The sequence below is a fragment of the Rhinoderma darwinii genome, unplaced genomic scaffold (genome assembly GCF_050947455.1).
Source record: "Rhinoderma darwinii isolate aRhiDar2 unplaced genomic scaffold, aRhiDar2.hap1 Scaffold_612, whole genome shotgun sequence".
Taxonomy (NCBI): domain Eukaryota; kingdom Metazoa; phylum Chordata; class Amphibia; order Anura; family Rhinodermatidae; genus Rhinoderma; species Rhinoderma darwinii.
The window spans coordinates 20,001-145,088 of record NW_027464168.1 but is presented as its reverse complement, the minus strand read 5'-3'; the positions used below and the strand labels follow the sequence as shown (position 1 = coordinate 145,088).

The 125,088-nt window shown below is 44.8% G+C and overlaps 1 protein-coding gene across 2 annotated transcripts; it reads right to left on the bottom strand.

The window, feature by feature from the left end:
* Positions 1-29,065: 29,065 nt before the first annotated feature.
* On the bottom strand, positions 29,066-92,678 carry LOC142726232 (uncharacterized). Of its 2 annotated transcripts, XM_075849001.1 has the most exons (11): positions 92,520-92,678; positions 85,569-85,713; positions 78,542-78,639; positions 78,264-78,375; positions 50,829-51,055; positions 50,195-50,362; positions 49,987-50,110; positions 48,148-48,245; positions 40,069-40,180; positions 29,349-29,436; positions 29,066-29,256 (listed from the first exon to the last, which is right to left on the bottom strand). In XM_075849001.1, the coding sequence occupies exons 5-11, from the start codon at positions 50,904-50,906 to the stop codon at positions 29,244-29,246; spliced, it is 681 nt and encodes a 226-aa protein (XP_075705116.1). In that variant the 5' UTR covers positions 50,907-51,055; positions 78,264-78,375; positions 78,542-78,639; positions 85,569-85,713; positions 92,520-92,678; the 3' UTR covers positions 29,066-29,243. The 2 variants fall into 2 exon arrangements, with proteins under 2 accessions (XP_075705116.1, XP_075705115.1); XM_075849000.1 differs by lacking the exon at positions 92,520-92,678 and having other exon boundaries at positions 85,569-85,803.
* Between the last annotated feature and the right edge of the window lie 32,410 nt (positions 92,679-125,088).

Sequence of the window (125,088 nt, the reverse complement as noted above, 5' to 3'; positions counted from 1 at the left end):
GTCCTATCTCCTATATAAGTAAAGAGGCTCTGTCACCACATTATAAGTGTCCTATCTCCTATATAAGTAAAGAGGCTCTGTCACCACATTATAAGTGCCCTATCTCCTATATAAGTAAAGAGGCTCTGTCACCACATTATAAGTGCCCTATCTCCTATATAAGTAAAGAGGCTCTGTCACCACATTATAAGTGCCCTATCTCCTATATAAGTAAAGAGGCTCTGTCACCACATTATAAGTGTCCTATCTCCTATATAAGTAAAGAGACTCTGTCACCACACTATACGTGCCCTATCTCCTATATAGGTAAAGAGGCTCTGTCACCACATTATAAGTGCGCTATCTCCTATATAAGTAAAGAGGCTCTGTCACCACATTATAAGTGTCCTATCTCCTATATAAGTAAAGAGACCCTGTCACCACATTATAAGTGTCCTATCTCCTATATAAGTAAAGAGGCTCTGTCACCACATTATAAGTGTCCTATCTCCTATATAAGTAAAGAGGCTGTCACCACATTATAAGTGCCCTATCTCCTATATAAGTAAAGAGGCTCTGTCACCACATTATAAGTGTCCTATCTCCTATATAAGTAAAGAGGCTCTGTCACCACATTATAAGTGTCCTATCTCCTATATAAGTAATGAGGCTCTGTCACCACATTATAAGTGTCCTATCTCCTATATAAGTAAAGAGGCTGTCACCACATTATAAGTGTCCTATCTCCTATATAAGTAAAGAGACTGTCACCACATTATAAGTGTCCTATCTCCTATATAAGTAAAGAGGCTCTGTCACCTCATTATAAGTGCCCTATCTCCTATATAAGTAATGAGACTCTGTCACCACATTATAAGTGTCCTATCTCCTATATAAGTAAAGAGACTCTGTCACCACATTATAAGTGTCCTATCTCCTATATAAGTAAAGAGACTCTGTCACCACATTATAAGTGTCCTATCTCCTATATAAGTAAAGAAGCTCTGTCACCACATTATAAGTGCCCTATCTCCTATATAAGTAAAGAGGCTCTGTCTCCACATTATAAGTGCCCTATCTCCTATATAAGTAAAGAGGCTGTCACTACATTATAAGTGCCCTATCTCCTATATAAGTAAAGAGGCTCTGTCACCACATTATAAGTGTCCTATCTCCTATATAAGTAATGAGACTCTGTCACCACATTATAAGTGTCCTATCTCCTATATAAGTAAAGAGGCTGTCACCACATTATAAGTGTCCTATCTCCTATATAAGTAAAGAGACTCTGTCACTACATTATAAGTGCCCTATCTCCTATATAAGTAAAGAGGCTCTGTCACCACATTATAACTGCCCTATCTCCTATATAAGTAAAGAGACTCTGTCACCACATTATAAGTGCCCTATCTCCTATATAAGTAAAGAGGCTCTGTCACCACATTATAAGTGTCCTATCTCCTATATAAGTAAAGAGGCTCTGTCACCACATTATAAGTGCCCTATCTCCTATATAAGTAAAGAGGCTCTGTCACCACATTATAAGTGTCCTATCTCCTATATAAGTAAAGAGGCTCTGTCACCACATTATAAGTGTCCTATCTCCTATATAAGTAAAGAGGCTCTGTCACCACATTATAAGTGTCCTATCTCCTATATAAGTAAAGAGGCTGTCACCACATTATAAGTGTCCTATCTCCTATATAAGTAAAGAGACTGTCACCACATTATAAGTGCCCTATCTCCCATATAAGTAAAGAGGCTCTGTCACCACATTATAAGTGCCCTATCTCCTATATAAGTAATGAGACTCTGTCACCACATTATAAGTGTCCTATCTCCTATATAAGTAAAGAGGCTCTGTCACCACATTATAAGTGTCCTATCTCCTATATAAGTAATGAGACTCTGTCACCACATTATAAGTGTCCTATCTCCTATATAAGTAAAGAGGCTGTCACCACATTATAAGTATCCTATCTCGTATATAAGTAAAGAGACCCTGTCACCACATTATAAGTGTCCTATCTCCTATATAAGTAAAGAGGCTCTGTCACCACATTATAAGTGTCCTATCTCCTATATAAGTAAAGAGGCTCTGTCACCACATTATAAGTGTCCTATCTCCTATATAAGTAAAGAGGCTCTGTCTCCACATTATAAGTGCCCTATCTCCTATATAAGTAAAGAGACACTGTCACCACATTATAAGTGTCCTATCTCCTATATAAGTAAAGAGGCTCTGTCACCACATTATAAGTGCCCTATCTCCTATATAGGTAAAGAGACTCTGTCACCACATTATAAGTGCGCTATCTCCTATATAAGTAAAGAGGCTCTGTCACCACATTATAAGTATCCTATCTCGTATATAAGTAAAGAGACCCTGTCACCACATTATAAGTGTCCTATCTCCTATATAAGTAAAGAGGCTCTGTCACCACATTATAAGTGTCCTATCTCCTATATAAGTAAAGAGGCTCTGTCACCTCATTATAAGTGTCCTATCTCCTATATAAGTAAAGAGGCTGTCACCACATTATAAGTGTCCTATCTCCTATATAAGTAAAGAGGCTCTGTCACCACATTATAAGTGTCCTATCTCCTATATAAGTAAAGAGGCTCTGTCACCACATTATAAGTGCCCTATCTCCTATATAAGTAAAGAGGCTCTGTCACCACATTATAAGTGCCCTATCTCCTATATAAGTAAAGAGGCTCTGTCACCACATTATAAGTGCCCTATCTCCTATATAAGTAAAGAGGCTCTGTCACCACATTATAAGTGCCCTATCTCCTATATAAGTAAAGAGGCTCTGTCACCACACTATACGTGCCCTATCTCCTATATAGGTAAAGAGGCTCTATCATCACATTATAAGTGCCCTATCTCCTATATAAGTAAAGAGACTCTGTCACCACATTATAAGTGCCCTATCTCCTATATAAGTAAAGACACTCTGTCACCACATTATAAGTGTCCTATCTCCTATATAAGTAAAGAGACTGTCACCACATTATAAGTGCCCTATCTCCCATATAAGTAAAGAGGCTCTGTCACCACATTATAAGTGTCCTATCTCCTATATAAGTAAAGAGACCCTGTCACCACATTATAAGTGTCCTATCTCCTATATAAGTAAAGAGGCTCTGTCACCACATTATAAGTGTCCTATCTCCTATATAAGTAAAGAGGCTGTCACCACATTATAAGTGCCCTATCTCCTATATAAGTAAAGAGGCTCTGTCACCACATTATAAGTGTCCTATCTCCTATATAAGTAAAGAGGCTCTGTCACCACATTATAAGTGTCCTATCTCCTATATAAGTAATGAGGCTCTGTCACCACATTATAAGTGTCCTATCTCCTATATAAGTAAAGAGGCTGTCATCACATTATAAGTGTCCTATCTCCTATATAAGTAAAGAGACTGTCACCACATTATAAGTGCCCTATCTCCCATATAAGTAAAGAGGCTCTGTCACCACATTATAAGTGTCCTATCTCCTATATAAGTAAAGAGGCTCTGTCACCACATTATAAGTGTCCTATCTCCTATATAAGTAAAGAGGCTCTGTCACCTCATTATAAGTGTCCTATCTCCTATATAAGTAAAGAGGCTCTGTCACCACATTATAAGTGTCCTATCTCCTATATAAGTAAAGAGGCTCTGTCACCACATTATAAGTGTTCTATCTCCTATATAAGTAATGAGACTCTGTCACCACATTATAAGTGCCCTATCTCCTATATAAGTAAAGAGGCTCTGTCACCTCATTATAAGTGCCCTATCTCCTATATAAGTAAAGAGGCTCTGTCACCTCATTATAAGTGCCCTATCTCCTATATAAGTAAAGAGACTCTGTCACCACATTATAAGTGTCCTATCTCCTATATAAGTAATGAGACTCTGTCACCACATTATAAGTGCCCTATCTCCTATATAAGTAAAGAGGCTCTGTCTCCACATTATAAGTGCCCTATCTCCTATATAAGTAAAGAGGCTGTCACTACATTATAAGTGCCCTATCTCCTATATAAGTAAAGAGGCTCTGTCACCACATTATAAGTGCCCTATCTCCTATATAAGTAAAGATGCTGTCACCACATTATAAGTGTCCTATCTCCTATATAAGTAAAGAGGCTGTCACCACATTATAAGTGTCCTATCTCCTATATAAGTAAAGAGACTCTGTCACTACATTATAAGTGCCCTATCTCCTATATAAGTAAAGAGGCTCTGTCACCACATTATAAGTGCCCTATCTCCTATATAAGTAAAGAGGCTCTGTCACCACATTATAAGTGTCCTATCTCCTATATAAGTAAAGAGGCTCTGTCACCACATTATAAGTGCCCTATCTCCTATATAAGTAAAGAGGCTCTGTCACCACATTATAAGTGTCCTATCTCCTATATAAGTAAAGAGGCTCTGTCACCACATTATAAGTGTCCTATCTCCTATATAAGTAAAGAGGCTCTGTCACCACATTATAAGTGTCCTATCTCCTATATAAGTAAAGAGGCTCTGTCACCACATTATAAGTGCCCTATCTCCTATATAAGTAAAGAGGCTCTGTCACCACATTATAAGTGTCCTATCTCCTATATAAGTAAAGAGGCTGTCACCACATTATAAGTGTCCTATCTCCTATATAAGTAAAGAGACTGTCACCACATTATAAGTGCCCTATCTCCCATATAAGTAAAGAGGCTCTGTCACCACATTATAAGTGCCCTATCTCCTATATAAGTAATGAGACTCTGTCACCACATTATAAGTGTCCTATCTCCTATATAAGTAAAGAGGCTCTGTCACCACATTATAAGTGCCCTATCTCCTATATAAGTAATGAGACTCTGTCACCACATTATAAGTGTCCTATCTCCTATATAAGTAAAGAGGCTCTGTCACCACATTATAAGTGTCCTATCTCCTATATAAGTAAAGAGGCTGTCACCACATTATAAGTGTCCTATCTCCTATATAAGTAAAGAGGCTCTGTCACCACATTATAAGTGTCCTATCTCATATATAAGTAAAGAGGCTCTGTCACCACATTATAAGTGTCCTATCTCCTATAGAAGTAAAGAGGCCCTGTCACCACATTATAAGTGTCCTATCTCCTATATAAGTAAAGAGACTCTGTCACCACATTATAAGTGTCCTATCTCCTATATAAGTAAAGAGACTCTGTCACCACATTATAAGTGTCCTATCTCCTATATAAGTAAAGAGGCTCTGTCACCTCATTATAAGTGCCCTATCTCCTATATAAGTAAAGAGACTCTGTCACCACATTATAAGTGTCCTATCTCCTATATAAGTAAAGAGACTCTGTCACCACATTATAAGTGTCCTATCTCCTATAGAAGTAAAGAGGCCCTGTCACCACATTATAAGTGTCCTATCTCCTATATAAGTAAAGAGACTCTGTCACCACATTATAAGTGTCCTATCTCCTATATAAGTAAAGAGGCTCTGTCACCACATTATAAGTGTCCTATCTCCTATAGAAGTAAAGAGGCCCTGTCACCACATTATAAGTGTCCTATCTCCTATATAAGTAAAGAGACTCTGTCACCACATTATAAGTGTCCTATCTCCTATATAAGTAAAGAGACTCTGTCACCACATTATAAGTGTCCTATCTCCTATATAAGTAAAGAGGCTCTGTCACCTCATTATAAGTGCCCTATCTCCTATATAAGTAAAGAGACTCTGTCACCACATTATAAGTGTCCTATCTCCTATATAAGTAAAGAGACTCTGTCACCACATTATAAGTGTCCTATCTCCTATATAAGTAAAGAAGCTCTGTCACCACATTATAAGTGCCCTATCTCCTATATAAGTAAAGAGGCTCTGTCTCCACATTATAAGTGCCCTATCTCCTATATAAGTAAAGAGGCTGTCACTACATTATAAGTGCCCTATCTCCTATATAAGTAAAGAGGCTCTGTCACCACATTATAAGTGTCCTATCTCCTATATAAGTAATGAGACTCTGTCACCACATTATAAGTGTCCTATCTCCTATATAAGTAAAGAGGCTGTCACCACATTATAAGTGTCCTATCTCCTATATAAGTAAAGAGACTCTGTCACCACATTATAAGTGCCCTATCTCCTATATAAGTAAAGAGGCTCTGTCACCACATTATAAGTGCCCTATCTCCTATATAAGTAAAGAGACTCTGTCACTACATTATAAGTGCCCTATCTCCTATATAAGTAAAGAGGCTCTGTCACCACATTATAAGTGCCCTATCTCCTATATAAGTAAAGAGACTCTGTCACCACATTATAAGTGCCCTATCTCCTATATAAGTAAAGAGGCTCTGTCACCACATTATAAGTGTCCTATCTCCTATATAAGTAAAGAGGCTCTGTCACCACATTATAAGTGCCCTATCTCCTATATAAGTAAAGAGGCTCTGTCACCACATTATAAGTGTCCTATCTCCTATATAAGTAAAGAGGCTCTGTCACCACATTATAAGTGCCCTATCTCCTATATAAGTAATGAGACTCTGTCACCACATTATAAGTGTCCTATCTCCTATATAAGTAAAGAGGCTCTGTCACCACATTATAAGTGTCCTATCTCCTATATAAGTAATGAGACTCTGTCACCACATTATAAGTGTCCTATCTCCTATATAAGTAAAGAGGCTGTCACCACATTATAAGTATCCTATCTCGTATATAAGTAAAGAGACTCTGTCACCACATTATAAGTGTCCTATCTCCTATATAAGTAAAGAGACTGTCACCACATTATAAGTGTCCTATCTCCTATATAAGTAAAGAGGCTCTGTCACCACATTATAAGTGCCCTATCTCCTATATAGGTAAAGAGACTCTGTCACCACATTATAAGTGCGCTATCTCCTATATAAGTAAAGAGGCTCTGTCACCACATTATAAGTGTCCTATCTCCTATATAAGTAAAGAGGCTCTGTCACCACATTATAAGTGTCCTATCTCCTATATAAGTAAAGAGACTCTGTCACCACAATATAAGTGTCCTATCTCCTATATAAGTAAAGAGGCTGTCACCACATTATAAGTGTCCTATCTCCTATATAAGTAAAGAGGCTCTGTCACCACATTATAAGTGTCCTATCTCCTATATAGGTAAAGAGACTCTGTCACCACATTATAAGTGCGCTATCTCCTATATAAGTAAAGAGGCTCTGTCACCACATTATAAGTATCCTATCTCGTATATAAGTAAAGAGACCCTGTCACCACATTATAAGTGTCCTATCTCCTATATAAGTAAAGAGGCTCTGTCACCACATTATAAGTGTCCTATCTCCTATATAAGTAAAGAGGCTCTGTCACCACATTATAAGTGTCCTATCTCCTATATAAGTAAAGAGGCTCTGTCACCACATTATAAGTGCCCTATCTCCTATATAAGTAAAGAGGCTCTGTCACCACATTATAAGTGCCCTATCTCCTATATAAGTAAAGAGGCTCTGTCACCACATTATAAGTGCCCTATCTCCTATATAAGTAAAGAGGCTCTGTCACCACATTATAAGTGTCCTATCTCCTATATAAGTAAAGAGACTCTGTCACCACACTATACGTGCCCTATCTCCTATATAGGTAAAGAGGCTCTATCATCACATTATAAGTGCCCTATCTCCTATATAAGTAAAGAGACTCTGTCACCACATTATAAGTGTCCTATCTCCTATATAAGTAAAGAGGCTCTGTCACCACATTATAAGTGTCCTATCTCCTATATAAGTAAAGAGGCTCTGTCACCACATTATAAGTGTCCTATCTCCTATATAAGTAAAGAGGCTCTGTCACCACATTATAAGTGTCCTATCTCCTATATAAGTAAAGAGGCTGTCACCACATTATAAGTGCCCTATCTCCTATATAAGTAAAGAGGCTCTGTCACCACATTATAAGTGTCCTATCTCCTATATAAGTAAAGAGGCTCTGTCACCACATTATAAGTGCCCTATCTCCTATATAAGTAAAGAGGCTCTGTCACCACATTATAAGTGTCCTATCTCCTATATAAGTAATGAGGCTCTGTCACCACATTATAAGTGTCCTATCTCCTATATAAGTAAAGAGGCTGTCACCACATTATAAGTGTCCTATCTCCTATATAAGTAAAGAGACTGTCACCACATTATAAGTGCCCTATCTCCCATATAAGTAAAGAGGCTCTGTCACCACATTATAAGTGTCCTATCTCCTATATAAGTAAAGAGGCTCTGTCACCACATTATAAGTGTCCTATCTCCTATATAAGTAAAGAGGCTCTGTCACCTCATTATAAGTGTCCTATCTCCTATATAAGTAAAGAGGCTCTGTCACCTCATTATAAGTGCCCTATCTCCTATATAAGTAAAGAGACTCTGTCACCACATTATAAGTGTCCTATCTCCTATATAAGTAATGAGACTCTGTCACCACATTATAAGTGCCCTATCTCCTATATAAGTAAAGAGGCTCTGTCTCCACATTATAAGTGCCCTATCTCCTATATAAGTAAAGAGGCTGTCACTACATTATAAGTGCCCTATCTCCTATATAAGTAAAGAGGCTCTGTCACCACATTATAAGTGTCCTATCTCCTATATATGTAATGAGACTCTGTCACCACATTATAAGTGTCCTATCTCCTATATAAGTAAAGAGGCTGTCACCACATTATAAGTGTCCTATCTCCTATATAAGTAAAGAGACTCTGTCACTACATTATAAGTGCCCTATCTCCTATATAAGTAAAGAGGCTCTGTCACCACATTATAAGTGCCCTATCTCCTATATAAGTAAAGAGGCTCTGTCACCACATTATAAGTGTCCTATCTCCTATATAAGTAAAGAGGCTCTGTCACCACATTATAAGTGCCCTATCTCCTATATAAGTAAAGAGGCTCTGTCACCACATTATAAGTGTCCTATCTCCTATATAAGTAAAGAGGCTCTGTCACCACATTATAAGTGTCCTATCTCCTATATAAGTAAAGAGGCTCTGTCACCACATTATAAGTGTCCTATCTCCTATATAAGTAAAGAGGCTGTCACCACATTATAAGTGTCCTATCTCCTATATAAGTAAAGAGACTGTCACCACATTATAAGTGCCCTATCTCCCATATAAGTAAAGAGGCTCTGTCACCACATTATAAGTGCCCTATCTCCTATATAAGTAATGAGACTCTGTCACCACATTATAAGTGTCCTATCTCCTATATAAGTAAAGAGGCTCTGTCACCACATTATAAGTGCCCTATCTCCTATATAAGTAATGAGACTCTGTCACCACATTATAAGTGTCCTATCTCCTATATAAGTAAAGAGGCTCTGTCACCACATTATAAGTGTCCTATCTCCTATATAAGTAATGAGACTCTGTCACCACATTATAAGTGTCCTATCTCCTATATAAGTAAAGAGGCTGTCACCACATTATAAGTGTCCTATCTCCTATATAAGTAAAGAGACTCTGTCACTACATTATAAGTGTCCTATCTCCTATATAAGTAAAGAGACTCTGTCACCACATTATAAGTGTCCTATCTCCTATATAAGTAAAGAGGCTGTCACCACATTATAAGTGTCCTATCTCCCATATAAGTAAAGAGACTCTGTCACCACATTATAAGTGCCCTATCTCCTATATAAGTAATGAGACTCTGTCACCACATTATAAGTGTCCTATCTCCTATATAAGTAAAGAGGCTCTGTCACCACATTATAAGTGCCCTATCTCCTATATAAGTAATGAGACTCTGTCACCACATTATAAGTGTCCTATCTCCTATATAAGTAAAGAGGCTCTGTCACCACATTATAAGTGTCCTATCTCCTATATAAGTAATGAGACTCTGTCACCACATTATAAGTGTCCTATCTCCTATATAAGTAAAGAGGCTGTCACCACATTATAAGTGTCCTATCTCCTATATAAGTAAAGAGACTCTGTCACTACATTATAAGTGCCCTATCTCCTATATAAGTAAAGAGGCTCTGTCACCACATTATAAGTGCCCTATCTCCTATTTAAGTAAAGAGGCTCTGTCACCACATTATAAGTGTCCTATCTCCTATATAAGTAAAGAGGCTCTGTCACCACATTATAAGTGCCCTATCTCCTATATAAGTAAAGAGGCTCTGTCACCACATTATAAGTGTCCTATCTCCTATATAAGTAAAGAGGCTCTGTCACCACATTATAAGTGCCCTATCTCCTATATAAGTAAAGAGACTCTGTCACCACATTATAAGTTCCCTATCTCCTATATAAGTAAAGAGGCTCTGTCACCACATTATAAGTGCCCTATCTCCTATATAAGTAATGAGACTCTGTCACCACATTATAAGTGCCCTATCTCCTATATAAGTAAAGAGACTCTGTCACCACATTATAACTGCCCTATCTCCTATATAAGTAAAGAGGCTCTGTCACCACATTATAAGTGTCCTATCTCCTATATAAGTAAAGAGGCTCTGTCACCACATTATAAGTGTCCTATCTCCTATATAAGTAAAGAGGCTCTGTCACCACATTATAAGTGTCCTATCTCCTATATAAGTAAAGATGCTCTGTCACCACATTATAAGTGTCCTATCTCCTATATAAGTAATGAGACTCTGTCACCACATTATAAGTGTCCTATCTCCTATATAAGTAATGAGACTCTGTCACCACATTATAAGTGTCCTATCTCCTATATAAGTAAAGAGGCTCTGTCACCACATTATAAGTGCCCTATCTCCTATATAAGTAAAGAGACTCTGTCACCACATTATAAGTGTCCTATCTCCTATATAAGTAAAGAGGCTCTGTCACCACATTATAAGTGTCCTATCTCCTATATAAGTAAAGAGGCTCTGTCGCCACATTATAAGTGTCCTATCTCCTATATAAGTAAAGAGACTGTCACCACATTATAAGTGTCCTATCTCCTATATAAGTAAAGAGGCTCTGTCACCACATTATAAGTGCCCTATCTCCTATATAAGTAAAGAGGCTCTGTCACCTCATTATAAGTGTCCTATCTCCTATATAAGTAAAGAGGCTCTGTCACTACATTATAAGTGCCCTATCTCCTATATAAGTAAAGAGGCTCTGTCTCCACATTATAAGTGCCCTATCTCCTATATAAGTAAAGAGGCTGTCACCACATTATAAATGTCCTATCTCCTATATAAGTAAAGAGACTCTGTCACCACATTATAAGTGTCCTATCTCCTATATAAGTAAAGAGGCTCTGTCACCACATTATAAGTGCCCTATCTCCTATATAAGTAATGAGACTCTGTCACCACATTATAAGTGCCCTATCTCCTATATAAGTAAAGAGACTCTGTCACCACATTATAAGTGTCCTGTCTCCTATATAAGTAAAGAGGCTCTGTCTCCACATTATAAGTGCCCTATCTCCTATATAAGTAAAGAGGCTGTCACTACATTATAAGTGCCCTATCTCCTATATAAGTAAAGAGGCTCTGTCACCACATTATAAGTGTCCTATCTCCTATATATGTAATGAGACTCTGTCACCACATTATAAGTGTCCTATCTCCTATATAAGTAAAGAGGCTGTCACCACATTATAAGTGTCCTATCTCCTATATAAGTAAAGAGACTCTGTCACTACATTATAAGTGCCCTATCTCCTATATAAGTAAAGAGGCTCTGTCACCACATTATAAGTGCCCTATCTCCTATATAAGTAAAGAGGCTCTGTCACCACATTATAAGTGTCCTATCTCCTATATAAGTAAAGAGGCTCTGTCACCACATTATAAGTGCCCTATCTCCTATATAAGTAAAGAGACTCTGTCACCACATTATAAGTTCCCTATCTCCTATATAAGTAAAGAGGCTCTGTCACCACATTATAAGTGCCCTATCTCCTATATAAGTAAAGAGGCTCTGTCACCACATTATAAGTGTCCTATCTCCTATATAAGTAAAGAGGCTCTGTCACCACATTATAAGTGTCCTATCTCCTATATAAGTAAAGAGGCTGTCACCACATTATAAGTGTCCTATCTCCTATATAAGTAAAGAGACTGTCACCACATTATAAGTGCCCTATCTCCCATATAAGTAAAGAGGCTCTGTCACCACATTATAAGTGCCCTATCTCCTATATAAGTAATGAGACTCTGTCACCACATTATAAGTGTCCTATCTCCTATATAAGTAAAGAGGCTCTGTCACCACATTATAAGTGCCCTATCTCCTATATAAGTAATGAGACTCTGTCACATTATAAGTGTCCTATCTCCTATATAAGTAAAGAGGCTCTGTCACCACATTATAAGTGTCCTATCTCCTATATAAGTAATGAGACTCTGTCACCACATTATAAGTGTCCTATCTCCTATATAAGTAAAGAGGCTGTCACCACATTATAAGTGTCCTATCTCCTATATAAGTAAAGAGACTCTGTCACTACATTATAAGTGCCCTATCTCCTATATAAGTAAAGAGGCTCTGTCACCACATTATAAGTGCCCTATCTCCTATATAAGTAAAGAGGCTCTGTCACCACATTATAAGTGTCCTATCTCCTATATAAGTAAAGAGGCTCTGTCACCACATTATAAGTGCCCTATCTCCTATATAAGTAAAGAGGCTCTGTCACCACATTATAAGTGTCCTATCTCCTATATAAGTAAAGAGGCTCTGTCACCACATTATAAGTGCCCTATCTCCTATATAAGTAAAGAGACTCTGTCACCACATTATAAGTTCCCTATCTCCTATATAAGTAAAGAGGCTCTGTCACCACATTATAAGTGCCCTATCTCCTATATAAGTAATGAGACTCTGTCACCACATTATAAGTGCCCTATCTCCTATATAAGTAAAGAGACTCTGTCACCACATTATAACTGCCCTATCTCCTATATAAGTAAAGAGGCTCTGTCACCACATTATAAGTGCCCTATCTCCTATATGAGTAAAGAGACTCTGTCACCACATTATAAGTGTCCTGTCTCCTATATAAGTAAAGAGGCTCTGTCACCACATTATAAGTGTCCTATCTCCTATATAAGTAAAGAGGCTGTCACCACATTATAAGTGCCCTATCTCCTATATAAGTAAAGAGGCTCTGTCACCACATTATAAGTGCCCTATCTCCTATATAAGTAAAGAGACTCTGTCACCACATTATAAGTGCCCTATCTCCTATATAAGTAAAGAGACTCTGTCACCACATTATAAGTGTCCTATCTCCTATATAAGTAAAGAGACTCTGTCACCACATTATAAGTGCCCTATCTCCTATATAAGTAAAGAGACTCTGTCACCACATTATAAGCGTCCTATCTCCTATATAAGTAAAGAGGCTCTGTCACCACATTATAAGTGTCCTATCTCCTATATAAGTAAAGAGGCTCTGTCACCACATTATAAGTGTCCTATCTCCTATATAAGTAAAGAGGCTGTCACCACATTATGAGTGTCCTATCTCCTATATAAGTAAAGAGGCTCTGTCACCACATTATAAGTGTCCTATCTCCTATATAAGTAAAGATGCTCTGTCACCACATTATAAGTGTCCTATCTCCTATATAAGTAATGAGACTCTGTCACCACATTATAAGTGTCCTATCTCCTATATAAGTAATGAGACTCTGTCACCACATTATAAGTGCCCTATCTCCTATATAAGTAAAGAGACTCTGTCACCACATTATAAGTGTCCTATCTCCTATATAAGTAAAGAGGCTCTGTCACCACATTATAAGTGTCCTATCTCCTATATAAGTAAAGAGGCTCTGTCGCCACATTATAAGTGCCCTATCTCCTATATAAGTAAAGAGGCTCTGTCACCTCATTATAAGTGTCCTATCTCCTATATAAGTAAAGAGGCTCTGTCACTACATTATAAGTGCCCTATCTCCTATATAAGTAAAGAGGCTCTGTCTCCACATTATAAGTGCCCTATCTCCTATATAAGTAAAGAGGCTGTCACCACATTATAAATGTCCTATCTCCTATATAAGTAAAGAGACTCTGTCACCACATTATAAGTGTCCTATCTCCTATATAAGTAAAGAGGCTCTGTCACCACATTATAAGTGCCCTATCTCCTATATAAGTAAAGAGGCTCTGTCACCACATTATAAGTGTCCTATCTCCTATATAAGTAAAGAGGCTCTGTCTCCACATTATAAGTGTCCTATCTCCTATATAAGTAAAGAGGCTCTGTCTCCACATTATAAGTGTCCTATCTCCTATAGAAGTAAAGAGGCCCTGTCACCACATTATAAGTGTCCTATCTCCTATATAAGTAAAGAGGCTCTGTCACCACATTATAAGTGTCCTATCTCCTATATAAGTAAAGAGGCTGTCACCACATTATAAGTGTCCTATCTCCTATATAAGTAAAGAGCCTCTGTCACCACATTATAAGTGTCCTATCTCCTATATAAGTAAAGAGGCTCTGTCACCACATTATAAGTGTCCTATCTCCTATATAAGTAAAGAGGCTCTGTCACCACATTATAAGTGCCCTATCTCCTATATTAGTAAAGAGACTCTGTCACCACATTATAAGTGTCCTATCTCCTATATAAGTAAAGAGACTCTGTCACCACATTATAAGTGTCCTATCTCCTATATAAGTAAAGAGACTCTGTCACCACATTATAAGTGTCCTATCTCCTATATAAGTAAAGAGACTCTGTCACCACATTATAAGTGCCCTATCTCCTATATAAGTAAAGAGGCTCTGTCACCACATTATAAGTGTCCTATCTCCTATATAAATAAAGAGGCTCTGTCACCACATTATAAGTGTCCTATCTCCTATATAAGTAAAGAGGCTCTGTCACCACATTATAAGTGTCCTATCTCCTATATAAGTAAAGAGACTCTGTCACCACATTATAAGTGCCCTATCTCCTATATAAGTAAAGAGGCTCTGTCACCACATTATAAGTGTCCTATCTCCTATATAAGTAAAGAGACTCTGTCACCACATTATAAGTGTCCTATCTCCTATATAAGTAAAGAGACTCTGTCACCACATTATAAGTGCCCTATCTCCTATATAAGTAAAGAGGCTCTGTCACCACATTATAAGTGTCCTATCTCCTATATAAATAAAGAGGCTCTGTCACCACATTATAAGTGTCCTATCTCCTATATAAGTAAAGAGGCTCTGTCACCACATTATAAGTGTCCTATCTCCTATATAAGTAAAGAGACTCTGTCACCACATTATAAGTGCCCTATCTCCTATATAAGTAAAGAGGCTCTGTCTCCACATTATAAGTGTCCTATCTCCTATATAAGTAAAGAGGCTCTGTCACCACATTATAAGTGCCCTATCTCCTATATAAGTAAAGAGGCTCTGTCACCACATTATAAGTGTCCTATCTCCTATATAAGTAAAGAGGCTCTGTCACCACATTATAAGTGTCCTATCTCCTATATAAGTAAAGAGGCTCTGTCACCACATTATAAGTGCCCTATCTCCTATATAAGTAAAGAGGCTCTGTCACCACGTTATAAGTGCCCTATCTCCTATATAAGTAAAGAGGCTCTGTCACCACATTATAAGTGTCCTATCTCCTATATAAGTAAAGAGGCTCTGTCACCACATTATAAGTGCCCTATCTCCTATATAAGTAAAGAGGCTGTCACCACACTATAAGTGCCCTATCTCCTATATAAGTAATGAGACTCTGTCACCACATTATAAGTGTCCTATCTCCTATATAAGTAAAGAGGCTGTCACCACATTATAAGTGTCCTATCTCCTATATAAGTAAAGAGGCTCTGTCACCACATTATAAGTGTCCTATCTCCTATATAAGTAAAGAGGCTCTGTCACCACATTATAAGTGTCCTGTTTCCTATATAAGTAAAGAGACTCTGTCACCACATTATAAGTGCCCTATCTCCTATATAAGTAAAGAGGCTCTGTCACCACGTTATAAGTGCCCTATCTCCTATATAAGTAAAGAGGCTGTCACCACATTATAAGTGTCCTATCTCCTATATAAGTAAAGAGACTCTGTCACCACATTATAAGTGCCCTATCTCCTATATAAGTAAAGAGGCTCTGTCACCACATTATAAGTGCCCTATGTCCTATATAAGTAAAGAGGCTCTGTCACCACATTATAAGTGTCCTATCTCCTATATAAGTAAAGAGGCTCTGTCTCCACATTATAAGTGTCCTGTTTCCTATATAAGTAAAGAGACTCTGTCACCACATTATAAGTGCCCTATCTCCTATATAAGTAAAGAGGCTCTGTCACCACATTATAAGTGTCCTATCTCCTATATAAGTAATTAGACTCTGTCACCACATTATAAGTGTCCTATCTCCTATATAAGTAAAGAGGCTGTCACCACATTATAAGTGCCCTATCTCCTATATAAGTAAAGAGGCTCTGTCACCACATTATAAGTGTCCTATCTCCTATATAAGTAAAGAGGCTGTCACCACATTATAAGTTCCCTATCTCCTATATAAGTAAAGAGGCTCTGTCACCACATTATAAGTGTCCTATCTCCTATATAAGTAAAGAGGCTCTGTCACCACATTATAAGTGTCCTATCTCCTATATAAGTAAAGAGGCTGTCACCACATTATAAGTGTCCTATCTCCTATATAAGTAAAGAGGCTGTCACCACATTATAAGTGTCCTATCTCCTATATAAGTAAAGAGGCTGTCACCACATTATAAGTGCCCTATCTCCTATATAAGTAAAGAGGCTCTGTCACCACATTATAAGTGCCCTATCTCCTATATAAGTAAAGAGACTCTGTCACCACATTATAAGTGTCCTATCTCCTATATAAGTAAAGAGACTCTGTCACCACATTATAAGTGTCCTATCTCCTATATAAGTAAAGAGGCTCTGTCACCACATTATAAGTGTCCTATCTCCTATATAAGTAAAGAGGCTCTGTCACCACATTATAAGTGCCCTATCTCCTATATAAGTAAAGAGGCTCTGTCACCACACTATAAGTGCCCTATCTCCTATATAAGTAAAGAGGCTCTGTCTCCACATTATAAGTGCCCTATCTCCTATATAAGTAAAGAGGCTCTGTCACCACATTATAAGTGCCCTATCTCCTATATAAGTAAAGAGACTCTGTCACCACATTATAAGTGTCCTATCTTCTATATAAGTAAAGAGGCTCTGTCACCACATTATAAGTGCCCTATCTCCTATATAAGTAAAGAGACTCTGTCACCACATTATAAGTGTCCTATCTCCTATATAAGTAAAGAGGCTCTGTCACCACATTATAAGTGCCCTATCTCCTATATAAGTAAAGAGGCTCTGTCACCACATTATAAGTGCCCTATCTCCTATATAAGTAAAGAGGCTCTGTCACCTCATTATAAGTGTCCTATCTCCTATATAAGTAAAGAGGCTCTGTCACCACATTATAAGTGCCCTATCTCCTATATAAGTAAAGAGACTCTGTCACCACATTATAAGTGCCCTATCTCCCATATAAGTAAAGAGACTCTGTCACCACATTATAAGTGCCCTATCTCCTATATAAGTAAAGAGGCTCTGTCACCACACTATAAGTGCCCTATCTCCTATATAAGTAAAGAGGCTCTGTCTCCACATTATAAGTGCCCTATCTCCTATATAAGTAAAGAGGCTCTGTCACCACATTATAAGTGCCCTATCTCCTATATAAGTAAAGAGACTCTGTCACCACATTATAAGTGTCCTATCTTCTATATAAGTAAAGAGGCTCTGTCACCACATTATAAGTGTCCTATCTCCTATATAAGTAAAGAGACTCTGTCACCTCATTATAAGTGTCCTATCTCCTATATAAGTAATGAGACTCTGTCACCACATTATAAGTTCCCTATCTCCTATATAAGTAAAGAGACTGTCACCACATTATAAGTGCCCTATCTCCTATATAAGTAAAGAGACTCTGTCACCACATTATAAGTGTCCTATCTCCTATATAAGTAAAGAGGCTCTGTCACCACATTATAAGTGCCCTATCTCCTATATAAGTAAAGAGGCTCTGTCACCACATTATAAGTGCCCTATCTCCTATATAAGTAAAGAGGCTCTGTCTCCACATTATAAGTGTCCTATCTCCTATATAAGTAAAGAGGCTCTGTCACCACATTATAAGTGCCCTATCTCCTATATAAGTAAAGAGACTCTGTCACCACATTATAAGTGCCCTATCTCCTACATGATGTGATCGGCGCTGTAATGTTGGTGACAGTAATGCTTTTTATTTAGAAAAACGTTCTATATTTACCACGTTAGGAGCGATTTTAGCTTTATGCTAATGAGTTTCTTAATGCCCAACTGGGCGTGTATTTCCATTAGACCAAGTGGGCGTTGTAAAGAGGAGTGTATGACGCTGACCAATCAGTGACCAATCAGCATCATGCACTTCTCTCCATTCATTTAGTCACCGCATAGTAAGGGTATGTTCACACAGCTTATTTACGGACGTAATTCGGGCGTTTTCCGCCTCGATTTACATCCGAAAATGCGGCTCGATAGCATCGGCAAACATCTGCCCATTGAAAGCAATGGGTTTTACGTTGGTCTATTCCCACGAGGCGTAAATTTACGCGTCGCTGTCAAAAGATGGCGCGTAAATAGACGCCCGCGTCAAAGAAGTGCCTGTCACTTCTTCAGACGTAAATGAAGCCGTTTTCCATTGACTCCATGGAAAAACAGCTTCATTTACGTCCGTAATTGACGCCGCGAAAAAGCGCCTCAACATGCCATGTCGGCTGAAATTACGGAGCTGTTTTCTCCTGAAAACAGCCCCGTAATTTCAGCCGTTACGGACACTGCCGTGTGAACATACCCTAACACTGCGTTGTTCACTATGTGCTGTCTTAGGCTATGTTCACACGGGGTATTTTGCCGAGTTTTTTTACGCAGAAACCGCGTCGCAAAACTCGGCAAAAACGGCCCGAGAACGCCTCCCATTGATTTCAATGGGAGGCGTCGATGTCTTTTTCCCGCGAGCAGTAAAACTGCCTCGCGGGAAAAAGAAGCGACATGCCCTATCTTCGGGCGCTTCCGCCTCTGACCTCCCATTGACTTCAATGGGAGGCAGGAGAAAGCGTATTTCTCGCTGTTTTATGCCCGCGGCGCTCAATGGCCGCGGGCGAAAAACGGCGCGATAATCGCCGCGAAAATCGGCGTGCAGGGAGAGGAATATCTGCCTCAAAGTTCCAAACGGAATTTTGAGGCAGATATTCCTCCCCCAAAATACTCCGTGTGAACATAGCCTGTTTAGACAGCCCAGCCAGGAAGGGATGTCTATTCACAATCCCGACACTTCGTTAACGTATCTGTGGTACTTACAGCAGAGCAAGCGTAATCTCCCTGTAACCTGTGATTTATAGCGAGATCTCGCTATTTAAGTAATAGTACGTCCTGGTAAAAACTGCCATTCCGCCCCCATCCCATCTGTGAGCAATGACAACTGCTGTCACAAACAGCAGTTGTCACATCTCCTTCCCCAGGGTCCCCGCCGATTAACTCCTTAGAAGCCGCGTTCAATAGCGTTTGCGGCTTCTAAGTGGTTAGAACACAATCGACGGCCCCGCAAAGTGATTACATATGCCCTGATGTACTCCGCATAGTTTACATATATCCTGATGTACTCCTCACAGATTACTTATACCCTGATGTACCCCGCTCAGATTACATATACCCTGATGTTCTCCTCACATATTACATATACCCTGATGTACTCCTCACAGATTACATATACCCTGATGCACTCCTCACAGATTACATATACCCTGATGTACTCCTCACCGATTACATATATCCTGATGTACTCCTCACATATTACATATACCCTGATGTACTCCTCACATATTACATATACCCTGATGTACTCCTCACATATTCCATATACCCTGATGTACTCCTCACATATTACATATACCCTGATGTGCTCCTCACAGATTACATATATCCTGATGTACTCCGCATAGTTTACATATATCCTGATGTACTCCTCACAGATTACTTATACCCTGATGTACTCCGCACAGATTACATATACCCTGATGTACTCCTCACAGATTACATATACCCTGATGTACCCCGCTCAGATTACATATACCCTGATGTACTCCTCACAGATTACATATACCCTGATGTGCTCCTCACAGTTTACATATATCCTGATGTACTCCTCACATATTACATATACCCTGATGTACTCCTCACAGATTACATATACCCTGATGTACTCCTCACATATTCCATATACCCTGATGTACTCCTCACATATTACATATACCCTGATGTACTCCTCACAGATTACATATACCCTGATGTACTCCTCACAGATTACATATACCCTGATGTACTCCTCATTGATTACATATACTCTGATGTACTCCTCACATATTACATATACCCTGATGTACTCCTCAGATTACATATACCCTGATGTACTCCTCACATATTACATATACCCTGATGTACTCCTCACATATTACATATACCCTGATGTACTCCTCACATATTACATATACCCTGATGTACTCCTCATAGATTACATATACCCTGATGTACTCCTCACATATTACATATACCCTGATGTACTCCTCACATATTACATATATCCTGATGTACTCCTCACATATTACATATATCCTGATGTACTCCTCACAGATTACATATACCCTGATGTACTCCTCACATATTACATATACCCTGATGTACTCCTCACATATTACATATACCCTGATATACTCCTCACATCTTACATATACCCTGATGTACTCCACACAAATTACATATACCCTGATGTACTCCTCACAGATTACATATACCCTGATGTACTCCTCACACCTTACATATACCCTGATGTACTCCTCACAGCTTACATATACCCTGATGTACTCCTCACAGCTTACATATACCCTGATGTACTCCTCACAGCTTACATATACCCTGATGTACTCAACCCAGCTTACATATACCCTGATGTACTCCTCACAGATTACATATATCCTGATGTACTCCTCATAGATTACATATATCCTGATGTACTCCTCACAGTTTACATATACCCTGATGTACTCCTCACAGATTACATATACCCTGATGTACTCCTCACAGATTACATATACCCTGATGTACTACTCACAGATTACATATACCCTGATGTACTCCTCACATATTACATATACCCTGATGTACTCCTCACATATTACATATATCCTGATGTACTCCTCACAGATTACATATACCTTGATGTACTCCTCACATATTACATATACCCTGATGTACTCCTCACATATTACATATACCTTGATGTACTCCTCACATATTACATATACCCTGATGTACTCCTCACATATTACATATACCCTGATGTACTCCTCACATATTACATATATCCTGATGTACTCCTCACAGATTTTATATATCCTGATGTACTCCTCACAGTTTACATATACCCTGATGTACTCCTCACAGATTACATATACCCTGATGTACTCCTCACAGATTACATATACCCTGATGTACTACTCACAGATTACATATACCCTGATGTACTCCTCACAATTTACATATACCCTGATGTACTCCTCCCAGCTTACATATACCCTGATGTACTCCTCACAGATTACATATATCCTGATGTACTACTCACAGATTGCATATATCCTGATGTACTCCTTACATATACCCTGATGTACTCCTCACATATTACATATACCCTGATGTACTCCTCACAGATTACATATACACTGATGTACTCCTCACAGATTACATATACCCTGATGTACTCCTCACAGATTACATATACCCTGATGTACTCCACACAGATTACATATATCCTGATGTACTCCTCATTGATTACATATACTCTGATGTACTCCTCACATATTACATATACCCTGATGTACTCCTCAGATTACATATACCCTGATGTACTCCTCACATATTACATATACCCTGATGTACTCCTCACAGATTACATATACCCTGATGTACTCCTCACATATTACATATACCCTGATGTACTCCTCACATCTTACATATACCCTGATGTACTCCACACAAATTACATATACCCTGATGTACTCCTCACAGATTACATATACCCTGATGTACTCCTCACAGATTACATATACCCTGATGTTCTCCTCACATCTTACATATATCCTGATGTACTCCTCACAATTTACATATACCCTGATGTACTCCTCACAGATTACATATACCCTGATGTACTCCGCACAGATTACATATATCCTGATGTACTCCTCACAGATTGCATATATCCTGATGTACTCCTTACATATACCGATTTACTCCTCACATATTACATATACCTTGATGTACTCCTCACAGATTACATATACACTGATGTACTCCTCACAGATTACATATACCCTGATGTACTCCTCACAGATTACATATACCCTGATGTACTCCACACAGATTACATATATCCTGATGTACTCCTCACAGATTACATATACCCTGATGTACTACTCACAGATTACATATACCCTGATGTACTCCTCACAATTTACATATACCCTAATGTACTCCTCACAGCTTACATATACCCTGATGTACTCCTCACAGATTACATATATCCTGATGTACTCCTCACAGATTGCATATATCCTGATGTACTCCTTACATATACCCTGATGTACTCCTCACATATTACATAAACCCTGATGTACTCCTCACAGATTACATATACACTGATGTACTCCTCACAGATTACATATACCCTGATGTACTCCTCACAGATTACATATACCCTGATGTACTCCACACAGATTACATATATCTTGATGTACTCCTCATTGATTACATATACTCTGATGTACTCCTCACATATTACATATACCCTGATGTACTCCTCAGATTACATATACCCTGATGTACTCCTCACATATTACATATACCCTGATGTACTCGTCACAGATTACATATACCCTGATGTACTCCTCACATATTACATATACCCTGATGTACTCCTCACATCTTACATATACCCTGATGTACTCCACACAAATTACATATACCCTGATGTTCTCCTCACATTTTACATATATCCTGATGTACTACTCACAGATTACATATACCCTGATGTACTACTCACAGATTACATATATCCTGATGTACTCCTCACATATTACATATATCCTGATGTACTCCTCACATATTACATATACCCTGATGTACTCCTCACATATTACATATACCCTGATGTACCCCTCACAGATTACATATACCCTGATGTACTCCTCACAGATTACATATACCCTGATGTACTCCTCACATATTACATATACCCTGATGTACTCCTCACAGATTACATATACCCTGATGTACACCTCACATATTACATATACCCTGATGTACTCCTCACATTTTACATATAACCTGATGTACTCCTCACAGATTACATATACCCAGATGTACTCCTCACATATTACATATACCCTGATGTACTCCTCACATCTTACATATACCCTGATGTACTACTAACAGATTACATATACCCTGATGTACTCCTCACAGATTACACATACCCTGATGTACTCCTCACAGATTACATATACCCTGATGTACTCCTCAGATTACATATATCCTGATGTACTCCTCACATATTACATATACCCTGATGTACTCCTCACACCTTACATATACCCTGATGTACTCCTCACAGCTTACATATACCCTGATGTACTCCTCACAGCTTATATATACCCTGATGTACTCAACCCAGTTTACATATACCCTGATGTACTCCTCACATATTACATATATCCTGATGTACTCCTCACAGATTACATATATCCTGATGTACTCCTCACAGTTTACATATACCCTGATGTACTCCTCACAGATTACATATACCCTGATGTACTCCTCACAGATTACATATACCCTGATGTACTACTCACAGATTACATATACCCTGATGTACTCCTCACAATTTACAAATACCCTGATGTAATCCTCATAGATAACATATATCCTGATGTACTCCTCACAGTTTACATATACCGATGTACTTGTCACAGATTACATTTACCCTGATGTACTCCTCACATACTACATATACCCTGATATACTCCGCACAGCTTACATATACCCTGATGTACTCCTCACAGTTTACATATACCCTGATGTACTCCTCACAGATTACATATATCCTGATGTACTCCGCCCATCTTACATATACCTTGATGTACTCCGCACAGCTTACATATACCCTGATGTACTCTGTCCAGCTTACATATACCCTGATGTACTCCGCTCAGATTACATATACTCTAATGTACTACGCAGATTACATATCCTGATGTACTCCGCCCAGTTTACATATACCCTGATGTACTCAGCACAGATTACATATATCCTGATGTACTCCTCACAGTTTACATATACTCTGATGTACTCCGTCCTGCTTACATATACCCTGATGTACTCCGCTCAGATTACATATACCCTGATGTACTCCTCACAGCTTACATATACCCTGATGTACTCCTCACGGCTTACATATACCCTGATGTACTCAACCCAGCTTACATATACCCTGATGTACTCCTCACGTATTACATATATCCTGATGTACTCCTCACAGATTACATATATCCTGATGTACTCCTCACAGATTACATATATCCTGATGTACTCCTCACAGATTACATATATCCTGATGTACTCCTCACATCTTACATATATCCTGATGTACTCCTCACAATTTACAAATACCCTGATGTACTTTTCACAGATTACATATACCCGGATGTAATCCTCATAGATAACATATCTCCTGATGTACTCCTCACAGTTTACATATACCCTGATGTACTCGTCACAGATTACATATACCCTGATGTACTCCTCATAGATAACATATATCCTGATGTACTCCTCACATATTACATATACCCTGATATACTCCGCACAGCTTACATATACCCTGATGTACTCCACACAGTTTACATATACCCTGATGTACTCCTCACAGATTACATATATCCTGATGTACTCCGCCCATTTTACATATACCCTGATGTACTCCGCTCAGATTACATATACCCTAATGTACTACGCAGATTACATATCCTGATGTACTCCGCCCAGTTTACATATACCCTGATGTACTCAGCACAGATTACATATAGCCTGATGTACTCCTCACATATTACATATACCCTGATGTACTCCTCACATATTACATATACCCTGATGTACTCCTCACAGATTACATATATCCTGATGTACTCCTCACAGATTACATATACCCTAATGTACTCCTCACATATTACATATACCCTGATATACTCCTCACATCTTACATATAGCCTGATGTACTCCTCACATATTACATATACACTGATGTACTCCTCAGATTACATATACCCTAATGTACGCCTCACAGATAACATATACCCTAATGTACTCCTCCCATTTTACATATATCCTGATGTACTCCTCACATATTACATATACCCTGATGTACTCCTCACAGATTACATATATCCTGATGTACTCCTCACAGATTACATATACCCTGATGTACTCCTCACAGATTACATATATCCTGATGTACTCCTCACAGATTACATATACCCTGATGTACTCCTCACATATTACATATACCCTGATGTACTCCTCACATATTACATATACCCTGATTTACTCCTCACAGATTACATATTCCCTGATGTGCTCCTCACATATTACATATACCCTGATGTGCTCCTCACATATTACATATACCCTGATGTACTCCTCACATATTACATATACCCTGATGTACTCCTCACATATTACATATACCCTGATGTACTCCTCACATATTACATATACCCTGATGTACTCCTCACATATTACATATACCCTGATGTACTCCTCACATATTACATATACCCTGATGTACTCCTCACATATTACATATACCCTGATGTATTCCTCACAGATTACATATACCCTGATGTACTCCGCACAGCTTACATATACCCTGATGTACTCCGCACAGCTTACATATACCCTGATGTACTCCTCACATATTACATATACCCTGATGTACTCCTCACATATTACATATACCCTGATGTACTCCTCCCATATTACATATACCCTGATGTACTCCTCACATATTACATATACCCTGATGTACTCCTCACAGATTACATATACCCTGATGTACTCCTCACAGATTACATATACCCTGATGTACTCCTCACAGATTACATATACCCTGATGTACTCCTCACATATTACATATACCCTGATGTACTCCTCACATATTACATATACCCTGATGTACTCCTCACATATTACATATACCCTGATGTATTCCTCACAGATTACATATACCCTGATGTACTCCTCACATATTACATATATCCTGATGTACTCCTCACATATTACATATACCCTGATGTGCTCCTCACATATTACATATATCCTGATGTACTCCTCACATATTACATATATCCTGATGTACTCCTCACATCTTACATATACCCTGATGTACTCCTCACATATTACATATACCCTGATGTGCTCCTCACATCGTACTCCTCACATATTACATATATCCTGATGTACTCCTCACAGATTACATATACCCTGATGTACTCCTCACATATTACATATACCCTGATGTACTCCTCACAGATTACATATACCCTGATGTACTCCTCACATATTACATATACCCTGATGTACTCCTCACATATTACATATACCCTGATGTACTCCTCATATATTACATATACACTGATGTACTCCTCACAGATTACATATACCCTAAAGTACTCCTCACAGATAACATATACCCTGATGTACTCCTCCCATTTTACATATATCCTGATGTACTCCTCACATATTACATATACCCTGATGTACTCCTCACAGATTACATATATCCTGATGTACTCCTCACATATTACATATACCCTGATGTACTCCTCACAGATTACATATTCCCTGATATGCTCCTCACATATTACATATACCCTGATGTACTCCTCACAGATTACATACACCCTGATGTACTCCTCACATATTACATATACCCTGATGTGCTCCTCACATATTACATATACCCTGATGTACTCCTCACATATTACATATACCCTGATGTACTCCTCACATCTTACATATACCCTGATGTACTCCGCACAGCTTACATATACCCTGATGTACTCCTCACATATTACATATACCCTGATGTACTCCTCACATATTACATATACCCTGATGTACTCCTCCCATATTACATATACCCTGATGTACTCCTCACATATTACATATACCCTGATGTACTCCTCACATATTACATATACCCTGATGTACTCCGCACAGATTACATATACCCTGATGTACTCCTCACAGATTACATATACCCTGATGTACTCCTCACAGATTACATATACCCTGATGTACTCCTCACATATTACATATACCCTGATGTACTCCTCACATATTACATATACCCTGATATACTCCTCACATATTACATATACCCTGATATACTCCTCACATATTACATATACACTGATGTACTCCTTGTTATCGTTTCTTTCTTTTTAAATATAAATAAATTTTGAGCTAAAACGACTTTATTTCCACTGCTCAATTCTAATACAATCGATGAAACACTTGTGGTGTCAAAATGCTCACTGCAGCCCTAAATGCTCGCCCTGAGGGGTGTAGAATCCAAAATGTGGTCATTTGGGGAGGGTCTCCATACCTCCGAACACTCCCAGATTCCAGGTGGTATCCCGATCGGCCGCTGGCATGTCCCGGTGTCAACTGCATCTACGTTCTCAGGACACAGACCAGGGCCAGCGTCCACACATGGTCGAATCGGGCAAATGCCGGGGCCCCCTGCTCTTATAGGGGGGTCCACTCAGCTGACGGCTGCTTTATGCTGCCCAGCTCAATTTCACTTTGCACAAACTGGGGGTCTTTCATATTTGTTCTCCCGTTTCTGCCGCCGCGTGAGTTGCTCCGCAAAGAGTCCAATAAGTCACATGGCACACTAGGGCCACATATGTCATATCACTAAACACTGCAGAATCGGGGTAATAAATATTGAGCTGTGATTCTCTGTTATCATCTGCTGTGTTAGTGAAATAAAGGAATAAAATTATATCTGCAGAATAAGAGAAACATTCGGACATTTCACCCCCACTTTTTATGGGGGGGGGGGGTAATATATTGTCCCTTGTTGGCATTACTTTATCTGTCCTTCTGTTTTATGTCGTTAGAAAATGTATAAATTTACCAGCAATTGTTTATATTTTCAAGAAAAATTCCAAAAAGCCTCCAGACAGATACAGAGTGATATATTCTGCAGATTATTACACCACTGACCTGTCTACAGATCTGCAGAACATTGCTCTGTCCTCTACTGATAGATACAGAGTGATATATTCTGCAGATTATTACACCACTGACCTCTCTACAGATCTGCAGAACATTGCTCTGTCCTCTACTGACAGATACAGAGTGATATATTCTGCAGATTATTACACCACTGACCTCTCTACAGATCTGCAGAACATTGCTCTGTCCTCTCCACCTCCTGACAGATACAGAGTGATATATTCTGCAGATTATTACACCACTGACCTCTCTAGAGATCTGCAGAACATTGCTCTGTCCTCTCCACCTCCTGACAGATACAGAGTGATATATTCTGCAGATTATTACACCACTGACCTGTCTAGAGATCTGCAGAACATTGCTCTGTCCTCTACTGACAGATACAGTGTGATATATTCTGCAGAGTATTACACCACTGACCTCTCTAGATATCTGCAGAACATTGCTCTGTCCTCTCCACCTCCTGACAGATACAGAGTGATATATTCTGCAGATTATTACACCACTGACCTCTCTACAGATCTGCAGAACATTGCTCTGTCCTCTCCACCTCCTGACAGATACATAGTGATATATTCTGCAGAGTATTACACCTATAACCTTCGGACCCCCATAGAACACAGGTTCCCTGGATAAATTCCCCAATCTAGAAATGAAAACACTAAAAATGGTAAAAATAAATCTGTTTATTATAGAATCGGGTAGAATTTCTGTGCGGTTTTCTGTGGCTCCGGCCCTTTAACATGCGATGATCGGTGAGATGAAGAGGGGGAGGGTCCTTCTTCACCCGTGGATATGGCCGCCAGTCCACCCTTACACAGCTCGATCCTGGATCAGAAGAAACCGGAAACGTTTTTCATATTTTTCAAAGTCGGATCCTAGAAAAGGAAAAAATACAAATAAGCAAAAAAATTCACAAAACCTTCACCACAAGGAGAAGATGAAGACGAGCGGAAGACGTCAGACTTACCGGATCTCGCGTCTGCTCATCACTGGAGGAGTCTTCATGGGAATTTCTGATGGTTTAGGTGGTAAAGGCCACGATGTTGGGGTGACAACTGCAAAACAAATCAGAAATTCAGTGTCCAGGCGGCTGTAGAAGAGTCGTGAGGTGAGAAGATCATCAGTGGACGGCACTTACTTCACCTAAAGATGGTAAATGGGCCCCGAGCGGCAGATGGAAATAAGATGGCCGCTATCTCTCCCAGGGGTTGGGGGCCCTGATGGTAAATGGGCCCCAAGTGGCAGATGTTACTAAAATGGCCACTTTCTCTTTCGGGGGTTGGAGGCCCTGATGTTAACCGTAGCCCCCGAAAGGTCGTCCATCTCCACATCAGGAGCTGGAAATTGGCGTCCGCCAACCTCCATCTTCCCATCCTCCATCTCCACGTCCTCTGGAAACTGGCGTCCGCCAGCCTCCATCTTCTCATCCTCCTCCTCCATCTCCGCGTCCTCTGGAAACTGGCGTCCGCCAACCTCCATCTTCTCATCCTCCTCCTCCATCTCCACGTCCTCCGGAAATTGGCGTCCGCCAACCTCCATCTTCTCTACAACACTCATCATTGGAAACATCACCATCCTCCTCTTCTTCATATGAGACACGTCCATGATGAGAGCCAGCAAGAGAAACTGACACCGCGGTCAATGTGTGACCCCAATTTATAAACTTGATGATGTCACAACCTGAGGGCCATTATGTGCAAACGGAACACATGCAGATCACAGGCCCCGCCCTTCACATGACATCACGCTCAGATTCTCTAGAGGACGTCACGCTCAGAGAAATAGAATCTGCCCACATTCTAGATGACATCACAAGAAGCGTATCCCAGTGAACCGTTACAACAGAGCGGCCATTTATAACGTAATATGGTAGAAGAATACAGACAGTCGGGGGTTTTAAATAAAACATTTTTACACCGTTCACTGTGTGAGTCAAATAATGCCATGTTGTAATAGTTCCGGACTTTTACAGATGCAGCGATACCAATTTTATTATTATTTTTTTATTTTTACATCGTGCTTGGTGAAAATGGGAAATGTTTTTTTTTAACTTTAGATTATTTTTTTTTACACACATTTTATTAGTTCCCCTAGGGGACTTGAACCAGTGATCATTAGATCGCTGGTACAATACACTGCAATACATGGATGAGTTACGGAAACAGCGTAACTCGCTGAGCTACGCTGTTTCCGGAACTCCCATAGTAGTGAATGTCAGTTATAGAAGCAGCGTAGCGTGCTACTCTGTAGCCGTAACTACTATTCAGTTCTATGGGAGTTGCGGAAACTGCGTAACTCGAACATGTAACCAGGAAGTGAAGTAGCCGGAAGACCGCGGAGCCGGGTAAGATGGAATGGGGCTTAGGGGGCCCCGTTCTAGAGATATTACACCTGTGGATATGTCATAAATGTCCTTCGTAGGAAAACCAATATAAATGCTGCGGTCGCTATTGACCACAGTATTTAACTAGTTAAACAGCGCCATCTCTGTTCCTAGCCGGTAGTGCAGCGTGTCAGAAGCTGACACCTGCAGTGTATGGAGCAGGCTCAGCGCGTGAGCCCGCTCCATACATCATCCCCTCCCCGCCTGATGATGTGCTGGCACATCATGGGTCGGGAAGGGGTTAAGTAAGGAGCGGTCAGGGGGCCCGACACTGCCGACTATAACACGCAGGGACTTTTTAGCAAGATTTATTCTTGCTAAAAACTGCGCCTTATAGTCCGAAAAATACGGTATATATATATATTGATTGTAGATTTTGTCAATTGTATTTTCGGTACATAATTAACCCTTTCATGACCAGGGGTCATTGATGCCCCTGCGTCCAGGGCAAATTTTCCATTTCTGATTTGCACTTCTTTAGACGATAATAACTTTGCAACCGCTTTGAATATCACAACTATTTTAACTTTGATTTTTACAAGACTTATGAGGCTTTCATTTTCTAGATTAGTTTAATTAATTCCATGTTTTACAATTTTATTATGAGCAGAAAAATCACAAAAAAAATTGAAAAATAAACAATTTTGTAATTTTTTAAAATAGATTTACCCGTTATTTATGTGTGTGTGTGCGTATGTTATATATATATATATATATATACATACACACATATATATATACACATACATACATACACATATATACACATACATACACACATACATATATACACACACACACACATACATATATACACATATATATACACATACATACACACATACATATACACATACATATATACACATACATATATACACATACATACACACATACATATACACATACATATATACACATACATACATACACATATATACACACACACACACACATACATACATACACATACATACACACACATACATCCACATACATACACACACATACACATACATACATATATACACATACATATATACACACTGTTGCAGTTCTTTAACGCCTTAACGCTCCATGACCTACTATTAGGTCATGCTAACTGTAGCGTTCGTGCTCAGTGACCTAATAGTAGGTCATGGAGTAAACACGGCGCCGTTCGCGCGGGGCGCGTTCATGAGCTGTGATAGCTGCTGTTTCCGACAGCAGACTATCACAGCTCAATGTGCCGGGACCGATCGCGGAGCTTCCCCGCCGATTAACCCCTCAGAAGCCACGTTCAATAGCGATCGCGGCTTCTTAGGGGTTAATCCGCCATCGCCGGCCTGCTACACGATAGCGGCCGGCGATGGTGACTATGGCAACCGGACACCAAACAATGGCGTCCGGCTATGCCATAGACGGAAGCCTAGTGGTTCCTGACAACGTCAGGACCCACTATGCTTGCTGTCAGTGAGTAGCTGACAGTTCTAATACACTGCACTACGCATGTAGTGCAGTGTATTAGAATTGCGATCAGGGCCTCCTGCCCTCAAGTCCCCTAGTGGGACAAAGTAATAAAGTTAAAAAATAGTTAAAAAAAGATGTGTAAAAATAAGAAAATAAAAGTTTTAAAAAGTATTAAAAGTAAAAATCCCCCTTTTCCCTTATCAGTCATTTATTATTAATAAAAATATATAAACAAATAAACTATACATAATTGGTATCGCCGCGTCCGTAACGGCCTGAACTACAAAATTATTTCGTTATTTATCCCGCGCGGTGAAAGCCGTAAAATAAAATAATAATAGACCGAACCACAATCACAATTGTTTGGTCACTTCACATCCCAAAAAATGGAATAAAAAGAGATCAAAAAGTCGCATGTACCTAAAAATGGTCCTGATCGAAACTACAGTTCGTTACGCAAAAAATAAGTCCTCGCACGGCTTTATTGATGGAAAAATAAAACCGTTCTGGCTCTTAGAATAAAGTAACACAAAAAAGTGAGTGATTGTTTACAAAACGTATTTTATTGTGCAAACGCCATAAGACATCAAAAAACTATAAACATCTGGTATCGCCGTAATCGTATCGCCCCGCAGAATAAAGTGAATATGTCATTTATAGCGCACGGTGAACGCTGTAAAAAAAATAGAATAAAAACTGATCAAACAGCCGCATGCACCCCATGAAAACTGCAATGAATTCCTCAAGGGGTCTAGTTTCCAAAATGGGGTCACTTTTGGGGGGTTTCCACTGTTTTGGCACCACAAGACCTCTTCAAACCGGACATGGTGCCTAATAAAAAGGAGGTCTCATAATCCACTGGGTGCTCCTTAGCTTCGGAGGCCGGTGCTTCAGTCCATTACCACACTAGGGCCACATGTGGGATATTTCTCAAAACTGCAGAATCTGGGCAATACATTTTGAGTTGCGTTTCTCTGGTAAAACCTTTTGTGTTATAGAAAAAAAATTGCATAAAAAGGATTTTCTGACAAAAATAAATATGTAAATTTCACCTCTACTTTGCTCTAAATTCCTGTGAAACACCTAAAGGGTTAATAAACTTTCTAAATGCTGTTGTGAATACTTTGAGGGGTCTAGTTTCTAAAATGGGGTGTTTGATGGGGGTTTCTAATATATGGGCCCCTCAAAGCAACTTCAGAACTGAAGTGGAACCTAAAAAATAAATAAATGAGGCAATACTTCGCTTCTTACATTATACTGATAATGAGCCGTGCCCACCCCGAGATGACCCCAGTTTTGACCGTTTGTATAAACGGAGACCCCTATTAGACCGTGCCAGTGCCCGGTTTTCCCAGCATACACCACCGAGACGTTTATTTCTATTGATGAGTCCCTGGTACATTTTAAAGGGAGGGTTCAATTCCGCCAGTACCTGCCGGGTAAGAGGGCAAGGTATGGCGTGAAGATGTATAAGCTGTGAGAGTGAATCAGGGTATACCTACAGGTTTAGGATACATGAAGGAAAGGCCACCCCCAAACCAGACTGCATCCTGGACTACAGTAGGTACATGGGAGGGGTGGACTTGTAAGATCAAGTCCTGAAGCCCTACAGCGCCATGCGGTGTGGTATAAGAAGCTGTTTGTGCACATCATACAGATGGCATTGTACAATGCGTTACGTGCTACGTCGATGTACAGGCCAGACGGGAACTTTCCTGGAATTTCAAGAGGTGGTTATCAAAAATCTAATCTTTAGGGACCAGGAAGGGGGGGCACCCAGTACTTCTGGAAGCATGGCCACACGCATCGTACCAGGGCAACACTTTCCAGGAGAAGTTCCCCAAACTGGCAAGAAGGGAAAAAGTCAAAAGAGGTGCAAAGTCTGCTATAAGAGGGCGATAAGGAGGGACACAATATATCAATGTGACACGTGTCCTGAAAAACCAGAGCTCTGTATAAAAGATTGTTTTAAAATTGATCATACATCCCTTGATTTTTAATTTAGCCCAGTTTTACTTACCCTGATGCACTCCGCACAGCTTATCCCCCCTCGTCTTTCCCTTCTGAGCCCTGCTGTGTGCCCAGGCAGCTGATAACAGCCACATGTAGGGTACTACCGTACCCAGGAGAACCCACATTACATCTTATGGGGTGTATATCTCCGGTGGCGCATGCTGGGCACACTATATCGGACACTGACATGCCATATATATATATATAAAATTGCAAATCTCACTCTGCACCATCTGCTGCGCATTATCTTTTACACAGTACCTGTGGGGTCAAAATGCTCACTACACCTCTAGTCTTAAGGGGTGTCGTTTTTAAAATGGGGTCACTTCTCTGGGGTTTCAACTGTACTGGTGCCTCAGGGGCTTCTGCATACATGACTTAGCACCAGAAAAGCTTCAGTAGGCCAAATGGTGGTCCTTTCCTTCTGAGCCCACCCCCCCCCCATGGGCCCAAACGTCAGTTTATCGCCACAAATTGGGCATTGCCGCACTCAGGACAAATTGGACAACAAAATGGGGTATTTTATTTCTTGTGAAAATAAGACATTTTCACCCAAAACTACATATTATTGGAAAAAATTAATTTTGTTTGAATTCCCAGTCCAATTCAAATAAGTTATGTGAAAAAACTATGGGGTCAAAATGGTCACAACACCCATAAATGAATTCCTTGAGGGGTGTAGTTTCCAAAATGGGGTCACTTCTGGTGGGTTTCCATTGCTTTGATACCTCTGGGGCTCTGCAAATGCGACATGGCACCCGAAAACCAATCCAGCAAAATCTGCACTCCAAAGAACACACAGCGCTCCTTCCCCTCTGAGGCCACCCATGGGCCCAAACGGCAGTTTATCACCACAAATGGGGTATTGCTGCACTCAGGAGAAATTGGGCAACAAAATGGGGTATTTTGTTCCCTGTGAAAATAAGAAATTTTTATCAAAAATGACATCTTATTGGAAAAAATTTCATTTTTTTAATTTCATAGCCCAATTCAAATATGTGCTGTGTAAAAACTGTGCGGTCAAAATGGTAACAACAACCATAAATGAATTGCTTGAGGGGTGTAGTTTCCGAAATGGGGTCACTTTTTGGGGATTCCTACTGTTTTGGCACCTCAACACCTCTTCAAACCTGGCATGCTGCCTAAAATATATTCTAATAAAAAAGAGGCCTCAAAATGCACTAGGCGCTTCTTTGCTTCTGGGGCTTGTGTTTTAGTCCACGAGCGCACTAGAGCCACATGTGGGACATTTCTAAAAACTGCAGAATCTGGACAATACATATTTAGTAGTGTTTCTCTGGTAAAACCTTCTTTGTTACAGAAAAAAATTGAATAAAATTGAAATTCAGCAGAAAAAATTAAATTTGCAAATTTCATTTCCACTTTGCTTTAATTCCTGTGAAATGCCTGAAGGGTTAAAAAACTTCTAAATGCTGATTTGAATACTTTGAAGGGTCTAGTTTTTAAAATGGGGTGTTTTATGGGGGTTTCTAATACATAGGCCCCTCAAATCCACTTCAGAACTGAACTGGTACCTTCAAAAAAAGGCTTTTGAAATTTTCTTAAGAATATGAGAAATTGCTGTTTATGTTCTAAGCCTTGTAACGTCCAAGAAAAATAACAGAATGTTCAAAAAACAATGCCAATCTAAAGTAGACATATGGGAAATGTGAACTAGTGACTATTGTGGGTGGTATAACCGTCTGTTTTACAAGCAGATGCATTTAAATTCTGAAAAATGCTATTTCTTGTAAATTTTCTCAAAATTTTGCAATTTTTCACAAATGAAGACTGAATATATCGTCCAAATTTTACCACGAACATAAAGCCCAATGTGTCACAAGAAAACAATCTCAGAATCGCTTGGGTAGGTTTAAGCATTCCGACGTTATTACCACATAAAGTGAAATATGTCAGATTTGAAAAATCTAGGCTGCGTCCTTAAGGTGTCACGGAAAATTTTATTTTTTATATAATATTGCTTTTAGTAGGTCATTAAAATAAATTGTATTTATTTGTGTTGTACTTTTTATTTTTTTCTTTCTTTTTCTTCTCTATGGGGGCTACCATTTTTTTTTTCATCTCTGTATGTGTTGATTAACGACACATACAGAGATGGAATACGGCAGCTACAATGCATAGGAGTCAATGAACGGCTCCCGTCCATTGTATCTGCTCTCTGGCTCTGTACTGAGCAGACGCAGGTCAGAGTCACACAGCAGAGCAGCTGTTTGCAGGGAGAGAGCAGGCGCCATCATGAAGACCAGCTGCACTGCATGTAAGATGTGTGTGTCTGTCCCACTCTCTATCTCACAGACCCCCGCTCTCGTGACCCCCCCCCACCCGACGGCCCCCCCTGTAGTCGTGCAGGAGACTCTGTATAAAGGACACATGATGTAACTGTCCTGGGAATGCTGGGTGATAATATGCCTGGTGTTAGTGTGGTCACCCAGCTTTCCCAGACCCCTGTCACATTCCCAAACAGTCTCAGCACAACTAGAGAGATTTACCGTTCAGGGGTCTGGGAAAGCTGGGTGACGACAATTACCCCTCCTACTGGAGTATGTTTGGGGATGTGACTAATGAACCTCTCACACTCCAGTAGGAGGGGTAATGGTGGTCACCCAGCTTTCCCAGAAGCAGATATAACCAGGAAAGGGCTGGATTGATGGGCTGAGGGTTCACAGGGTTTTTGGTGATCCCCCTCTGTCATGTGATCGGACCTAGGTTACCGGTTCATCAGACGGGGTTCATGTGACTATAAATCTGTCCATAACAAGAGACAGTGCACTCAGGACAAGCCCTGCCCTCATGCCGTAGTTGTGGTTCTGTCTGCAGTGATGGTGGTGGGTGGCTCTGACACCCTCCTCCCCCGTCGGGTCATCTCAGGACAGAAGGGGTGTCCGGATTGGAGACACAGCGCCGCACCTGTCCTCAGGTTGTGTCTGGTATTGCAGTTCACCTCCATTGAAGTGAATAGGACAGAGCTGTAATACCACACCCGACCTGAGGACAGGTGCGGCGCCATGTTTTACTGGACGATCCCTTTAACACTTTTCTCGTGTCTGCAGAGCTGTGTGTGGGGCAGAGCGGAGTGTTAACGCGCGCCGCTGATACTTCATAGCCGCTTATCAGCTCTTTTGAAGAATCAGCGGCAAGCACCCCCCCCCCCCCCACACACACAAACACAAACACGCAAAATCAAGTGTAATCAAGAGGTTTTTGATGTGGTTTTTATAGCAAAAAAGGGAAAGGGAGACCCCGCTGGCTGGCAGGCACAACACTGTAACAAAGTGAAACTAATCTGCGGTTAGGCAAAATAGAGAAGGGTTGCCCTTGTTTCCAGCCAGCTACAGGAGTATTCAATAAGATCAAATATAACTTTTATTGGGTAGGATTAAATAAGTAAATGATCAAAGACAAAACGACACTCGTTTAAAAACGAGCCAATGCTCACTGGCAGTAGAAGATCTGCGTGCTGAGATGCAAACAGTCAGTCCAGTGTAATGGGTCAGTGTTTAGACAGCGTCTGCAGTACGCTGAAATTGCAAAACAAGATCATAGCAGCGGCTGACAGTCAGTGAGACATTGCGTATAAAACATAGCGAGAAGCCCCCCCGACATGTTTCGCTACGAACGTAGCGTCCTCAGGGGTTCATATGGGGCTACTGACGGCGTATTGTGCATCCACACCCTTTTAAAGCCTCGGTCCGCCATGACAGTGGGCGTCGGTCCGCAGGGACCCAATGAAAAGAGGCTAAACAGACCGGCCGTCAATAGTGAGACGAGCGGGTCGTAAGGCCAATCAGAATGGCCAATGGACTGCACCAATCAGAAATCCAGGAGGGCGCGCCTGCGCACAAAAAGTCGGCGCACATCCTTAAAGGGTGGGAAGACCTTCTAACCGATAATTCTCTACGCATGCTTCACTACCCCTTGGACTTTGAAAAAAGTGCCTTTGATCAAATTAACCTCCAGTTGCAAAAGGAAATTGAGGATATTAAAATCTTCAGTACCACATCCGAATATAACAACTGTGAAATCAAACTACAAAGAAATATGGAAAGCCTGCAAAGAGAAATGAAGGAACGCAACACCGTAAATATATACGAGACCGCAAAGACTTTGAAACGGGACAAGCGTATTCGTTCCGTAAACACACACCCCCTGTTATCCATCGTGAAATTAGATCTACTGACTACTCTGAATCTGATATCTCCGGTACAGATGACCCTAGGCCATCCCTTGAGGATAAGAGACTGGGGACAAAGCGAAAAACCAATAACAGGAGATATAATCCTCCAAAAAGAACCTTTTTACCTCTTAAAGTAAATAAACAAATATGCCCTATACAGGGTAATCCTACCTGTGATGATGAGACGAGTGCTGAGAAATGATCTCTACAGAACAGGAAGGGTCAGTCCATTATGAATGGTGGATTCTGTATTATCTATATATAGATGTTACCTGTCAGTGTAATCCTGCCTGTGATGATAATGAGATGACTGCTGAGAAATGATCTCTACAGAACAGGAAGGGTCAGTCTATTATGAATGGTGGATTCTGTATTATCTACATATATAGATGTTACCTGTCAGTGTAATCCTGCCTGTGATGAGACGAGTGCTGAGAAATGATCTCTACAGAACAGGAAGGGTCAGTCTATTATGAATGGTGGATTCTTTGTTATCTACATATATAGATGTTACCTGTTAGTGTAATCCTGCCTGTGATGATAATGAGATGAGTGCTGAGAAATGATCTCTACGGAACAGGAAGGGTCAGTCTATTATGAATGGTGGATACTGTGTTATCTATATATAGATGTTACCTGTCAGTGTAATCCTGCCTGTGATGATAATGAGATGACTGCTGAGAAATGATCTCTACAGAACAGGAAGGGTCAGTCTATTATGAATGGTGGATTCTTTGTTATCTACATATATAGGTGTTACCTGTCAGTGTAATCCTGCCTGTGATGATAATGAGATGACTGCTGAGAACTGTAAGGAGCAGTCTACTATGAGACTCATTGGCCAGAGGGAAAACTGCAAGATTAGATAAAGACAAAAAAATAATATAAAAAAAACCACCAAAAAAATCATAAAAAATATGTTTAACAGAAACTTGATTTAAACAATAGATCATTTTCTGATGACACATTCTCTGTAAGTGGTTGAGCTGAGCTTTCCTAGATCTCGGCCTAGAGTGCAGCTGTTAATCGCAGCCGCTGCCCCCCAAAATCTGATGCTAAGCCTAGTGCATGACCGGATTCATAGAACACCTTGTAGAGAACTTCTATGTGCAGTCACAGCTCCCTCAGGTCCTGCACTATGTATAACACATTGTCTGACGTGTTACTGTAATGTAGAACTAAGGAGGAACCCCACCTTAAAGAGAACAGAAAGGAGAAGACCTTTTCTCTCCTCAGTAGATGTTGACTCGCTCATTGCTGTGACGCTATCTAATCATAGTGGACAGCCTCACAGCGATGCAAAGACCTGCAGGAAATGTCTCAAAATCAGCAGGTTTTCTGCATCGCTGTGAAGCGGTCCGCTCTGATTGGACAGCGTCACAACAAAAAGTGAGGCAACGCCTACTGAGGAGAGATGGTGTCTCCTCTTTGTACCTTTAATTACAACACGCATATGTTAGGTGCAAAACGGAGTAAGGGCTGTAGTGGAACAACATGGAGGGGGGCAAAAAAGAAAAAGACAGCGTTGGAATCTGGAGGACGCCAAGTATAAGGGGAGGAATGTGGTTAAAAAAACAACAACAAATAACACAGCAGGTCCTGCTTAATAAACCACGGAGTTCACTTTCTAAATTCATTATTACTGACCTCTGGTAACACCTCCTGGAATTTCCTCCTCCGGTTCACTCTTACACGGTTGATCGACCCTCACTCGCTCTTCTTCTTCATCCTCTGTTTTAATAATAGTCAGATCTTCCCCCTGATTTCACATATGTAACAATTCAGTACAATACAGCAGAGAGTGTGAAGAATCTAACAGATCAACATAAGAAACCACCAAAATCTATGACCCCATCTATGACCGTTAGGGATGCACGATGCCTCGAAACTTCCATACTGTTTCGATACCGTTATGTCATGTATTTCGATACTTAGCTCTGCGGCCGCACAGCTCAGTATAGTAACACATGAATGTATGAGAGCGGGGCTGCGGCTGTGTGATAGTCATTGCCCGGCTCCTGAGTCATGACGAGTGCGCGGGGTCAGGATGATGCGATGCGGCCAGCGCTGCACTAATGATTGCCGGCACTGAAGACAGAACATGGCGGGCACGCTGCAAAACACCCCCATGTTCTGTCTTCAGTGCCTGCACCGCCGCTTATTATAGTGCAGCGCCGGCCGCATCACCTCATGCTGACAGCGCTCTCACTTATGTCAGGAGCGGGGCAATGGTTGTATTACGCATCAGCAGCCCCGCTCTATAACGGCGGAGATCAGAGAAACCTCTCATCTCCGCCGCTATTCCCCTGAATGCTGCGATCACAGCGGACTGCAGCATTCAGGAGAAAGGGAGATGCCCCTTGGATCGCATCGCAGGAATCCCTGTGACGCGATTGAGGGACATACCATATATGGGCAGACAGCCCAGGGTCCATTGAAGGACCCCAGGGCTGTCCTACCATATTTCCTGTTGTTAGGGCATATTGAGGTATGTCCTAACAGGTGCCTCTGTACTATCCGTACACAGGCTAATATACTGGTATATAGATATATGCCTGTGTACTATCAGTGAATAGCTGTATGCCTGTGTACTATCAGTATATAGATATATGCCTGTGTACTATCAGTATATAGATCTATGCCTGTGTACTATCAGTATATAGATATATGCCTGTGTACTATCAGTATATAGATATATGCCTGTGTACTATCAGTGTATAGATATATGCCTGTGTACTATCAGTATATAGATATATGTCTGTGTACTATCAGTATATAGATATATGCCTGTGTACTATCAATATATAGATATATGCCTGTGTACTATCAGTATATAGATATATGCCTGTGTACTATCAGTATATAGATATATGCCTGTGTACTATCAGTATATAGATATATGCCTGTGTACTATCAGTATATAGATATATGCCTGTGTACTATCAGTATATAGATATATGCCTGTGTACTATCAGTATATAGATATATGCCAGTGTACTATCAGTATATAGATATATGCCAGTGTACTATCAGTATATAGATATATGCCTGTGTACTATCAGTATATAGATATATGCCTGTGTACTATCAGTATATAGATATACGCCTGTGTACTATCAGTATATAGATATATGCCTGTGTACTATCAGTATATAGATATATGCCTGTGTGCTATCAGTATATAGATATATGCCTGTGTACTATCAGTATATAGATATATGTCTGTGTACTATCAGTATATAGATATATGCCTGTGTACTATCAGTATATAGATATATGCCTGTGTGCTATCAGTGTATAGATATATGCCTGTGTACTATCAGTATATAGATATATGCCTGTGTACTATCAGTGTATAGATATATGCCTGTGTGCTATCAGTATATAGATATATGGCTGTGTACTATCAGTATATAGATATATGCCTGTGTGCTATCAGTATATAGATATATGCCTGTGTACTATCAGTGTATAGATATATGCCTGTGCACTATCAGTATATAGATATATGCCTGTGTGCTATCAGTATATAGATATATGCCTGTGTACTATCAGTATATAGATATATGTCTGTGTACTATCAGTATATAGATATATGCCTGTGTACTATCAGTATATACCGTATATGTCGGCGTATAAGACGACTGGGCGTATAAGACGACCCCCAACTTTTACCCTTAAAATATAGAATTTAAGATATACTCACCATTTCGTGCAGGAGCGCTTCACTATGGCCATCGGCGGCAGGACCCAGGACTCTCTGTCTCTTTGAACTCGCGCATGCGCAGATAGGCTGCTTCATCGCTCGAGATCTGAGAGGCAGGGAATGAGAGGAAAGGGCGGGCCAGAGGATCTTACAGAGATGTTCCCTGGCGGCTAATACCGGCTTCCCTCAGATCCGTGGCGGATTCCGTGAATCCCGGGAGCCTGTGTACCGGACTGCAGGCTCACAAGGTAACACACAACCTGTGTGTAGACAATATGTAGACTAGGGATGTCACGATACCAGAATTTGGACTTCGATACCGATACTTCGTTTAGTATTGCGATTTCGATACCAATTTCGATACTTTTGCCAACAGTAATAAAAAAAATATTCTTCCGTTTTCTGATGTGAGGCGCGACGTGTGATGAATTTTGAACGCACCTCACATTAATAGTAATTAATCCCATCATGTTTCTCAGTCATATTGGGTTAATGTGCGAGGTACATGATGGGGTTAATTACTATTAATGTGAGGAACATGGAGGGTAAATTCATCGCACCTCGCGCCTCACATTAATAAGTGAATGAAAGCCGTGTTTATTTCATTTTTTTACAGCGTACACATCATAAATGATGCAAAAACATTGTTGTCCGCGCCATTACTGAATGTGTGTATTTTATGTATTGAGACTTATTTTAATGTTTATTGTAAAAAAGGTGAAGGTGTATTTATTTTTTTTACAATTTAACAATACTTTGTTTTTACTTTATTTTTAAACTTTAATGTACTGACATATATCAGATATGTGCCAGTACATTAACCTGTGGACGGATAATACACAGGCAGTTGTTAGGACATACTTGGGTATGTCCTAACAACATGAAATATGGTAAGACAGCCCTGGGGTCCGTCAATAGACCCTGGGCTGTCTGCCCATATATGGTATGGCCCTCGATCGCGTCACAGGAATTCCCTGTGACGCGATCCAGGGGCATCCCCCCTTCTCACTTTCCCCTGAATGCTGCAGTCAGCTGTGATCGCAGCATTCAGGGGAATAACGGCGGAGATGAGCGGTTTCTCTGATCTCCGCCGTTATAGCGCGGGGCTGCGGCTGTGTAATACAGCCATTGCCCCGCTCCTGACAGGAAGTGCGCGCGCGGTCAGCATGAGGTGATGCGGCCGGCGCTGCACTAATGAGCGGCAGTTCAGGCACTGAAGACAGAACATGGAGGTGTTTTGTAGCGCGCCCGCCATGTTCTGTCTCCAGTGCCGCCGCTCATTAGTGCAGCGCTGGCCGCATTGCATCATCCTGACCCCGCGAACTTAACATGACTCAGGAGCGGGGCTGTGGCTGAATTACACAGCCGCAGCCGCGCTCCCATACATTCATGTGTCACTATACTGAGCTGTGCGGCTGCAACGTGCATCCCTAATGTAGACAATATCCGGCATATAAGACGACCCCACACTTTTGACATTTTTTTAAGGGTGTAAAAAGTCGTCTTGTACGCCGATATATACGGTAGATATATTCCTGTGTACTATCAGTATATAGATATATGCCTGTGTACTATCAGTGTATAGATATATGCCTGTGTACTATCAGTATATAGATATATGGCTGTGTACTATCAGTATATAGATATATGCCTGTGTACTATCAGTGTATAGATATATGCCTGTGTACTATCAGTATATAGATATATGCCTGTGTACTATCAGTATATAGATATATGGCTGTGTATTATCAGTGTATAGATATATGCCTGTGTACTATCAGTATATAGATATATGCCTGTGTACTATCAGTATATAGATATATGCCTGTGTACTATCAGTGTATAGATATATGCCTGTGTACTATCAGTATATAGATATGTGCCTGTGTACTATCAGTATATAGATATGTGCCTGTGTACTATCAGTATATAGATATATGCCTGTGTACTATCAGTATATAGATATATGCCTGTGTACTATCAGTATATAGATATATGCCTGTGTGCTATCAGTATATAGATATATGCCTGTGTACTATCAGTATATAGATATATGCCTGTGTACTATCAGTATATAGATATATGCCTGTGTGATATCAGTATATAGATATATGCCTGTGTACTATCAGTATATAGATATGTGCCTGTGTACTATCAGTATATAGATATATGCCTGTGTGCTATCAGTATATAGATATATGCCTGTGTGCTATCAGTATATAGATATATGCCTGTGTACTATCAGTGTATAGCTGTATGCCTGTGTACTATCAGTGTATAGATATATGCCTGTGTACTATCAGTGTATAGATATATGCCTGTGTACTATCAGTATATAGATATATGCCTGTGTACTATCAGTATATAGATATATGCCTGTGTACTATCAGTATATAGATATATGCCAGTGTACTATCAGTATATAGATATATGCCTGTGTGCTATCAGTATATAGATATATGCCTGTGTACTATCAGTATATAGATATATGCCTGTGTACTATCAGTATATAGATATATGCCTGTGTACTATCAGTATATAGATATATGCCTGTGTACTATCAGTATATAGATATATGCCTGTGTACTATCAGTATATAGATATCTGCCTGTGTACTATCAGTATATAGATATATGCCTGTGTGCTATCAGTATATAGATATATGCCTGTGTACTATCAGTATATAGATATATAGATATATGATGGACATGTGTCTTTTTTCAACCGTACAAACTATGTACTATCAGTATATAGATATATGCCTGTGTACTATCAGTATATAGATATATGCCTGTGTACTATCAGTATATAGATATATGCCCGTGTGCTATCAGTATAGATATATGCCCGTGTGCTATCAGTATATAGATATATGCCTGTGTGCTATCAGTATATAGATATATGCCTGTGTACTATCAGTATATAGATATATGCCTGTGTACTATCAGTATATAGATATATGCCTGTGTGCTATCAGTATATAGATATATGCCTGTGTACTATCAGTATATAGATATATGCCTGTGTACTATCAGTATATAGATATATGCCTGTGTACTATCAGTGTATAGATATATGCCTGTGTACTATCAGTATATAGATATATGGCTGTGTACTATCAGTATATAGATATATGCCTGTGTGCTATCAGTATATAGATATATGCCTGTGTACTATCAGTATATGGATATATGCCTGTGTGCTATCAGTATATAGATATATGCCTGTGTACTATCAGTGTATAGATATATGCCTGTGTACTATCAGTATATAGATATATGCCTCTGTACTATCAGTATATAGATATATGCCTGTGTACTTTCAGTATATAGATATATGCCTGTGTACTATCAGTGTATAGATATATGCCTGTGTACTATCAGTATATAGATATATGCCTGTGTGCTATCAGTGTATAGATATATGCCTGTGTACTATCAGTATATATATATATATATATATGCCTGTGTACTATCAGTATATAGATATATGCCTGTGTACTATCAGTATATAGATATATGCCTGTGTACTATCAGTGTATAGATATATGCCTGTGTACTATCAGTATATATATATATGCCTGTGTACTATCAGTATATAGATATATGCCTGTGTACTATCAGTATATAGATATATGCCTGTGTACTATCAGTGTATAGATATATGCCTGTGTACTATCAGTATATAGATATATGCCTGTGTACTTTCAGTATATAGATATATGCCTGTGTACTATCAGTATATGGATATATGCCTGTGTGCTATCAGTATATAGATATATGCCTGTGTACTATCAGTGTATAGATATATGCCTGTGTACTATCAGTATATAGATATATGCCTCTGTACTATCAGTATATAGATATATGCCTGTGTACTTTCAGTATATAGATATATGCCTGTGTACTTTCAGTATATAGATATATGCCTGTGTGCTATCAGTGTATAGATATATGCCTGTGTACTATCAGTATATATATATATATATATGCCTGTGTACTATCAGTATATAGATATATGCCTGTGTACTATCAGTATATAGATATATGCCTGTGTACTATCAGTGTATAGACATATGCCTGTGTACTATCAGTATATATATATATGCCTGTGTACTATCAGTATATAGATATATGCCTGTGTGCTATCAGTATATAGATATATGCCTGTGTACTATCAGTGTATAGATATATGCCTGTGTGCTATCAGTATATAGATATATGCCTGTGTACTATCAGTATATAGATATATGCCTGTGTACTATCAGTGTATAGATATATGCCTGTGTACTATCAGTATATAGATATATGCCTGTGTACTATCAGTATATAGATATAGGCCTGTGTACTATCAGTATATAGATATATGCCTGTGTGCTATCAGTATATAGATATATGCCTGTGTACTATCAGTGTATAGATATATGCCTGTGTACTATCAGTGTATAGATATATGCCTGTGTACTATCAGTGTATAGATATATGCCTGTGTACTATCAGTATATAGATATATGCCTGTGTACTATCAGTGTATAGATATATGCCTGTGTACTATCAGTGTATAGATATATGCCTGTGTACTATCAGTGTATAGATATATGCCTGTGTACTATCAGTATATAGATATATGCCTGTGTGCTATCAGTATATAGATATATGCCTGTGTGCTATCAGTATATAGATATATGCCTCTGTGCTATCAGTGTATAGATATATGCCTGTGTACTATCAGTGTATAGATATATGCCTGTGTACTATCAGTATATAGATATATGCCTGTGTGCTATCAGTATATAGATATATGCCTGTGTACTATCAGTATATAGATATATGCCTGTGTACTATCAGTATATAGATATATGCCTGTGTACTATCAGTATATAGATATATGCCTGTGTACTATCAGTATATAGATATATTGCTGTGTACTATCAGTATATAGATATATGCCTGTGTACTATCAGTATATAGATATATTGCTGTGTACTATCAGTATATAGATATATGCCTGTGTGCGATCAGTATATAGATGTATGCCTGTGTACTATCAGTGTATAGATATATGCCTGTGTACTATCAGTATATAGATATATGCCTGTGTACTATCAGTATATAGATGTATGCCTGTGTACTATCAGTGTATAGATATATGCCTGTGTACTATCAGTATATAGATATATGCCTGTGTACTATCAGTGTATAGATATATGCCTGTGTACTATCAGTATATAGATATATGCCTGTGTACTATCAGTATATAGATATATGCCTGTGTGCTATCAGTGTATAGATATATTGCTGTGTACTATCAGTATATAGATATATGCCTGTGTGCGATCAGTATATAGATGTATGCCTGTGTACTATCAGTATATAGATATATGCCTGTGTGCTATCAGTATATAGATATATGCCTGTGTACTATCAGTATATAGATATATGCCTGTGTACTATCAGTGTATAGATATATGCCTGTGTACTATCAGTATATAGATATATGCCTGTGTACTATCAGTATATAGATATATGCCTGTGTACTATCAGTATATAGATATATGCCTGTGTGTTATCAGTATATAGATATATGCCTGTGTACTATCAGTATATAGATATATGCCTGTGTACTATCAGTATATATTTCTATCACTTATTGTGAGACGCGAGGCGCGATGATGAATTTAACCTCCATGTACCTCAGTAATAGTAATTAACCCCATCATGTACCTCACACATTAACCCATTATGACGGAGAAACATGATGGGGTTAATTACTATTAATGAGGTACATGGAGGTTACATTCATCATCACGCCTCGCGTCTCACATCAGAAAACAGAAGAACTTTTTTTATTATTTTTTATTACTGTTGGTAAAGTATCGTTTTGGTATCAAAATCGCAATACTACACGAAGTATCGGTATCGGAGTCCAAATTCTGGTATCGTGACATCCCTAATGACTGCAGGACCGAAAAGCTCCGCACCCCCCTATATAGACCTGGTATACGGCTCAGCTTCATCTACCTGATGATTCTCTGGCACATTGGGATTTTCCTCTGGACAGTCCTGGGAATACAGAGGACTGGGACATCTCTCTGGTGGATTTCTCCTACTGGATCCATCTGTAGGAAACACACAGGGACTGAATACATGACTACTGTATATCTGTCTATATATCAGACACTTCTCTCTACACTTCTATGTTTACTGATCAGAGCCGGAATTACAATGTTGAGGTCCTCACTACCGGTGTCGATGTTCCTGCACCTTGTAAGCCGCCGGCCTAAAGGAGACTGTGCCCTACCAGAGCGAACGGCGGGGCGTAACTGGCTCCCTGCTCCACCATAGTATTTACCTGTATCTGCCCTCTGTGGACGCGGATACACATGAAAGTGGCGGGACACAGGACGCCTCTATTTAGTTACCTGCAACCAAAAATGGTCTGGGTGTCACTTGCTTATTAGCCTCTTAAAGGCTGTGTACACCTCTGTAGGCAATATTTTCTATACATATTAATTAACCCCTTCACGACATGGCTATATACTTTCCAACTCCTGATGCCCTGGGCAGGTGTCACATAAATAAATATTGGCAGAATGGAACAGGGTTGTACTTTCCTGTCCGCCGGCTCTCTCCACAAGTGCCGGCACATCTCCCCCTTAGTTTAATCAAACTTATGCCAAACCCCTGCAGATAGCACCTCATCCCCTGTAGATAGCGCCACTGAAGCTCCCTCTAGGAGCGGAATCATTTGCCAGAGCGTTGCCGTCAACTTGGCTGGAAATTGTGCTTCTAGAGGGAGCCCCTGACGTCTCTGTCCATATATGGACAGTGATGTCAGGGACTCCTCTGGGAGTGGAATCCATGGCCTATTTTTGACCTGTTTATAAGAACCATTTCTCAAATCTGACGTGTTACTTTAAGGGTATGTGCACACGGGGCTGATAAGATGCAGATTTTCTGCAAAGTATTTAATTGCGAGAAAATCTGCAGCGTATTACAGTAGTAGCAATGAGGGTGAGATTTTAACAAATCTCATCTACACGTCGCGCCAAAAATGAGTTTTGGACGTTCCGCCGTGTTTACGCCATGTGGAGACGTATCAGAAGTGGGAATAAGATTTTACTTATCCAAGACATTGTGAGATTGTTTTTTCGGAACACGTTGTACTTTATATTCGTGGTAAATTTAGCTTCATACATTCTGTGTTACAGTTACTAAGGATGAAGAAAGACACAAGTCCATCAAGACCAACCTATAATCCGACCGTGTTGATCCAGAGGAAGATAAAACCCCATGAGGTGGATGATAATTGTCTCATTAGGGGAAAACTCCTCCCCGACTCCAAATCTGGAAATCAGAATAAATCCCTGGATCAGCGTCCCATCTCCAGAATCTAGTGCCCATAACGTGTAATATTAAAGAGAACCTCCGATTATACTGACATTATATAGGAAACTATTATACTGCCGGAGTGTGCCGATAATCGTCTTTCTACATGACTTGTATTACCAGGTTTACTTCTGACTACAGCACGACTGCCCATAGTCCTCGCTGCCGGCTGCCCATAACTCTGCATTAGGAGACAGCGCGTCCTGCCCGTCTTCATGGCTCCTGTATCCAGAACGGCCGCCAGCGCTGTACAATGTAATGTGACCTGTAATGCAGAGTTATGGGCAGCCGGCAGCACGAAACACAGGGATCTAATGTGATGTAAAAGGAGCCGAAATTGTGGAGCTCCTACATTACATGTCATTGTACACACGTGTATATGTACTGCACATGACGGTATTAAGGCCTCAACATGACCGCCAGTCCAGCCTGTGCCCACAGTAATGCCAGTATAGATCTGTCTCTTCTCACCTTGTGATGTGCGCGGCCGGTAGTCCTCCATCATGACCTCCTCGTACCGATCCTTGTGTCCTTCTAGATACTCCCACTCCTCCATGGAGAGATAGACAGTGACATCCTGACACCTTATAGGAACCTGACACACACAATGATACAGTCATTACCCAGACACCTCCAGTGCTGTTACTGGAGAATTTCCCAGCATTCCCAGCAGTGTCACCTCTCCAGTCAGCAGCTCCGTCATCTTGTAGATCAGTTCTAAGATCTTCTTCTCATGTATCCGGGAGTGAGGGGGAGGCTCTGTGATGGGACTACTGCTCCATCCTCCTGACTCATGGATGATGGGAGTCGTACAGTCACCCGATGTCTTCTTCACTATTGTGTACTCCTGTGTATGGAGAGAGACACTTAGAGAACTGAACACAGTATTCCCCCCTCAGTAGAAAGAGGGAGATTGTGACCCCGCTGTATAGACCTCTAGTGACCCCACATGTGTAATACTGGAGACCTCACCTACAAAAAGACATTGAGAAAATAGAACGAGGCCAAAACTAAAAAGGAAATAATATTGGGGGGACTAGATGGACCATGTGCTCTCCTCCTGCCGTCATCTCCTATGTTTCTATATAGAGGTCATCCTGATCCTCCTGGTTCCTGGTCATTATCATTGCTCTACAACATTACTATTGCTGCATTGGTGACATGACACATAACTGACCATATTGGTGGCTGACCTGCAGCTTCTTGACGTCACTTGGAAGGTCTGGACGTTGTTATACAGGACACTGGATTCTTCCTATTATGTATTGTCCCTTCCCTATGTGTGACTTGTTCTATAATGTAGAAAAGTTTACCTCTCCGCTCAACAGGTAGATGATCTCCAAGGTGAAGTCTAATATTCTTCTGCTCATCTCATTCCTGTCCTTGTCCATTCTTGGTGGGTCATTCAGGGGAAGGAACGTTGTGGAGGAGAAGATGAGAAAACTGGAGGAACTGGAGGATCTAGTACTGCAGACGTCTTTATGAAGAAAGGAGAAGATGAGAAAACTGGAGGAACTGGAGGATCTAGTACTGCAGACGTCTTTATGAAGAAAGGAGAAGATGGAAATCATACAGGGGACAACATCATGTGTGACATACAGAACCTCACTTATTCATCATTGAGAGAAACATCTTCTCAGAGCCGTCATCACATGGAATAAAGGGGTATTCCCAGCACGGACATTTCCCCCCGGGATATGCCAGAAATGTCTGATAGATGCGGCTCCACCTCTGGGTGGCCTTGTTAGGCGGTTCCTGTAACTCCTATAGAAGTGAATGGAGAGACGCAATCTGCTCAGGTCCTCCTGCTATATAATCTGCTGCCAACAGATCAGACGGGTGGTCAGTGTGACAGATGCCCTTTATGAATGAATACACCCCTAATATACGTTTTTACAGATATTAGAAGTTACCTCAGAGATCCTGGATCTTCAGAGACATCTAAAATTCTTAATTATTATAGTATTCCCCTTTTCCTTGTAGATTATTTTACCTGATAGTAACTTTATTCACATCTGAAAGACAGATACTAACCATGGTTAATAGAAACCGGCTGTCAAGTGTGCAGGCGCGGAAGGTCCCGCCAGACCAGTGTGCAGGCGCGGAAGGTCCCGCCAGACCAGTGTGCAGGCGCGGAAGGTCCCGCCAGACCAGTGTGCAGGCGCGGAAGGTCCCGCCAGACCAGTGTGCAGGCGCGGAAGGTCCCGCCAGACCAGTGTGCAGGCGCGGAAGGTCCCGCCAGACCAGTGTGCAGGCGCGGAAGGTCCCGCCAGACCAGTGTGCAGGCGCGGAAGGTCTCGCCAGACCAGTGTGCAGGCGCGGAAGGTCCCGCCAAACCAGTGTGCAGGCGCGGAAGGTCCCGCCAAACCAGTGTGCAGGCGCGGAAGGTCCCGCCAGACCAGTGTGCAGGCGCGGAAGGTCCCGCCAGACCAGTGTGCAGGCGCAGAACATCCCACCAATACAGTGTGTATGTCCTGGTAGTTTAGTGTGAGGAAGCAGCATGTATTGTGCGGTGTGTGCAGGATCTCTGCATCATCTTATCACTTAGCAGTCACATCTTACACACAGACTTCTGTAAAGCGTGACCTGTCCTCCATCGTCTACATTACTCGGTGCTTTTCCTTTTAAACCTGTTCCCCCACTTCTTCCTTATTCTGTGCTCCTTCTAGACCTGTCCTCTGCTTCTACATTACTCTGTGCTCCTCCTTCTAGACCTGTCCTCTGCTTCTACATTACTCTGTGCTCCTCCTTCTAGACCTGTCCTCTGCTTCTACATTACTCTGTGCTCCTCCTTCTAGACCTGTCCTCTGCTTCTACATTACTCTGTGCTCTTCCTTCTAGACCTGTCCTCTGCTTCTACTCTGTGCTCCTCTTTCTAGACCTGTCCTCTGCTTCTACATTACTCTGTGCTCCTCCTCCAAGACCTGTCCTGTGCTTCTACATTGCTCTGTGCTCCTCCTTCTAGACCTGTCCTCTGCTTCTACATTATTCTGTGCTCCTTCTAGACCTGTCCTCTGCTTCTACATTACTCTGTGCTCCTCCTTCTTCTAGACCTGTCCTCTGCTTCTACATTACTCTGTGCTCCTCCTTCTAGACCGGTCCTCTGCTTCTACATTACTCTGTGCTCCTCCTTCTAGACCTGTCCTCTGCTTCTACATTACTCTGTGCTCCTCCTTCTAGACCTGTCCTCTGCTTCTACATTACTCTGTGCTCCTCTTTCTAGACCTGTCCTCTGCTTCTACATTACTCTGTGCTCCTCCTTCTAGACCTGTCCTCTGCTTCTACATTACTCTGTGCTCCTCCTCCAAGACCTGTCCTGTGCTTCTACATTGCTCTGTGCTCCTCCTTCTAGACCTGTCCTCTGCTTCTACATTACTCTGTGCTCCTCCTTCTTCTAGACCTGTCCTCTGCTTCTACATTACTCTGTGCTCCTCCTTTTAGACCTGTCCTCTGCTTCTACATTACTCTGTGCTCCTCCTTCTAGACCTGTCCACCACCTTCGGCACAGTCGATCACACCCTCCTGATACAAATTCTCTAGTCCCTTGACATCACAGACTTGGCCCTCTCCTGGATCTCCTCATACCTTACCAACTAAAGATTTACTATCGCTCCCTCATGGGTCTCAGTGTTCTGTTTTCAATAGTTTTTTATTAAACAGTTTTTTGTAATATAATAATAACACAGACTCGCAGAGTCTCAACTTTTGCATATCAATAATACAATTAAACAAAGTATTAGACCAACATGGTCTCCAATAAATCTCACATTATATATCATTCATGATGTCAACACTTCTGCCAAATATATAGTATATAAATGCCTTCATTACTAACATAGGTAACCAATCTTGACATCACATTGCTTTATAGAGTACCTTAACATGGCCTCTAAGGAAAAAATATAAGAGAGAAAAACAAAACACACACAATAAACAAAAGAAGGATAAGGAGGGGGGGAAGGAAAGGTGTAGGGTAGAAGGGTCTCCTAGCCATCTCTATGTATTCACGAAAATGTGTGGTTCCTCCATGGGTCCCAAATGGCATCAAATTTGTCTAATGTACCCGCCAGCTGATGTGTTAGGCGGTCATTAACCATTATCCATGAGATCTTAGCGATCAACATATCCATAGACAACGTGGGTGTTCGCCAGGCCCTAGCAATAGTTATTTTAGCTGCCTGAAACACATATCGGAGAAATTTACATGCGGGGGCCCGAACCTCGGGAATAGGACCGCATAGCAGAGCCGTAATCACATCCCTGGGGGGTTTGACTTGGATCACTGTGTTAATAAGCTGGTATACCTGGTTCCAAAATGTGGCAACCACTGGACACTCCCATAGAATATGCATTAGTGTACCCTCCGCACCACATTGTCTAAAGCAGTGCTTATCCACCAATGGGTTAAAGCGAGCTATACGAGTAGGGACCATATACCATCTCATTAATACTTTATAACCCGCTTCCACCAAGGATGTATTGATAGATAGTTTTGAGGTCGTACATGCCATCTCCCGCCACTGCTCCAATTCCACTCCCGTACCTAGATCATGTTCCCATCGTGTCATGTAAGGGAGTTTACCTTCCAGAGTAACCAGATCGGAATATATCGTGGAAATTTTATGTCGTAAGCCAGGAAGCCAACACAGCCGTTCAAAAGTGGTCAATGTGCTGATGTCCCCCCTCCTGGATTTCCAGTTCAACAAGAAGTGGTGTATCTGGATATATCTAAAATGCTCCGATGGGGGCATCGAGTGTGAGTCCTTAAAGTAATCCAGAGTTCTGATGTCCCCCCCTACAAAAAAGTCCTTAATCCTGTAAAACCCCTTATTGAGCCACCACCGGAATTCCATTCTACGCAGACCCGGAGGAAAGGCAGAATTACCCGTGATGGTCATGAGCGGATTATGGAGTGATTTAATATGGAATCTCTTTCTAAGCGAGTCCCACAGCTGTAACATCTGAGAAAGCACAGGGGAGAGAACCGGAGGCCTGTCCGAGGACTCCATCCACAGTAGCGTTTCCAGCGGGAAACTGGTACATGCGGCCGTCTCAATTTGCGTCCACTGGGGACAGTATGGTCTCGCATACATATCTGTAAATTGCGCCAGACGTGCTGCGTGATAGTATTGTTGGATATTGGGAACCCCCAGACCCCCCGCCGTTTTAGGGGTGAATAAAGTTTGTCTCTGTATTCTCGGTCTTTTAGAACCCCAAATAAACCCCATGATGAGCCCTTGGATTTGTCTAAGCGCCTTCTGAGGGACCACAATAGGGAGCGTGCGAAAATAATATAGCAATCTGGGCAATATCGTCATTTTGATGGAGGCAATGCGGCCAAACCATGAAAGATTAAGAGGGGACCATCTAGTGAGATCCGTAGCTATTTGTTGAAAAAGTGGAGGGAAATTGTCCTCGTAAAGGGACTCTATGATAGGTGTCAATTTAATACCCAAATACGTCAATCTACGTGCATCCCAATGAAAATCAAAGTTAATTTTTAGGAGCTTCACTACCCCTATTGGCAATGTAAGATTCATTGCCACCGACTTGGAGTGATTGACCTTAAGCCCAGACAGCTTGCCAAACTGATCAAGAATATGAAAGAGATTCGGCAATGATGTGAGAGGTGTCGATATGAAAAGCAGTATGTCATCCGCAAACAAGGCACATTTGTGTTCTACTCCTCCCACCTTCACCCCCCTAATGTCGGGAGAATCTCGTATGAGGTTGGCCAATGGCTCAATAGCCAGCGCAAACAGGGAAGGCGATAGCGGGCACCCCTGTCGCGTTCCTCTGCATATTGGAAAAGCTCCCGACATAAATCCCCTAGAATTTATTTTTGCTGTAGGAAGACAATATAAGATCTTAAGAATAGACAAAAATCCCGTACCGAAGCCCATTCTCTCAAGGACATAAAACAAATAGTCCCAGGATAGCGAGTCAAAGGCTTTCTGGAGGTCAAGGCTTAATAACATACTTTGACGTCCGGAAGTGCCATCCCACCCCGAACGAACAGCTGAGATAATGTCCACAGCCCGTCTCGTCTGGTCTTCCGCCTGGCGGAGGGGTATAAATCCCGCCTGATCCTTATGTATATATGTGGCTAGGAATGAATTCAATCTAACCGCCAGAATTTTTGTCATAATCTTAAGATCCACATCAAGAAGGGATATCGGGCGATAGTTAGCCTGATCTGTATGATCCTTATGAGGCTTGGGGATAAGATGTATATAGGCTAGATTCGAAAAAGGGGGCAAATTGTTACCCTCCCGATAAGCATTGAACAATTCAACCATGTGCGGGGCCAGGACCTCCCTAAAGTGTTTGTAATAACCTGAGGAAAACCCATCTGGCCCCGGGGCTTTGTGAGCCTTCAGATTTTTAATAACATCCAATACCTCCTCCAATCTAAATTCAGCATCCAGTGTTTCTCTATCCCCTTGGGAAAGTTTAGTAGGGAATGTTTTTTCCAACAAGACCCTAGCCTTATTTTTATCAAACTGAGGTGGAGCTGAGTACAACGCTGAATAAAAATCCTGAAAGGCCTTTACAACTTTTGTGGGATTCTGTGATAAAGATCCATCCGCCAATCGCAGTTTCGGTGGTGTTGAGGTGTTAAATCGGGGCGTGAGGCGTCTAGAGAGTAATGTTCCCGGTTTATCCCCTTGTGTAAAAAACTTATGTTGTGACCAACGCAGACTTTTTTCCGCCCAACTTGTCAGACATAAATTTAATTCTGTTCTAGCTTCTGCTAATTTTGCTTTAATAACTGCTGAGGGGTCTGTTTTAAATTTCTTAGACAGGTCCGCAAAATTCCTCTCCTTTAACGCCAGAACCTCCTTCAACCGTTTCTTATTACGCGAGGCTATCTGGATGAATTTCCCCCTAATCACTGCTTTGTGAGCCGCCCAGTTGGACATAATTGAGGTGTCTGGTGCCTTATTAAGTAGAAAATATGTGTCCAATTCCCTTTGGATTTCTTTAACTATCTCCTGATCCGATAGTAGTGACTCATTCAATCTCCAAGAGGAGATAGGCGGTCTCCCACATAGATCTGACAACCGAACCACAATCGGGTCATGATCAGACCAGGGTGTAGCTAAAATCCTAGCATCCGTGAGGTCTCAGTGTTCTGGATCCCTTACTCTTCTCCATCTAAATCTTTGGTCAAATTTACCTCTGGTCTTGATGTTACCTCCCTGTTATCTAGAGTGTCTAACAGTTATCTCCTCCTTCTCCTCCCACTTCCTTAAGATTAGCATGGAGAAAACGGAATCATCTTTTCCCCATTTCACTCAACCCCCTTACCAGAACTATCAAATCACAGTTAATGGCTCCACACATTTCCCCGTCTCACAGGTCCGCTGCATTGGGATAATCCTTAATTTCAAATAGCACAGCCAAGCGCTTACCACTTCTTGCTGCCTCAACCTCAAAAACTCTCTTGAAGTCAGTCTTTCCTCGAACAGACATAAATGCTAGTATATATGCCCTCATCATCTACTGTCTAGACTACTCCAACATCCTTCTCTGTGGCTTCCCATCTAAGACTATTGCACCTCTTCTACCCATTCTCAACTCAGCTGCAAGGGTAAATCTACCTTGTCCCCTCATTCCACCTCTGCGGTCACTGGCCACCCATTGCCTACTAAATTAAGTTATACATATTAAAAATGACATGCAAGGCTGTCAACAACCCGTCCCCTCCATACATCTCTGCCCTAATCTCCCAATACCTACCCACACCTAATCTCCGGTCCTCACAAGACCTTCTTTGTTCTCATTTTATCTGTTCCTCACATCATCATCTAGATTTCTCCCGTGCTTCCCCCACATTCTGACCTCTTTAGCCCAACTCATCAGATCTCTCCCACTATCCAAACCTTCACTAGTAACCTGAACATCCCCTCCTCAGAAAAGCTTACACCCTAAAATAACCGGCTGCCACTACTCCACCGGATGACCAGCTTCTACCCTCACCTACTGTCTCCTCTTGTAGTGTCTATGCGGGCAGGGTCTCTCCTATTGTAGAGTGCAGTCTATGTGGGCAAGGTCTCTCCTTCTCTTGTAGAATGTAGTTTATGTGGGCAGGGTCTCTCCTTCTCTTGTAGAGTGCAGTCTATGTGGGCAGGGTCTCTCCTTCTCTTGTAGAGTGCAGTCTATGTGGGCAGGATCTCTCCTTCTCTTGTAGAGTGCAGTCTACACGGGCAGGGTCTCTCCTTCTCTTGTAGAGTGCAGTCTACACGGGCAGGGTCTCTCCTCTTGTAGAGTGTAGTCTACACGGGCAGGGTCTCTCCTTCTCTTGTAGAGTGTAGTCTACGAGGGCAGGGTCTCTCCTTCTCTTGTAGAGTGTAGTCTATGTGGGCAGGATCTCTCCTCTTGTAGAGTGCAGTCTACACGGGCAGGATCTCTCCTTCTCTTGTAGAGTGTAGTCTATGTGGGCAGGGTCTCTCCTTCTCTTGTAGAGTGTAGTCTACGCGGGCAGGGTCTCTCCTTCTCTTGTAGAGTGCAGTCTACGCGGGCAGGGTCTCTCCTCTTGTAAAGTGCAGTCTATGTGGGCAGGGTCTCTCCTTCTCTTGTAGAGTGCAGTCTACGCGGGCAAGGTCTCTCTCCTATTGTAGAGTACAGTCTACGCGGGTAGGGTCTCTCCTTCTCTTGTAGAGTGCAGTCTATGTGGGCAGGGTCTCTCCTTCTCTTGTAGAGTGCAGTCTACGCGGGCAGGGTCTCTCCTCTTGTAGAGGGCAGTATATGTGGGCAGGGTCTCTCCTTCTCTTGTAGAGTGCAGGCTACGCGGGCAGGGTCTCTCCTTCTCTTGTAGAGTGCAGTATATGTGGGCAGGGTCTCTCCTTCTCTTGTAGAGTGCAGTCTACGCGGGCAGCGTCTCTCCTTCTCTTGTAGAGTGCAGTCTATGTGGGCAGGGTCTCTCCTTCTCTTGTAGAGTGCAGTCTACACGGGCAGGGTCTCTCCTTCTCTTGTAGAGTGCAGTCTACACGGGCAGGGTCTCTCCTTCTCTTGTAGAGTGCAGTCTACGAGGGCAGGGTCTCTCTCCTTCTGGACCAGTCTGTCATTCATTAATATTTGTCTCTTCTTATGTACTTAACCCCTTGGACACGCAGCCAATTCAAATTTTTCCTCCCTCCTTCCAAAAGCCAGAACTTTTTTGTTTTTCCGTTGACATAGCCGTATGAGAACAGGTCTTGTGCTGGACGTGAAGTAATTTTAAAAGGGGTTTTACACGATCAGACAACGGATGACCTCCACTGGATAGGTCATCAGTATATGATGGTGGGGGTCCGACACCCGGACCCCGAACAGATCAGCTGCTCCGGCTGCCGGATGTTTTGAACGGTATGCAGCAGTTGGAGCCGGAAGCAAATGGCTCCGACCACTGCACAGCGGATGTTCTGCAGAACTAAAGGCTCTGCTCCTATTCACTTTAAGGCCTCATTTACACGAGCGTGTGCATTTTGCGCGCGCAAAAAATGCAGCGTTTTGCGTGCGCAAAAGGTACTTGACAGCTCCGTGTGTCATCCGTGTATGATGCGCGGCTGCGTGATTTTCGCGCAGCCGCCATCATAGAGATGAGGCTAGTCGACATCAGTCACTGTCCATGGTGCTGAAAGAGTTAACTGATCGTCAGTAACTCTTTCAGCACCCTCGACAGTGCATTCCGATCACCATATCGAGTAACCTGTTTAAAAAAAAAAAAAGAGGTTCGTACTTACCGAGAACTTCCCGGCCGTTGCCATGGTGACGCGTCCTTGGTGACGCGCCTCTCTTGACATCTGGCCCCACCTCCCTGGATGACGCGGCAGTCCATGTGACTGCTGCAGCCAGTGCTTGGCTTGTGATTGGCTGCAGCTGTCACTTGGACTGAATTGTCATCCCGGGAGGTCAGACTGGAGGAAGAAGCCGGGAGTTATCGGTAAGTCAGAACTTTTTTTTTTTTTTACACGTTCACGTATATTGGAATCGGAAGTCACTGTCCAGGGTGCTGAACCAGTTTAACTCTTTCAGCACCCTGAACAGTGACTGTCTCCTGCCGGGTTCGGTCAAAACGAGTTCGGCCGAACCCAGTAAAGTTCGGTTCGCTCATGTCTAAGACACTCCGTTCGGATGTTTGTAAACAGAAAAGCACGTGGTGCTTTTCTGTTTACATTCAGTTTGACAGCTCTTGCGCGAATCACGCAGTTCACACGGAAGTGCTTCCGTGCGACCTTCGTGGTTTTCACGCACCCATTGACTTCAATGGGTGCGTGATGCGCGAAAAACGCACAATTATAGAACATGTCGTGAGTTTTACGCAACGCACTCGCGCTGCGCAAAATTCACGCATCGTCTGCACTGCCCCATAGAGTAATATAGGTGCGTACGACACGCGTGAAAAGCACGCGCGTATATTACGCTCGTGTAAATGAGGCCTAACACTGCAGCACGACCGCTCTATTCCGTGACCGGAGCATCTGCTTTCAGCATGGACGTCTGGTGCCCGGAGGCAGCCGGAGGAGTTGAGCGGTGTGGGGTCCGGGTGTCAGACCCCCACAGATCATATAACGATGACCTATCTGGTGGAGGTCATCAGTTGTCCGATCGTGGAAAACCCCTTTATTGTCCCCTATAATGTGCTGGGAAAGAGGAAACAATTGTGGGCTGGAATAGAGGAAAACGCAGTGAATCCTATTGATTTTTAGGTTTAGTTTTTGCGGCGTTCACCATGCGGTGAAAATGACTTGTTACCTTTATTCTCCGGCTCAATACGATTACGACGACACAAAATTTATAGATTTATCTTCGACAAGGAAAGAAAAATTTGTTCAAAAAAGAAAACAGTTTTGCGTCGCCATTTTGTGAGACAGAACGTTTTATATTTCCGGTGATTGCGCGGTGTGAGGGGTTTATATTTCCGGTGATTGCGCGGTGTGAGGGGTTTTATATTTCAGGTGATTGCGCGGTGTGAGGGGTTTTATATTTCCGGTGATTGCGCGGTGTGAGGGGTTTATATTTCCGGTGATTGCGCGGTGTGAGGGGGTTTATATTTCCGGTGATTGCGCGGTGTGAGGGGTTTTATATTTCCGGTGATTGCGCGGTGTGAGAGGTTTTATATTTCCGGTGATTGCGCGGTGTGAGAGGTTTTATATTTCCGTTGACTGCGCTGTGTGAGGGGTTTTATATTTCTGGTGATTGCGCGGTGTGAGGGGTTTATATTTCCGGTGATTGCGCGGTGTGAGGGGGTTTATATTTCCGGTGATTACGCGGTGTGGGGGGTTTTATATTTCCGGTGATTGCGCGGTGTGAGGGGTTTTATATTTCCGGTGATTGCGCGGTATCAGGGGTTTATATTTCCGGTGATTGCGCGGTGTGAGGGGTTTTATATTTCCGGTGATTGCGCGGTGTGAGGGGGGTTTATATTTCCGGTGATTGCGCGGTGTGAGGGGGTTTATATTTCCGGTGATTGCGCGGTGTGAGGGGTTTTATATTTCCGGTGATTGCACGGTGTGAGGGGTTTTATATTTCCGTTGATTGCGCGGTGTGAGGGGTTTTATATTTCCGCTGATTAAGCGGTGTGAGGGGTTTTATATTTCCGGTGATTGCACGGTGTGAGGGGTTTTATATTTCCGTTGATTGCACGGTGTGAGGAGTTTTATATTTCTGGTGATTGCGCGGTGTGAGGGGTTTTATATTTCCGGTGATTGCGCGGTGTGAGGGGTTTTATATTTCTGGTGTGAGGGGGTTTATATTTCCGGTGATTGCGCGGTGTGAGGGGTTTATATTTCCGGTGATTGCGCGGTGTGGGGGGTTAATTACATAGTTACATAGTTAGTACGGCTGAAAAAAGACACATGTCCATCAAGTTCAACCAAGGGAAGGGAAAAGGGAAGGAAAAATTTCTACACATAGGAGCTAATATTTTTTTGTTCTAGGAAATTATCTAACCCTTTTTTAAAGCCATCTACTGTCCCTGCTGTGACCAGCTCCTGCGGTAGACTATTCCATAGATTCACAGTTCTCACTGTAAAGAAGCCTTGTCGCCTCTGCAGCTTGAACCTTTTTTTCTCCAGACGGAGGGAGTGCCCCCTTGTTTTTTGAGGGGGTTTTACAAGGAACAGGATTTCACCATATTTTTTGTATGTGCCATTAATATATTTATATAAGTTAATCATGTCCCCCCTTAGTCTTCTTTTTTCAAGGCTAAATAGGTTTAATTCTTTCAATCTTTCCTCATAACTTAAATTCTCCATGCCCCTTATTAGCTTCGTTGCTCTTCTTTGTATTTTTTCCAACTCCAGGGCATCCTTTCTATGAACTGGAGCCCAGAACTGAACTGCATATTCTAGATGAGGCCTCACTAATGCTTTGTAAAGTGGCATTATTACATCCCTGTTCCGTGAGTCCATGCCTCTTTTAATACACGACAATATCCTGCTGGCCTTTGAAGCAGCTGATTGACACTGCATGCTGTTAATGAGTTTATGATTTACAAGTACACCCAGATCCTTCTCAACAAGTGAATCCGCCAGCGTAGCTCCCCCTAGGACATATGATGCATGCAGGTTGTTGGTACCAAGATGCATAACTTTACATTTATCTACATTAAACTTCATTTGCCAAGTGGACGCCCAAACACTTAGTTTGTTTAAATCTGCCTGTAATTCATGAACATCTTCCATAGTCTGAACATTATTACATAGCTTGGTGTCATCTGCAAAAATAGAAACAGTGCTATTAATCCCATCCTCTATATCATTAATAAATAAGTTGAATAATAGTGGTCCCAGCACTGAACCCTGGGGTACACCACTTATAACCGGGGACCATTCAGAGAAGGAATCATTGACCACAACCCTCTGGATACGGTCCTTGAGCCAATTCTCAATCCAATTACAAACTATATTTTCTAAACCTATAGTCCTTAATTTACCCATTAGGCGTCTATGGGGGACAGTGTCAAATGCCTTTGCAAAGTCCAAAAACACTAAATCCACAGCGGCCCCTCTGTCTAGACTTCTGCTCACCTCTTCATAAAAACAGATTAGGTTAGTTTGACAACTTCTGTCCTTAGTAAAACCGTGCTGGCTGTCACTTATAATGCTATTTATTGTCACATAATCCTGTATATAGTCCCTCAATAGCCCCTCAAACATTTTCCCCACGATGGATGTTAAGCTTACTGGTCTATAATTACCCGGGGAAGACCTAGAGCCCTTTTTGAAAATAGGCACCACATTTGCCCTGCGCCAGTCCCTTGGCACTATACCTGTCACTAGAGATTCTCTGAATATTATGAAAAGGGGGACAGAAATAACTGAACTAAGCTCTTTAAGAATTCTAGGGTGTAACCCATCTGGTCCCGGAGCCTTGTGCACATTTATTTTATTTAATTTAGCTTGGACCATCTCTACATTCATCCAATTCAGTATATCAACTGATATATTAACAGCACTGGCACCGGCTACATCAGCTGCTCCTTCTTCTGTTGTATATACAGAGCTAAAGAACCCATTTAGTAACTCTGCCTTCTCTTGATCCCCTGTGATCAACTCCCCATTACCATTATCTAGGGGTCCTACATGTTCACACCTTGGCTTTTTTGCATTTATATGCTTGAAGAATTTTTTAGGATTTGTTTTACTATCCTTGGCCACCTGCCTTTCATTTTGTATTTTTGCTAATTTTATTACATTTTTACAGATTTTATTAAGCTCTTTATATTTTACAAAGGCTACAGCTGTACCCTCAGATTTGTATTTTTTAAATGCCCTTTTTTTGTCATGTATTGCCCCTTTCACAGAAGGTGTAAGCCATGTGGGGTTTAATTTGAGTCGTTTATACTTATTACCTGTAGGAATAAATTTTGCACTATAATAACTCAAAGTAGATTTGAAAATCTCCCATTTATCATTTGTTCCATTATTTGACATTAGTTCTTCCCAGTCTATATCCTGAATTGCAGCCCTCATCCTGGGGAAATTGGCTTTCTTAAAATTAAATGTTTTTGCCCTCCCAGCCTGCGTTTGTTTTTTACAGTATAGGTAAAATGTAACTATATTGTGATCACTGTTACCGAGGTTTTCACGAACATTGACATTCCCAACAAGATCTGCATTATTAGAAATGACCAGATCCAACAGAGCTTCACCTCTAGTCGGGTCTTCCACAAACTGGCCCATAAAATTTTCCTGCAACAGGTTGAGGAAATGTCTCCCCTTTGCAGTTGAAGCCGAACCATGACACCAATTAATATCCCGGAAATTAAAATCTCCCATTATCACTACTAATATTTCGGGTGATTGCGCGGTGTGAGGGGTTTTAGATTTCCGGTGATTGCGCGGTGTGGGGGGTTTATATTTCCGGTGATTGCGCTGTGTGAGGGGTTTATATTTCCGGTGATTGCGCGGTGTGAGGGGTTTTAGATTTCCGGTGATTGCGCGGTGTGAGGGGTTTATATTTCCGGTGATTGCGCGGTGTGAGGGGGTTTATATTTCCGGTGATTGCGCGGTGTGAGGGGGTTTATATTTCCGGTGATTGCGCGGTGTGAGGGGTTTTATATTTCCGGTGATTGCACGGTGTGAGGGGTTTTATATTTCCGTTGATTGCACGGTGTCAGGGGTTTTATATTTCCGGTGATTTCGCGGTGTGAGGGGTTTTATATTTCCGGTGATTGGGCGGTGTGAGTGGTTTTATATTTCCGTTGATTGCGCGGTGTGGGGGGGGGGGTTTTAGATTTCCAGTGATTTCGCGGTGTGAGGGGTTTTATATTTCCGGTGATTGGGCGGTGTGAGGGGTTTTATATTTCCGGTGATTGCGCGGTGTGAGGGGTTTTATATTTCCGGTGATTGCGCGGTGTGAGGGGTTTTATATTTCCGGTGATTGCGCGGTGTGAGGGGTTTTATATTTCCGGTGTGAGGGGGTTTATATTTCCGGTGATTGCGCGGTGTGAGGGGTTTATATTTCCGGTGATTGCGCGGTGTGGGGGGGGAGTTATATTTCCGGTGATTGCGCGGTGTGGGGGGTTATATTTCCGGTGATTGCGCGGTGTGAGGGTTTTATATTTCCCGTGATTGCGCGGTGTGGGGGGTTTTATATTTCCGGTGATTGTGCGGTGTGAGGGGTTTTATATTTCCGGTGATTGCGCGGTGTGAGGGGTTTATATTTCCGGTGATTGCGTGGTGTGTGGGGTTTTATATTTCCGGTGATTGCGCGGTGAGAGAGGTTTTATATTTCCGGTGATTGCGCGGTGTGAGGGGTTTATATTTCCAGTGATTGCGCGGTGTGAGGGGTTTATATTTCCGGTGATTGTGCGGTGTGAGGGGTTTATATTTCCGGTGATTGCGCGGTGTGGGGTGGTTATATTTCCGGTGATTGCGCGGTGTGAGGGGTTTTATATTTCCGGTGATTGCGCGGTGTGAGGGGTTTTATATTTCCGGTGATTGCGCGGTGAGAGGGGTTTTATATTTCCGGTGATTGCGCGGTATGAGGGAATTATATTTCCGGTGATTGCGCGGTGTTAGAGGTTTATATTTCCGGTGATTGCGCGGTGTGAGGGGTTTATATTTCCGGTGATTGCGCGGTGTGAGGGGTTTTATATTTCCGGTGATTGCGCGGTGTGAGGGGTTTTATATTTCCGGTGATTGCGCGGTGTGAGGGGTTTTATATTTCCGGTGATTGCGCGGTGTGAGGGGTTTATATTTCCGGTGATTGCGCGGTGTGGGGGGGTTTTATATTTCCGGTGATTGCGCGGTGTGAGGGGTTTATATTTCCGGTGATTGCGCGGTGTGAGGGGTTATATTTCCGGTGATTGCGCGGTGTGAGGGGTTTTATATTTCCGGTGATTGCGCGGTGTGAGGTGTTTATATTTCCAGTGATTGCGCGGTGTGAGGGGTTTTATATTTCCGGTGATTGCGCGGTGTGGGGGGTTGTATATTTCCGGTGATTGCGCGGTGTGAGGCGTTTTATATTTCCGGTGATTGCGCGGTGTGAGGGGTTTTATATTTCCGGTGATTGCGCGGTGTGAGGGGTTTTATATTTCCGGTGATTGCGTGGTGTGGGGGGTTTTATATTTCCGGTGATTGCGCGGTGTGAGGGGTTTATATTTCCGGTGATTGCGCGGTGTGTAATGTTTTATATTTCCGGTGATTGTGCGGTGTGGGGGGCTTATATTTCCGGTAATTGCGAGGTGTGAGGGGTTTATATTTCCTGTGATTGCGCGGTGTGAGGGGTTTTATATTTCCGGTGATTGCGCGGTGTGAGGTGTTTTTTATTTCCGGTGATTGCGCGGTGTGAGGGGTTTTATATTTCCGGTGATTGCACGGTGTGAGGGGTTTTATATTTCCGTTGATTGGGCGGTGTGAGGGGTTTTATATTTCCGCTGATTAAGCGGTGTTAGGGGTTTTATATTTCTGGTGTGAGGGGGTTTATATTTCCGGTGATTGCGCGGTGTGAGGGGTTTATATTTCCGGTGATTGCGCGGTGTGAGGGGTTTTATATTTCCGGTGATTGCGCAGTGTGAGGGGGTTTATATTTCGGGTGATTGCGCGGTGTGAGGGGTTTTAGATTTCCGGTGATTGCGCGGTGTGAGGGGTTTATATTTCCGGTGATTGCGCGGTGTGAGGGGGTTTATATTTTTGGTGATTGCGCGGTGTGAGGGGTTTTATAATTCCGGTGATTGCGCGGTGTGAGGGGTTTTATATTTCCGGTGATTGCGCGGTGTCAGGGGTTTTATATTTCCGGTGATTGCGCGGTGTGAGGGGTTTTATATTTCCGGTGTGAGGGGGTTTATATTTCCGGTGATTGCGCGGTGTGAGGGGTTTATATTCCCGGTGATTGCGCGGTGTGAGGGGTTTTATATTTCCGGTGATTGCGCAGTGTGAGGGGTTTTATATTTCCGGTGATTGCGCGGTGTGAGGGGTTTTATATTTCCGGTGTGAGGGGGTTCATATTTCCGGTGATTGCGCGGTGTGAGGGGTTTATATTTCCGGTGATTGCGCGGTGTGGGTTATATTTCCGGTGATTGCGCGGTGTGTGGAGGGTTATATTTCCGAAGATTGCGCTGTGTGAGGGGTTTATATTTCCCGTGATTGCGCATTGTGAGAGGTTTTATATTTCCGGTGATTGCGCGGTGTGGGGGGTTTTATATTTCCGGTGATTGCGTGGTGTGAGAGGTTTTATATTTCCGGTGATTGCGCGGTGTGAGGGGTATTATATTTCCGGTGATTGCGCGGTATGAGAGGTTTATATTTCCGGTGATTGTGCGGTGTGAGGGCTTTATATTTCCGGTGATTGCGCGGTGTGAGGGGTTTTATATTTCCGGTGATTGCGCGGTGTGGTGGGGTTTTATATTTCCGGTGATTGCGCGGTGTGAGGGGTTTTATATTTCCGGTGATTGCGCGGTGTGAGGGGTTTATATTTCCGGTGATTGCGTGGTGTGAGGGGTTTATATTTCCGGTGATTGCGCGGTGTGAGGGGGTTTATATTTCCGGTGATTGCGCGGTGTGAGGGGTTTTATATTTCCGGTGATTGCGCGGTGTGAGGGGTTTATATTTCCGGTGATTGCGCAGTGTGGGGGGGTTTTATATTTCCGGTAATTGCGCGGTGTGAGGGGTTTATATTTCCGGTGATTGCGCGGTGTGAGGGTTTTATATTTCCGGTGATTGCGCGGTGTGAGGGGTTTATATTTCCGGTGATTGCGCGGTGTGGGGGATTATATTTCCGGTGATTGCGTGGTGTGAGGGGTTTATATTTCCGGTGATTGCGCGGTGTGTGGGGTTTTATATTTCCGGTGATTGCGCGGTGTGAGGGTTTTATATTTCCGGTGATTGCGCGGTGTAAGGGGTTTATATTTACGGTGTGAGGGGGTTTATATTTCCGGTGATTGCGCGGTGTGAGGGGTTTGTATTTCCGGTGATTGCGCGGTGTGAGGGGTTTTATATTTCCGGTGATTGCGCGGTGTGAGGGGTTTATATTTCCGGTGATTGCGCGGTGTGAGGGGGTTTATATTTTTGGTGATTGCGCGGTGTGAGGGGTTTTATATTTCCGGTGATTGCGCGGTGTCAGGGGTTTTATATTTCCGGTGATTGCGCGGTGTGAGGGGTTTTATATTTCCGGTGTGAGGGGGTTTATATTTCCGGTGATTGCGCGGTGTGAGGGGTTTATATTCCCGGTGATTGCGCGGTGTGAGGGGTTTTATATTTCCGGTGATTGCGCGGTGTGAGGGGTTTTATATTTCCGGTGATTGCGCGGTGTGAGGGGTTTTATATTTCCGGTGTGAGGGGGTTCATATTTCCGGTGATTGCGCGGTGTGAGGGGTTTATATTTCCGGTGATTGCGCGGTGTGTGGAGGGTTATATTTCCGAAGATTGCGCGGTGTGAGGGGTTTATATTTCCCGTGATTGCGCGGTGGGAGAGGTTTTATATTTCCCGTGATTGCGCGGTGTGAGGGGTTTTATATTTCCGGTCATTGCGCGGTGTGGGGGGTTTTATATTTCCGGTGATTGCGTGGTGTGAGAGGTTTTATATTTCCGGTGATTGCGTGGTGTGAGGGGTTTTATATTTCCGGTGATTGTGCGGTGTGAGGGGTTTATATTTCCGGTGATTGCGCGGTGTGAGGGGTTTTATATTTCCGGTGATTGCGCGGTGTGGGGGGGTTTTATATTTCCGGTGATTGCGCGGTGTGAGGGATTTTATATTTCCGGTGATTGCGCGGTGTGAGGGGTTTTATATTTCCGGTGATTGCGCGGTGTGGGGGGTTTATATTTCCGGTGATTGCGCGGTGTGAGGGGTTTATATTTCCGGTGATTGCGCGGTGTGGGGGATTATATTTCCGGTGATTGCGTGGTGTGAGGGGGTTTATATTTCCGGTGATTGCGCGGTGTGTGGGGTTTTATATTTCCGGTGATTGCGCGGTGTGAGGGTTTTATATTTCCGGTGATTGCGCGGTGTGAGGGGCTTATATTTCCGGTGTGAGGGGGTTTATATTTCCGGTGATTGCGTGGTGTGAGGGGTTTATATTTCCGGTGATTGCGCGGTGTGAGGGGGTTTATATTTCCGGTGATTGCGCGGTGTGAGGGGGTTTATATTTCCGGTGATTGCGCGGTGTGAGGGGTTTATATTTCCGGTGATTGCGCGGTGTGGGGGGGTTTTATATTTCCGGTGATTGCGCGGTGTGAGGGGTTTTATATTTCCGGTGATTGCGCGGTGTGGGGGGTTTATATTTCCGGTGATTGCGCGGTGTGAGGGGTTTATATTTCCGGTGATTGCGCGGTGTGGGGGATTATATTTCCGGTGATTGCGTGGTGTGAGGGGGTTTATATTTCCGGTGATTGCGCGGTGTGTGGGGTTTTATATTTCCGGTGATTGCGCGGTGTGAGGGGCTTATATTTCCGGTGTGAGGGGGTTTATATTTCCGGTGATTGCGCGGTGTGAGGGGTTTATATTTCCGGTGATTGCGCGGTGTGAGGGTTTTATATTTCCGGTGATTGCGCGGTGTGAGGGGTTTATATTTCCGGTGATTGCGCTGTGTGGGGGATTATATTTCCGGTGATTGCGTGGTGTGAGGGGTTTATATTTCCGGTGATTGCGCGGTGTGTGGGGTTTTATATTTCCGGTGATTGCGCGGTGTGAGGGTTTTATATTTGCGGTGATTGCGCGGTGTAAGGGGTTTATATTTACGGTGTGAGGGGGTTTATATTTCCGGTGATTGCGCGGTGTGAGGGGTTTGTATTTCCGGTGATTGCGCGGTGTGAGGGGTTTTATATTTCCGGTGATTGCGCGGTGTGAGGGGTTTATATTTCCGGTGATTGCGCGGTGTGAGGGGGTTTATATTTTTGGTGATTGCGCGGTGTGAGGGGTTTTATATTTCCGGTGATTGCGCGGTGTCAGGGGTTTTATATTTCCGGTGATTGCGCGGTGTGAGGGGTTTTATATTTCCGGTGTGAGGGGGTTTATATTTCCGGTGATTGCGCGGTGTGAGGGGTTTATATTCCCGGTGATTGCGCGGTGTGAGGGGTTTTATATTTCCGGTGATTGCGCGGTGTGAGGGGTTTTATATTTCCGGTGATTGCGCGGTGTGAGGGGTTTTATATTTCCGGTGTGAGGGGGTTCATATTTCCGGTGATTGCGCGGTGTGAGGGGTTTATATTTCCGGTGATTGCGCGGTGTGTGGAGGGTTATATTTCCGAAGATTGCGCGGTGTGAGGGGTTTATATTTCCCGTGATTGCGCGGTGGGAGAGGTTTTATATTTCCCGTGATTGCACGGTGTGAGGGGTTTTATATTTCCGGTCATTGCGCGGTGTGGGGGGTTTTATATTTCCGGTGATTGCGTGGTGTGAGAGGTTTTATATTTCCGGTGATTGCGCGGTGTGAGGGGTTTTATATTTCCGGTGATTGTGCGGTGTGAGGGGTTTATATTTCCGGTGATTGCGCGGTGTGAGGGGTTTTATATTTCCGGTGATTGCGCGGTGTGGGGGGGTTTTATATTTCCGGTGATTGCGCGGTGTGAGGGATTTTATATTTCCGGTGATTGCGCGGTGTGAGGGGTTTTATATTTCCGGTGATTGCGCGGTGTGGGGGGTTTATATTTCCGGTGATTGCGCGGTGTGAGGGGTTTATATTTCCGGTGATTGCGCGGTGTGGGGGATTATATTTCCGGTGATTGCGTGGTGTGAGGGGGTTTATATTTCCGGTGATTGCGCGGTGTGTGGGGTTTTATATTTCCGGTGATTGCGCGGTGTGAGGGTTTTATATTTCCGGTGATTGCGCGGTGTGAGGGGCTTATATTTCCGGTGTGAGGGGGTTTATATTTCCGGTGATTGCGTGGTGTGAGGGGTTTATATTTCCGGTGATTGCGCGGTGTGAGGGGGTTTATATTTCCGGTGATTGCGCGGTGTGAGGGGGTTTATATTTCCGGTGATTGCGCGGTGTGAGGGGTTTATATTTCCGGTGATTGCGCGGTGTGGGGGGGTTTTATATTTCCGGTGATTGCGCGGTGTGAGGGGTTTTATATTTCCGGTGATTGCGCGGTGTGGGGGGTTTATATTTCCGGTGATTGCGCGGTGTGAGGGGTTTATATTTCCGGTGATTGCGCGGTGTGGGGGATTATATTTCCGGTGATTGCGTGGTGTGAGGGGGTTTATATTTCCGGTGATTGCGCGGTGTGTGGGGTTTTATATTTCCGGTGATTGCGCGGTGTGAGGGTTTTATATTTCCGGTGATTGCGCGGTGTGAGGGGCTTATATTTCCGGTGTGAGGGGGTTTATATTTCCGGTGATTGCGCGGTGTGAGGGGTTTGTATTTCCGGCGATTGCGCGGTGTGAGGGGTTTTATATTTCCGGTGATTGCGCGGTGTGGGGGGTTCATATTTCCGGTGATGGTGTGGGGTGGGGGGTTTATATTTCCGCTGATTTCGCGGTGTGAGGGGTTTTATATTTCCGGTGATTGCGCGGTGTGGGGGGTTTTATATTTCCGGTGATTGTGCGGTGTGGGGGGGTTTATATTTCCGGTGATTGCGCGGTGTGAGGTGTTTTATATTTCCGGTGATTGCGCGGTGTGAGGGGTTTTATATTTCCGGTGATTGCACGGTGTGAGGGGGTTTATATTTTTGGTGATTGCGCGGTGTCAGGGGTTTTATATTTCCGGTGATTGCGCGGTGTGAGGGGTTTTATATTTCCGGTGTGAGGGGGTTTATATTTCCGGTGATTGCGCGGTGTGAGGGGTTTATATTCCCGGTGATTGCGCGGTGTGAGGGGTTTTATATTTCCGGTGATTGCGCGGTGTGAGGGGTTTTATATTTCCGGTGATTGCGCGGTGTGAGGGGTTTTATATTTCCGGTGTGAGGGGGTTCATATCTCCGGTGATTGCGCGGTGTGAGGGGTTTATATTTCCGGTGATTGCGCGGTGTGGGGGGGGGTTATATTTCCGGTGATTGCGCGGTGTGAGGGGGGGTTATATTTCCGAAGATTGCGCGGTGTGAGGGGTTTATATTTCCCGTGATTGCGCGGTGTGAGAGGTTTTATATTTCCCGTGATTGCGCGGTGTGAGGGGTTTTATATTTCCGGTGATTGCGCGGTGTGAGGGGTTTATATTTCCGGTGATTGCGCGGTGTGGGGGGTTTTATATTACCGGTGATTGCGCGGTGTGAGAGGTTTTATATTTCCGGTGATTGCGCGGTGTGAGGGGTTTATATTTCCGGTGATTGCGCGGTGTGAGGGGTTTATATTTCCGGTGATTGCGCGGTGTGAGGGGTTTATATTTCCGGTGATTGCGCGGTGTGGGGGGGTTATATTTCCGGTGATTGCGCGGTGTGAGGGGTTTTATATTTCCGGTGATTGCGCGGTGTGAGGGGTTTTATATTTCCGGTGATTGCGCGGTATGAGGGGATTATATTTCCGGTGATTGCGCGGTGTGAGAGGTTTATATTTCCGGTGATTGCGCGGTGTGAGGGGTTTATATTTCCAGTGATTGCGCGGTGTGAGGGGTTTTATATTTCCGGTGATTCCGCGGTGTGGGGGGGTTTATATTTCCGGTGATTGCGCGGTGTGAGGGGTTTTATATTTCCGGTGATTGCGCGGTGTGAGGGGTTTATATTTCCGGTGATTGCGAGGTGTGAGGGGTTTATATTTCCGGTGATTGCGCGGTGTGAGGGGGTTTATATTTCCGGTGATTGCGCGGTGTGAGGGGTTTATATTTCCGGTGATTGCGCAGTGTGGGGGGGGGGGTTTATATTTCCGGTGATTGCGCGGTGTGAGGGGTTTATATTTCCGGTGATTGCGCGGTGTGAGGGGTTTATATTTCCGGTGATTGCGCGGTGTGGGGGATTATATTTCCGGTGATTGCGTGGTGTGAGGGGGTTTATATTTCCGGTGATTGCGCGGTGTGTGGGGTTTTATATTTCCGGTGATTGCGCGGTGTGAGGGTTTTATATTTCCGGTGATTGCGCGGTGTAAGAGGTTTATATTTCCGGTGTGAGGGGGTTTATATTTCCGGTGATTGCGCGGTGTGAGGGGTTTGTATTTCCGGTGATTGCGCGGTGTGAGGGGTTTTATATTTCCGGTGATTGCGCGGTGTGAGGGGTTTTATATTTCCGGTGATTGCGCGGTGTGGGGGGTTCATATTTCCGGTGATTGCGCGGTGTGGGGCGGGGGGTTTATATTTCCGCTGATTTCGCGGTGTGAGGGGTTTTATATTTCCGGTGATTGCGCGGTGTGGGGGGTTTTATATTTCCGGTGATTGCGCGGTGTGAGGGGTTTATATTTCCGGTGATTGCGCGGTGTGTAATATTTTATATTTCCGGTGATTGTGCGGTGTGGGGGGCTTATATTTCCGGTAATTGCGAGGTGTGAGGGGTTTATATTTCCTGTGATTGCGCGGTGTGAGGGGTTTTATATTTCCGGTGATTGCGCGGTGTGAGGGGTTTATTTTTCCGGTGATTGCGCGGTGTGAGGGGTTTTATATTTCCGGTGATTGCGCGGTGTGAGGTGTTTTTTATTTCCGGTGATTGCGCGGTGTGAGGGGTTTATATTTCCGGTGATTGCGCGGTGTGAGGGGTTTTATATTTCCGGTGATTGCGCGGTGTGAGGGGTTTTATATTTCCGGTGTGAGGGGGTTTATATTTCCGGTGATTGCGCGGTGTGAGGGGTTTATATTCCCGGTGATTGCGCGGTGTGAGGGGTTTTATATTTCCGGTGATTGCGCGGTGTGAGGGGTTTTATATTTCCGGTGATTGCGCGGTGTGAGGGGTTTTATATTTCCGGTGTGAGGGGGTTTATATTTCCGGTGATTGCGCGGTGTGAGGGGTTTATATTTCCGGTGATTGCGCGGTGTGGGGGGGGGGGTTATATTTCCGGTGATTGCGCGGTGTGGGGGGGGTTATATTTCCGAAGATTGCGCGGTGTGAGGGGTTTATATTTCCCGTGATTGCGCGGTGTGAGAGGTTTTATATTTCCCGTGATTGCGCGGTGTGAGGGGTTTTATATTTCCGGTGATTGCGCGGTGTGAGGGGTTTATATTTCCGGTGATTGCGCGGTGTGAGGGGTTTATATTTCCGGTGATTGCGCGGTGTGAGGGGTTTATATTTCCGGTGATTGCGCGGTGTGAGGGGTTTATATTTCCGGTGATTGCGCGGTGTGAGGGTTTTATATTTCCGGTGATTGCGCGGTGTGGGGGGTTTATATTTCCGGTGATTGCGCGGTGTGAGGGGTTTATATTTCCGGTGATTGCGCGGTGTGGGGGATTATATTTCCGGTGATTGCGTGGTGTGAGGGGGTTTATATTTCCGGTGATTGCGCGGTGTGTGGGGTTTTATATTTCCGGTGATTGCGCGGTGTGAGGGTTTTATATTTCCGGTGATTGCGCGGTGTGAGGGGTTTATATTTCCGGTGTGAGAGGGTTTATATTTCCGGTGATTGCGCGGTGTGAGGGGTTTGTATTTCCGGCGATTGCGCGGTGTGAGGGGTTTTATATTTCCGGTGATTGCGCGGTGTGAGGCGGGGGGTTTATATTTCCGCTGATTTCGCGGTGTGAGGGGTTTTATATTTCCGGTGATTGCGCGGTGTGGGGGGTTTTATATTTCCGGTGATTGCGCGGTGTGAGGGGTTTATATTTCCGGTGATTGCGCGGTGTGTAATGTTTTATATTTCCGGTGATTGTGCGGTGTGGGGGGCTTATATTTCCGGTAATTGCGAGGTGTGAGGGGTTTATATTTCCTGTGATTGCGCGGTGTGAGGGGTTTTATATTTCCGGTGATTGCGCGGTGTGAGGGGTTTATTTTTCCGGTGATTGCGCGGTGTGAGGGGTTTTATATTTCCGGTGATTGCGCGGTGTGAGGTGTTTTTTATTTCCGGTGATTGCGCGGTGTGAGGAGTTTTATATTTCCGGTGATTGCACGGTGTGAGGGGGTTTATATTTTTGGTGATGGCGCGGTGTCAGGGGTTTTATATTTCCGGAGATTGCGCGGTGTGAGGGGTTTTATATTTCCGGTGTGAGGGGGTTTATATTTCCGGTGATTGCGCGGTGTGAGGGGTTTATATTCCCGGTGATTGCGCGGTGTGAGGGGTTTTATATTTCCGGTGATTGCGCGGTGTGAGGGGTTTTATATTTCCGGTGATTGCGCGGTGTGAGGGGTTTTATATTTCCGGTGTGAGGGGGTTCATATTTCCGGTGATTGCGCGGTGTGAGGGGTTTATATTTCCGGTGATTGCGCGGTGTGGGGGGGGGGTTATATTTCCGGTGATTGCGCGGTGTGGGGGGGGTTATATTTCCGAAGATTGCGCGGTGTGAGGGGTTTATATTTTCCGTGATTGCGCGGTGTGAGAGGTTTTATATTTCCCGTGATTGCGCGGTGTGAGGGGTTTTATATTTCCGGTGATTGCGCGGTGTGGGGGGTTTTATATTTCCGGTGATTGCGCGGTGTGAGAGGTTTTATATTTCCGGTGATTGCGCGGTGTGAGGGGTTTATATTTCCGGTGATTGCGCGGTGTGAGGGGTTTATATTTCCGGTGATTGCGCGGTGTGAGGGGTTTATATTTCCGGTGATTGCGCGGTGTGAGGGGTTTATATTTCCGGTGATTGCGCGGTGTGGGGGGGTTATATTTCCGGTGATTGCGCGGTGTGAGGGGTTTTATATTTCCGGTGATTGCGCGGTGTGAGGGGTTTTATATTTCCGGTGATTGCGCGGTATGAGGGGATTATATTTCCGGTGATTGCGCGGTGTGGGGGGTTTATATTTCCGGTGATTGCGCGGTGTGAGAGGTTTATATTTCCGGTGATTGCGCGGTGTGAGGGGTTTTATATTTCCGGTGATTGCGCGGTGTGGGGGGGTTTTATATTTCCGGTGATTGCGCGGTGTGAGGGGTTTTATATTTCCGGTGATTGCGCGGTGTGAGGGGTTTATATTTCCGGTGATTGCGAGGTGTGAGGGGTTTATATTTCCGGTGATTGCGCGGTGTGAGGGGTTTATATTTCCGGTGATTGCGCGGTGTGGGGGGGTTTTATATTTCCGGTGATTGCGCGGTGTGAGGGGTTTATATTTCCGGTGATTGCGCGGTGTGGGGGGTTTATATTTCCGGTGATTGCGCGGTGTGAGGGGTTTATATTTCCGGTGATTGCGCGGTGTGGGGGATTATATTTCCGGTGATTGCGTGGTGTGAGGGGTGTATATTTCTGGAGATTACACACCACTTCTCTCAAAGGCTATCATGGTGCACAGCAAGACGGCAATGGAGGATGGAATGGAGGTCTAGTAGTCTCTTATAAATGGTGGATCCTGTGTTATCTATATATAGGGGTTACCTGTCAGTGTAATCCTGCCTGAGATGATAATGAGGTGACTTCTGAGAAGCGATTTCTACAATAGGGTTGTCACAATACCAGAATTTGGACTTCAATACCGATACTTCATGTAGAATTACAATTTGAGATACCAAAACGATACTTTGCTAACAATAATAATAAATAAAAAAAACGCCCAAAAATAAAAAGTCCTTCCACTTTCTGATTTGAGCCTCATGGTCTTATGAATTTTGAACCTCCATTAATAGTAATTAATCCCATTATGTAGCTCACAGTCATAATGGGCAACATTGAGTTAATGTGTGAGAGAAGGTGTATGGGCAGCACAGTAGAACAAAAACCTCCAGGGCATAAGGGTGCCGGCCTCCAGGGATCCGACTTGTAAATCCCCAATGGTATACAAATGTAAGGAGAAAGAGGCAGCCTAGAGTGCTGCCTCTTTCTCCTTACATGAGTTAATGTGTGAGGTACATGATGGGATTAATTACTACTAATATGAGGCACGTCGAGGTTCAAAATTCATAAGACTCTGTGCCTCACATTAATAATTCCCCCCTTCATTTTCCGCACATAACGGCAACATTGGGGTTAAAAATGTTTTCCTCTTTATGTAATCCTGCCTGTGATGACTGCTGAGAAGTGATCTCTACAGAACTGCAAGTGTCAGTCTATTGTGAATGGTGTATCCTGTGCAGGGCCGATCTTAGGGGTGCGCGAGCACACAGGGTGCTGCCCCCTCCAAGCATGTAGGGGGCGCCACTGGGCTCTGCCTCTACTCTGTGCTCTTCTCTTAGTTACACACATGGAGTAAATAGAGCCGAGGAGCAAGAGAAAAGGAGGAAGCTCCGCCCACAGCCTGTCCTGCAAGAAACCTGTGATCCTGTCAGCAAGGAGAGATGGTGAGAATCTATGTGTCTCTGTGTGTGTGTATATGTTACAGTGTGCATGTGTGTGTGTGTCTCTGTGTGTGTGTATACAGTATGTGTATATGTTACAGTGTGTGTGTGTGTGTGTGTGTGTGTGTGTATATACAGTATGTGTATATGTTACAGTGTGTGTGTGTGTGTGTGTCTCTGTGTGTGTGTATACAGTATGTGTATATGTTACAGTGTGTGTGTGTGTGTGTGTGTGTGTGTGTGTCTCTGTATACAGTATGTGTATATGTTACAGTGTGTGTGTGTGTGTGTGTATATGTTACAGTGTGTGTGTGTGTGTGTGTATGTGTGTGTGTGTATACAGTATGTGTATATGTTACAGTGTGTGTGTGTGTGTGTGTGTGTAGGTGTGTGTGTGTGTATACAGTATGTGTATATGTTACAGTGTGTGTGCATGTGTGTGCGTGCGCCTGTATGTGTTTATGTCTCTTTGTAAAAGTGTGTGTTTAATATTAAAGTAGAACAGATAAAATGAAGATATCTGTGCTGCCACCTATATACCCTGCAGCCCCCTATATACCCTGCTGCCCCTTATATACTCTGCTGCCCCTATATACCCTGCTTCCCCTTATATAACCTGCTTACCCTTATATAACCTGCTTCCCCTTGTATACTCAGCTGCCCCTTATATATATGCCTCTGTGTGTACAGATAATGTAGTGGATGTTATCACTGTATTATCTGTTGTGTTACATAGGACTGCATGCGAAATCTGCTACATTATCTGTACTGGGTATATATGGGTCTGTTTGTGAATGTGTCTTTGTGCCTTTTATGTATTTGTATATGTTCCGGTCTGTGTATGTGTGTGTGTCTGTACGTCTACATATTTACCTGTATGCATATATTCCAGATGTGTGTATGTATAATTGCCTGTATGTCTAAATATCTGTCTCTATGTATGCAGAGTATATATGTTCCAGTATGTGCGTGTCTATATATGTGGTTCATATTTGGTTTGTGTAGGGGGCGGCAACAGGGAGTCCCGCACAGGGCGCCATCCAACCTAAGACCAGTCCTGATCATGTGATATCTATATATAGGTGTTACCTGTCAGTGTAATCCTGCATGTAATGTTAATGAGATGTCTGCTGAGAATTGATCTCTACAGAACAGGAAGGATCAGTCTACTATAAGACTCAGTGGCCAGAGGGAAAAATGCAAGATTTTAGGATTATTTTTAAATAAAGATTACTTTAAAAAAAAAGAAATCGTAAAAATATTTTTAACATAAAAACTTTAAACAATAGGTCATTTTCTGATGACACACGCCCTATAAGTGGTTAAACGGAGTTTCCTCAGATCCCGGCTGTTAATCGCAGCTGGTGCCTCCAAAATCTGACACTAAGCCTAGTGCATGACCGGATTCATAGATCACCTTGTAGAGAACTTCTATGTGCAGTCACAGCTCCCTCAGGTCCTGCACTATGTATAACACATTGTCTGACGTGTTACTGTAATGTAGAACTAAGGAGGAACCCCACCTTAACAAACCTCCCAATTCACTTTCTAAATTCATTATTACTGACCTCTGGTAACACCTCCTGGAATTTCCTCCTCCACTTCACTCTTACACCGTTGATCGCCCCTCACCCGCTCTTCTTCTTCATCCTCCACTTTAATATCAGTCAGATCTTCCCCCTGATTTCACACATGTAACAATTCAGTACAATACAGCAGAGAGTGCGAAGAATCTAACAGATCAACATAAGAAACCACCAAAATCTATGTCCACATCTATGACCGGAGGACCAAAAAGCTCCGCACCCCCCTATATAGATCTGGTATACGGCTCAGCTTCATCTACCTGATGATTCTCTGGGACATTGTGATTTTCCTCTGGACAGTCCTGGGAATACAGAGGACTGGGACATCTCTCTGGTGGATTTCTCCTACTGGATCCATCTGTAGGAAACACACAGTGACTGAATACATGACTACTGTATATCTGTCTATATATCAGACACTTCTCTCTACACTTCTATGTTTACTGATCAGAGCCGGAATTACAAGGTTGAGGTCCTCACTACCGGTGTCGAGGTCCCTGCACCTTGTAAGCCGCAGGCCTAAAGGAGACTGTGGACTACCAGAGCGAACGGCGGGACACCAACAGCTCCCTGCTCCCCCATAGTATTTACCTGTATCTGCCTTCTGTGGACGCGGATACACATGAAAGTGGCGGGACACAGGGGCCTCTATTTTGAGAGTGCCCTGCAACCCAAAAAATTGTCAGTGTGTCAAATGCTTATTAGCCTCTTACAGGCTGTGTACACCTTTATAGACAATATTTTCTACACGCTTTTATTAACCCCTCCATACGGCAATATTCTTTCAAACCGCTGATGCCCCGGGCAGTTGTCATATAAATAAACATTGGCAGAATGGAAAGGGGTTTAATGTGTGCAGCACTGCACTTTCCTGTCCGCCGGCTCTCTCCACAAGTGCCGGCACATCTCCCCCTTAGTTTAATCAAACTTACATGCCAAACCCCTGCAGATAGCACCTCAGCACCTGTAGATAGCGCCACTGAAGCTCCCACTAGGAGCAGAATGCTTTGCCAGAGCGTTGCCGTCAACTTGGCTGGGAATTGTGATCCTAGAGGGAGCCCCTGACGTCTCTGTCCATATATGGACAGTCACGACAGGGACTCCTCTGGGAGTGGAATCCATGGCCTATTTTTGACCTGTTTAAGACAGATCCATTGCTCAAATCTGACGTGTCACTTTAAGGGTATGTGCACACGGGGCTGATAAGATGTAGATTTTCTGTTCTCCACATAGAGGTGGGACCCCCATATATCAGACATTTATAGCATATCTCTCAGATGAGAAGAGTAAAATGAAGACATTCCCCCCCCCCCCCCAGACAATGAAGACCTGACTCCTGACAACCTGACACATGGCGGATACTGGGGAGACATTGCTGACATCGCACAAGACGTGGTGCACACTATGCAGTCAGTGTTTTGATATGAACTGTGAGGTTCTGCAGCAGCTGAGGTGACATTATATATAAAGGAAACATGCAGTGTGATCTCTTATCATCATGTTATAGCGCAGGTGGAGCGGAGCAGAGTGATACATTGTTTTGTGGGATAAGATTCAGTATAAACTTGTATTTTACTCATTTAACCCCTTCCTGAACAGGACATTTACCGACATAGGGAACACCTGACACCCTGGGCTGGAAACCTGCAAAGGCTGGAAACCTGAGAGAACTGTGATTAAGGCCATTTATATACTTAGATTCTGTGGTCAACAGCGACTGCAGAAACTAAGCTGTAAGAAAGACGGGGGTCCTCGCTGACAGCTCATCGTCCCCACGTGACACGATGGATGGTTGTCATGGCAGCATGGGGGGCAATGAAGGTCCGCCATCTTTCTGCTCCTATAAACCCCTTAATATTAATCACGATATATTGCGATACATTAGTATTACAGTGATTTGTACCGGAGATCTAATCATCACTAGTTCAAGTCCCCCAGAACAGGAATACATTTTTTTAGAAAAAACAGTAAAATAAAAAAAGACTAGCAGCTCTAAAAATATAAATAAAAAATATTATAAAATGATCAAAAACTGCAGCTCGTCCCACAAAAAATAAGCCCTCACTCCGCTACATCCACAGAAAAATAAAAAAAAGGTTCTGGTTCTGATTATACATAGTTGTCAACTTTTTACATTTCTTTCCAAGGACAATTAGGGTGTGGCTTCTTTGGGGGGTGTCTTATGGGGCGTGGTTTATCTCATGGGTGTGGCTAATGGGGCATGGTTTTCTTCCCAGAATTTCTGCATCCAAATAAACAAACAAAACCGTCTGCACTAGTTTGGCTGACAACCACTATGGTGGCCGGTATCTCTCTGGTTATCTGGTTTTTAAAGGCAGGTGATGTCTCACTTTATCACTAGGGCGAGGTGATATGTGCTGACCACTACTGGCAGCGTAAATACCAGCGCAGATAGTGTCACACTGTAGATGGTGTGCTCCTTTTAGATGGTGCTCCACACTGCCCCCTGTAGATAGGGCCACATACAGCCCCCCAGTAGATAGGGACACACAGCCCCCCTTGATAGGGACACACACAGCCTACTTGTAGATAGGGCCACACACAGCCCCCCTGTAGATAGCGCCACACACAGCCCCCGTGTAGATAGCGCCACACTCAGTGCCCCTTGTAGATGGCACTCCACACTGCCCCCTGCAGATAGCGCCACACACAGCCCCCTGTAGATCGCGCCACAAACAGCCCCCTTGTAGAGAGAGCCACACACAGCCCCCTTGTAGAAAGCACCATACCCCCTTGTAGATTGCGCCACACACAGCCCTCCTGTAGATTGCGCCGCACACAGCCCCCCTGTAGATTGCGCCGCACACAGCCCTCCTGTAGATTGCGCCGCACACAGCCCTCCAGTAGATTGCGCCACATACAGCCCTCCAGTAGATTGCGCCACACACAGCCCCCTTGTAGAGAGAGCCACACACGTCACCTTGTGGATAATGCCACACACATCCCCTTGTAGATAATGCCACAAACCCCCCTTGTAGAGAACGCCACAAACCCCCCTTGTAGATAGTGCCACAAACATCCCCTTGAAGAGAACGCCACAAACCCCCCTTGTACATAGTGCCACAAAGGGACGGCCAGAATGGTGTGCCATTGCACTGGGTGCATCACTCCAGCAGGTGGAAGGGGGCGCTGCGCTGGCTACCTTTCCCCTGCTCGTTTCAGAAGCGCCCGGGCCCGGCGACTCAGCATCCGCCTTTCCGCCCGTAGCAGCAATAGCGGCTACATCGGGCATGGGGACGCCCATGCTGCCAGTCGGGATGGGCCCCCCATGGCCGGCGGCACTGCTAGCAGCTGCTACAGCTGTAGCAAAGCCACATTCAATAGTGTCTGCGTCATTAGTACACAGGTACTATTGAATACTATAGCAAAGCAGGAAGGTATCTCCCAGCTCTGCTATCTGCTAGCGCCACTGTGTGGCTGGGGATTCCGCTCCTGGATTGAGCGCTTGATGTCTCTGTCCATATATGGACAGTGACAACTCCTGAAGCGGAATCCCCGTCCACAGCGTTGCTGATGCGGTGACCGGGGATTCCACTTCAGTAGAGGCCCTTGACGTCACTGTCCATAAATAGACGGTCATCAAGCGCTCCGTCCAGGAGCGGAATCTCCGGCCACAGGGGGATTCCGCTCTTTCAGGGAGCTACAGTAGCGCTATGTAAAGGAAGGGGGGGGGGGGTTCTATCATCTACAAGGGGGCTCTGTGGCACTACAATGGGGCTGTGTGGCACTATCTACAGGAGAATCTGTGAGTGGTGGGCTGATGGTCATTTAAGTGAGAGTGGCGGGCTGATGGTCATTTTACTGTGAGTGGGGGGCTAATGGTCATTTTACTGTGAGTGGGGGGCTGATGGTCTTCAAGTGGTTTTCACCTCTGACCTCCAATTAAAGTTAATAGGAGGCAGAAAATACCTGTGGCGTTCGTTTGGAGCTTTTTTTGCCTACGTCTTTTCCGTTAGCTTCAACGGCTTAAAGAATCACGCAAAAAAAAAAAAAAATAAAGTCAAACAACGCTGTCAATTCAAAATCTGCCTTAAAATTCCTGAAGGAATTTAGAGGAAGATATTTTCTGCTTTACAAAAAACGCTGTGTGAACATATTCTCAGTGTAGTGCTTGTTTTTAGCTGTTTTCGGTCTTTCTCAAAACAATTTTTGGTAGGGGTGCCCTGAGGAAATTTTATTTTTCCAGTGGTGCCTCGAGTCCGAAAAGGTTGGGAAACTCTGCACTAGGCTACAGGATCACGCCGGCCTACGCAAGGATCCCGTCGCGGAGCAGCTCAGTTCGTCTTGGGAACGGGGCCTAGAGGATTACAATTTTTTGGTGTTTGGGGCACTGTCTACAAGGAGCAGGTGGGGGTGCGGGAGTATGGTACTGTCTACATGGGGAGGTGGGGGGGCTGTATGGCACTGTCTACAAGGGGGAGGTGAAGGGCTGTATGGCACTGCCTACAAGGGGGAGGTGGGGGGCTATATGGCATGATCTACAAGGGGGAGTTGCGGCTCTGTATGGCGCTGTCTACATGGGGGAGGTGGGGGGGGGTTGTATGCCACGATCTACAAGGGGGAGGTGGGGGAATGAACAGCACTGTCTACAAGGGGGAGGTGGTGGGCTGTATGACACTGTCTACAAGGAGGGGTGGGGTATTATGGCACAGTCTACAGGGAGGCTGTATGGCACAGTCTACAGGGGGCACTATCTACAAGGGGGGCTGTGTGTGTGCCAGCCAGGGGAGGGGGGCATTATACTGTGTGAAGGCCACTAAGCGGACATTATTCTGTGTAAGGGCACTACAGGGGGAAATATACTGTGTATGGCACTTAGGGCGCAAAACACTGTGTGGGCAAAATTAGAGGATAAAATACTGTGTCCTTAAAGGGGTAATAATATATGATATTATTAAATATTATTATTATTTTTGGGGCGTGGCCAGCAAGCAGCATGGATAGTCGTATCTGAGCTGAGCTCCCGGGGACCGTAACCTCTCCTGCTGATTATCCTGTCATCCTGGCTGGTAAATCTTTTTACTGGGACCAGACAAACTCTGGGCATACCTCTCCCCCTCGCAGGCTACCCGGGGACATTCTTCGGTGACTTCGTCGGCCCTGCGGACGGAAACAGTGCACGACGGCCTGGTGTTCTGCTGCAGCCTGCACTCGACGCACTTCCACTTGATATTAACCCAGCCTAGGAGACAACGAAGGACTTGCATCCACTTGCATCGGAGGTACACTGTTTATGCCTGACATCTCTTGCTTCTCCCAGGTGTCTTTTGGTCCTCTCTGTCAGACTCCGTGGTCCTGGTTGCATGGGCTTCTGTTCCTCGTGGCGGCTGGTGGTTAATGGCGGCCTGTCTGTGTCTGCAAGGCACGCATGGTGAAACATTCTTTATCTGTCTCCCCTGACAGCCGGTGAAGGTACAGACCTCAGGCTCAGTTGGGGACGACAGTTTTTATTTCTCTCAGGGCAGACCCTGAGATTCCATTGTTACCAGTATCTGGGTGGTGAGTTGCGGCCTAACGGAGCCATTTTGCATATATGCCTGTTATACATCTATGTCACTGATTTGGCTCACCTGCTCACTATACATTCTGGGACTGCCTGCCTACCCGGTTCTTTGTCTATAGAGCTTACTTACCATATATAACTTCCTACCAGTGTGCCATACTCTGTTAAAAGGAGACTGTATCTGTTGCCTTACTTTTCCTGCTACACTATTGGTGGGGTGAGACCTACCTATTTCAGCTATACTGTGCACCATGCGTAAATCTAAACCTCAGTCTGCAGTGGATAAGCTAAAAGATTTTGCTCGTACTGATCAGGACGAAGATAATTCCTCTCCACGTAAAACGAGATCTACTCACCTCAAAAATAAAGAGGACGATGCCCGACCGAGTGGCGGCATGGATTCCGACACGGAGACTAAACCTACGTTACGTCAGGTTTCATTGCAACTTCTATCGGCCATTGATGCTTGCAAAACTTCTTTAACAGGCCAGATTGATGAGATAAACCTTGATGTCAGTTTGCTCCATCACAACATGCAGAACCTGAGAGGCTGTATGGGAGAGATGGAGGGGCGACTTTCTCAAGTAGAGGACAGGATTGGTCCTCTTGCTACTACCCTGGCTGCTACTACACGGAAGGCGGATGCTTGTCAATCCAAAACTGATGACCTTGAAAATAGACTGCGTCGTAATAATTTACGTATAATTGGCTTACCGGAAAAATCTGAGGGCAAAACTCCTGAACCGTTTATTGAACAATGGCTCAAGAGTAACTTAGAGGCGTCAGCCTTTTCCACTTGCTTTGTGGTTGAGAGGGCACATCGTGTTCCGGCTAAGCCGCTGCCTCAAGGTGCAGCCCCTCGGCTATTCCTGGTTGGGATTCTAAATTACAGAGATCGAGACACGTCTTTGCGTCAGTCCAGGTTGAAAGCTCCATTCAAATTCAACAATTCCACTATTTCCATATTTCCTGACTTTTCTGCAGACCTCCAGAAGCAGCGTGCCATCTTTATGGAGCTCAAAAGAAAGTTTAAGGAGTGAAACATTCCATACTCAATGGCATACCCTGCTCGTCTCCGAATTGCCTATGATGACAAAGTGGTCTTCTTGCATAGCCCGGCGAGAGAGTGGCTCCAGATGCATCCTCCGGTGGCTTGAGTGACTCTTCAGCATTCACCTGTGGGCCCTTCGAGAATGCTCCGTTGATCAGCCTGACATTCTTCACATGATGAACGTTACTGGGTGATATGTTGTATATTTTATAATGTTATACCGTACCTTATGTCGCTATATCTACCATTGGCTACTCAGGTCAGTTGATCCAGAGGGGGATCTCTCTCCTTTCTATATATTGTTCTCATCTGATTCACTGGTAAAAAACAAACAAAAAGACCCAGAACATTTTTCTTATATGTTTACTGATGCCAGGATGGATGCCTGACCAAGACGTAGTCAAGTATTCCCCATTCTACCTTTTCTACCCCAAATGTCTGCCCTACCTATGGTTCTTGGTGGGGACATTTCTGGGTTCTTTTCCTCGGTTACTTTGTTATGTTTGATTGTTGTTCATGTGTATGTCTATGCCACTGACTCTGATAACTCTGTCCATACCTTTTTCTGCTCATCCATTGTATGCTGCTGTACTGCCCAGGACTGGCAATTGATCCTTGATGACGGGCCTCGGTGTTCCCTCATATTAGGCGATCCCGTCCCCACCTAATCTGTTTACAGGAGACTCACCTCATTAGTGAAAGATCTAGTTACCTTAAGAAACCTTGGATACAATGGGCGTGCCACTCCTTTCACACTTTTTATTCTAGAGGGGTTTCCCTGCTGATACATCGCACTGTACGATGGAATCCAATACAGACGCGAAGAGACCCAGCTGGAGGTTTCGTTTTTGTTTATGCTGAAATAGACACGAAGCCATATGTTATTCTGTGTATATATAATCCACCACAGGCTAACACCTCCGTCCTTCAGGCAGCTATTGCTTTTGTACATCAAATTAGGTAATGTCTCCGGCTATAGACCGTTTCTCACAAGATCCCGCCCATAATTCAACACCCACTACTCCTTTGTGTCAGCTGATAGAAGGTTTGGGCTGGATTGATCTATGAAGACATTGTCACCCACAGGTTCTGGAATACACTTGTCATTCTCCTGGGAGACAGGCTCTCTCCAGGATTGATCTATGAAGACATTGTCACCCACAGGTTCTGGAATACACTTGTCATTCTCCTGGGAGACAGGCTCTCTCCAGGATTGATCTATGAAGACATTGTCACCCACAGGTTCTGGAATACACTTGTCATTCTCCCGGGAGACAGGTTCTCTCCAGGATTGATCTATGAAGACATTGTCACCCACAGGTTCTGGAATACACTTGTCATTCTCCTGGGAGACAGGCTCTCTCCAGGATTGATCTATGAAGACATTGTCACCCACAGGTTCTGGAATACACTTGTCATTCTCCCGGGAGATAGGCTCTCTCCAGGATTGATCTATGAAGACATTGTCACCCACAGGTTCTGGAATACACTTGTCATTCTCCTGGGAGACAGGCTCTCTCCAGGATTGATCTATGAAGACATTGTCACCCACAGGTTCTGGAATACACTTGTCATTCTCCTGGGAGACAGACTCTCTCCAGGATTGATCTATGAAGACATTGTCACCCACAGGTTTTGGAATACACTTGTCATTCTCCTGGGAGACAGGCTCTCTCCAGGATTGATCTATGAAGACATTGTCACCCACAGGTTCTGGAATACACTTGTCATTCTCCTGGGAGACAGGCTCTCTCCAGGATTGATCTATGAAGACATTGTCACCCACAGGTTCTGGAATACACTTGTTATTCTCCTGGGAGACAGGCTCTCTCCAGGATTGATCTATGAAGACATTGTCACCCACAGGTTCTGGAATACACTTGTCATTCTCCTGGGAGACAGGCTCTCTCCAGGATTGATCTATGAAGACATTGTCACCCACAGGTTCTGGAATACACTTGTCATTCTCCTGGGAGACAGGCTCTCTCCAGGATTGATCTATGAAGACATTGTCACCCACAGGTTCTGGAATACACTTGTCATTCTCCCGGGAGACAGGCTCTCTCCAGGATTGATCTATGAAGACATTGTCACCCACAGGTTCTGGAATACACTTGTCATTCTCCTGGGAGACAGGCTCTCTCCAGGATTGATCTATGAAGACATTGTCACCCACAGGTTCTGGAATACACTTGTCATTCTCCTGGGAGACAGGCTCTCTCCAGGATTGATCTATGAAGACATTGTCACCCACAGGTTCTGGAATACACTTGTCATTCTCCTGGGAGACAGGCTCTCTCCAGGATTGGTCTATGAAGACATTGTCACCCACAGGTTCTGGAATACACTTGTCATTCTCCTGGGAGACAGACTCTCTCCAGGATTGATCTATGAAGACATTGTCACCCACAGGTTCTGGAATACACTTGTCATTCTCCTGGGAGACAGGCCCTCTCCAGGATTGATCTATGAAGACATTGTCACCCACAGGTTCTGGAATACACTTGTCATTCTCCTGGGAGACAGGCTCTCTCCAGGATTGATCTATGAAGACATTGTCACCCACAGGTTCTGGAATACACTTGTCATTCTCCTGGGAGACAGGCTCTCTCCAGGATTGATCTATGAAGACATTGTCACCCACAGGTTCTGGAATACACTTGTCATTCTCCTGGGAGACAGGCTCTCTCCAGGATTGATCTATGAAGACATTGTCACCCACAGGTTCTGGAATACACTTGTCATTCTCCTGGGAGACAGGCTCTCTCCAGGATTGATCTATGAAGACATTGTCACCCACAGGTTCTGGAATACACTTGTCATTCTCCTGGGAGACAGGCTCTCTCCAGGATTGATCTATGAAGACATTGTCACCCACAGGTTCTGGAATACACTTGTCATTCTCCTGGGAGACAGGCTCTCTCCAGGATTGATCTATGAAGACATTGTCACCCACAGGTTCTGGAATACACTTGTCATTCTCCTGGGAGACAGGCTCTCTCCAGGATTGGTCTATGAAGACATTGTCACCCACAGGTTCTGGAATACACTTGTCATTCTCCTGGGAGACAGGCTCTCTCCAGGATTGATCTATGAAGACATTGTCACCCACAGGTTCTGGAATACACTTGTCATTCTCCTGGGAGACAGGCTCTCTCCAGGATTGATCTATGAAGACATTGTCACCCACAGGTTCTGGAATACACTTGTCATTCTCCTGGGAGACAGGCTCTCTCCAGGATTGATCTATGAAGACATTGTCACCCACAGGTTCTGGAATACACTTGTCATTCTCCTGGGAGACAGGCTCTCTCCAGGATTGATCTATGAAGACATTGTCACCCACAGGTTCTGGAATACACTTGTCATTCTCCTGGGAGACAGGCTCTCTCCAGGATTGATCTATGAAGACATTGTCACCCACAGGTTCTGGAATACACTTGTCATTCTCCTGGGAGACAGGTTCTCTCCAGGATTGATCTATGAAGACATTGTCACCCACAGGTTCTGGAATACACTTGTCATTCTCCTGGGAGACAGGCTCTCTCCAGGATTGATCTATGAAGACATTGTCACCCACAGGTTCTGGAATACACTTGTCATTCTCCCGGGAGACAGGCTCTCTCCAGGATTGATCTATGAAGACATTGTCACCCACAGGTTCTGGAATACACTTGTCATTCTCCTGGGAGACAGGCTCTCTCCAGGATTGATCTATGAAGACATTGTCACCCACAGGTTCTGGAATACACTTGTCATTCTCCTGGGAGACAGGCTCTCTCCAGGATTGATCTATGAAGACATTGTCACCCACAGGTTCTGGAATACACTTGTCATTCTCCCGGGAGACAGGCTCTCTCCAGGATTGATCTATGAAGACATTGTCACCCACAGGTTCTGGAATACACTTGTCATTCTCCCGGGAGACAGGCTCTCTCCAGGATTGATCTATGAAGACATTGTCACCCACAGGTTCTGGAATACACTTGTCATTCTCCCGGGAGACAGGCTCTCTCCAGGATTGATCTATGAAGACATTGTCACCCACAGGTTCTGGAATACACTTGTCATTCTCCTGGGAGACAGACTCTCTCCAGGATTGATCTATGAAGACATTGTCACCCACAGGTTCTGGAATACACTTGTCATTCTCCTGGGAGACAGGCTCTCTCCAGGATTGATCTATGAAGACATTGTCACCCACAGTTTCTGGAATACACTTGTCATTCTCCTGGGAGACAGACTCTCTCCAGGATTGATCTATGAAGACATTGTCACCCACAGGTTCTGGAATACACTTGTCATTCTCCTGGGAGACAGGCTCTCTCCAGGATTGATATATGAAGACATTGTCACCCACAGGTTCTGGAATACACTTGTCATTCTCCTGGGAGACAGGCTCTCTCCAGGATTGATCTATGAAGACATTGTCACCCACAGGTTCTGGAATACACTTGTCATTCTCCTGGGAGACAGGTTCCCTCCAGGATTGATTATGATTTTGGTTCTCCTGCCTTATCTCTTTATGTGTCCTCCAGATCACTCTCTTCCAGGGGGATTTCGGACCACAGTGCGATACTGGTCAGGTCGGAATTTCCTGGACAGCGATTGTTACCTACTTGGAAGTTGCATCCTCTCTGGTTGACACTTATTGGACCCTCTGATCGCATCCCAGACCAAATTATACAATGTTTACAAGTACATGATGCACCTATTTCTCATACCCTGAAGTGGGATACCTTTAAGGCGTACTTGCGTGGTTGTTTGCGATCTACAATTTCTTGTATTATAAAGTCCACGGCTCACTCTGAGAGGGAGGCGGGGGAATGTGTGGCCTCCGCAGAGTTGCTGTATATTTCGGATCCCACGGACGCACACAAGGCTAGTTGGTTACATTTCACTCGTTTATATAAACATGTGCTTCACCTTAAGACTAAGCGCAAATTGTTTTATTACACGTCAATATTATTTTGAGATGGAGAATCAATCCAGTCAGTTATTGGCCCACTTAATTAGACACAATAACTCCTCCAATTCAGGATAATGAGGGTGGTCTATTAACAGAGGGGGATGCCATTGCTACCAGATTTAGAAAGGACTATACCATTTTATATAGTTCCACCTCTAATCATACCATCGCAGACGTTGTAGTTTATCTGAGGGATCTGACTTTTCCTACTCTCTCTTCATCGCAGGTTACATTGCTTGACTCCCCTATGATGATGGCGGAACTTCAAGAGGCTATTCGGGAAATGTCTCTCCATAAATCCCCAGGTCCTGATGGGCTCCCTATTGAAGGTTATAGGAGGTATCGGGAACATATGGGCCCCATGTTGTTAGATACTCTTAACCAGGCTTTACTCAGCCACTCACTTCCCTCTACATTTGATGATGCTTCTATCATTGTGCTACTGAAGCCGGATAAAGACCCTGTTGATTGTGGTTCTTATAGACCAATTTCCCTAGTTAACGTGGACTATAAAATCCTACCTAAGATCCTGGCAAAGCGACTGAATCAAGTTGTTCTAACAATGATTCACCCTGACCAAACTGAATTCATGCGCGGTAAATCTACATCTATAAACATTACACGTGTACAGACACTTATGCAGATGGGTAGAATGCGTCATTTGCCTTGGGCTGTCGCTTCATTAGATACTATGAAGGCGTTCGACTCTGTTGAGTGCTCCTTCCTTCTGGCCGGCCTTCACAGCTTTGCTCCTACATTTATCTCATGGATCCAACTTCTCTATAAATCCCTTATGGCTATTGTGGTGGTCAATGGCATCCCCTCTGATTCTTCTCCTCTGGCACGGGGTACGCGGCAGGGATGTCCCCTCTCACCGCTTTTATTTGCTATTGCCATTGAAGCTATAGCTATTAGATTGAGATCCACCCCTATGGTAACTGGTGTGCAGTGGGAGGGAGGGTCTGCTGTGGTGGGCCTGTACGCTGACGAGAAGGTCCTTTTCCTGCGCAGCCCTCATGAGTCTTTTGGTCACGGTGTCCGCTTGTTAGATGCCTTTTTGCCATTTTCTGGGCTTAGGGTTAATTGGCAGAAGTGCCCCATTTCCTACATCAGGAGATCGGCGCTGTAATGTCGGTGACAGTAATGCTTTATATTTAGAAAAACGATCTATATTTACCACGTTAGGAGCGATTTTACATTTATGCTAATGAGTTTCTTAATGCCCAAGTGGGCGTGTTTTTACTTTAGACCAAGTGGGCGTTGTACAGAGGAGTGTATGACGCTGACCAATCACTGACCAATCAGCATCATGCACTCCTCTCCATTCATTCAGTCAGTGCATAGTGACACTGCGTTGTTCACGATCTGCTGTCTTATACTGACACATTAACGTTACTGAAGTGTTTAGACAGTGAATAGACATTCCTTCCAGCCAGGACGCGATGTCTATTCACAATCCCGACACTTCGGTAACGTTTACAGCAGAGCAAAGCGTAATCTCCCTGTAACCGGTCATTTACAGCGAGATCTCGCGAGATTACACTTTGCTCTGCTGTAAGTACCACAGAAACGTTACCGAAGTGTCGGGATTGTGAATAGACATGGCGTCCTGGCTGGAAGGAATGTCTATTCACTGTCTAAACACTTCAGTAACGTTAATGTGTAAGTGACTGAGCCCAGGCTAAGTGTAGAATCCCCAGTCAGAGGGTTGCCGACGCTCTGGCCGGGTATTCCGCTCCCGGAGGAGTGACTGGCAGAGCAGGGAGCGGAGAGTTTCCTGCTCCGCCACAGTATTCAGTAGTACCTGCGTCCTGAGGATGCAAATACAATTGAAAATGGCCGGGACAGTTATTTGCCGGGACTGTCTCTGTAAATTTGGGACAGTCCCGGCAAATTCAGGACTGTTGGCAACTATGAGAATATGGCGACACTAAATAACATTGTTTTCTAACAAAAAGTTATTTCTATGTAAATATCGCACATCATGAAAAAAACCATAGAAATTTGGTATCGTCCGGCAGAATCTAATCCTCGCACCGCGGGACCGGCAGAAAAATAAACAAGAAATAGATCTGAGGGAACAACTAAACCCGTCCTGGTGATTAAGGGGTTAACCTGCGGTGCGGATTATAGACACGCAGGATATCGCATTTATACCGCGGATTCGCGGCGCATTTGTTGCAGAATTTCCCCATTAAGTGAAATGGAAAGTCAAGTTCCGCAACAACCGCCATTGTTCCCAGAATCCTCTGCGGCTCCACCGCGTGTTCACAGCAACGCTGCAGGTTACACATATATAAAAAAGAAGGCGTCATGTGACCCCTGCAGCCAATCACAGGCCGGAGAGGTCACATGTCATTATAGGGGTCACCTGGACACAGCCGGAAGAGCAGGGACGTGTTGCTATGGTAACGCTGGGAGAGGTGAGGATCGGCCTTGCTGTATTTCTGTAGTAGATATTCGGGAGGATTATACGTCCACCATTTGGGGTGAATATTCGGGTGATTTCCTTGCGTGTTGTGGGTCGTATTCGCTACGTGTGAACATTCCCTTAAACCGCACGGTGAACGACATTAACAAGAAATGTATAAAAGTCAGTGAATAAGTTGTAAGTCCCGAATATTATGTCATTACAAAACACGACTCGTCCCACAAACCATCCGACCACTACAAAGACCAGAAATAACCACTTACCCCAAAGAGGCCGGCACTAGAGGGGTTAAATCCCGGCAAGGAGTCCAGTGGGCGGGGTCACTCAATGATTGACAACAGAGAGAACACCCGACCAGCGCTGCTCTTTACCTCATCACGTAACAGCGGAAGGACCTGTGATGACGTCACCACCAAGTGACAGGAAAAGGCGGAGCTTATTAGTGAAGAGAGGCGGAGGTGGAAGGACCTGGGATATCAAGGTCACGTGACCGCGGCATCAGGGGGGGGGGGGTTTAGAAGTGTGAGCGATGTATGAAGGACCTGTGTGATGATCAAGTGACATGAGGGGTCCTGAGCATCATATATCGGTCATAACAGTGCAAAATATAATGTGTTGTGGTAAAAGGACCTGTGATGACATCACCACCACGTGACTGGGACGGGTGGAGCTTATCATTTGAGAAAAGTGGTGGAGGAAAGACCTGTGAAGCTGATCACGTGACATGTGGGGCGGAGTTCTGTGAGTGTTCCGGTCTCCTGTGCTATGGTGAGAAGCGTTCATGATTACGTCACATGAGGGGTGGGGCTATGCCTCCTCTCCAGTTATAAGCTCCGCCTCTCTTGTCCCGGTCACATGGTGGTGACGTCATTACTGGTCCTTCAGCTGTTGCCGTGTATGATGTAGAGAGCAGCGCTGGTCGGGTGTACGTGATTTCCGGTCACCGCTGTTGTTTAGTGTTCTCTCTGTTATCAGTCAGGAGATTTCCCATGATGCAGTAGTAAGTTTACATGAGGTCATTTCTGTGCGGTTTTGGTGCGTTTTTGTCTGGCACAGTGTTGGTAATTATTATTATTTATTATTAGCGCTGTAAATATAAAATACAGGAGGGTTTAACCCCTTGGTGACATCAGATCTATAGTATTATGCTGTACGTGCGCCGTCACACTAGAAGGAGCGGAGCCTGCACCGTACACGACTACTGACAGCCGCCTGCAACCGCCAAGATCAGAGACCGCGCAATCCTGGCCGCTTAACCCCTCGTGATTAATAGCGACCGCGGAATTTGATCAGTTATAGATCGCGGCTTCCTCCGTCCTCCGAAGAAACTGCGTGATGCCGACCCGTTATATAAACCCCCCTCCCACCGCGCAATCACCGGAAATATAAACCCCTCACACCGCGCAATCAGCGGAAATATAAACCCCCCCACACCGCGCAATCACCGGAAATATAAACCCCCCCACACCACGCAATCACCGGAAATATAAAACACCTCACACCGCGCAATCACCGGAAATATAAACCCCCCCTCACACCGCGCAATCACCGGAAATATAAACCACTCACACCGCGCAATCACCGGAAATATAAACCCCCCCTCACACCGCGCAATCACCGGAAATATAAACCACTCACACCGCGCAATCACCGGAAATATAAACCCCTCACACCGCGCAATCACCGGAAATATAAACCCCTCACACCGCGCAATCACCGGAAATATAAACCCCTCACACCGCGCAATCACCGGAAATATAACCCCCCCCCACACCGCGCAATCACCGGAAATATAAACCCCTCACACCGCGCAATCACCGGAAATATAAACCCCCTCACACCGCGCAATCACCGGAAATATAAATCCCTCACACCGCGCAATCACCGGAAATATAAACCCCTCACACCGCGCAATCACTGGAAATATAAACCCCTCACACCGCGCAATCACCGGAAATATAAACCCCTCACACCGCGCAATCACCGGAAATATAAAACCCCCACACCGCGCAATCACCGGAAATATAAACCCCTCACACCGCGCAATCACCGGAAATATAACCCCCCCCCACACCGCGCAATCACCGGAAATATAACCCCCCCACACCGCGCAATCACCGGAAATATAACCCCCCCACACCGCGCAATCACCGGAAATATAAACCCCCACACTGCGCAATCACCGGAAATATAAACCCCCACACCGCGCAATCACCGGAAATATAAACCCCCTCACACCGCGCAATCACCGGAAATATAAACCCCTCACACCGCGCAATCACCGGGAATATAAACCCCTCACACCACGCAATCACCGGAAATATAAACCCCCCCACACCGCGCAATCACCGGAAATATAAACCCCCTCACACCGCGCAATCACGGAAATATAAACCCCTCACACCGCGCAATCACCGGAAATATAAAACCCCCCACACCGCACAATCACCGGAAATATAAACCCCTCACACCGCGCAATCACCGGAAATATAAACCACTCACACCACGCAATCACCGGCAATATAAAACCCCTCACACCGCGCAATCACCGGAAATATAAAACACCTCACACCGCGCAATCACCGGAAATATAAAACCCCTCACACCGCGCAATCACCGGAAATATAAAACCCCTCACACCACGCAATCACCGGAAATATAAACCCCTCACACCGCGCAATCACCGGAAATATAAACCCCCCACACCGCGCAATCACTGGAAATATAAACCCCCACAATGCGCAATCACCGGAAATATAAACCCCCCCTCACACCGCGCAATCACTGGAAATATAAACCCCCTCACACCTCGCAATCACCGGAAATATAAAACCCCTCACACCGCGCAATCACCGGAAATATAAAACCCCCACACTGCGCAATCACCGGAAATATAAACCCCCCCTCACACCGCGCAATCACCGGAAATATAAAACCCCTCACACCGCGCAATCACCGGAAATATAAAACCCCTCACACCGCGCAATCACCGGAAATATAAAACCCCTCACACCGCGCAATCACCGGAAATATAAACCCCCCACACCGCGCAATCACCGGAAATATAAACCCCTCACACCGCGCAATCACCGGAAATATAAAACCCCTCACACCGCGCAATCACCGGAAATATAAAACCCTTCACACCGCGCAATCACCGGAAATATAAACCCCCCACACCGCGCAATCACCGGAAATATAAACCCCCTCACACCGCGCAATCACCGGAAATATAAAACCCCTCACACCGCGCAATCACCGGAAATATAAACCCCCCCACACCGCGCAATCACCGGAAATATAAACCCCCTCACACCGCGCAATCACCGGAAATATAAACCCCCCCACACCGCGCAATCACTGGAAATATAAACCCCTCACACCGCGCAATCACCGGAAATATAAACCCCCCACACCGCGCAATCACCGGAAATATAAACCCCTCACACCGCGCAATCACCGGAAATATAAACCCCCCACACCGCGCAATCACCGGAAATATAAAACCCCTCACACCGCGCAATCACCGGAAATATAAACCCCTCACACCGCGCACTCACAGGAAATATAAACCCCTCACACCGCGCAATCACCGGAAATATAAACCCCCCACACCGCGCAATCACCGGAAATATAAACCCCCTCACACCGCGCAATCACCGGAAATATAAACCCCCCACACCGCGCAATCACCGGAAATATAAAACCCCCTCACACCGCGCAATCACCGGAAATATAAACCCCTCACACCGCGCAATTACCGGAAATATAAACCCCTCACACCGCGCAATCACCGGAAATATAAAATCCCCCACACCGCGCAATCACTGGAAATATAAACCCCCCCCCACACCGCGTAATCACAGGAAATATAAACCCCTCACACCGCGCAATCACCGGAAATATAAACCCCTCACACCGCGCAATCACCGGGAATATAAACCCCTCACACCGCGCAATCACCGGAAATATAAACCCCTCACACCGCGCAATCACCGGAAATATAAACCCCTCACACCGCGCAATCACCGGAAATATAAAACCCCTCACACCGTGCAATCACCGGAAATATAAACCCCCCCCACACCGCGCAATCACCGGAAATATAAAACCCCCCACACCGCGCAATCACCGGAAATATAAAACCCCTCACACCGCGCAATCACCGGAAATATAAACCCCCTCACACCGCGCAATCACCGGAAATATAAACCCCCCACACCGCGCAATCACCGGAAATATAAAACCCCTCACACCGCACAATCACCGGAAATATAAACCCCTCACACCGCGCAATCACCGGAAATATAAAACCCCTCACACCGCGCAATCACCGGAAATATAAACCCATCACACCACGCAATCACCGGAAATATAAACTCCTCACACCGCGCAATCACAGGAAATATAAACCCCTCACACCGCGCAATCACCGGAAATATAAAACCCCTCACACCGCGCAATCACCGGAAATATAAAACCCCCCACACCACGCAATCTCCGGAAATATAAACCCCCTCACACCGCGCAATCACCGGAAATATAAACCCCTCACACCGCGCAATCACCGGAAATATAACCCCCCACACCGCGCAATCACCGGAAATATAAACCCCTCACACCGCGCAATCATCAGAAATATAAACCCCTCACACTGCGCAATCACCGGAAATATAAACCCCCCCACACCGCGCAATCACCGGAAATATAAACCTCCCCCACACCGCGTAATCACCGGAAATATAAACCCCTCACACCGCGCAATCACCGGAAATATAAACCCCTCACACCGCGCAATCACCGGAAATATAAACCCCTCACACTGCGCAATCACCGGAAATATAAACCCCCCCACACCGCGCAATCACCGGAAATATAAACCTCCCCCACACCGCGTAATCACCGGAAATATAAAACCCCTCACACCGCGCAATCACCGGAAATATAAAACACCTCACACCGTGCAATCACCGGAAATATAAACCCCCCACACCGCGCAATCACCGGAAATATAAACCCCCCCCCCCACACCGCGCAATCACCGGAAATATAAACCCCTCACACCGCGCAATCACCGGAAATATAAACCCCCCCACACCACGCAATCACCGGAAATACAAACCCCCCACACCGCGCAATCACCGGAAATATAAACCCCCCCCACACCACGCAATCACCGGAAATACAAACCCCCCACACCGCGCAATCACCGGAAATATAAACCCCTCACCGCGCATTCACCGGAAATACAAACCCCCACACTGCGCAATCACCGGAAATATAAACCCCCACACTGCGCAATCACCGGAAATATAAACCCCCACACGGCGCAATCACCGGAAATATAAACCCCCTCACACCGCGCAATCACTGGAAATATAAACCCCTCACACCGCGCAATCACCGGAAATATAAACCACTCACACCGCGCAATCACCGGAAATATAAACCACTCACACCGCGCAATCACCGGAAATATAAACCACTCACACCGCGCAATCACCGGAAATATAAACCACTCACACCGCGCAATCACCGGAAATATAAACCCCTCACACCGCGCAATCACTGGAAATATAAACCCCCCCACACCGCGCAATCACCGGAAATATAACCCCCCCACACCGCGCAATCACCGGAAATATAACCCCCCCACACCGCGCAATCACCGGAAATATAAACCCCCCACACCGCGCAATCACCGGAAATATAAACCCCCACACTGCGCAATCACCGGAAATATAAACCCCCTCACACCGCGCAATCACTGGAAATATAAACCCCCACACTGCGCAATCACCGGAAATATAAACCCCCCCTCACACCGCGCAATCACTGGAAATATAAACCCCCTCACACCTCGCAATCACCGGAAATATAAAACCCCTCACACCGCGCAATCACCGGAAATATAAAACCCCTCACACCGCGCAATCACCGGAAATATAAAACCCCTCACACCGCGCAATCACCGGAAATATAAACCCCCCACACCGCGCAATCACCGGAAATATAAACCCCTCACACCGCGCAATCACCGGAAATATAAAACCCCTCACACCGCGCAATCACCGGAAATATAAAACCCTTCACACCGCGCAATCACCGGAAATATAAACCCCCCACACCGCGCAATCACCGGAAATATAAACCCCTCACACCGCGCAATCACCGGAAATATAAACCCCCCACACCGCGCAATCACCGGAAATATAAAACCCCTCACACCGCGCAATCACCGGAAATATAAACCCCTCACACCGCGCACTCACAGGAAATATAAACCCCTCACACCGCGCAATCACCGGAAATATAAACCCCCCACACCGCGCAATCACCGGAAATATAAACCCCCTCACACCGCGCAATCACCGGAAATATAAACCCCCCACACCGCGCAATCACCGGAAATATAAAACCCCCTCACACCGCGCAATCACCGGAAATATAAACCCCTCACACCGCGCAATTACCGGAAATATAAACCCCCTCACACCGCGCAATCACCGGAAATATAAAATCCCCCACACCGCGCAATCACTGGAAATATAAACCCCCCCCCACACCGCGTAATCACAGGAAATATAAACCCCTCACACCGCGCAATCACCGGAAATATAAACCCCTCACACCGCGCAATCACCGGGAATATAAACCCCTCACACCGCGCAATCACCGGAAATATAAACCCCTCACACCGCGCAATCACCGGAAATATAAAATCCCCCACACCGCGCAATCACTGGAAATATAAACCCCCCCCACACCGCGTAATCACAGGAAATATAAACCCCTCACACCGCGCAATCACCGGAAATATAAACCCCTCACCGCGCATTCACCGGAAATACAAACCCCCCACACTGCGCAATCACCGGAAATATAAACCCCTCACACCGCGCAATCACCGGAAATATAAAACCCCCCACACCGCGCAATCACCGGAAATATAAACCCCTCACACCGCGCAATCACCGGAAATATAAAACCCCTCACACCGCGCAACCACCGGAAATATAAACCCCCCACACCGCGCAATCACCGGAAATATAAACCCCTCACACTGCGCAATCACCGGAAATATAAACCCCTCACACCGCGCAATCACCTTAAATATAAACCCCTCACACCGCGCAATCACCGGAAATATTAACCCCCCCCCACACCGCGCAATCACCGGAAATTTAAAACCCCCCCACACCGCGCAATCACCGGAAATATAAACCCCTCACACCGCGCAATCACCGGAAATATAAACCCCTCACACCGCGCAATCACCGGAAATATAAACCCCCCCCACACCGCGCAATCACCGGAAATATAAACCCCCCCCACACCACGCAATCACCGGAAATACAAACCCCCCACACCGCGCAATCACCGGAAATATAAACCCCTCACCGCGCATTCACCGGAAATACAAACCCCCCACACCGCGCAATCACCGGAAATATAAACCCCTCACACCGCGCAATCACCGGAAATATAAAACCCCCCACACCGCGCAATCACCGGAAATATAAACCCCTCACACCGCGCAATCACCGGAAATATAAAACCCCTCACACCGCGCAACCACCGGAAATATAAACCCCCCCCCCCACACCGCGCAATCACCGGAAATATAAACCCCTCACACTGCGCAATCACCGGAAATATAAACCCCTCACACCGCGCAATCACCTTAAATATAAACCCCTCACACCGCGCAATCACCGGAAATATTAACCCCCCCCCACACCGCGCAATCACCGGAAATTTAAAACCCCCCCACACCGCGCAATCACCGGAAATATAAACCCCTCACACCGCGCAATCACCGGAAATATAAACCCCTCACACCGCGCAATCACCGGAAATATAAACCCCCCCCACACCGCGCAATCACCGGGAATATAAAACCCCCTCACACCGCGCAATCACCGGAAATATAAACCCCTCACACCGCGCAATCACCGGAAATATAAAACCCCACACACCGCGCAATCACCGGAAATATAAAACCCCCCACAACGCGCAATCACCGGAAATATAAAACCTCTCACACCGCGCAATCACCGGAAATATAAAACCCCTCACACCGCGCAATCACCGGAAATATCAAACCCCTCACACCGCGCAATCACCGGAAATATAAAACCCCCACACCGTGCAATCACCGGAAATATAAAACCCCTCACACCGCGCAATCACCGGAAATATAAACCCCCTCACACCGCGCAATCACCGTAAATATAAACCCCTCACACCGCGCAATCACCGGAAATATAAACCCCTCACACAGCACAATAACCGGAAATATAAAAACCCCCACACCGCGCAATCTCCGGAAATATAAAACCCCCCACACCTCGCAATCAGCGGAAATATAAAACCCCTCACACCGCGCAATCACCGGAAATATAAAACCCCCCACACCTCGCAATCAGCGGAAATATAAAACCCCTCACACCGCGCAATCACTGGAAATATAAAACCCCTCACACCGGGCAATCACCGGAAATATAAAACCCCCCACACCTCGCAATCACCGGAAATATTAACCCCCTCACACCGCACAATCACCGGAAATATAAAACCCCTCACACCGCGCAATCACCGGAAGTATAAACCCCTCACACCGCGCAATCACCGGAAATATAAACCACTCACACCGCGCAATCACCGGAAATATAAACCACTCACACCGCGCAATCACTGGAAATATAAACCCCCCCACACCGCGCAATCACCGGAAATATAACCCCCCCACACCGCGCAATCACCGGAAATATAACCCCCCCACACCGCGCAATCACCGGAAATATAAACCCCCCACACCGCGCAATCACCGGAAATATAAACCCCCACACTGCGCAATCACCGGAAATATAAACCCCCACACTGCGCAATCACCGAAAATATAAACCCCCTCACACCGCGCAATCACTGGAAATATAAACCCCTCACACCGCGCAATCACCGGAAATATAAACCACTCACACCGCGCAATCACCGGAAATATAAACCACTCACACCGCGCAATCACCGGAAATATAAACCACTCACACCGCGCAATCACCGGAAATATAAACCACTCACACCGCGCAATCACCGGAAATATAAACCCCTCACACCGCGCAATCACTGGAAATATAAACCCCCCCACACCGCGCAATCACCGGAAATATAACCCCCCCACACCGCGCAATCACCGGAAATATAACCCCCCCACACCGCGCAATCACCGGAAATATAAACCCCCCACACCGCGCAATCACCGGAAATATAAACCCCCACACTGCGCAATCACCGGAAATATAAACCCCCACACTGCGCAATCACCGGAAATATAAACCCCCTCACACCGCGCAATCACTGGAAATATAAACCCCCACACTGCGCAATCACCGGAAATATAAACCCCCCCTCACACCGCGCAATCACTGGAAATATAAACCCCCTCACACCTCGCAATCACCGGAAATATAAAACCCCTCACACCGCGCAATCACCGGAAATATAAAACCCCTCACACCGCGCAATCACCGGAAATATAAAACCCCTCACACCGCGCAATCACCGGAAATATAAACCCCCCACACCGCGCAATCACCGGAAATATAAACCCCTCACACCGCGCAATCACCGGAAATATAAAACCCCTCACACCGCGCAATCACCGGAAATATAAAACCCTTCACACCGCGCAATCACCGGAAATATAAACCCCCCACACCGCGCAATCACCGGAAATATAAACCCCTCACACCGCGCAATCACCGGAAATATAAACCCCCCACACCGCGCAATCACCGGAAATATAAAACCCCTCACACCGCGCAATCACCGGAAATATAAACCCCTCACACCGCGCACTCACAGGAAATATAAACCCCTCACACCGCGCAATCACCGGAAATATAAACCCCCCACACCGCGCAATCACCGGAAATATAAACCCCCTCACACCGCGCAATCACCGGAAATATAAACCCCCCACACCGCGCAATCACCGGAAATATAAAACCCCCTCACACCGCGCAATCACCGGAAATATAAACCCCTCACACCGCGCAATTACCGGAAATATAAACCCCTCACACCGCGCAATCACCGGAAATATAAAATCCCCCACACCGCGCAATCACTGGAAATATAAACCCCCCCCCACACCGCGTAATCACAGGAAATATAAACCCCTCACACCGCGCAATCACCGGAAATATAAACCCCTCACACTGCGCAATCACCGGGAATATAAACCCCTCACACCGCGCAATCACCGGAAATATAAACCCCTCACACCGCGCAATCACCGGAAATATAAACCCCTCACACCGCGCAATCACCGGAAATATAAAACCCCTCACACCGTGCAATCACCGGAAATATAAACCCCCCCCACACCGCGCAATCACCGGAAATATAAAACCCCCCACACCGCGCAATCACCGGAAATATAAAACCCCTCACACCGCGCAATCACCGGAAATATAAACCCCCTCACACCGCGCAATCACCGGAAATATAAACCCCCCACACCGCGCAATCACCGGAAATATAAAACCCCTCACACCGCACAATCACCGGAAATATAAACCCCTCACACCGCGCAATCACCGGAAATATAAAACCCCTCACACCGCGCAATCACCGGAAATATAAACCCATCACACCACGCAATCACCGGAAATATAAACTCCTCACACCGCGCAATCACAGGAAATATAAACCCCTCACACCGCGCAATCACCGGAAATATAAAACCCCTCACACCGCGCAATCACCGGAAATATAAAACCCCCCACACCACGCAATCTCCGGAAATATAAACCCCCTCACACCGCGCAATCACCGGAAATATAAACCCCTCACACCGCGCAATCACCGGAAATATAAACCCCTCACACCGCGCAATCACCGGAAATATAAACCCCTCACACCGCGCAATCACCGGAAATATAAACCCCTCACACTGCGCAATCACCGGAAATATAAACCCCCCCACACCGCGCAATCACCGGAAATATAAACCTCCCCCACACCGCGTAATCACCGGAAATATAAAACCCCTCACACCGCGCAATCACCGGAAATATAAAACACCTCACACCGTGCAATCACCGGAAATATAAACCCCCCACACCGCGCAATCACCGGAAATATAAACCCCCCCCCCACACCGCGCAATCACCGGAAATATAAACCCCTCACACCGCGCAATCACCGGAAATATAAACCCCCCCACACCACGCAATCACCGGAAATACAAACCCCCCACACCGCGCAATCACCGGAAATATAAACCCCCCCCACACCACGCAATCACCGGAAATACAAACCCCCCACACCGCGCAATCACCGGAAATATAAACCCCTCACCGCGCATTCACCGGAAATACAAACCCCCCACACCGCGCAATCACCGGAAATATAAACCCCTCACACCGCGCAATCACCGGAAATATAAAACCCCCCACACCGCGCAATCACCGGAAATATAAACCCCTCACACCGCGCAATCACCGGAAATATAAAACCCCTCACACCGCGCAACCACCGGAAATATAAACCCCCCCCCCACACCGCGCAATCACCGGAAATATAAACCCCTCACACTGCGCAATCACCGGAAATATAAACCCCTCACACCGCGCAATCACCTTAAATATAAACCCCTCACACCGCGCAATCACCGGAAATATTAACCCCCCCCCCACACCGCGCAATCACCGGAAATTTAAAACCCCCCCACACCGCGCAATCACCGGAAATATAAACCCCTCACACCGCGCAATCACCGGAAATATAAACCCCTCACACCGCGCAATCACCGGAAATATAAACCCCCCCCACACCGCGCAATCACCGGGAATATAAAACCCCCTCACACCGCGCAATCACCGGAAATATAAACCCCTCACACCGCGCAATCACCGGAAATATAAAACCCCACACACCGCGCAATCACCGGAAATATAAAACCCCCCACAACGCGCAATCACCGGAAATATAAAACCTCTCACACCGCGCAATCACCGGAAATATAAAACCCCTCACACCGCGCAATCACCGGAAATATCAAACCCCTCACACCGCGCAATCACCGGAAATATAAAACCCCCACACCGTGCAATCACCGGAAATATAAAACCCCTCACACCGCGCAATCACCGGAAATATAAACCCCCTCACACCGCGCAATCACCGTAAATATAAACCCCTCACACCGCGCAATCACCGGAAATATAAACCCCTCACACAGCACAATAACCGGAAATATAAAAACCCCCACACCGCGCAATCTCCGGAAATATAAAACCCCCCACACCTCGCAATCAGCGGAAATATAAAACCCCTCACACCGCGCAATCACCGGAAATATAAAACCCCCCACACCTCGCAATCAGCGGAAATATAAAACCCCTCACACCGCGCAATCACTGGAAATATAAAACCCCTCACACCGGGCAATCACCGGAAATATAAACCCCTGATACCGCGCAATCTCCGGAAATATAAAACCCCCCACACAGCACAATCTCCGGAAATATAAAACCCCCCACACCTCGCAATCACCGGAAATATTAACCCCCTCACACCGCACAATCACCGGAAATATAAAACCCCTCACACCGCGCAATCACCGGAAGTATAAACCCCTCACACCGCGCAATCACCGGAAATATAAAACCTCCCCACACCACGCAATCACCGGAAATATAATCCCCCACACCGCGCAATCACCGGAAATATAAACCCCTCACACCGCGCAATCACCGGAAATATAAAACCCCTCACACCGCGCAATCACTGGAAATATAAAACCCCTCACACCGCTCATTCACCGGAAATATAAAACCCCTCACACCGGAAATATAAAACCCCTCACACCGCGCAATCACCGGAAATATAAACCCCTCACACCGCGCAATCACCGGAAATATAAAACCCCTCACAACGCGCAATCACCGGAAATATAAAACCCCTCACACCGCGCAATCACCGGAAATATTAACCCCCTCACACCGCGCAATCACCGGAAATATAAACCCCTCACACCGCGCAATTACCGGAAATATAAACCCCTTACACCGCGAAATAACCGGAAATATAAAGCCCCTCACACCGCGCAATCACCAGAAATATAAACCCCTCACACCACGCAATCTCCGGAAATATAAACCCCTCCACACCACGCAATCACCGGAAATATAAACCCCTCCACACCGCGCAATCACCGGAAATATAAAACCCCTCACACCGCGCAATCACCGGAAATATAAACCCCTCACACCGCATAATCACCGGAAATATAAAACCCCTCACACCGCGCAATCACCGGAAATATAAACCCCTCACACCACGCAATCTCCGGAAATATAAACCCCCCACACCGCGCAATCACCGGAAATATAATCCCCTCCACACCGCGCAATCACCAGAAATATAAAACCCCTCACACCGCGCAATCACCGGAAATATAAAACCCCTCACACCGCGCAATCACCGGAAATATAAAACCCCTCACACCGCGCAATCACCGGAAATATAAACCCCTCACACCGCGCAATCACCGGAAATATAAAACCCCTCACACCGCGCAATCACCGGAAATATAAAACCTCTCACACCGCGCAATCACCGGAAATATAAACCCCTCACACCACGCAATCTCCGGAAATATAAACCCCCCCCCACACCGTGCAATCACCGGAAATATAAACCCCTCCACACCACGCAATCACCGGAAATATAAAACCCCTCACACCGCGCAGTCACCGGAAATATAAACTCCTCACACCGCGCAATCACCGGAAATATAAACCCCCTCACACCTCGCAATCACCGGAAATATAAAACACTCACACCGCGCAATCACCGAATATATAAACCCCCCCACACCGCGCAATCACCGGAAATATAAAACCCCTCACACCGCGCAATCACCGGAAATATAAACCCCTCACACCCCGCAATCACAGGAAATATAAAACCCCTCACACCGCACAATCACCGGAAATATAAACCCCCCCCCACACTGCGCAATCGCCGGAAATATAAAACCCCTCACACCGCGCAATCACCAGAAATATAAAACCCCTCACACCGCGCAATCACCGGAAATATAAACCCCTCACACGGCGCAATCACCGGAAATATAAAACCCCTCACACCGCCAATCACCGGAAATATAAACCCCTCACACTGCGCAATCACCGGAAATATAAACCCCTCACACCGCGCAATCAACGGAAATATAAACCACTCACACCGCGCAATCACCGGAAATATAAAACCCCTCACACCGCGCAATCACCGGAAATACAAACCCCCCCACAGCGCGCAATCACCGTAAATATAAACCCCTCCACACCGCGCAATCACCGGAAATATAAAACCCCTCACACCGCACAATCACCGGAAATATAAACCCCTCACACCGCGCAATCACCGGAAATATAAAACCCCTCACACCGCGCAATCACCGGAAATATAAACCCCTCACACCGCGCAATCACCAGAAATATAAAACCCTCACACCGCGCAATCACCGGAAATATAAACCCCTCACAGCGCGCAATCACCGGAAATATAAAACCCCTCACACCGCGCAATCACCGGAAATATAAAACCCCTCACACCGCGCAATCACCGGAGATATAAACCCCTCACACCGCGCAATCACCGGAAATATAAACCCCTCACACCGCGCAATCACCGGAAATATAAAACCCCTCACACCGCGCAATCACCGGAAATATAAACCCCCTCCCACCACGCAGTCACCGGAAATATAAAACCCCCCACACCGCGCAATCACCGGAAATATAAACCCCCTCACATCGCGCAATCACCGGAAATATAAAACCCCTCACACCGGGCAATCACCGGAAATATAAAACCCCTCACACCGGGCAATCACCGGAAATATAAATCCCTCATACCGCGCAATCACCGGAAATATAAAAACCCCCACACCGCGCAATCTCCGGAAATATAAAACCCCCCACACCTCGCAATCAGCGGAAATATAAAACCCCTCACACCGCGCAATCACCGGAAATATAAAACCCCCCACACCTCGCAATCAGCGGAAACATAAAACCCCTCACACCGCGCAATCACTGGAAATATAAAACCCCTCACACCGGGCAATCACCGGAAATATAAACCCCTGATACCGCGCAATCTCCGGAAATATAAAACCCCCCACACAGCACAATCTCCGGAAATATAAAACCCCTCACACCTCGCAATCACCGGAAATATTAACCCCCTCACACCGCACAATCACCGGAAATATAAAACCCCTCACACCGCGCAATCACCGGAAGTATAAACCCCTCACACCGCGCAATCACCGGAAATATAAAACCCCCCCACACCACGCAATCACCGGAAATATAATCCCCCACACCGCGCAATCACCGGAAATATAAAACCCCTCACACCGCGCAATCACCGGAAATATAAACCCCTCACACCGCGCAATCACCGGAAATATAAAACCCCTCACACCGCGCAATCACTGGAAATATAAAACCCCTCACACCGCGCATTCACTGGAAATATAAAACCCCTCACACCGGAAATATAAAACCCCTCACACCGCGCAATCACCGGAAATATAAACCCCTCACACCGCGCAATCACCGGAAATATAAAACCCCTCACAACGCGCAATCACCGGAAATATAAAACCCCTCACACCGCGCAATCACCGGAAATATTAACCCCCTCACACCGCGCAATCACCGGAAATATAAACCCCTCACACCGCGCAATTACCGGAAATATAAACCCCTTACACCGCGAAATAACCGGAAATATAAAGCCCCTCGCACCGCGCAATCACCAGAAATATAAACCCCTCACACCACGCAATCTCCGGAAATATAAACCCCCCCACACCACGCAATCACCGGAAATATAAACCCCTCCACACCGCGCAATCACCGGAAATATAAAACCCCTCACACCGCGCAATCACCGGAAATATAAACCCCTCACACCGCATAATCACCGGAAATATAAAACCCCTCACACCGCGCAATCACCGGAAATATAAACCCCTCACACCACGCAATCTCCGGAAATATAAAACCCCCCACACCTCGCAATCAGCGGAAATATAAAACCCCTCACACCGCGCAATCACCGGAAATATAAAACCCCTCACACCTCGCAATCAGCGGAAATATAAAACCCCTCACACCGCGCAATCACTGGAAATATAAAACCCCTCACACCGGGCAATCACCGGAAATATAAACCCCTGATACCGCGCAATCTCCGGAAATATAAAACCCCCCACACAGCACAATCTCCGGAAATATAAAACCCCCCACACCTCGCAATCACCGGAAATATTAACCCCCTCACACCGCACAATCACCGGAAATATAAAACCCCTCACACCGCGCAATCACCGGAAGTATAAACCCCTCACACCGCGCAATCACCGGAAATATAAAACCTCCCCACACCACGCAATCACCGGAAATATAATCCCCCACACCGCGCAATCACCGGAAATATAAACCCCTCACACCGCGCAATCACCGGAAATATAAAACCCCTCACACAGCGCAATCACTGGAAATATAAAACCCCTCACACCGCGCATTCAACGGAAATATAAAACCCCTCACACCGGAAATATAAAACCCCTCACACCGCGCAATCACCGGAAATATAAACCCCTCACACCGCGCAATCACCGGAAATATAAAACCCCTCACAACGCGCAATCACCGGAAATATAAACCCCTCCACACCGCGCAATCACCGGAAATATAAAACCCCTCACACCGCGCAATCACCGGAAATATAAACCCCTCACACCGCATAATCACCGGAAATATAAAACCCCTCACACCGCGCAATCACCGGAAATATAAACCCCTCACACCACGCAATCTCCGGAAATATAAACCCCCCACACCGCGCAATCACCGGAAATATAATCCCCTCCACACCGCGCAATCACCAGAAATATAAAACCCCTCACACCGCGCAATCACCGGAAATATAAAACCCCTCACACCGCGCAATCACCGGAAATATAAAACCCCTCACACCGCGCAATCACCGGAAATATAAACCCCTCACACCGCGCAATCACCGGAAATATAAAACCCCTCACACCGCGCAATCACCGGAAATATAAAACCTCTCACACCGCGCAATCACCGGAAATATAAACCCCTCACACCACGCAATCTCCGGAAATATAAACCCCCCCCCACACCGTGCAATCACCGGAAATATAAACCCCTCCACACCACGCAATCACCGGAAATATAAAACCCCTCACACCGCGCAGTCACCGGAAATATAAACTCCTTACACCGCGCAATCACCGGAAATATAAACCCCCTCACACCTCGCAATCACCGGAAATATAAAACACTCACACCGCGCAATCACCGAATATATAAACCCCCCCACACCGCGCAATCACCGGAAATATAAAACCCCTCACACCGCGCAATCACCGGAAATATAAACCCCTCACACCCCGCAATCACAGGAAATATAAAACCCCTCACACTGCGCAATCACCGGAAATATAAACCCCTCACACCGCGCAATCAACGGAAATATAAACCACTCACACCGCGCAATCACCGGAAATATAAACCCCTCACACTGCGCAATCACCGGAAATATAAAACCACTCACACCGCGCAATCACCGGAAATATAAACCCCCTCACACCGCGCAATCACCGGAAATATAAAACCCCTCACACTGCGCAATCACCGGAAATATAAACCCCTCACACCGCGCAATCAACGGAAATATAAACCACTCACACCGCGCAATCACCGGAAATATAAAACCCCTCACACCGCGCAATCACCGGAAATATAAACCCCCCCACAGCGCGCAATCACCGTAAATATAAACCCCTCCACACCGCGCAATCACCGGAAATATAAAACCCCTCACACCGCGCAATCACCGGAAATATAAACCCCTCACACCGCGCAATCACCGGAAATATAAAACCCCTCACACCGCGCAATCACCGGAAATATAAACCCCTCACACCGCGCAATCACCAGAAATATAAAACCCTCACACCGCGCAATCACCGGAAATATAAACCCCTCACAGCGCGCAATCACCGGAAATATAAAACCCCTCACACCGCGCAATCACCGGAAATATAAAACCCCTCACACCGCGCAATCACCGGAGATATAAACCCCTCACACCGCGCAATCACCGGAAATATAAACCCCTCACACCGCGCAATCACGGAAATATAAAACCCCTCACACCGCGCAATCACCGGAAATATAAACCCCCTCCCACCGCGCAGTCACCGGAAATATAAAACCCCCCACACCGCGCAATCACCGGAAATATAAACCCCCTCACATCGCGCAATCACCGGAAATATAAAACCCCTCACACCGGGCAATCACCGGAAATATAAAACCCCTCACACCGGGCAATCACCGGAAATATAAATCCCTCATACCGCGCAATCACCGGAAATATAAAAACCCCCACACCGCGCAATCTCCGGAAATATAAAACCCCCCACACCTCGCAATCAGCGGAAATATAAAACCCCTCACACCGCGCAATCACCGGAAATATAAAACCCCCCACACCTCGCAATCAGCGGAAATATAAAACCCCTCACACCGCGCAATCACTGGAAATATAAAACCCCTCACACCGGGCAATCACCGGAAATATAAACCCCTGATACCGCGCAATCTCCGGAAATATAAAACCCCCCACACCTCGCAATCACCGGAAATATTAACCCCCTCACACCGCACAATCACCGGAAATATAAAACCCCTCACACCGCGCAATCACCGGAAGTATAAACCCCTCACACCGCGCAATCACCGGAAATATAAAACCCCCCCACACCACGCAATCACCGGAAATATAATCCCCCACACCGCGCAATCACCGGAAATATAAACCCCTCACACCGCGCAATCACCGGACATATAAAACCCCTCACACCGCGCAATCACTGGAAATATAAAACCCCTCACACCGCGCATTCACCGGAAATATAAAACCCCTCACACCGGAAATATAAAACCCCTCACACCGCGCAATCACCGGAAATATAAACCCCTCACACCGCGCAATCACCGGAAATATAAAACCCCTCACAACGCGCAATCACCGGAAATATAAAACCCCTCACACCGCGCAATCACCGGAAATATTAACCCCCTCACACCGCGCAATCACCGGAAATATAAACCCCTCACACCGCGCAATTACCGGAAATATAAACCCCTTACACCGCGAAATAACCGGAAATATAAAGCCCCTCACACCGCGCAATCACCAGAAATATAAACCCCTCACACCACGCAATCTCCGGAAATATAAACCCCCCCACACCACGCAATCACCGGAAATATAAACCCCTCCACACCGCGCAATCACCGGAAATATAAAACCCCTCACACCGCGCAATCACCGGAAATATAAACCCCTCACACCGCATAATCACCGGAAATATAAAACCCCTCACACCGCGCAATCACCGGAAATATAAACCCCTCACACCACGCAATCTCCGGAAATATAAACCCCCCACACCGCGCAATCACCGGAAATATAATCCCCTCCACACCGCGCAATCACCAGAAATATAAAACCCCTCACACCGCGCAATCACCGGAAATATAAAACCCCTCACACCGCGCAATCACCGGAAATATAAAACCCCTCACACCGCGCAATCACCGGAAATATAAACCCCTCACACCGCGCAATCACCGGAAATATAAAACCCCTCACACCGCGCAATCACCGGAAATATAAAACCTCTCACACCGCGCAATCACCGGAAATATAAACCCCTCACACCACGCAATCTCCGGAAATATAAACCCCCCCCACACCGTGCAATCACCGGAAATATAAACCCCTCCACACCACGCAATCACCGGAAATATAAAACCCCTCACACCGCGCAGTCACCGGAAATATAAACTCCTCACACCGCGCAATCACCGGAAATATAAACCCCCTCACACCTCGCAATCACCGGAAATATAAAACACTCACACCGCGCAATCACCGAATATATAAACCCCCCCCAACACCGCGCAATCACCGGAAATATAAAACCCCTCACACCGCGCAATCACCGGAAATATAAACCCCTCACACCCCGCAATCACAGGAAATATAAAACCCCTCACACCGCACAATCACCGGAAATATAAACCCCCCCCACACTGCGCAATCGTCGGAAATATAAAACCCCTCACACCGCGCAATCACCAGAAATATAAAACCCCTCACACCGCGCAATCACCGGAAATATAAACCCCCCACACCGCGCAATCACCGGAAATATAAAACCCCCCCACACCGCGCTATCACCGGAAATATAAAACCCCTCACACCGCGCAATCACCGGAAATATAAAACCCCTCACACCGCGCAATCACCGGAAATATAAAACCCCTCACACCGCGCAATCACCGGAAATATAAAACCCCTCACACCGCGCAATAACCGGAAATATAAAACCCCTCACACCGCGCAATCACCGGAAATATAAAACCCCTCACACCGCGCAATCACCGGAAATATAAACCCCTCACACCGCGCAATCACCGGAAATATAAAACCCCTCACACCGCGCAATCACCGGAAATATAAAACCTCTCACACCGCGCAATCACCGGAAATATAAACCCCTCACACCAAGCAATCTCCGGAAATATAAACCCCCCCCCACACCGTGCAATCACCGGAAATATAAACCCCTCCACACCACGCAATCACCGGAAATATAAAACCCCTCACACCGCGCAGTCACCGGAAATATAAACTCCTCACACCGCGCAATCACCGGAAATATAAACCCCCTCACACCTCGCAATCACCGGAAATATAAAACACTCACACCGCGCAATCACCGGAAATATAAACCCCCCCACACCGCGCAATCCTCAGAAATATAAAACCCCTCACACCGCGCAATCACCGGAAATATAAACCCCTCACACCCCGCAATCACAGGAAATATAAAACCCCTCACACCGCACAATCACCGGAAATATAACCCCCCCCACACCGCGCAATCACCGGAAATATAAACCCCCTCACACCGCGCAATCACCGGAAATATAAACCCCTCACACCGCGCAATCTCCGGAAATATAAAACCCCTCACACCGCGCAATCACCGGAAATATAAACCCCCTCACACCGCGCAATCACCGGAAATATAAACCCCTCACACCGCGCAATCACCGGAAATATAAACCCCTCACACCGCGCAATCACCGGAAATATAAACCCCTCACACCGCGCAATCACCGGAAATATAAACCCCCCACACCGCGCAATCACCGGAAATATAAAACCCCACACACCGCGCAATCACCGGAAATATAAACCCCTCCACACCGCGCAATCACCGGAAATATAAACCCCTCACACCGCGCAATCACCGGAAATATAAACCCCTCACACCGCGCAATCACCGGAAATATAAACCCCTCACACCGCGCAATCACCGGAAATATAAACCCCCCACACCGCGCAATCACCGGAAATATAAACCCCCCCACACCGCGCAATCACCGGAAATATAAACCCCCTCACACCGCGCAATCACCGGAAATATAAACCCCTCACACCGCGCAATCTCCGGAAATATAAAACCCCTCACACCGCGCAATCACCGGAAATATAAACCCCCTCACACCGCGCAATCACCGGAAATATAAACCCCTCACACCGCGCAATCACCGGAAATATAAACCCCTCACACCGCGCAATCACCGGAAATATAAACCCCTCACACCGGGCAATCACTGGAAATATAAACCCCTCACACCGCGCAATCACCGGAAATATAAAACCCCTCACACCGCGCAATCACCGGAAATATAAACCCCCTCACACCGCGCAATCACCGGAAATATAAACCCCTCACACCGCGCAATCACCGGAAATATAAACCCCCCCACACCGCGCAATCACCGGAAATATAAACCCCCCCACACGCGCAATCACCGGAAATATAAACCCCCCACACCGCGCAATCACCGGAAATATAAACCCCTCACACCGCGCAATCACCGGAAATATTAACCCTTCACACCGCGCAATCACCGGAAATATAAAACCCCCCACACCGCGCAATCACCAGAAATATAAACCTCCTCACACCGCGCAATCACCGGAAATATAAACCCCTCACACCGCGCAATCACCGGAAATATAAACCCCCACACACCGCGCAATCACCGGAAATATAAACCCCCCCACACCGCGCAATCACCGGAAATATAAACCCCCCACACCGCGCAATCACCGGAAATATAAACCCCTCACACCGCGCAATCACCGGAAATATTAACCCTTCACACCGCGCAATCACCGGAAATCTAAACCCCTCACACAGCGCAATCACCGGAAATATAAAATCTTCACACCGCGCAATCACCGGAAATATAACACCTCACACCGCGCAATCATCGGAAATATAAAACCCCTCACACCGCGCAATCACTGGAAATATAAAACACCTCACACCGTGCAATCACCGGAAATATAAACCCCCCACACCGCGCAATCACCGGAAATATAAACCCCCCCCCCACACCGCGCAATCACCGGAAATATAAACCCCTCACACCGCGCAATCACCGGAAATATAAACCCCCCCACACCACGCAATCACCGGAAATACAAACCCCCCACACCGCGCAATCACCGGAAATATAAACCCCTCACACCGCGCAATCACCGGAAATACAAACCCCCCACACCGCGCAATCACCGGAAATATAAACCCCTCACACCGCGAAATCCCTGGAAATATAAAACCCCCCACACCGCGCAATCACCGGAAATATAAACCCCTCACACCGCGCAATCACCGGAAATATAAAACCCCTCACACCGCGCAACCACCGGAAATATAAACCCCCCCCCCACACCGCGCAATCAACGGAAATATAAACCCCTCACACTGCGCAATCACCGGAAATATAAACCCCTCACACCGCGCAATCACCGGAAATATAAACCCCTCACACCGCGCAATCACCGGAAATATTAACCCCCCCCACACCGCGCAATCACCGGAAATGTAAAACCCCCCACACCGCGCAATCACCGGAAATATAAACCCCTCACACCGCGCAATCACCGGAAATATAAACCCCCCCCACACCGCGCAATCACCGGGAATATAAAACCCCCTCACACCGCGCAATCACCGGAAATATAAAACCCCACACACCGCGCAATCACCGGAAATATAAAACCCCCCACAACGCGCAATCACCGGAAATATAAAACCCTCACACCGCGCAATCACCGGAAATATAAAACCCCTCACACCGCGCAATCACCGGAAATATCAAACCCCTCACACCGCGCAATCACCGGAAATATAAAACCCCCACACCGTGCAATCACCGGAAATATAAAACCCCTCACACCGCGCAATCACCGGAAATATAAACCCCCTCACACCGCGCAATCACCGTAAATATAAACCCCTCACACCGCGCAATCACCGGAAATATAAACCCCTCACACAGCACAATAACCGGAAATATAAACCCCTCACACCGCGCAATCACCGGAAATATAAAACCCCCACACCGAGCAATCTCCGGAAATATAAAACCCCTCACACCGCGCAATTACCGGAAATATAAAACCCCTCACACCGCGCAATCTCCGGAAATATAAACCCCCCCACAGCGCGCAATCACCGTAAATATAAACCCCTCCACACCGCGCAATCACCGGAAATATAAAACCCCTCACACCGCGCAATCACCGGAAATATAAACCCCTCACACCGCGCAATCATCGGAAATATAAAACCCCTCACACCGCGCAATCACCGGAAATATAAACCCCCCACACCGCGCAATCACCGGAAATATAAACCCCTCACACCGCGCAATCACCGGAAATATAAAACCCCTCACACCGCGCAATCACCGGAAATATAAAACCCCTCACACCGCGCAATCACCGGAAATATAAAACCCCTCACACCGCGCAATCACCGGAAATATAAAACCCCACACACCGCGCAATCACCGGAAATATAAACCCCCTCCCACCGCGCAGTCACCGGAAATATAAAACCCCCCACACCGCGCAATCACCGGAAATATAAACCCCCTCACATCGCGCAATCACCGGAAATATAAAACCCCCACACCGCGCAATCACCGGAAATATAAAACCCCTCACACCGGGCAATCACCGGAAATATAAATCCCTCATACCGCGCAATCACCGGAAATATAAAAACCCCCACACCGCGCAATCTCCGGAAATATAAAACCCCCCACACCTCGCAATCAGCGGAAATATAAAACCCCTCACACCACGCAATCACCGGAAATATAAAACCCCCCACACCGCGCAATCATCGGAAATATAACCCCCTCACACCGCGCAATCACCGGAAATATAAACCCCCTCACACCGCGCAATCACCGGAAATATAAACCCCTCACACCGCGCAACCACCGGAAATCTAAAACCCCTCACACCGCGCAATCACCGGAAATATAAAACTCCTCACACCGCGCAATCACCGGAAATATAAACCCCTCACACCGCGCAATCACCGGAAATATAAACCCCTCACACAGCGCAATCACCGGAAATATAAAATCTTCACACCGCGCAATCACCGGAAATATAACACCTCACACCGCGCAATCATCGGAAATATGAAACCCCTCACACCGCGCAATCACCGGAAATATAAACATTTTACATATATCCTGATGTACCCCGCACAGATTACATATACCCTGATGTACTCCTCACATATTACATATACCCTGATGTACTCCTCACAGATTACATATACCCTGATTTACTCCTCACATCTTACATATATCCTGATGTACTCCTCACAGATTACATATACCCTGATGTACTCCTCACATCTTACATATACCCTGATGTACTCCTCACATATTACATATACCCTGATGTACTCCTCACATATTACATATATCCTGATGTACTCCTCACAGATTACATATACCCTGATGTACTCCTCACAGATTACATATACCCTGATGTACTCCGCACAGATTACATATACCCTGATGTACTCCTCACAGATTACATATACCCTGATGTACTCCTCACATCTTACATATACCCTGATGTACTCCTCACAGATTACATATACCCTGATGTACTCCTCACAGATTACATATACCCTGATTTACTCCTCACAGATTACATATACCCTGCTGTACTCCGTACAGATTACATATATCCTGATGTACTCCTCACATATTACATATATCTTGATGTACTCCTCACATCTTACATATACCCTGATGTACGCCTCACATATTACATATACCCTGATGTACTCCTCACATATTACATATACCCTGATGTACTCCTCACAGATTACATATACCCTGATGTACTCCTCACAGATTACATATATCCTGATGTACTCCTCACAGATTACATATATCCTGATGTACTCCTTACATATTACATATACCCTGATGTACTCCTCACATATTACATATACCCTGATGTACTCCTCACATATTACATATATCCTGATGCACTCCTCACATATTACATATACCCTGATGTACTCCTCACAGATTACATATACCCTGATGTACTCCTCACATATTACATATACCCTGATGTACTCCTCACATATTACATATACACTGATGTACTCCTCACAGATTACATATACCCTGATGTACTCCTCACAGATTACATATACTCTGATGTACTCCTCACATATTACATATACACTGATGTACTCCTCACAGATTACATATACCCTGATGTACTCCTCACATATTACATATACCCTGATGTACTACTCACATATTACATATACCCTGATGTACTCCTCACATATTACATATACCCTGATGTACTCCTCACATATTACATATACCCTGATGTACTACTCACATATTACATATACCCTGATGTACTCCTCACATATTACATATACCCTGATGTACTCCTCACATATTACATATACCCTGATGTACTCCTCACAGATTACATATACCCTGATGTACTCCTCACATATTACATATACCCTGATGTACTCCTCACATATTACATATACCCTGATGTATTCCTCACATATTACATATACCCTGATGTACTCCTCACATCTTACATATATCCTGATGTACCCCTCACAGATTACATATACCCTGATGTACTCCTCACAGATTACATATACCCTGATATACTCCTCACATATTACATATACCCTGATGTACTCCTCACATATTACATATACCCTGATGTACTCCTCACAGATTACATATACCCTGATATACTCCTCACATATTACATATACCCTGATGTACTCCTCACAGATTACATATACCCTGATATACTCCTCACAGATTACATATATCCTGATGTACTCCTCACATATTACATATACCCTGATGTACTCCTCACAGATTACATATACCCTGATGTACTCCTCACAGATTACATATACCCTGATATACTCCTCACAGATTACATATATCCTGATGTACTCCTCACAGATTACATATATCCTGATGTACTCCTCACATATTACATATACCCTGATGTACTCCTCACAGATTAGATATACCCTGATGTACTCCTCACATATTACATATACCCTGATGTACTCCTCACAGATTACATATACCCTGATATACTCCTCACATATTACATATACCCTGATGTACTCCTCACAGATTACATATACCCTGATGTACTCCTCACAGATTACATATACCCTGATGTACTCCTCACAGATTACATATACCCTGATGTACTCCTCACAGATTACATATACCCTGATGTACTCCTCACATATTACATATACCCTGATGTACTCCTTGTTATCGTTTCTTTCTTTTTGAATATAAAGAAATTTTGAGCTAAAACAACTTTTTATTTCCACTGCTCAATTCTAATACAATCGATGTAACACCTGTGGGGTCAAAATGCTCACTGCGGCCCTAAATGCTCACCCTGAGGGGTGTAGAATCCAAAATGGGGTCATTTGGGGAGGGTCTCCATACCTCCCAACAGTCCCAGATTCCAGGTGGTGTCCCGATCGGCCGCTGGCATGTCCCGGTGTCAACTACATCTACGTTCTCAGGACACAGATCAGGGCCACCGTACACACATGGTCGAACCGGGCAAATGCCGGGGCCCCCTGCTCTTATACGAGGGTCCACTCAGCTGACGGGTGCTTTATGCTGCCCAGCTCAATCTCACTTTGCACAAACTGGGGGTCTTTCATATTTGTTCTCCCGTTTCTGCCGCCGCGTGAGTTGCTCCGCAAAGAGTCCAGTAAGTCACATGGCACACTAGGAAATATAAACCCCCACACACCGCGCAATCACCGGAAATATAAACCCCCCCACACCGCGCAATCACCGGAAATATAAACCCCCCACACCGCGCAATCACCGGAAATATAAACCCCTCACACCGCGCAATCACCGGAAATATTAACCCTTCACACCGCGCAATCACCGGAAATCTAAACCCCTCACACAGCGCAATCACCGGAAATATAAAATCTTCACACCGCGCAATCACCGGAAATATAACACCTCACACCGCGCAATCATCGGAAATATAAAACCCCTCACACCGCGCAATCACTGGAAATATAAAACACCTCACACCGTGCAATCACCGGAAATATAAACCCCCCACACCGCGCAATCACCGGAAATATAAACCCCCCCCCCCACACCGCGCAATCACCGGAAATATAAACCCCTCACACCGCGCAATCACCGGAAATATAAACCCCCCCCCACACCACGCAATCACCGGAAATACAAACCCCCCACACCGCGCAATCACCGGAAATATAAACCCCTCACACCGCGCAATCACCGGAAATACAAACCCCCCACACCGCGCAATCACCGGAAATATAAACCCCTCACACCGCGAAATCCCTGGAAATATAAAACCCCCCACACCGCGCAATCACCGGAAATATAAACCCCTCACACCGCGCAATCACCGGAAATATAAAACCCCTCACACCGCGCAACCACCGGAAATATAAACCCCCCCCCCCACACCGCGCAATCAACGGAAATATAAACCCCTCACACTGCGCAATCACCGGAAATATAAACCCCTCACACCGCGCAATCACCGGAAATATAAACCCCTCACACCGCGCAATCACCGGAAATATTAACCCCCCCCACACCGCGCAATCACCGGAAATGTAAAACCCCCCACACCGCGCAATCACCGGAAATATAAACCCCTCACACCGCGCAATCACCGGAAATATAAACCCCCCCCACACCGCGCAATCACCGGGAATATAAAACCCCCTCACACCGCGCAATCACCGGAAATATAAAACCCCACACACCGCGCAATCACCGGAAATATAAAACCCCCCACAACGCGCAATCACCGGAAATATAAAACCCTCACACCGCGCAATCACCGGAAATATAAAACCCCTCACACCGCGCAATCACCGGAAATATCAAACCCCTCACACCGCGCAATCACCGGAAATATAAAACCCCCACACCGTGCAATCACCGGAAATATAAAACCCCTCACACCGCGCAATCACCGGAAATATAAACCCCCTCACACCGCGCAATCACCGTAAATATAAACCCCTCACACCGCGCAATCACCGGAAATATAAACCCCTCACACAGCACAATAACCGGAAATATAAACCCCTCACACCGCGCAATCACCGGAAATATAAAACCCCCACACCGAGCAATCTCCGGAAATATAAAACCCCTCACACCGCGCAATTACCGGAAATATAAAACCCCTCACACCGCGCAATCTCCGGAAATATAAACCCCCCCACAGCGCGCAATCACCGTAAATATAAACCCCTCCACACCGCGCAATCACCGGAAATATAAAACCCCTCACACCGCGCAATCACCGGAAATATAAACCCCTCACACCGCGCAATCATCGGAAATATAAAACCCCTCACACCGCGCAATCACCGGAAATATAAACCCCCCACACCGCGCAATCACCGGAAATATAAACCCCTCACACCGCGCAATCACCGGAAATATAAAACCCCTCACACCGCGCAATCACCGGAAATATAAAACCCCTCACACCGCGCAATCACCGGAAATATAAAACCCCTCACACCGCGCAATCACCGGAAATATAAAACCCCACACACCGCGCAATCACCGGAAATATAAACCCCCTCCCACCGCGCAGTCACCGGAAATATAAAACCCCCCACACCGCGCAATCACCGGAAATATAAACCCCCTCACATCGCGCAATCACCGGAAATATAAAACCCCCACACCGCGCAATCACCGGAAATATAAAACCCCTCACACCGGGCAATCACCGGAAATATAAATCCCTCATACCGCGCAATCACCGGAAATATAAAAACCCCCACACCGCGCAATCTCCGGAAATATAAAACCCCCCACACCTCGCAATCAGCGGAAATATAAAACCCCTCACACCACGCAATCACCGGAAATATAAAACCCCCCACACCGCGCAATCATCGGAAATATAACCCCCTCACACCGCGCAATCACCGGAAATATAAACCCCCTCACACCGCGCAATCACCGGAAATATAAACCCCTCACACCGCGCAACCACCGGAAATCTAAAACCCCTCACACCGCGCAATCACCGGAAATATAAAACTCCTCACACCGCGCAATCACCGGAAATATAAACCCCTCACACCGCGCAATCACCGGAAATATAAACCCCTCACACAGCGCAATCACCGGAAATATAAAATCTTCACACCGCGCAATCACCGGAAATATAACACCTCACACCGCGCAATCATCGGAAATATGAAACCCCTCACACCGCGCAATCACCGGAAATATAAACATTTTACATATATCCTGATGTACCCCGCACAGATTACATATACCCTGATGTACTCCTCACATATTACATATACCCTGATGTACTCCTCACAGATTACATATACCCTGATGTACTCCTCACATCTTACATATATCCTGATGTACTCCTCACAGATTACATATACCCTGATGTACTCCTCACATCTTACATATACCCTGATGTACTCCTCACATATTACATATACCCTGATGTACTCCTCACATATTACATATATCCTGATGTACTCCTCACAGATTACATATACCCTGATGTACTCCTCACAGATTACATATACCCTGATGTACTCCGCACAGATTACATATACCCTGATGTACTCCTCACAGATTACATATACCCTGATGTACTCCTCACATCTTACATATACCCTGATGTACTCCTCACAGATTACATATACCCTGATGTACTCCTCACAGATTACATATACCCTGATTTACTCCTCACAGATTACATATACCCTGCTGTACTCCGTACAGATTACATATATCCTGATGTACTCCTCACATATTACATATATCTTGATGTACTCCTCACATCTTACATATACCCTGATGTACGCCTCACATATTACATATACCCTGATGTACTCCTCACATATTACATATACCCTGATGTACTCCTCACAGATTACATATACCCTGATGTACTCCTCACAGATTACATATATCCTGATGTACTCCTCACAGATTACATATATCCTGATGTACTCCTTACATATTACATATACCCTGATGTACTCCTCACATATTACATATACCCTGATGTACTCCTCACATATTACATATATCCTGATGCACTCCTCACATATTACATATACCCTGATGTACTCCTCACAGATTACATATACCCTGATGTACTCCTCACATATTACATATACCCTGATGTACTCCTCACATATTACATATACACTGATGTACTCCTCACAGATTACATATACCCTGATGTACTCCTCACAGATTACATATACTCTGATGTACTCCTCACATATTACATATACACTGATGTACTCCTCACAGATTACATATACCCTGATGTACTACTCACATATTACATATACCCTGATGTACTCCTCACATATTACATATACCCTGATGTACTCCTCACATATTACATATACCCTGATGTACTACTCACATATTACATATACCCTGATGTACTCCTCACATATTACATATACCCTGATGTACTCCTCACATATTACATATACCCTGATGTACTCCTCACAGATTACATATACCCTGATGTACTCCTCACATATTACATATACCCTGATGTACTCCTCACATATTACATATACCCTGATGTACTCCTCACATATTACATATACCCTGATGTATTCCTCACATATTACATATACCCTGATGTACTCCTCACATCTTACATATATCCTGATGTACCCCTCACAGATTACATATACCCTGATGTACTCCTCACAGATTACATATACCCTGATATACTCCTCACATATTACATATACCCTGATGTACTCCTCACATATTACATATACCCTGATGTACTCCTCACAGATTACATATACCCTGATATACTCCTCACATATTACATATACCCTGATGTACTCCTCACAGATTACATATACCCTGATATACTCCTCACAGATTACATATATCCTGATGTACTCCTCACATATTACATATACCCTGATGTACTCCTCACAGATTACATATACCCTGATGTACTCCTCACAGATTACATATACCCTGATGTACTCCTCACAGATTACATATATCCTGATGTACTCCTCACAGATTACATATATCCTGATGTACTCCTCACATATTACATATACCCTGATGTACTCCTCACAGATTAGATATACCCTGATGTACTCCTCACATATTACATATACCCTGATGTACTCCTCACAGATTACATATACCCTGATATACTCCTCACATATTACATATACCCTGATGTACTCCTCACAGATTACATATACCCTGATGTACTCCTCACAGATTACATATACCCTGATGTACTCCTCACAGATTACATATACCCTGATGTACTCCTCACAGATTACATATACCCTGATGTACTCCTCACATATTACATATACCCTGATGTACTCCTTGTTATCGTTTCTTTCTTTTTGAATATAAAGAAATTTTGAGCTAAAACAACTTTTTATTTCCACTGCTCAATTCTAATACAATCGATGTAACACCTGTGGGGTCAAAATGCTCACTGCGGCCCTAAATGCTCACCCTGAGGGGTGTAGAATCCAAAATGGGGTCATTTGGGGAGGGTCTCCATACCTCCCAACAGTCCCAGATTCCAGGTGGTGTCCCGATCGGCCGCTGGCATGTCCCGGTGTCAACTACATCTACGTTCTCAGGACACAGATCAGGGCCACCGTACACACATGGTCGAACCGGGCAAATGCCGGGGCCCCCTGCTCTTATACGAGGGTCCACTCAGCTGACGGGTGCTTTATGCTGCCCAGCTCAATCTCACTTTGCACAAACTGGGGGTCTTTCATATTTGTTCTCCCGTTTCTGCCGCCGCGTGAGTTGCTCCGCAAAGAGTCCAGTAAGTCACATGGCACACTAGGGCCACATATGTCATATCACTAAACACTGCAGAATCGGGGTAATAAATATTGAGCTGTGATTCTCTGTTATCATCTGCTGTGTTAGTGAAATAAAGGAATAAAATGATATCTGCAGAATAAGAGAAACATTCGGACATTTCACCCCCACTTTTTATGGGGGGGGGGGGGGGTAATAGATTGTCCCTTGTTGGCATTACTTTATCTGTCCTTCTGTTTTATGTCGTTAGAAAATGTATAAATTTACCAGCAATTGTTTATATTTTCAAGAAAAATTCCAAAAAGCCTCCAGACAGATACAGAGTGATATATTCTGCAGATTATTGCAC

Coding starts and splice junctions, on each gene's coding strand:
- LOC142726232 (XM_075849001.1), bottom strand. CDS start 50,906: ATGGACAAGGACAGGAATGAGATGAGCAGAAGAATATTAGACTTCACC. Junction 48,246..49,986: donor CCGGCCGCGCACATCACAAG/GTGAGAAGAGAC, acceptor TGTTTCCTACAG/ATGGATCCAGTAGGAGAAAT. Junction 29,437..40,068: donor TCCAGGAGGTGTTACCAGAG/GTCAGTAATAAT, acceptor TTTGTTTTGCAG/TTGTCACCCCAACATCGTGG.